Genomic DNA, 117,335 nt, shown 5'->3' on the forward strand with positions numbered 1-117,335 from the left:
TATTTAGATTTCTAAATGCCCTGCTAACGTAACTTAGCAGATGTTGGGGAGTCATATGGATGTTGGTGCAACAGAGACCCCCTCAGGTATTCTCATTATTCTACTACTGAGCAGATGGCAGGGAAACTTACCGCACTTACCATTATCCATCATACATATTCTGCTCCCAATTTACATAGGCGGTGCTTCACAGGAGCTCCTACTGGGAGAGTACCTAGCTCCAGGATCGCACTGCAGCTCCACCTGAGGCTTAGGAAGACAGTTTGAGATGTCACTGCCATTACACTTCAAACTCAAATATGCAAATAGTTGTACAGAGGAATTCCAATGGGTGCATCCCAGTTGTGTATTTTGAATTGTGAGGAGGAGAAATCTGCAGCTTGATGATTTTTAAATAGTTTAATATCAATCAGGAAAGGTTTTACAATGAAACTTCTTTAATAAGATGGTAAAATAGTGGCTTTTGCTATATCCAGGAGTGTTAGACAGAATGTCATTTAACAAGTCTCAGAAATTATATTAATTTACATCTATGCTTCAAAAACACACAGAAATATGTGTGAGCCTTTCAACCTCACAGTCGGCAACAATTATAGCCTATTATCAAACATTTACAGGCCCCTGAAAACCTATTTTCTTTCTGTGAGTGATGTGATCCACAAAAACACACTATTCTCTGCCAAAGTTGGTTATTTCACTTGATTCCACTGATCTGCAGGTGGTGGTAACATCACCAAGTCAAGAAATGCGTCAACGTGCCAATGAAGCCAGGTGAAGACTGGTGACAGGTAAACCAGTGAGGTTTTGTGAGGAAGGAAATGTATATAGCGTGTTTATTAGAATTCATGGATCCACATGATGCATTTCTGTGAGTAACGCCGAATGTAAAACAGAAAATTTGTGTGGTAACAAGAAAACTCCACAGGGCACCTTTAATGTTCTCAGAATACTTAACTTTAGAAAAACTTAAGGGGCTTTAAATCTGTTCAATACGAAATTGTTGGTCGGTCATTTGACTAGTTATATTCCTGTACAATGAATAGTTTTTTAGGTAGGCATCGTTTACAAACAGTGAAATCTTAGCAGTCATGAACATCACGTTTAACTCTGGATTGATTCTGAACTGCTCTCAATAAGACACTGTGGCACGCTTAAGTATTTACACGTGTTTCTTATTATGTGTGTCACACATGTATTCATTCAGGCCGATGATTTGCACAGCACTGTTCATACTTTAGTCCCACACTGAAGCTGTTTTTTTTTGTTGTTTTTTTTTTTTTACCCCTCCTCCTTCTCCTCCTCCTCCTCTCTTCCCTCTGAATGGCTCTCAGTAGTGGAGGGGAGCAGCGGCAGTGAGGCAGCGCTGGGCCTGAAGGGCACTTTTCAGCCTGGCCAGACACACTCAGGCCTTGCTGCTTGGCTGCGCAACATGGGTCACCGCCTTACATTAGGAGAACCCTGCCAAAGTCAGCCAAGCGGAGCCCTGCAACATACCTGAAACTGAATGAACAAAGTCTATGTACCACTGCCTACAGCAACAAAACAAGCATGTTTGATAGTAAGATTCATTTTCTGCTATAACATCAAAATATTAAGGTGTTTTTCCATCATGTTTCTCATGGGTGGATGAGTTTCTTTCCTGCCATAAATCCTTGACCACATTATCAATCTCATAATTTGATCAAATGAAAGGGCTGGGCAATAGTTTTGATTGGTGTACCTGAGACTTTATCATTGCACAAGATGGAAATGAAGTGGTTTCCTGTGGGACCAGTGGGGGCTCATGCTGAGGTCAGAAGGGGAGACTAAAGCAGACCTCCTGTGTCAGCCACCATAATTTATTTGGATTTCAGGCTCTATCCGTCACCGTGTTGCCGCTCCGTACCGTCTCCCTGCTTGTAGGGGCAGCAGCCACATCTCCCTGCCTCTATACCCTGCATCCCACCCTTGCAGCGCAGTGATCGACGTTTCACGAGTGGCACCTCAAGGTGGGGCTAAATGGTCTTATATTCCCAATCATGTCGCGTAGGCGGAGTCTGCCTCTCACGCTGTTTGCTACGCTGCTGCCCGGGCAGCCTGTACTGTACACGACAAAAGCAAAGGGGATGGAGTGAGTGAAATAAATCCACACTTCTTATTTCTCACAGCCACTATTTTGCAATTTGGCACGAAGGAGGTGGTTTTGGATCACTGCGCAAGATCACAAGAAAACGTGTCCTAGTCCATGGTAGTAGTAGAAACCAGCAGCCTGTCTCCTTTTTACGCACACCCGTATTCCAGTGAAGGCAGCAGCAGTTCAGATCAGATTTCACATTCAGCTCCGACCAGCTGAGAGAGACACAGCCAGAGAGCGGGAGGGCTCGTTTCTGCGCTTTCCCCCTCCGATACCCCCTCTCTGTTCGGCGAGCGCCACAAAATCACATCTGCGAGGAACACCGGGTGCGTGGCGCAAATATTAAAGCACCACCGGGATATTTTTCCCCCGCTCCCCCCCCCCCCCTTTTTTTCCCCCTTCTTTCTTTTTATGTATTTTTGCAGGATTTCAACAGCGAGAGCGCCACAGAGAATTAGATAAAGGGCAGAAGAGATGGACGAGCAGCCGAGGTTGATGCACTCTCACACGGGGGTAGGCATGGCAGGGCACCCCGGCCTGCCGCAGCATATGCAGGAAGGCAGCGGAGGGACGGACGGCGACGGGAGAAAACAGGACATTGGAGACATTTTACAGCAAATTATGACCATCACAGATCAAAGTCTGGATGAAGCCCAAGCCAGGTAAAGATCTGCTCCGATTCAGCCTCTTCTTCCACTGTCAGGAGGAGGCGGTGGCAAACTAGATTGAAAAAAAATAATAATAATAAAAATAAAGCTAAAAAGAAGAGGAAAGAAAAATAAATATATTAGAAAGGACAACTTTAGAAAAAACAGCGCAGCGCAGGGAAGTGTAATGTAAGGGCACCGCACTTCCTTGTGCAGAAGCGAACAGTGGAAAACAACGATGGCATGTCTTCAAATCACTAGTTCGCTTCACATTGAAATAACTGGACAACCGCGCTCCTGAGGGAGAAAATTAAAGTGTGTGAACATGGTGTGTGTTACTGTGGCCTGCCAGCTGGTCGCTCGCTGAGAGTCATTTTAAAACACTTTGTTAAAGCCAAGTTGCATTTAATGAATACAGGCTGGAAGGCTGTTTTATTGAATTTTTTCAATATCAAATGAAATGACCGAGTGACAGCTTGTCTACAATGCAATGCAACTTTCTTAGTTGTGATACATAATAAGATTTCTTCCATCTTGTCTGATCCACATTAAGTTCAGTGAAGCTGCAAGTGAGTAACAAAAAGCACACATATGAATATGTTTTGTTTTATAGAGATATACAATTTTATAATCACAATATAATCACAGAAAATAAAATGTGGTTGTTATTTTTGTAGAAACGTAAATGGATATTTGTTACAACAGTGAAGCTCGAGCACATATGTACATATACAGGTGTTATTAAGATATTTGAATATATTAATAATAATATTTGTCCCTGTAATGTCACTGTGTCATTAACCTAAAATATGAAATTATAACTGTTAATAGGCAGCCTTTAAAGTTGTCCATTGAGAGGTTGAATAAGATTCAGATGTAGTTTGCTTATGAAGCCACTTTTCTTTTTTTCCCCCAGGAAACATGCTCTGAATTGTCACAGAATGAAGCCAGCTCTTTTCAATGTCTTGTGTGAAATCAAAGAAAAAACAGGTAAGCTCATATTTAATTCTGCGCTTTAATAGCAAAACACTGCACTGCTCTTGTCTCCACACTGAAATACAGTGAGTCTCCTTAACCACCCTGAACCAATACACACAGTCCACACAGTATTTTTAATAATGGGACATGTAGCTAAAATAAGAGGACACCAGCTCCGTGTCAGTGAAGGTAAATTTGTTTTTCAAGCTCAGACTCACATCGGAGAACCTGATGTAGGATATTCAGGCGCAACACAATTCACCATATAAATTTCACTGACATGTAAGACATGTGTTTCCTCCTGTAGCTGTAAAGTCTGAGCGTTTTAACTATTTCACAATAGGAACTGTGGACAATTACCTCGAGCAGTCCTTATCAATTATTGTGTCAAAATATGAATGAGCTTTTTTGATGCTATTGTGGAATAATAGAGAGTATTGAGCAAAAATTGTCACACGCACGTTGATGTCTCCCCTTGTGAGTTAACTGTCAAGTCTGGTGAATACGTCTCTTTCTCTTCTGTATTGTGTCTCTCTATTAAAGCAGTTGTGAGAGCGCATGTCAGCAGAATAATTGCTAGGAGAGAAATAATGTAACATAGGAGGCGTAAGTCATGTTTCCAAATCATTTTCCCCGTGACATTTTTGAAATTGGCATAGATAGAACTCGGTGCACTTCAGACTGATAGCGTGCATCTCGTCTTTTATTTTCCTGTCTTCAGACTGATGCTCTTCAAAACTTAAACTGTTGAGCTGTTGAGTTGCCAAAGCATGCCGGAGACGCGGCGCTTTCTGTGTGTTTCATACTCATTAGTGCATGAAATCAAACGGAATGGATGGAGGATGAAGACGATATTGTTGTCATTGTCTCCGAAGTTGCACTTGCTCATACTTGACCTTTGTGGCGGCGGTGACTGGTGCTGTGTGTGTCGTTTGTCTCGTTTGTGTGATCCCACCCTCGCCTGGTGCTTTCATGGATGTTTTCATTGAGGTTTTCATTGAAGTTCACCTCACTGCCTACCCCCAAGCCCAACAATTTATCTTGAATCGGCCAGTGCCTCAGGAGAGAGCAGGGGGGCCTTTTGAAGCCTGCTGGCTTGCTCTTCTTTTTTGTTGTCTTGGTAGGTTTTTCGGAGGGGGAGTGACACAGTTATGCATAGTGTTTTACTCCCTGGCGCTTCTCGGAGTTCATCCAAAGTTCGACTCTGCTGAGAGTACAAAGTAACTTGGACCTCTTCCTGCCTGTACACCCATTCTTTTCTCTTTCAGCTGGCAACCTATAAATACAAGGTGCAGCTTATGGAGCTTCACACAGGAGATCTGGTGCTTGTCTTGTTTTTTGTCGACTTTGAGTGTATCCAATAAGCTTTGTTGCCAGTTTCAGAGAGAAATCTTTCACATTCACTGCAATTTTTACTGTTTCTCAAATCCAGCTGCACTGTTAAGAGTAATCACCTCAAATCTACTGTACACAAATTTGAAAGAATTTTCTATGTGCATACTATTCTTTGCTTTTCGTCACAATGCAACTGTCATCATGGTCAACACTTTGGCCGCCAGAGTCAGCGGAAAGAAACGTGTTAAAAAGTCTGAAAACTTTCAGTTAAACATAAAAAAAGTCACTATGCGAATGTCGTGTTTTACATATGTTTCATTAGCTGCGCTCATAGTATTTTAATAGTATAGAATTTATCTTGCTTCACTGGTGAGCTCACAACATTGTGAAGTTCATTTCCAGATTTGGATTTTGTATGTTTTTAAAAGTTGGATCTTGTTACTCCCTCTAGTGGTTTGATCTCCTTTTCAAATTGAATTAAATTATATAATGAAGAGACTGAGAACCGTTGTAAAATGTTTGCGATTTATTAAATTTTTTGTTGTATTGTAATTCGCCCTCAGGTTTTTAGTTCATAGAAATTCAACTACAGTTGTGATGGGCGGTACAAAGAAATGGCTATTTAAATTATCTAATGTTAGAACGTTGGAAGTATCATAATATTTGTAGCCTGGGAGTTTTACAGTATTATTTAAAGATGCCAGTTGGTTTTCAGGTTTTCCTTCTCTTTGATTGAAGCTTAAAGTGAAAGAATAAATGATGCAACTTTGTTTGACAAGACTTCAACCTAATTATAGATTTTTTTTTACAGATTATACACAACATTAGCTTTAATTTACTTTGCTGTTTCACTAAATGCTTGGTTTTCATTTTGCGCTGTCATTATTGTCACATGGGGAACAACTTGTCTGTCTCCTGCTTTTGTACCAGCAGCTGAAATTTCCCACTTTCACCTTTAAACATTTCAGAGTGTGTGTTGATCGGCAGAGTCCAACAGCCTTAGCGACTGCTTGAAGCTGCAGTTGAGCCACTGTAACTTTGTGTCCCTGGTACCATCTGAGTGCAGACACAGTGTGTATCCACAGAGCTGCTGTTTGCCTGTGTATATTTTCCATCCCTGGCTGTCCCCAGAGCGGCTGACAGCACCTGCAGGACACAATGCCAGTGTTGATCTAGGGCCTGAACTCCTGACCTACTCTGTGTATTTTTACTGGGATGAAATGAGGGATAGCCAACAGAAAGATTGCGCAGTATAAACAAGCACAACAGTGCAGCGACAGTGGGGAGGAAAGGAGAAGGAAGGAACACTTTATTTAAACCAGTGCCTCTTTTTCTTTCTTTCTTTGACAGACATCGGCTCCGTTTTTACCCGGTTTCATTCCAGGCATATTTGGGTTGTCTTTTTTACTTCAAAGGAATGCTGGTTTGCAGACACTGTGCATGAGTCTGCGTGAGTGTTTGTGTGTGTGTGTGTGTGTGTGTGTGTGTGTTCGAGACAACACAGTTTTAAGAAGAGACGAAGCATGAAATATATAAAACATATTAATTATACTACTCAGATGTGTCCAAAATGTGGAGCATAGGTGAAAGCAGCAGGGTTTGTCTGTGTTAGAGTTCGTCCTGGCAACAGCGCTGTGTGTTTGGAGAGATTCTCACAGAGACTTTCCAAAAATATATCCAAACAATTTGACTCCACTGCTATTGGACCATGAAACTTTAACCTTTCACTAACTGAATTCTTGAAGTTAGCAGGCTGGTAAATATTTTTTTGTGTGAATACACTCTATCTATTTATCTATCAGTGATATATTTAAGGTGGGTTGTTTTCTCTGGGTCTTCACCATCACTTTTTTTATGATTGATGAAAAGGCTTCTTTAGATAAGCAAATGCTTGACAAACTGATTTGGAAAATGAGCAGCCTTGACCTCTGTAAACACTTCACCAACATCATAAATCTCCAGCTGTGTCAAACAAAACCACTCCTTGACTGAGCTGCTCAGCAAACGTGCTGCTCTGACTTGCTTTTTAATTTTTTTCCCCTCAACCTCAACAAAAGGCCGGCTTTCTTGTGGCCTGTGTTTGTCTAGTATAAGGTTTCAAGCCTAGGGGATCCTCCATTTATAAAAATGACTGGCCGAGTGATGTAATGTTATTTTTTGAAGGGTGAAAATAGGGTGTTTTACAGAGGGCAGCCGAGCAGTGTTTGACAGGATGAACTGAGCCAGAGGTCTGATTATGGAAGGTGCATGGAAGCCCACACTACATTGACTTGTCAGTCCATTCAGCTGCTTGGCATCTGCCATTTGTATTACAGAGGCTGATCTCAGCTCAGCCCCGCACGTCACTGTGTAAACACTTTGGAGCCCTCGTGGTGATCAGCTACAGTTTCAACATTAAAACATAATACAGGCTGGTGCAGGGCCGAAACAATTAGTCGATTTACTGATCAGCTGATTGACGGAGAATGAGTCGGCACAAGTTTTGATAAGTGATAAATCATTTATAAATTGTCTGTGAAGCAGAAGCACAGATTCTCTGGTTCCAGGCTCTTTTACATCATTGTAAACTCAACATCTTTGTTGGCTGGACAAAACTAGAGCTGCAACTAAAAATCATTATCACCATCATCACCATTACATTTTTGTCATTTTTGCTTAAAAGATGTCAATTTCCAAAATGGTTGCCTATTGAATGAAGTGACAAATCAAGACATTTAAAGACATTGCCTGAGACTCATAGTCTTATTCATAGTTAATAGACAAAGCAATAACGGACTAATCGGAAAAAAAAAAACTAACCGATTAATCAGTCTTGAAGATATTTAGAACCTAACCTAACAATAGTTTTTCTAATGCATTATCTTCCAATAGTTTTTTCAATTAAAGTGTTTTTGTTTTGTTTTTATAAAGTGTTAATGACTAGTGAAAAAAAACAACAAATCTTCACATTTAAAATTTCAACATTCAACATTCAGATTTTTTTTTTTTTAATTAAACCAAAAGTCTAAAACCCCAAAAAGTTTAGTTAACTGTCATATAAGAGACAGAAAAGCAGCAAATCCTCATGATGTTTGGCACTGTTGCTTGGACTGAGATTATCGAAAACAGTTGCTGATTAATTTTCTTTCAATAAAGTACTTAATTGATCAATTAATCTATGTGCATACTATTCTTTGCTTTTCTCCACAATGCAACTGTCATCATGGTCAACACTTTGGCCGTCAGAGTCAGCGGAAAGAAACGTGTTAAAAAGTCAGAAAACTTCATTTCAGTTAAACATAGCGCTGGTGAGCTCAGAACATTGTGAAGTCCATTTCCACTGGAAAAACAGTCCAGATTTGGATTTTTTATGTTTTTAAAAGTTGGAGCTTGTTACTCCCTCTAGTGGTTTGATCTCCTTTTCAAATTGAATTAAATTATATAATGAAGAGACTGAGAACCGTTGTAAAATGTTTGCGATTTATTAAATTTTTTGTTGTATTGTAATTCGCCCTCAGGTTTTTAGTTCATAGAAATTCAACTACAGTTGTGATGGGCGGTACAAAGAAATGGCTATTTAAATTATCTAATGTTAGAACGTTGGAAGTATCATAATAATAAAGATTAGCAAAAACAGTTGCTGATTAATTTTATTTCAATAAAGTACTTAATTGATCAACTAATCTTTGGTTGTAGTCCTAATGTGCTGATACACAATAAAAGGATTTTCTTCTATATTGTCAGTTTTGCTAATGGGTTCATCTCGGCTTGATGCAACTGATAAAAAAGCCAGAGTTGGGAGTCACTCCAAGTGTAAACCAGGAGGCAGCAACAGTGCCAGTAACCTGCTCTGCATTTCATGGTGAAGTAGACATCTGCTCTGATAGCGAGCGTCGTGTCACGGGGGCTGCGCCTCCCCTCTCGTGCGTGTCTCTCAGCGGACACAGAGACGACTCTGATACGTGCAGCTTTTGTTTCCCTCTTATCCTTCCTCCTCGATGCTGATGCAGCAGCATTCAGGGAGAGAGAAATGCCAAGCTCGCCACCACAGCTGTTTCCCCAGCCTCTCTGCTTAATCATCCACCAAGAGAAGAGGAAGAGCTCAAGTCTAATTCTGCTCCAAGAGTGTAGACAACTGGGGGAAAAAGTGTGTTTTGATTCGCCAGAATGAGGCCTGCAACGACTTTTCTTTATTGTATTTGATGCAGAATCATAATCACAGAATCATCAGCGAGTGACAGCATTGTAAATGGTGTGTTAATACCATTACAGTATAGAACAATGTGGTTACATTATACATTATGCAAATTGTCAGTCGCCTAATTGATACATGTTAATCATATTAAGGAGCTTAATTATAGAAATCTTACTGTGCTGTGATTTGGTAATTAACACTGACATCACATGTAGAAGGAGAGTGAGCTATATTTTTTTTTTCCAGGACAAGTTTTCTCTGTCATGATAGTCTCCACTCCTCCCTGTGAAAAGGAAGCGCCGGCACTGCATCGTTTTTGTATTTTTAACTAAAGATATTTTCAGGATTTCCTGAACTGATGAATGATTTTTTCCCTCTCTTGCGAAGGCCACTAGAATGCAGTTTGTAGAAAAATTACATTTCGCTCGCAGCAGCCCTGCCAGTGTGGAGATTACAGAATGAAGGCGAGATCCAAGCAGACTTGTAAAAGAGCGCGGGCCTCAATCTTTTACCTGAATGTCGACTCCTCGGCTCAACGCTGAGAAACGATTGCTTAAATATCACTGTTCTGCCATTTACCTCGTTCAAGGCTCTCTGTGCAATCTCAGTCCCTGCAGGTTCGGTCGGCCTTTTTTTATACCAGCCTCCTTAATATGTTACGAATTTAATCAAGTCTGCAAATTTGTTATGCACGTTAAATTGAACATGCAATGGCACATTTGAATGTGGTTGCCATACCAACCCCCCAGGAGTTCATTTTCCATAATGTAGTGTTTGGAATCTCATTTCCTCCACTCTCCCCTGCTGCTACTTGCAGACGCCACCTCCAGGCTTCAACTGTATGTTCACCATGAAAGAGGCTCAGCTGCCACAGCTTTCAAACACTGGAGGGAGGGAGAAAGAAAAGAGAGCAGGAGAGAGAGAGGCCTCTCTCCACGTAGTGGAAATGACACAAATTAATATACACTACTTAAACCAGACCAAGATTAATGGTTCCCTTTCGCTGCAGCTTAGTCCCACTGTCAGTTGCCGGGTGCTCGTTGGACAAAATCAACACTAATCAACATTTATTCCACTTTTGCCCTGGGCTCTCAGGAGTCTGGCAGGACTGCGTGGCCCCCCACTACCCCCTCTCTTCCCTCCCGGCAGTCCCCCCCCCCCCCCCCCCTTCGTCCGTCTCGCTACGCTTTTCACCTCTCATCCAGCTCCTCCATACATCACCCTCCTCACACCGCTCGGCTCCTCAGAGGAGAGTGCGCCCCCTCCTATCAGGCCACATTAGAGTCATGATAGATTTTCTCTTTTCATTTGCATCTGATATTTAACACAGCAAAGCAGTTGCTCTGTCACTTTACTGTACAAGTGTGTGTGTGTGTATGTGTGTGTGTGTGTGTGTGTGTGTGTGTGTGTGTGTGTGTGTGTGTGTGTGTGTGTGGGTATGTGTGCACACAGGTTTTTGTCCATCTGTGTTTTGGAAGCAAGTCATTCCAGTCAGTAATCTTATCTGCACTCAGTCGGTACTACATTATGAGAAACAGGATATGCATTCAGTGTTCAGCTGGCAGTGTGTGTGTCAGGTAGTGTGTTTATACAGCACTTCATTTTCTGGAAAGTAGCATTTTAAATTTCCCCCTATAGTGGGAGACTGAACTCCAAGGTCCCGCCATCAGACGAAGTTACAACATGAACGTCTTCTGACATACTCTTCTAAAATGACACAGCGTTCAGCTGCAGTCCAAATCGGAGCTGTGCGTCGTATATTTCCTCTTGATGTCAGTGAATGGCAGTAGTGTCATCCACAGATCTGCTGACTCCTCTCTCAGCTTCATGAGCAGCCCCCTTCACAGAGCAACATTAAGCACCCCGCGAAGGCTCATAATTGGCCGAGCTAATGCAAGCCGCAATTCCACTGCTGCTACTCATCTCTTTGTCATTCCTCCAGCTCCAATAAAAACACACTCCGAGGGACAATTAGGAAGAAATATACCTAAAATTAAACAGTGTCTGTATCTTAACTGTAAATGTACAGGTTTATGCACCATGCTTATAGAAAGAATGACTGCATTACTGAGTCACATCCTCTGTGATTATGTTAAGAGAACATCATTGTTGTCATTCCTGTCAATGCTAGGACTGTGATGTGTGTTAGTATTTCTTCACCCTGCATGGTTTTTCCACAGTAGAAACAGATGTTTGTCATATCTCGTGATTTGGGATATGCACGTCATGAGTAAAAGCCAGTGGAGATGCTGAGTGTGTTGCAAACAGAACACATTCCTAGACATAATACATGACAAACAAATATTACAAATTTTTTTGTGTTGCTGCACAATTGTTTAGTATTTTATCATTTTATATGCCTAACGTACAGTAGTGAATTTTTCAATGGTGTGGCATCGTTTCTTTAAACCACTGTTGTAGGGAAATACTTTTATTTATATTTAAGCCTATAAGCCTCTATTCTTTGATTGCAACATGTAGGCTACAGTGAATATACATCATCATAATCCATCACAACAAACTGAACACTTTTTAAATTATTTATTTTCTCATGTCCCGATTCCTGGATAAAAAGTATTGATAGAAAATCATCTGAAAGGACACTTTTCATTTGAAATTTGGGCAGTTTTTTTTTTTATGAAATATTTTTGGAAAAAAAATATAATATTTTAGATTTTTTTTATTTTAGTAAAAAAATGTTTGAATTTAAACTTCACAGTGTATAAACACAACAGACTGTAGTTGTGTTGTCTTGTCAGGTAGCTAGGCTGCTGTTGTTCTCTATGCCAAAACAATAATGAAGAGAACTAGATAGCTGTACCGAATGGACAGCTGCTTCACTGTGATGTTAGCTTGTCACTCATGAGGCAGTGGCATCAGTGGCTATGAAAATTCAAATTAATTTAAACAAACGATGAGAACAGAGATGTTTCGGGTTTTTTTTTTTAGCTGGATATCCGTCCCCTCAGAAAATGTGTGGATCATGGCTTCTGCAGTGTATTTTTACATACTTTCAGATTTTCATTCATCAAGCTATTGTCTTACCCACTTGTTCCTATTTAGGGAGCTGGATGTGCTGGACCATTTCCCAGCATACATTGGGTGGGAGCCAGGGAAACACCCTGAACTGGCAAACAGTCCATCACAGCAGTTCAGATTTTATTAACGTCCAGTTATCTGAGGTGGAATCCTTACTCAGATTTAGTTTGTGTGTTGCTTTAGTCCTCTCCGAAGATGAAATTGTGCAAACGGCTGATGCCTCTTTTCCTACTTTGCCAAGATATTCAGCGCAGAGTTGTCCATCTTGTAGGATTGCATGGCCAGAGGCATTGTCATGGAACCAACTGGCCTCATTGAAGTGACATCGAGTGCTTTGTCAGCTTTGTGTCTCAGGTGCCAACCTGCGCTTCCCAAAATAAACTGTCATGCAATGTGGCAGGACAGAAAAATGTAGAAGGAGCATGTTGGGGCCCTGCGCCCCCCTGAAAGGAAACAAATGTTCCATAGCAGAAATGTATTGTGGTTTTGGACGCCATCCCAGCGCCGACACCAGCGACATGGTGGGGAACTTAAAGCGTGGAGTGTGATCGTCTGCAGCATCAGCAGGGGTCACAGCAGGTGGGATCAGACACAAAACTTGGAGTCTCTCTGCATTGACGTAGCCTTTTATTTATTTTTTAAGTGATTTTACTTCACTGTGGACCTGTTAGATGTTGACAGCTCTTTGTTATTTGCAGACATCCTCCTCCAGAAATAGCTTATGCTCACTGTAGTTAGCTCGTCTTCCTGTTTTATAAATGGTCTGTCATTTTCTCCCTGCGGTGCAACATTACACCCGGAGAGTAAACGGAGGCTGTGCTCTTGGTTGAAGTCACTTTCAGACTGATGTCAAGGAGGTTGAAAAGGGTGAGCATGTGGAAAGTCATATGCAGAGATTCCTCACCGACCTCCAAACTGTAACCACTGGCTGTATCTGCCCTGCTGGATTTGGCCCTGAGCGTGTGATTCCTGTTAGATCTCAGCATGCTCTATAGCTGCCATGACATTTTTATGACTAGTGGACTGAAGTAAAGGTGGGAGTCACGAAGGCTTGAAATGGAAGTTCAGTCCTCACCTCCATAATGAGGAACCAGTAGCTAATCATGCAGACAAAGGGAAGGATTCTGTAGCCTGACAGCCAGAGAGGTATAATGATGTTTCACTAAACATGGACTGCAGAGCTGGGTTGTGATTTGAACAGTGTTTGAGCCAGGGTTGTCGAGGAGGTGGTGAAATGGGCCCATTATTACTCTTCCAGTGGGTCACTGCTCAATCAGAGTCGGAAAATAAACAATACTGTTGAAATTGTGCATCCAACAAATGGTAAAATGACCTGAGTACTGACATCAATACAATCAACATGTAAGTGGGTTTGTTTTTTAATCGCACTAAACAAATGAGAATTTTTGGGAAATGATGAAAAAAGGAAAACAGATGAAAGAAGAAAGTAAGCCCCTTTTCACCAGGGCTGTGCCACTGACAAATACTGTAATCAGTGTTTTTGCTTGAAGTCAGCTTCAAAGAGATCGAGAATTCACCTGTATCCAGAAAATCAAACCAGCTACCACAGTTCACATGCAGTGATAATAGCTGCCTTGCTGTGATACTTTGAATCACCATCGTTACATTGAACAGTGTAATCACATGTACTGGTGACCGCTATGTAAGTTATGTGGTAAGTCATTAAAGCAGAATAACATCTAAATTAACATCAGGTCAAAATGAAATGAATCCTGTTGACAGCTCTCAATCCCCCTGTTTAGCTGCCGTGCTAATGTCAGCTAAGGTTATAATTGTCACCGTCGGGACCTTTAATGTCCTGAGGTAACTACACACTGATGGTGTGCGTGAAAGTGTGACTGAGGGAGTCTGACTGTTACTTACGTGCATCAGCATTAGTCGTCGGTCAGTATTCTGCTGCTATCTTGCTGCAACAGACAATGAAAACAATGTGCGACAAGCTAACGGTAGCTTTTTTGCTGACCAACAGGCTCTGTCTGTGTCTGTCCTTTTGAAATTAGCTAGTTTAGGCCTGTATCTGAGGTGCCTGCGGCTGGAATAAAGGCTGTTTTCCTGTTCTTCAGACTTATATTTTCTGAAAATGAGAAGCCTGCAAGCAATTTTGATCCTGCCTTTGATTGTATGGGGGACGATGGGCACAGGGAGGTTGTAATGATGAGTTTTTTTTTAAAGGAGTCATACTCACAATAGCTCTGGATCAAGATGTATAATACCAGTACTGACGGAACGGTTAGGCAAACAATCAACAATCAGTTAACTTTTCTATCCATCAGTAAGGATAGAAAAGTAAGGCAATTAGAAAATTTAATTCAATGAATCATTTAGTCTGTGATCAGCCAAAATTACCAGACAATTTCTCAAATTTGCTGCTTTCTTCTGTTTGATAAAATCGTCTAGCAAACATCTTTGTCTCTTGAAGAGTAAAGATAAACAATTTGAAAACATCACTGTGGGCTCTTGGAAATTGTGATGGGCACTTTTTATTTTCTGACACTTTATCGACAAATCAATTAATCAGGTAATCAAATAAATAAATAAATGAACAGGAGATTAATAGACAATTGTTGCAGCTCTAAAAGCCAGTTGGCCACCCTGTCATTGCTATTGCTGCTGATAAATTCTCATTGCTCCTGCCTCTGCTGTAAAGAGATTGTGTTGATAAGTTAATATTCCGACAACAGAGATGAGATAAAGAGGTTTTAGGAGTTTGGAGGATAGCGTAACCTTGATAAAATGCTCATCTCAGTGACATTGATTTTCATCATCCATCTTCATCTGATATGAAGTATGCAAATGGTGGCATCGGCTGGGAGTGGAGTACAGTGCTGTTAAATGGGCCATTTCAAATGTTCTTTGTACCATGCTGACTTCCAAAAAATTCACTGTCAGCCTGCCCGGCACAGGCTGAAGTCTTTTTGGAGACACTTTTCCACCTTTATCTTATATCTTCTTCTATTTCTTCCACTTCTATCCACCCTCCCTCTCCCCTCCTTTTCCTCCCTTCTCCAGCCTTTCCCTTCCCTCTCCTTGTATGCCATACAAATTAGGTATATACTGACAGTGTCAGAGCGGCTACTCATGAAATATTAACAGCTTGTAGAGAATTTTACATTGCTACATTTCTCTTCATTTTTAACTATGTCAGCACAGGCTGTGGAACATTTATTTGTGTGAGTTCAGCAAGGCTATTACCCTACCAGCTATTTTCATGTTTTTGATGATATCCATCAAGCCTCTTTCCACATGCATGTAGTCTACCTCACCTCAGATATCGTCTCCTTGCAAATGGAAGCGGGGCAATATTCAGGTGTGTTTATTTGTACCTGCCACATCCTGGATACAAGATCCTGGATGTAACGAGGTGTTTATTGTCTTATGAAGCTGGTAATTATCCCTTTATGAGTAAGATACGACCAAACACTTTGCATTAAACAGCATACGGGTGGTTGTTAAAATGCCTGCATGGAAGGTAAAACCTGTTTTATATAAATAAATGCAATTAGGAGTTGCCTAGGATCAGTATTCTTGATCATAAATTAGAATCTGTGAGAGGCATCACGCTTGTCTCATTCGTCTTTAAGAAGGTTGATTTTGTCTTTATTTTTTTTAATCTCATCTCCAAGCGCATTCGGCTCAGTGGGCGGGGATGGCCTCTGTCTTTCTGCTTTTATGTTGGATGGCCCCTGTAAAGATGGAGCTGTCAATCATCTGCAGACTTCCCCGAGCCCTGAAAGGCAGCATCAGTTCTCAGCGAGGGACTGGAACAATGACTTTTGTTGTCACACGTGCATTTCTGTGGAGCATTCTGTGGACAGTGTGTTACCCTTTAATTAAATTCATCCTTTCAAGCTGAATGAAGCTAAAGGGAGCCAAACACATGATAGTTCAAATAATTGATTTGGGTTAAATGCTTCAAATTATTTCCGTTTATTACAACTTGGATGTTTTCCTCATAGATTTACACATCATTTCCATCAGCTATAGCATTAAACTCACCAAAGTAATTGCTTAGATCTGGGGCATTGCCACCAGACAATCCAGTGGGGCAAGAAAAGAGGAGTCAGATGTTGCAACAAATTGTAAACAAGCTATCATTGATCATTTAGACATGTCCGTCACTAACTAAGGAATAATGGCTTAAACTATGAAAATAAAACATGGTAATGAACTGGAATTATCCCTTAAAACCTAGAAAGCCAACAATAAAAATAAATTTCACCTGCATGTTTTATTTGAATTTTGGATATGGATAGAAAATAATAATATGGATGAAAATCTCTTATTGACTAATCTAGCAAATTAAGGACCTGTTAAAATCCAAGTTCTTCATCTCATTGCTGTAGAAATGACATAAAAATTCAATACTGCCATAAAGCAACTCTGCTCATTTAATTTGCAGCCTCAGTGGTCTAGCTAGTTCCCAGCTTGGGTTTCGAGTCATGAGATAGATCAATGGTCTATCTAGGTGTTAGCCCATTGGTATAAACAGTATATTGCAAAATCTGTGACAGATGACACATTTGTATCCTCTGATGGTACTGTATATATCCTCATATTGCCCAGCCCTGTACTGAAACAAGGTAAATCAGCTCTAAGATGCAGGTGTAAATATTCTGTCTGATTGCTTTGTTGCTGTAAAAAATAAATGGGAGAAAATTAGTTAATGAGGTGTATCCTCCTCTCTTATCATATGTGGCTGGGGCTTCCTCTCCTCTTGACTAATGATGATGTGTGGCACAGGTAGCTGTCAGCAAGGCATGATTAATTAAAAGGAAAACTAGGCCAATTTGTCATATTGTTCTAACTGTGGACGGAGAGCAAGGCGAGTTGCTCTGCCCATGCCTCCACACCCTCCACTCTACCTAGACATCCATAACATGTTGGGCTCTGGAGCTATTTGTGAGAAGTCTCATCAGTTCCGGGGGAGTTTTAATCAGTGTCTCTCTTCTCAGACTGTCTCACCACAGACCCGATAACAATTAGGAGGCGTCTGCTTTGGGATGGGGCTCAGAAATATGAGCGTGCCAAACAAGGTTGACATAATGAACAGATTCAGCGCAGAGGAGAGTACACTTGTGTCTGCTGAGTTTGAAGTCTGAGGGAAGCATGGTGCCTTTTGCTGCTAACATACAGTTAAAGCTGCATTTGACTTCTGTGTTTGTATTTTGGAGGGCCATCCATGCAACAGTGATTAGCATTGTTGAGAGGCCAGTGGCTCACAGCGTTGCTTTCAGTGCACACTGACTGAGGCTTCTCAGCTGCCAGCTGCAGGTCTCACTGCAGGCCCACTGAAGAGAGCAGAAGTCTTGTTTGCGTTGGACTGCAGGGCTGCTCCCAGCGTGCAGCCTGGCCCTTGTCAGCGGCCCTGTCATATCTGTCTCGGGCCTGTCCCGACAGCCAACCCGGACTACCCCACGTCACAAAGGCGGGCTCGTCCTAGGAGAGACAGGTGTCAGCAACCCACCGCCCCTCCCCCTCTCACGCTCGTTCAGGCAGATGCCTGCTGCGATGGGGCCACATATTTGAAATTGAGCAACTTGGAAAGAAGGGTCATCTCTGCCACCCATTCACAGCCGCCATATCACAAGAGACTGGAGCTTCATCAGCATGTCAGATATGGAGCATCCACCAGAGGAGACTGTCCCAGTCCAAGAGCATTACAGACTGAGGCTGCGTCCTGACTGACTGACACACTGACTGACAGCTTTATTGTGTCCTTTGAGGAGCAGGGATGAAAGCCTCTCATGAAGAGGCCTTACAAACACAGACCATACTCAGTCGTGCTCGGGAAGAATTACTTGTTCCTTTGTATGCATTGTTGTTTCTTTGTATAGAGTCCACGTCTTTTAGCTGACAACAGTCTTTTTCTAATTGTACAAAAGCAGCCATGAAGGGATCTGACTCATTATATTCTAGCTGCAAATCGTCAGCCCCAAGGACTCAGGCATCAGGAATTTCATGAGGATGTTAGCTTGTTTTCCTATGTAATTCAGCTCTTATTCAGGACAGATGCAGGGTAATGGTACTAAAGTTGCTTCTACTACTGGCTTTTTTCATACACCAAGGGCTCTCACACTGAGCCAAGCTACAGTATGAGAGCAACCATGACCATTCAAGCCATACCTGTTTCTTCTTTTACAAATCATTCCTCACACTTAAAACTGACTTAAAGAAAAAGCTCAAACTAAAAGGTGGCATTGATGTCCAGATTTTGTTGTGTAGACCATTTTTTTTATTGAGCAATAACATGACATGACAAAGGGACACTAATCTCAGTTACAATGCATTGCATTTTCCTAAAGCTGCTTCACAATAAAAGTCTCCCAGTGGTTTGCCAGTGGAAATCTTTACAATGAGCCCGTAAATGTAACTTTTGCTAAACTTAGCCAGAAGTGACAATTACAGATGTTGGTGAATGTTAAAACATATAGTAATAGTATCACAAGCTACGGCTGTCATGATATCAGAGCTTCACTACACTATTATTGTGACCAAAAGAATTCATGATAAATATTACTGTGATATCCATAGAAAATTTGGGAAAATAAATAAATAATGCAAACATGAGTGTAGGGAGGTGGAGAGAGAGTCTGTTTCCATAACTGCACAAGAGCAATTCTACGTAATGGATAGTGAAAATACAACCAGATGAACCGATGAACAAAGGATCCACAAGCCCTAACATCTGCCATCATTATCATATGTGTATTAGTAACACAATCACAATATCAATATTATTAAATCATTTTTTTAATGTATCGGTATATCACAACACCCCGAGCACAAACAGAGAAGAATCATAAAGTTAATGAACTGAGTAATCTCGCTAACACAGACAAATATGTCTCAAGTCTTCTAACACTAGCTAGCATTAGCAACCATAAGCTAGTGGTCATACCAGGGCAAGTAAGGCTGTAGCGGCTACACCCCGTAGATAAGCAAAGGTCTGTTTTATTACTGAGAGCAGTACGGCTGACATCAGTTAGAAATGCATAGGAAAGGAACATAATAGTGGAACAAAAATACAAGGTTTAGACGTTGCAGAAGTTCTGTTAGCCGCACCTAGCTACACATAGCGATTCATTTTCAAAAAATGGTGCTTTTTCTCCAGTCTCTAGTGCAACTGCCACTGTTGAGCCAGGGTAATGCCGAATGTATGCTGTGATACAATGTGCTGGACATCTGTATTTGCATGTTCGCCCACTGACATATGGGGCTCTGGACACCACTTGTGAAACTGGCTTTGGGATTTATGAGCTAAGTCACAAATTGTCTTTTTGTTTAAAACTTCACTTTACAACCTGCTCTGTATATGAGGAGACAAAGAGGGAGCGAGATAGAGTTGCTCAAGTTGCATCAGTTTAGGAGCAAATGTATCCATATTCTGCTGCTGTTCTACCTGCCAGTGCATGACATTTTTAGTCAAAGAAATGACATGAAATAGTGAAAGCCAAATGAGTAATGTACCCTTTTCCCTCTCTCCAGTCCCCGTGTCTTCATACTCTGTGGCTAGCATCGCTATTTTCTCCTGTGTTATTTTTGTAGTCATCTAAATTGATCCACAGTGAAGCCAGACAAAGATTGCTGTATATTTAATGTCTTTCAGCAGCCACATTAAGAGTGCAGTTTGTATGGAGGTGGGGGTGGGGGGCTGTGACATTAATAATTTAATTGCAGTCATGTATCTGAATGTTGCAAGAGCGCCAAGTGATGGATATTTTTAATGATATGAAGAGTGAAGCCCGGAAAGATCAATGCTAGCACACACACACACTCACACACACACACACACACACACACACAGTGTCTGTCAGTGTGAATCTAAAGGCCTGGTGAGGATGATTGTGCTCCCACACTAATATTGTTTTGGTCCAAAAGCCGTCTGGTCTGATCTTACAGGCTGAAGGTCTCTGGCCCAAATGACTCTGTCCCCTTTGCTGGTGCTGTCAGAACTGACAGTCCTCATGTTTATTTCATTTTGCGTCTGGGCTGTCTCGTTTCCCTATCCTCCAATGTCATTAACGCTCCGAGCCAGGACCCTGCAGTGGCGCGGCTAATGAATTCCTCTGCGGCTCCTCACTCCCCACCTAGTTACCCCAGCTCAAGGTGTCAAATTAAAACAGCCTGGGAAAAGAGAGAGGAGCTGCTCTCGTATGTATGTGTGTACGTATGCCTCATGTCCCCCCCGTGTTGCATTATTTATTGTGTTTGGAACAGTGATTTGTTTTAAGTGGCGAGTGTTGATTTCCTGACCATTGATAACAAATGAAGAAAATGAACTTTTATTCTTTCACTAAAAAAAAAAAAAAGTCAACAACAAACACCTCACTGCTGTAGAAATGAGTTTGATCCTGTGATACAAGAGCTGCTTCTGATGTCGATCCGCTGCTTTAACCTTCCCTTTGGTTTATGATCGGTGTGATTATCTTCACTTGATGAAGAATTGTTGCTTTTAACATTTGAGATCTCCGGGATAATTTGGGGAATGAAATCAGCAGCAGTGACGATGCCTGGGTGACTGCTAATTGTGCTTATTTAGTTGTCATTGTGATTAGCGTAACGAGCCCAGACGCGTTATTGAGCTGTGAGGCTGCAGTGGGAAAGCAGTTTTCTTACATTCACCCCACACTGATGGAGCCTTTACAAGGGGCATTTGTGTTTATGGAAGAAGCATCTATCTGAATCTGATCCTGTTTACATTAAATCACACATAGTCAGCATGTATTTGTTAAAATAATACTTTTAGGGTTGCACCAACTGTCTTGCTACTTAATGATATACAGTATGTATGTATTAGGGTTACGGGGCCAGTGCTGTGTTGTTTAGTATATGTCCACTTCCCAATGGAGCACCTTCAGAGGTGACCACAGTGCTGCTGCTGCTGCTGCTGCTGCTGCTGCTGTTGCTGCTGCTGGAGTGTCAGAGAAACAGGCCTCCCTGTGTGGCTCACTCTTTCTCTGACAGCACCGGAAGATGGAAAATGGTGTCAATCAATTCATCAGAGCAACACGGGTGGCTGTGCAGCCAGAGAGCTGGGGGCGTGGTAATGGCAGCATGCAGGAGGAGCGCAGCACATGATTATAGCTCCCTGCTGCAACTATTTCCCCTTACTGCTGTAGCTGATGCTGCAGTGCCTTAATGGACTGACTGACTGTACACCCATCAGTCCACATCCACAAAAGAGTCCTGTGGAGTTTCCTTAGGGGACCGCTATGGCACTGTTATGTCTTATGTGAGTGTCTGAAGGGCCCCCTCCCCAGCATCTCTGCAGGCTCCACAGTCACTTGGACCACCTTGGCACTCAGAAGTCCACGGCTTGTTAGACTGAAAGAATGTGCCACTTTAATTAAAGATGTGTAAATATGCTTGAATGGGCCGCATTTTCACATTAGGAGAGATTTGCAGAATCGGCGCTGTAATATATTTTAATTAAGAATTAATTAAAAAATAATGGGGATTTTATTTTGCCTGGCAGACTAGGTTTGGACATGATTCTGGCGTCTGCTGTGAGCTCATCAGTGGAATATTGAGCACCTCGCCTGCTCCTCAGGAGCACATGGAGACTCTCAAGGTCTCCTGAAAACAAAAGCTCTGCCCTCTCCTCTTTAAAGAAAAAAAAAAAGAAAGAAAACAGACATTTACTGAGAGAGGGAGTGGCCAGCGCGTTGGCTTAATTAAATTTTTTTCTACCCCCCCCCCTCCGGTCCTCATCTTCACCCTCACCCATCCTCTTCTCTCTTTTTCGGCTGGCAGAGCAGCAGAGTGGCTCTGAGACACGGAACACTAGTTGTGCTGGCAATTATGTTAATGGGATGCTATTAGGCCATGATTCCGTATGAGCGATCGGGGAGAAGAAGAGCCCCGGCGGCAGAAAATGATAACGGAGCGTGCGCCTCGTTGATACCGCTCCAGCAGGATCATTTGCATAATGAACCCTCCCCACTAACGAGGGGTGTGGCCTCGACACTGAGCTACTTAGAAAGCTCAGGAGTCGCAGCGTGAGGCGAGCCGACAGTGAAAGCACAATGTGACAAAAAGATTCATGGACTTCACTAGTCATTGCAAAAGCCATTTTGGCACGAATGTAAGTGTAGCATGCAAATTCCTTAGTTGGTTCCTTTCGCAAACTCAGTTTACAGGTCGAGCTGTATGTGTTTCCTTCCACGCAGAGACATGACAATGCAGTTTCTTTGTAGTGTACTCTTATCTTGAAAAATGAATGAGGAAATCTCCATATTCCTGCCTCCTTGGTCTAATTTAGTCATGAATCGTGGACTGACTGAAATCAAAGGTGTTTTGCACATATAGCATAGTTATTCCTGGCAGCTTCCAAAATGTCTCCGGCTCCCATAAATAGCTACAAATCAAATATTCGTGATGCTGCCATTGTCATTTTATTCATTTTTTTTCAATCTTTCTGTTCAGAAACATTTTGCATTTCATGCACAGCTCAAACACACACACACACACACAGACACACACACATACTGACACAGTGTAGAAATTTTGGCTGTATGATTCACTAAGCGTTCAGAGGGAAACTACCTTGGGGCACCAAAGCCCTGTGGATTTCCCGAACAGCTGAAATAAAACAAGCAGGGACTGCTCCACTACATTTGGTAAACATGTGCATCTATTGTAGCTTTTTTTTGCTTTATTTATACAGCTGAGGTTATGCACTGATGCTATTGATCCCAAACCCAACAATTTATTATTAATTTGGTTGCACAGTGTAGCATCTTTATTTATGCATCGCTCCTCTCTCTTGATGTCTTGATGTATTATTTGTGTGTCCACACAGCGTGTGTATTTTCCTACAGCACGGCCTGTCGTCCTCAGACACAGCCTCAGGATTTGATCAGAATGATCTCAAGGCCCAGGGGAAGACATTAAACACCCAGAATGCCCCTCAGGCTGCTCTCCCCTCCTCTCTTTCTCAACCTTTCATTCTCCCTTAATGAGAACTCCTCCTAATTATTTCAGTGGCTGGAGCGTGGGGACACAGCCGGAGTTAGATCCCCTGCGCTCGGACGTGACTGCTATGCTGATGAAGGCAGGGGATCAATAATTTAGGCCCTAGCCTTAATGGCGGGGTGAGGAGAAAGCGATACATCTGAGTCAGAGATTACATTTTAAAGGCACAGCCTGAGCTCCAGCCGGGCAGCCGGAGTAAACTAGAAACCCCTGAATGTGCTCGCTGTAAACAGCTGACACGTTTATGTTTACTGGAATCCTTATCGCTCTTCCTCTTAAGCTAAGTCTGTGTAAGTGCTTGTTTACCTAGCTTTGTATATCCCGCATTCAATTATTGCAGTCTGCAGAGTCACTCTGAAAATGTCTCGCTTGCCAAATGATTTGCATTTGAAGTACTTGGGAATATAATTGATTTAGAAGCATGAATATTGATAGTATCTTATCAGCTTGGTGCCCATCCCTCAAACCACTCTGCGGAGAATAATGGTCCTCCGAGCATTTTTCTGGTCATCTTGCTTTAGCGAATGCACACATAATCTTTAAGTGTACAGAGCCTCGGCTCCATGAAGCCCTTCCATCTCCCTCTGGGGAGGCATCCATGCATCTTTTAAGGACTCTTCACATCAAGAAGGCATGAGCAGAGTACCCTGCAGTTTCTCCCTCAATTATTAAAGCTGGGATTTTGATGCTTTGTTTTAACTTAGCCTTGGAAGAGGAGAGAAAGAAGCCACATGCAGAGGACAGTAGCCTAGCCAAGCTTTATATCCCTCCCCTGAAGGAAGAGAAAGATGGTGACAATTTTCTACGGCAATTTATTAGAAGATTCTTCTTTTTTTTAAGTGGAAACTTGGAGGAGGTTTTGAAACATTCATATGGATTTCATATTGAAGACATTCCCTCTTCAAACAGAATGATTCACTGTGGGTTGCATTACAGTTTTCCAGCACTGCGTACACTGTCACTGTGTGATAGAAAAAAGGCCTGCAACCAATTATAACAGGAGACACATTTGCTCACAATGTTTCCTTTGATTGATGTGTGAGGGCTGTGGTCGGAGCTCTAATGAAGTCCAAATGGCTCGGATTGAAACGTTACTTATTGACTCAGTCTGACAAACAATAACATCAACAACAGCCATTGGTGTCCTCGGCGCTGGTTGCTATAGAAGTGGAAGAAATGAGTGATGAATCAACTAAACACGACACAGGATCTCACGTTCTTCTCATCATCACTCGTAATGTAAGAAGATTTAGTTATTGTGTGCCGTCTCAGGGTGCAGACTCCCACTTGGCCTTGATTGCATGTCATTGTTTATTTTTTCATTTAAGTGCCAAGGAAGTTATTCAAACTCCACAAATTGTTTGGCTGATGGCAATGGCACTCCATGTAAACTCCATCCATTGTCTCTGTGAATTGCAGCTGCCTTTAACTCTGATTAAATATTGATATCCATGTAAACACTCGTGCCATATTGAGTACTTTATTCACAGTCACAGTCTCCCTCCGCAGTGTGGAATGAGCTGTTTGAGAAATAGGCCCATTGTTTCTTGGCTCACTATTGATTTATGGTGACAAAATAAAGTGTTTTGACACCGAGCTGAAATTAAGGCCCAACTGATTTCCGACTAAGGTGTCGGAGAATCTGAATAAATTCCTCAGTGAGTGCGAACTAACACGTATGTCTCCAGTTTGTGACACATGTGAATCTGCTGTGAACAGCAACTGCTGTCGCAGTAATTTAATCTTGTCTTCCATGAGCATAAATATTCTCTGGTAGGGAAAAGACAGCGGATTAGTGAGGCCTAATTGATAATTGACAAGATTTATTCACCATCCACAATCAATCAACACAACACTCTATAAAGTGGTTTGTTACATGAAAGCCAGTTGTGTCTTTGATTGTTTGATTTGATTGTTTGAGGTGTGGGCCAAAGTGTGCCCTACATGCTTGTGAATAGTGATGTAGACGATACTGTGCTTTCATTTGCGATCCCTTTTGTTACAATCAGCTTTATAATGAATTATTTATAATGATTATCGAATGCAGACAGAACCAGCCTTCTGTGTAGACACAGTCTAAGATATTGTCAACAAAATCCCACATGTCCTGCTCAGATGTTTCACATTGAAAACCTTCCAGTGGGTCAAAGAACACTAGTCCCTTTCCTGCTGCGCTTAATTTAAAACAGGAAGTTCAAGATATATTAAGCTTCATTGACAGTAGTCAGTGGGAAAAAAACAGCAAAGTGGAAACAATTGGAAATAATTCCTGAATTAAAAGAGTATTTTTGCGGGAAGAGATGTTCCAATCACTTTAACTTTTTTGGGGGGTTATGTACAGTCAGAAATGCAGCACTTCCTCCTCAGATGTTTCACATTTTTGAGTTACTTCCATTTTGCTGTTTTTTCAATCATGGTTAAGCTACTGTCAATGAAACTCAACATGTTCTGCTCAGACACTTCACATTAAAAGAGTTCCTGAAGCTCAAGGAGCATAATGCTTCCTCTCCCAGGCAGCATTTAATGTGAAACGACTTTGACAGTAGTTGATCAAAAGAACTGCAGAGTAGGAGCAAAGCGAAGACATAATGAGTGAATGAAGAGTGCTGCTGACGTAGATGGTATGGAGTGGTTCATTATTCAGAATTTACCATGTGAACCATTATAGTGTGTGTGTGTGTGTGTGTGGTGGTGGGGGGTGGGTTCTATGGCCTGAAACCTCAGTACATGAATTTGAATCCCTGCATTTATGTGAGAATTTACTATACTCGAGAGAATCTGGGGACAGCATCATCCTCGACTGCATCTGCAGATTAGCTTGAGGCATGGTGGAGCTCACAACCACCTGCGTCTTTCATCCTACACTGCAATAGTTGCCACATACTGAGATAATACTACTGTGAGGGGAGACATTTTCTTTCCTTCTCTCTCTCTGTTTTTCTCTCTCGCTTTTCACTGAACAATAGATCTCCTGCCAGTAGAGTTTCTTTTTTTTTTCTCGCAGTGTTCTCAGGGTCAATTCAATGGCTATGTGAAATAGAAACATTATAGACTGTTACTGTGAGACATGTGTGCATACAGTATACTACGATCCGTGTCTGAAATGCCATGCTCTTGGGAGAGGGAAGCTATCCACATATAAGAAATGAATGAGGTAATGTGCTGGGAGGTAATGGGTTTATGCAACATACTGGAACAGAGAAGCTCATTAGGAGACTGGAGCCTTAACCCCAGTGCTGCTTGCCTTTACTCCCTTTGTCATAGCAGACTGGTGGAAGCCAGGGAATTTAGTGCTGGAGGAGGCGAATCCATTTTTGGAGGTGGAATTCAATACTAGGGGTGTCTGCACAGAGGCACAGGTGAGTTACTTTATGTATGAAATGGTCTGTCACCAAGCAGCAAACCCGCCATGTTGTTTCCACCGGCAAAGACGCACAATCAATATGAAAGCATTCAGTATTAATACCTTAAAAGCGACATATATGTCATGTTAAATGTGTAGAAAAGTCGAAGCCAGTTGCGATTCAAATCTAAAGCCTAAAAACAAGTGCTTATGTGGGCTTGGCAGTGCATTTGGTTACTGACCAAAATGGGTCTTTAGCACAGGGTACTGAGAGCTGGCCTTGAATTTTTTCTTGTCTTATGCTTTGATTTTTTTCCCAATCAAACATATTCAGTTTATTGTGTTTTACTTACTGCAGAGGTCTTGTACAACTGCTTGTATTTGAGGAGAGCGCTGGAGTTGTGCTTGTGTGAGCTGATTGGCATCAGCTGTTTCATTCATGCTTCACAATCACTCATGTATTCACAGCTGTGTGGCGAACATCCAGTCATTCATTATACTGTAAGTTAGAGTGACTTCTCACGATTATTCCCTGGTGTGTGCTTTATTTTTTTAGGTTGGCATCTAACAATTATTTTAATTTTGTTTGGTTCAGAAAATGTCACAAACGTCCTTCAGAAATGGTCCAAGGTGAGGACCTGACCAGCAGTCCAAAAATCAAACATATTCAGTTTATAACTATGTGAGACAAGTGAAGCAGAAAATCCTCACTAGTAAGACCTTGGAACTGATAAAAACATGAGAGAAAAAAACATGAAACGATTATCAAAACATTTAACAGTTATTTTCTTGCCAATTGATTAATCAACTATTTGCTTCAGCCATTATATTTTTGATATTGTTGATTTAACTCTAGATGTAATGTTTATTTATGAGATGTTCTCCTCTCTGAATCTTTGTTCTTTGAGGTTCCCTTTTCATAGCAGAGCTATAAATGGTTGAATTTTTGTTAAATTAAAAAAAAAAAAGATTGAAAAACATGTTTATATTCCTCAAAGGAAGATACTGAAAAAAACACCAAAACACAAGTATTGGCACTTGTATTGCAAAATTTCCCCAGCGTATTGCTTACGGAGTCCTTGGATTTATTGTAACTGTAAACTCAACTTCCTCCTCAGCATTTAAGGGAGCAAATTCACCCACAACAGAAATATTCTCTCGGCTGTGATGAGGATTTTGTTGTACAGAAAATGTAGTTTTTTTGTTGGTAGCTGCACACAACTGCGCATCAGCTGACTGTAGTGTGGTACAGTATGTGTACACTTGACTCATGAATAACATGCTTCGGTCATGTTTGCTTTGTGTGATTGAGACGTAGTTGGGGGTTTGTCTTTCTCTGCAGTGGCAGGATTTGTTTGGCAGGCAGGCAGGCAGGCAGGCAGGCATCACCAGGTTTCTGGCCCGCGTGGAGGCAGAGTTTCCGGTCTATTTCCAGCGCTGCATGTTCATTCTAGGTGACTGGACTGTGTGTCATTAAAGGCCTGTCCTCTGCCTCTACCCGAGTGTGAAATGCTGCGCCTTGGAGATGCTGGTCTGCTTTTGTTTGTTTGACCAGTTTGTCGCAACTCGGAAATCCTTGGCAGAAGGTCAGTGCTGCTTGTAGAGGTCAAGAACACGCTGTGCTGTTTGAATTCAACATTTCTTTGGGGTGTTATTTACTTTTTTTTTTTATTATACAATCAGAGGTTATCCTGTCATTTGATATCATGTCTGGTTTTGCTTTAAAGTCACATGCCAAATTAAATTTATATTAATGGTTTGATTAATTCAGACTGCACAGGCTTATTGACTACATTGTATAGTATACAGTTTTCCCATTCTCTGTCAGAAAAGTGAAATGAGCCTGTTGGGACATATCCCCATAACAATAAAGTCAGCCAATTATCCCCTTGTTGACAGTTTCCAAACCATTTTATAGTTGATTCAAAGATATAAAACTTTATTGGATAAAAAGATAAGGGACAGAGCGCTGTATGGTTTTCTTGGCTTTGGTTTATACTATCTATATTATAGGTCCTTCATGACATTTAAAACTTTATTGGACAGGACTTAGAAATCTGGGGGCAGTATATAAAATGAGGAATTTATTAGACTTTGTGCCCTTTTGTGTAGGTTGTGTTTGAAATATTGTATAAGAGACAGATGAGCTCAGTCTGTGTGGCTTTAATGCTGCAGTCAGCCGGTAATGATGTGCAGTAAAGAGCAGGTAACAGATGCTGAAATAAAAGGAACATGATATATCAATATTTAGCATAACAGATGTGATGTGGCATTTTATACTGCCAATAATCCCCGGCTGACCCTGTAAGTCAGTAACAGCTGAGTGATTAGTGAATTTAACAATACAGCGGTGCAAAACTGGTTTTGATATTTATCAGTTAAGTTTAACAGATATACAGGATTTTATTTTTATTTTCAGGGTCATCTTCTAACAATACTCTGGGCTGAGATGTACATTTCTTGCTCACAGAATGATATGATCTAGATGTGGTTCAGGGAAGGCTATAAAAGCTCCCTGTAAAGCCAGAGACTTTTCCCGAGGCAGGTGTGCATCCTCAGCCACGAGAGCAGAATTTAAAAGGAGCCGGGGAGGTAGGCTCTGCGGGGAAACCAAAGTAGGGAGTCAATAAGGCCTGAATTTTTTATGAAGGCAGAGGTATTCAGATCACAGCTCTGCCAACAGAAAGAACAGCCTTCTGCTTATGTGAGGAGACAGAGAGTAGTAGAGGGTCTAAATCTCTCCCAGATTTACCTCAGTCCTCATTAACGCGGGAGCTGCTGCTCGTTATGGTTGTGCCTCACAGTGGAAGAGTTGAAAGTATAGTTTTCTTACACGGCAATGTCAAAACAGAGCAGCGATGTTGGAATAGAAGAAACAGTGTCATAATAATAACCACTGAGTGTATATTTTTGTTGTATTTTCGGTTACTTAGATGTCATGAACGAGCGCGATTTATGAGGATAGTTGGGCAATGTGACGGTAAATAGTACCGTGCAACAGTAGAAATGTGTCCACTAGATTTGGCAAAACTATAATCACTGTCCATCCCGTAGTGTCTCTGCTATGTATTCAGGGAAGGCAGTGATTAGACTTGGGCTCATTCTTGATAATATTGAGTTTCCTGATATTTCCCACCATATGCAATATTTTTCATAACATACATTTTTTTTTAATTTGCAGTTTTGCACAGTCTGCCCTACCAAGTCCGACCCTCTTTTCACTGCTTTGCATACTATACATTGTATCTTGTGATAAATAAAACTAACACCCGAAACATAAGTTATTATTATTATTATTATTATTATTGTTTTAAAAACGATGTCATTATATAATAACTGCCCCCTGGACTGTATTGGGATTAAATTTTGGATATCACCCAAGCCTAACAGTGATCTCGTGAATCCAGCTGGCTCTCAAGGTAATGAGATTTAGGAAACAGAACTGTTTACCACGTTCCCACGTGACATGAGAGCGACGGATGGTGGAGGTAATGCACCTTTGAGGTGGTTTGCTAACCACCGCAGAAGAAGAGTGTGACATAAAAATGGGGGAAGATTAAATTGTAAATCAGGAGGGATCACAACCAACCTGAGATAAGGTACCTTGTTACTAAATGGGTTGTGACTTCTGTTGTGTGGACAGTATGGTATGGTCATGGTTTTAAACCATTTCCCAATTGTATTTACAGAACAGTCACTTTATCGTGATATATACCATTATAGTGGTACCATTACGCTTTGGCTGTATGAGCCAGCTATAGTTGGGTGGTACTTTCACAGCTTTGCCTCTCATCTTTCTATTGGTTTTGGTAACAAAACAAATGAGTACTTTCATTATGGAATAAACGTCTGGCCTGCAACATGTCAAGTAATTGTGAAAAATACCTATCACAGTTTCCTAAAGCTTAAAGTAACTTGCTTGTCCAAAACCAAAAATATATTTAATTAACCACCAAGACTGAGAAAAAGAATAGAACAAATCCAAACAAATGAAGAAGCTTGAACAAGGGACTGTTTGGCATTTTAGGTTGAATGACTAAACTTTAGCCATTAAGCCATTATCAAAACACTTGCTTGTCAGTGAACTGATAAATTGGCTAGTCCTTGCAGCTTCAGATAATACTGTACTCACATAAGTCATTTTGGAGATCTTAGAACACAGAAGCATCAGTACAGTTAAGTCCAACTGTGGGTTAGCACACCCAAAATATCCGTATTATTGGTGTGTCGTTTTCTCTTCTAACTTTGGGGTTTGTTTAAAACCTGTCTGATTGTCTGGCTGCTTGTTCTTTGCCCAGTTGGACTTCTTGTTTACAGTGTTAGTGTTACCATGTTGGTCAAAACTGTGAAAATAAGATTCAAGTGGTAATAAATGTGGTTTAGTGCCCACTGCTCTTATCAATGTTGCTTCCAGCGGCAAACAGCAGACAAATTAGTGTCACAGTGGAGCATTTAGCAGCTAAAGAGACAGATAAATGTAGTGGACATCAAAATGGACACAAACACAACTCCAAATGAATGCTAATGTTATTCCTTGTCTGCTGGCAACTGTTTTTAGCACATTAGCCTTATCAGCTTTATATAGCGATAATGAGTCATTGTTGCAGCTTATTTTGCTGCCTCCAGTGGCCAAAACATCAATTAATCCAGGCTTAGAGATGTTGATGTCGCAGTCCAATGAAAATAGTTTGAACCAAAAGATGAGATATTCCTTGGCCAAAGCTGTGACGCTGAAATGTAATTGTTATATTTGCAGCAGTCTTTTCAACACTTGCGCTACACAGCTCCAGCAGGGCTGAAAGACTCAGTTCACCCTCCATCATCTCTGTCTGCTGTCCTCACTTCACTCGGACTTTTACTGAGTGTGTTCGAGTGTGTGTTTCGTGTTGAAAGACAAAGTGTCTGAGTGGCTCTTGTTTACTAAGTCTGCGTTCGGGGAAGTTTGAGCTTGTTATTGATTAGGGAGACAGAGTGCATCTGAGAACTGATGTTTTGTGAAGCTTCGGCTGAAGAATAGCCCGTGTTGTGTTGAGAACTGAAAATAGCCCATCAGTGCCTAATCACATTAATGCATACTTGCTGCTGCCAAGATCTAATTTAGCATGCCGGAGAAATGCACAAAGACACCAAATGACATCGGATGAAAAGGGAAAATATTAATTTGAGTGGGAAACAAATATCCAGCAGGGCTTTAATAGATTCCTGGAAATGTAGCATTGACGCTGCCCTGCTCATTCACGATATCGCCTGAGCGCACAGGAAGGAGCAGGTGCAGCATTGCAGAAAGGTCGAGGTTGGTCTTTGTGAATGTTGGCCAGCTACAGCGGGGCTGGGAGATGTCCACAATAACAGACCTTTTTTATGTCCTTTTTCTCCCCCAGCGAGGCTCCACTGGCTCTCATTGCAATTAAAACCAAGTGTCCATCAGAGGCTATCTCTGCTCTGTGTGGCCCATATGTTTGGGTGCTGATAGAGCGTGGATTACTCTGTTTGGGACACAGATAACAGGCTGTTTATAACCTTGGCAGAGTCTGGGGCCTAATCTGGCAGGAGCATATTTCCCCTTGCTCCCCGATAAAGGCCTGTTAGCAGCTTTATCACACGGGCAGATAGAAGTCGAGCCAGAGCGAGACGAGCACAGCACTGAGCCCAATCTGGCACCACACACATGGTTCTGCTGCTTTATTTTTAGAAGTCTTGCCCCCCCCTCCCAACCCCCCAACCAAACACACACACATTTACACAAACAACCCACTCCTTGTCAGAAAGAGCAATTAATTTCTACATCTGCCTTCTCGGGCAACACAAGGACCAACAAACAAATTAAACGGACAATGCCCCCATTCATCATTATAGCATTTGGAGTTACATTATGCCTGTGCGTGAGAAAAGAAACACGAGAAGGGAGACGGAGGCCATTCTCTCTCATACATGTCACCATGTTTGCTTGTAGTTTGTTATATATAATGTAGAACCTAAAGGTAATTAGCCTGAGCTGGAAAACACAATGTACACAGGTTGCTGCCGAGTTTATGCGGGCTATTCTTTTTTTTTTATGATCTACAGTATGAATGGGCTTCTCAATTTATTTTCAAAAAAAAACATTTACCTAACTAAAAAAAAAGGAAGGTTTTATAGCTGTTTTCCAGCTTATACTGCCAAGTTGCTGTTGGATATGTGCGGGCCTGATCTTCTATTTTCTGTATCCCCATCTTGATGGCTCTGCGTAGGCACAATTAGAGAGAGCGCTCCTTTCACAGCCAGAGAAAATTGTCGTCCTCTGTAAATTGCTTTTGCCGCAGCTTAAAGAAGATCTCTTGTTACCCTCTCATTCAGTCTTTCTCGCAGCCCACTCTCCCCCTCTTTCAGGAAAATTGCTTTCTCGCAATCAACAGATTGCTTCCTGCACTTAGGGGTAAATACAGGTAGACTAGAGCATTAGCATAACATTATTCAGACAAGTGTCAACCTCTAGGCAGTTAGCGCTGCATCTAAGCTCAGTGTGAGGTGAAATGAAGTGCTACAGAGTTGGAGGGGCTGCTGCTGCTGCTGCTGTGGCAGAGATTTTCAGAGAGGAGCTGGAATTGGCCAAAAGTGCAGGAGTAAGAAAAGATGATGTACTTCAACGTTTTAGCACTTAAAAGGGAAAAAAAACCCACACAAGTCATCTTAAAGGAATTCAAACATGGAAATGTGAAGATCTTGCTTCAGGATGACTTGACGTGTACAGTTTACTCCCTTTCAGGCTGCTGGGGGGCAGATCCTGGACTCTCTGGAGGTCTGCAGCATGTAGGTCAGACTGGCCTCATCATCCAACTGCACACCATGCCGAATGGGCTAGATGGGAAATGGCTTCATTGGTGTGGTGGTGACATATGGTCCAGAGACACGAGACTGAAAACAGAGCTTGGTGTTGGATCAATCCTGCTACAGAAAAAAAAATAATAAATTAATGCTTTTTCACTCGCGTCAGTTAGCTCAAATTAACCTCACAAGCTTGATTCTAATTAAGTTTCCTCATTGAAGCTTAGCACCACTGCTCTCCTCTGCGGATGATTTGATACCCTCTGTCCTTGGGGACAGGCTGTGAAGAGCAGCAGGCGCAATCTCTCACCGGGGGAGACACCCTTCTATCCTCCTCCATCACTCCACCCTTTACTCTGTTCTTTCTTGATTGACAACAGGGGTTCCTTCTGACCTACATTTTGCATCTGCTCCCTGACCCAAATAGGACCCACGTAATGAGCTGCTTGGCCATTTTTTAAATCCTGAGCAGAAACTTGTGTGGTTTTCATTCTGGCTACAAGGGGGTGTTTAGCTGTGCTGCGGTAGCGGCGTCCCCGGGGCTTTGTGTCTGGAGCTGCAAGGCTGCACAAAGACACTGTCCCATCCAGACGCCTGCCTGCACGGCCACTGGGCCATTCTAGGTCATCTGATTACTCTTCACAGTGATTACTAATCAGGGACTTGTGCTAATGTGCCGTATCATCGAGTTGCAGAGGCTAAATCATCAGGCAGATTTCAGTCTTATTTGTCAGGCGCTATGTCATCAGTTTTCCTGAAGTGTCTTCCCAAATATGGCAATAAAGCCAAAATCCATTCAGTGTCCTCACCGTGCAGAGCGTCAGGCTGTAATGTAATCTGACTGAGCAATGAGCCTGTTATTGTTTCCTCCCAAACACCAGGAACAGTCAGCACTGGCAGCAGCTTGTACACAAATAGAGAGAGAGATCCCCTGGGATCCCACTGTGGATTCCACGAGCGAGTGTGAAAGACGTTTGGTGCTCTCAAGACATGTAGCTTGTGTTAGTGCAGCAGCCATCACAGCAAAACCTGTCTGATACACACAATCATCCCACCGGAAATATGAGCGGCGTCTTGATGAAGATGCTTTGTCAAAAAACATAGAGGAGGTAGTTCTGTTCTCCGACACATTAAAGTGATTTTAGAGAACAAGTGGCCTTTTTCTGTTCTTTCACAGCTCCGTCAGATCATATATGTGAGCTTTACCAATGCTTCACAGTGTTGGACATGTTCCCAACATCGTAACATTCTCCCTGAATCACATCACAGACGTTCATATACACATCACACACAGACATTAGGGGGAGATTTAATTTTGCTGTGGCAGAAATACAAATTTAGACACGCAGGAACAACTCTGGAACTTGTTTCCTGGTTTCATTTCCTGTCTCTTCACTGTGGGATTTTCTCTTATCAGCCAGTGTGATATTATGTGAATAATCTCATTTTCCTGCAGCTTTTTCCAGCTTTCATAATGCCAATTTCCCATATTCCTGATTTTGATGAACATCCTCGGTGCTGTAAGTGTTGCAGTTATGTGAGATAAAAACCGTCCCCTTTTGAAGGAGAAAGGAATGAGACATATTCACCTAGAAATTGCTTTTCTTTTCATTCATTTCACTCCAGCTTTAGTCCACCTCATTTCATATGATATTGCTCCCATCTGTGCTGAACAATCAGAAAGGAAACCTTTCCTAGTGGCTGCATTAGATGGCCTTTCATTTTCCCTGGGCCTGCAATCATAATGACATAATGTTGTGCATGAGCCTGTGCAGGGCTCTTCTCTCTATCTCTCACTGTGGATTCCTACTCTTCCTGATATGTAAAATACCAAATCCTATTATTTCTCCGGCTAAATAACACCACTCCCAAAGGCGTTGTCTGATGTTTTAATGAGAGCCCCGATTCCCGATGCTCAACGCTGTCTTCTCCTCTGCATTTCCTTAAACTGCCAAGTAAGAGCCCCATTAATAATTCAGCTCATTAAAGTGTGTAATTAATCTGGAGCTGTGTAACAAGGAGAGACTGGGGCGCAGGGAGAAAACTCTCCAGGGGGGCACTAGAGAAACATTGGGCTAAGAGACACAGCACACCCGCTGTGATGAAACCAGTTCCCCGGCTCACAACCAGTTCTCCTGCATCATTTATCTGGCAGGAAAACGCTACGGGGGGGGGGGGGGGGGGGGCTTGGGGGCGCCGCTGCCACCGCCACTGCTGCTATGTACCGAGACATCTTTAGGCAACACAGCCAATCAACAATGCAGTACGGGCACACGCTGGGAGCTGGGACTGTGTATGTCTATGCATACACAGCTCTGGTGTCTTGTTTACTGTAAATGCTGAAGGTCAGGTGCTGGGTTTCTTGGAAGGCTGTTTTGGTCAACACAGATTTCCTTAAAATGTGTAAATGCTCTGAAATCACTCTTTTATTCAGAGACCTCATCATTCCTGTATTTCATTGTCTGCCATAATCAAGATGGTACATTTTTTATAGTAATTTTCTGTTGTTAAACTGTTATACATCAATGATTTGGTCCACTTTAACATAGGACATATACAACATATTAGGAATGAGAATTGGAAAAGAACTGTTAACTCTCCAGTTATAATAATGTTAATAATAATCCTTATTTATTGAGCACTTTTCAAATATTATGTCACAAAGTGCTTGACAAAGGCAGCAAAAATAGAATCAATAAAATCTATAGATTTTAAAGAGAGGAAAAACAGATGAAACAAAAAAACTGATACAGAGCAATTTTAAGAGAAATTAAGAGAAAACAATTCACTCACAAAGTAAATGAAGGAAAAACTCTCTGACTTATATTTGAGTTATATTTAGTTAGGCCATTCACAAGTTCAATTCAAAATTCATATTCACACAACAGCAAGGAAGTACTGAATTTCTTATATGAAATATGTTGTTTACATTAATTTTTTATTAACTGTTCATCACAGAGATTAAAATTTGTTCAAAATAGTTTTAACAAGGTCAAGTTGACATTTGATTGTTTGCAAGAGAAAAAATCACTGTGCTTATCATCATATAAAGAAGTCATTTTTAAAGTATTTTCTATATGTTTTATGACGGTGCATGCATTACTTTGCATTATGACTCTATTTTTGTGATATCTAATAACACCTAAAGCAGATCATCCGTTTTTAAGCTGTCCCATGAATGGACAAAGCGATTATAGTGGTTGATATTAGCTCATCACAGATCATCACATCTGACTGACTGTTAAATATCTCTTTAAGTTATGTGTTTATGTAAAAAAAAATGTACTTTGGATGAATATGTAATTATCAGATTCTTCAAACTCAAAGTATCCTTGAGGATTTGATTTAAAACAAAGCAGAAGCTGGAATCAGAGAATGTGTGGCATTTTGCCTGAAAAATGACTTAAATTATTATATCAATTATCAAAATTGCTGGCAGTTCATTTTATTTTGATAGATTAAAGCTGGAGAGCTGATTAAGTCAATCAGCAGCTGGTAAATCTCTCCGTATTTCGCAGTTTACCAGAGTTTTAAATCTGGTAGTGATGAGTTTTACATCAACCAGCAATGAGCTAAAGAGGCTGGAGACAGAGGCGGAGCTTATAAAGAAGCTAGAAGGCATTTAGGAAAAGTTCCTGATTCTCCAGATAAAAAAATAACTTGATGTTCAGAGGTAGTATTACAGCATAAAAAGTAAAACAAAAGCGAACAACAGTGAGGACAAACACAGATTACTGTCAGTGTGGCGCTTTTCATCATTGGAGAGGTGTGTTTGTGTAATTACACCCACTGCCAGAAGGGGGAGACAAAAGTTGCGCTGCAGGTTTAACTGATTAAATGATTGATGGTTTCAACTCCAATAGTGTCCTACCTTACGTATCTATATCGCAGTTCTTTGAAAAGCTGATCTGTAGTATGCTTGTGTTTATGTGATATTTACCCGACATCGTTATCAGTCTTCTCACATTGTCAAATATCAGTATCAGCCATGAAAAGCCAGGATCAGTCAACCTGTAATCTGTTTGTTACAACATCATGTTGACGGTTTTCTCTGAGTGGGACTCTTTGTGTTGTACAAAAGGTCTAATTACAGTGTGAGTAGTTACAAAAATGATTATCAAGAATAACTGGACAAACATCTATGGAGGCTTGAATTTACTTCATTTTAAACAGCTATGAAAGAAGTGTTGTTTTCCGGAAGGGTACTATGTGAACAGCACAAGGCTGAAGTGATCCTCTGAAATGAGCCTTGTGCTGTTTGCTTTCAGCTGTTTCAGGTAGACCTCAGTAAACATAGCATTCACACTCAGCATGCCTGCTGCCATTCACGAGCCCTCAGCTGCTCCAGATGTGGCTTAATTTACTGCGACTTGGCTAATCATGGTGATTAAGGATTAATTACTGTTAATCACTTTTACATAAACTGGTTGGCAGTAGGTGAGCTGCGCTCTGTGAAAAATGCCACACAACTGTGTGCAGTGAGAGATATGGGGCTGAGCTGGGAGCCACTGGGCCTCCCAGTCGGATGTTTCTGTGGGTTTGTGCTGTAGCTTTTTCACTCATGAGCACACCAGTCAAAGGGAGTTAACCTCTAATAAGTCTGCATCCGTTCATACTGTTCAAATAGCACGAGGCCAACTTGTGCTGATTGTATGTGTAGATGGGTTGTGCCTCAGCTTTCCTAAATTCAGTAGGAGTCATCCCAACCATGTTTCTTGGTAACAGGAGAGACACTGTCAATATTCAACACAGCAGTTGTCTCGTGGTCAGCCGAGGCTAAACAGACACTGCTGGGCCGTGCGACTGTCCTGCTACAGGAGATAAGAATGTGAAGGAGCATAACCACTGCGAGTTCCATTAACACAAACTGACAAGGGAATCACAGGGACATCAGGGGGTCCGGGATGAGGCTGACAACAAAGCCGCTGCGTTGTGCTCGTATCCCCCCCCTGCCCCCCGCACAAGCTGAGGGTGGCAGTGTGGTCACCTTCCCTCCTTGGCCTGGTTTCACACTGTGACATGCTCGTCTGCTCTCCTGAAGGAATGGCTTTAATAAGGTAGGGCAGATCAAGGCGACTGTTAATGACATGGCAGGGCCAGTCAACGCACTGCCCGAGGCCATGCATGGCCCCAGTCTGGTGCGTGCTGCTGGATGCTCGCTATCTCATGTGGGACACACAGGACACTTGTCTGGATGCTCTTTAACTGCTACCCATCCTCTATGTGGGCTGAGAAGTTGCACAGTGGAGTGAAGCCAATCCAACTTTCACTGATGGATGAAGAGGTTCTACTGTGTTGTCTTGGCTTATACTACATTTAATCACATGCAGTATTACATAAATGGCTTTCGGTATCAATACAGTACATTCAAGTATTTGGAATTGAAGAGAGGAGGCTGACCACAGAAAGAAAAACAGAGCAAATGCCCTGTGACTTGTTGTGAAATACTTTAAGTCAGTGCATGTTGAGCTGATTTCTGCTTTATATGGTCAATAAACGTCCAAACAAATTCTTCATGATTTCATATGAATAGAGGGTTGGTTGTGTTAAAGAGCAGCTGCATAACCACTAGTGGTACGGTGTAATGTATCTGTGGTAGAATATGTTAAGAAATATGTTCCTGGTAAAACATGCAGAGTACTGTATTAAGAAACTGGACTGTAGAGTGGTTCTCAGGTTGGTTTGTCCATAGCCAGAGCAGAAGGCCTGTAGCATAGTGAAGCAGTTCAAAAGAAAAAAGTTATGGCAACTTTTCCTGTTGATATTACAACGTCATCCAGCAACAGATTGTAATAGCCAGTTATAATTGGACAATTCTCCATTGACAGATGCTACAAGGATATGTCCACAACACCATCATTTAGCTAGATTTCTAATCTCAGTCTGACTGATCAACAAGATCAGTGTGAGGAGTTGCAAGATCATTAACAAGACAGAAAAAAAGTAGAAAAAACATAAGTGTCCTCAGGGTCCTTTTACTAGCTTTTTCCACAAAGCCTTTATCAGTGGACCGAAGCTGTGGAAGAACATGAGATATGGTTGAAAGCCCTTGAGTTAAGCTTATTTTAACAAACTACCCTTTATAAGATCATGAATCAATTTTTACACTCCAGAAAACATTTCTGCTTCTCTAAATAAGCCATTTTTAGGTACATTATTAGAATCTTTGTTTTTCTCGTGGGATACTGGATAATTTGTTGAAATCTGGGACAGGAAAATCACTCTTTGAGCTCATTGACGTGTGGAAGCTGTGATCAGGGGTTGGAAGAAGACAATGTGTTGATTTTAAAGGGTCATTTGCTAAAATGTTGGGTGTTGAGTCTACTCCAATCAAAAATATTGAAACACTTGAAAAATGATTTGCACTCTTTATGGCTCTGTAGACATTAACAGAATCGAGCTGACAGATGCCGGTGGCTGATGGTGTGTTAAAAAGCATTTTTCATGTAAATTCCAGTATGAAGTGTAAATCCAATGTATCAAAGACTATGTCTTTGTAAGTAAAGGCCAAAGGCCTTGGTCGACCAAATTCTAATTACCTTCATTAGTGGTATCTGCAGAGGACTGGATCGTGTGTGTGTGTGTGATCAGGACAAAGACTGTGCTGCTTCTTTCTCTTCTGAACTGGCGGCCACATAGAGGATGAGACGGCAGCAAAGAGCTTTCAAGTGAAGGCTGTCAGCTCCTCTCCCTTTGCTTTTCACCTTCTGAAGAGCAAGAGGCCTTATCGGTTTAATTGACTCTTTATCTTTTTGTTAATTTCCCCTTTAGTGCAACAGCTTCTACCTTTTGATATGTCATTTTACATTGGCTTTTGCATGACATAATGGAAATGGCTGTATAGATTACCATATTTCATAAAAAGGCAGATTTCTTTTTAACAACACTGTGAAGGAACTCTTCTTAATTGTCTTCATTGGCCATTAACCTCTTCCATATTGTCTGTTAACCTTTTTCCATTGAAATGAATTACATGATTTTGTGTCTATGCTTTGAAAGTTAAATTTTTTTTTTCTTTACACACCCCAAAGCTCTTTATGTGCATATATAATAAGTCTGATATAATTTCATATTACTAGCAGGAGTCTAAAGACTTGAGTCCTTGCAAAGGCAAACAGAGGGGACTTAAGGGGAGCAGGATTTAACAGTTTGATGCCTGTCGTCTTCCTCCTGGTGTATGTTGGTTCTCTTTCCATTCCAGTACACTTGCGACTGTATAATGAATTATGCCAATGTTGAATTAGCATGTAGCTGTCGCTTCGGCTCTGGTGCCTGCCTTGTGACAGGACCACCGTAGCACAGGCTTGCATTGAGAGAGGGGGCTCGTACTGTGATTTATTAACTGCTGAAGTCACAATGAAGTGTGCCCACTGAAGCACCAATGCAAACAAATAGGGCCAGTGCTGTCACTGTAAATTCAAGCAGACAGGCCAACCACAGCGTTACCGGAAAGGGTTAATTATGCAAAAGCGTTTGGCTTTCACCAGAAGCATGAGCCTGTTTTTAAGGATGGACTGATTATTTGAGGCAAGCTTACATCATGCCTTTATTTTGTAAAAGGTCTGACCACATGCTGAATATCAAAATTTAAGACCAGACACATAGTAATATGCAGATTGTATTTAGTAGCTCCAAAATATATTTCTCAGCAGTAGGTCAAAGATCTCATGCATTTTTCAATACAAATGAATCCATAAAAGCAGTAATTATTAGAATCTGGTGATCCAAGATTTTACATAGTTAAATTATTCACAAATGTATTATTACATATTCCAAAACCTTGGTAAAGCTACATGTCTGCACAATTTAAAAAAAATTATCTTTGTTCCTCCACCGATCAGTACCACCTATAACAGTTGATGGTAAACAACCAAAGAACCCGAAAATGTATGGCCCCAGATAAGAGAGTTCACATTAAATGAGAAAAACAGTAATATGGCAGATCAATTTTTGTAAACATCTTTAATCGGAAAATTATTAACAGACATGGATAATGCATAGCCTAATTAAATTTCTTTTTAGATGATGCTGGTACAGTGGAACAAGTGCAGTTGATCAAAAAAACAAAAAAACATCAACAAATTTGAACTGACACAAAATGAAACCACATCCAATAAACAACATTGTGCCACTGCCATGGTTGTGTTTGTTAGCGGATAGGTTGCTACCCTTACTCTTACCTCACAAGCTAACATGAATGTTACAAAGTCAGACAGCCTCACTATTAATCATCTTCTTTTCCATCCATGTTGTTAAATCCCTGATGCTTACCCAGTTTATTAATCAGGTTTTTGATGCCATGTTTATCAATTCAGCACAGCTTGGTAATGTTCTCCATTTCTGTTAGCAAAGAGGGCAGAACCTGCACACTGTACACATTACGTACTGAATACTTGAACAGTAGTTACAATTTCGAATCAGGAGTGTCAGCCTGAATGTGGACTGATTTTATTGTTTTTAGCCATTGTGGTTGTTGGTGGTAATGCTAACAACATATTTCTTCTCCTCTTTCACTCAAACAAACCATTTTATTTAATACTACAAACAAAGGAAACCTCACTTCATTTTCTTTTATAAAAGAGCTACCTCACTGGTTTTAATAAACTGCAGCTGAATTATTATCGTGGGTAATGTTCAATTACAGAACAAAAAACTGATGTGAAAACACCCCCAGTTTTCACTTGCCCCTCACCTTTCTAATCAAAGTGCTCTTACAAATGTCAAGCCAGGCGGGTGTTGATCTGCCTCGACATGCTGTCACCTGACCAGCATCGTGTGTCACTTTTGGCCGACCCTCCCTGTGCTGCTCCCCGTGATGTAACACTGCAGATCACATTTCAGCATCTGGGTGCAGAATGGAGGGCCTCCGAAGGTGTGCGCCAGTTTGAACTAAGGCACCCAATCTCTGTCAGAGGCTTTTATATTTGACTGTCCATCTCGCTAACTGTGACAGAACGGCCCAACATCATTAATTAAACATCAGGCTTCCCCCATTCACCCGATCACCATGACAGGCCGCCATGCCAACAGTCCCTGTTGACATGCCTTCGAAATCTAGAAGGGGATTACATATGGTAATGGTTTTTGACAGCCTGCCATTTGCCTCCGTTAATCTGATAGGATAAGATATCTGGACTGCAGAGCATGGTGTGCTGCTCCTCTTTGAGTCTGATATTGTTATGCCATGAAAAAAGTGAATCATTTTCAAGATGCAAGCAGTGTCCTGGAAGAAATATTAATCCCCTGACAAGCTTTTGATACAATCCCAAATATTGTCACTGACTCAAAAAGTGTATTTTTAGAACTGGATCTTGCTTGTATTTGCTGTCAATTTTAATATTTGTCACATTTATGAACTCCTGTCATGTGTGGTGAGATGATATTGTGTGATTCATGTACTGTTTTATGTCAGTGTGGACCCCAGGAAGTTTAGCTGATTGCCCTGGCATCAGCTAATATGGATCCCGTAAATAAACAAATAAATAAACAAACATGACAGTTTGTATTGGACAGTGACAACACTCCAAAGAAGCTAGTGATGATGCTCGCTCCAGGTTGCCGCCCCTCTTTTGTTTCGCCACGGTTCCTTCCCCTTCAGAGAGAAGAGTTTATTCTCTTGTCTTTGTCCAATTAACGCTCACCTCAATCTCTGATCTATCATGATCCAGCTCTGTTGCACCCATACCAACACTCATATTCATATCAGGCCACAAGCCAATCTTCTGGAATGACTAATATATAGGGAACAGGGAATGTTACACATATGCTTGCTGAAAACAAGCGGGGGGGGGGGGGGGGGGCAGGCTGCTCTCCCCCAAATAGGGACGTAAATCATCTAGGAGCATGATATTCTGAGCTTATCCTCAAAGAGCAAAAGCTTTTTCCCTCTGCTGCATGGAAATGAAATAAATATTGTCTGGATAAACGACCAGACAGTTAAACATCCACCCCTCCAAAAGCCAATTGCCCTGGGCTTGTATTAAATATCGATTTGATTTGCAAAAGGCCAGATGTTGTGGGGTTAAATAAATGTCATGTTCTCCCGTTCCAGTTAACTTTTCTTGTCTCAGCCGGTGACATTTTGTCTCGCTGTGCGTACGCAGAGCAGTGAAACCACTGACCAGCGCACACCCGTCCTGACCCGGTCCACCCTCGCAGAGATGCATTTACACACTGTAAACACATGCAGATGACGCGTGAAGGTTGCCCACCAACATTACTCCGCAATCCTACGCTCTGTACGTTATTGCTGAATTCATCACCAGCCAAAGCCAATGTAAAACTCATTTTTATTCATATTAATGCACAAAATAAAGTGAAGCAATAAAGCCTGGTGCTTGCCTCCTTGTGAGAATTGCTTGTCAACAACAGGAGGGAGAAATAAGGCATCGTCTGACAACAAGCCATCTTTGAAACGCCTCCAAGAGGAAAATGGCATCCATTAGAGACGTACAGAAAACGTGTGCTCACTGAGGGGGGAGGGGGGGTGGGGTCCAAATCACACAGACACACACACAGATAATTGTTTATCCCTGGGAGAACCTTCAATGTTTGTCTGCGGGTGGCTAAGTAAGTTCACCAGCACTGTTGGACAGGGAGTGCCCAGCAGACCCAAGGCTCGAAAAACATTAGGATGAATCAATTAGGCCGCCATTAGCCAATAAAGTGGCCCTCACTGAGTCGTGTAATTATGACCCACAGCAAAGCCAATTTTATGGAGGCACATTATCCCTTTCTTTTCTTTATTAATTTTATTTGTTTGAGATAATCCCTCCATGGTTTTAATTATGTGCTTTAGGTTCAGGATGGAATAAATAAATCATCATTGGGCTCCATCACTCCCGAACACTGCAGGTCTGTGGTTTCTCCATGTGGGGAAACGGCCCATTGCAAGAGAAGAGACTGTAACCGTCATGTCTGTCATTGTTATAGGGATCACGCTGATTAGTCATTTAGATTAAAAATGAACACCGTTGCATCCTTCCTCGCAGAATCTACATTAACCCCACTCATCCGAGCAAGTTCCCATCAGATTGCATGATAAGAGGTGGCAGGAAGAGCTGATATTATAGGGAGCAGCTACTCCGCTTGTTCCCAGCTCAGAGGACACTGTGTAAGTGTGACAGTGCGCTGTCAATGAGGGATGACAGTACACAGCCAACATGGCGTAATGCATTGTTCCTTCCTGGGTCCCTCCTGACAGATGCTCTCCAAGACAGCTGGATCAGCAGCAAGAATGGAGCTGGGATCTGGGCTGTGCATGAGGAGAGGATGTGATATGTGGCTGATTAGCCAGAGTATACACGTGTAAACAAGCAAGGCCTGGGGATCACGTCGTTGAGTTTCTGTTAATTGACAGTTTAAGACACATTTACGTATTTTTTATTTAGAATAACGTGGTTTTTGGAATGTAGTCATTTGCTTCTCGTTTGTCGATGACCTTTCCTATTCCATATTCCTTTCTATAAAAAGTCTGCCTACTGGTGTTTTTCCTCTTTCCCTTACAAGAGATCTCCTAAGAAATGACCTTCTCTGCAACAGCCACTCTTATAAGACTGATGTTGGAGGTTCTTCCAAGCCAAGTAAAATAAACACTTCATGAATGTTAAGCTGGAACTTGGCAGACGTGATTCGAATCATTTTTGTGGACACAGGGAATTTTTATGTTCCATTTTCATTTGACAGTCTAGACTTTTTATGGGGTCAAGAAGAAATCCGGCCTCAGATTTTCGGTAGAAACATCAAGAGCTTCCTCCCTAACATTTTTGTGCTGGCACTCTTTGTAACGGGCTTATACTTATTATTTCTTCCCTTTCTCTTGTATTCAAGGAAGGGGGGTCAGGTGAGCATTTGAAAAGATATTATCTGGATCTTCTGAGCCTCGTACCTCATTTTCAGTCCACCCTTTACGTAATGTAGCATCTTATTGTTCTTATTGTTCTTGCGTCAGAATTGTCAGTTGTCTTCTTTCTTCTTTAAATATGTTCTGCCATGAGTTGTTTTCCTGCTGAAAATTACTTCCAGAGAGTGCAGCTCATTTTTCTCCATGGGATATTGTGGTGTGCTCTCGTTTTAACACCCACTTTAGTCTGGTATTTATGAGGTGGTAGCTATAGAAAAAGAAAACTGCATCTCCATACTGGTGAGTGTTCAGGAGCAGGGGGAGTCGGTGGGGGCCTCTGCTGATGTACGTTAACTAAAGTGGACAGGCGGGTTTAGAGTTTCTGATGGAGCAGGTTTGATCGGGTCATAACGCGGTGGCAGCCGCAGCAGTGTGGAGGGAAGGCGGGTGTGAGATTTTCCCCTCCATTCTGTCCATACATTAGAGGAGTGATGAAGGAGTCTGGGTAATGGGACAGGATGTTTGTACAGTCCTGCCATCCCAAGAGACCCCCCCACCCCTGTCCCACCCTCCACCCTCATCGCCCTCATCCTCCAACACTCCTCCCTCACTCAATCTACCTCCTGCTGGGCCTGTGGCCTGAACCTCTGACCTCTTCCACTCGCCAACAGTTGCCATATTTGCATTTCCAGTCCAGTTAAAGGCAGGCGGGGTGACTCAGGGAGCCCCCTCCTCTTCCTCTGCTAGTACAGCAGGCCTCATTCTCATCCCAGTGACCCCCTGCCCAGGCCTACCAACCCGGACAGCAGTCTGGGGTTAATGCACCAAGCACTCCCATTGTCTCTGAATTAATGAAGTGTTCCCTGCCTGTCCCTTCTCATTCAATGACAACGAGACAAATGACAAGTGGTAGCGTTTTAAATGGCTATTGGCACATGCAGGGCGTAAAGTCACAGAGTCACAGCTCCTGTTAGCACGGTGACCGAAGCCCTGTAACGATAATGCAAGCTGCCGTCGATGCACTTTCGATGTCCACTCTGGGATCAATTTGGATGCTAGCAGCACCACACTCCACACAGGAGAAGGTGTGTTATATTGAAATGGATGGCTCTCAGATGGAGGAGAAAGAATCAGAGTCTGGGAGTGTTTTCACCTCAGAAAATGGAAGGTGGGACTTGAATCTTTTAAAGAATGGCAAGGGAGACCTCTAGTGGAAGACAGAGGTACTCGTCCAGATTACTGTTGTTGATGCTCTCCAATATCAGGATTACCGTTCACTGTACAGTGCAACACTTAATCTTGCAAAAATATCACATGGCACATATTCTTTCATTATACCACATATACAACACACAGACTTACACCAACCAAAAGAACAGCAAAAGTTACAGCTCTGGCAGCTGAAAAAGTGCCATAAAGAATAACTAATAAAAAAACACTAACATCATTAATAATACTGAAAGAGATGGAATTGAGGGAAAAGAGGAGACAAAGAAAATTAATTATCGGAGTGATCCCAGCAGCACTAAGAGAAGGCCAAGTGAGAGATAACAAATAGACATTCCCCTGCTTTGTCATCCCTAAATACCTTATCTTTTCAAGACAAAAGTCATACATTTAATCTGCAATTAATGATTATTTTCATTATCAATGATGGTGTTGATTCATTCCTCAACTAAAAGATGAATAGACTGGTGAATAGAATGTCAGATAAAAGAGAAAAATATCCATTACAATTTCCTAAAGCCTGAGGTGATGTCAGCAGATTGCTCATTTTGTCTGACCATGATCTCAAAAGGTTTTCAATTTACAAAGATATAAATCAAAAAAAGGCAGTGGATCTGTAGAACTGAGAAGCAGGAACTGGGAAATGCTGGGTAATTCTACTTGAAAATAGTCTTAAATTAATATTTGATTATCAAAAAAAGTTGCTATTTGTCTGTTGATTACAGAACCCAAGGTTATGGACCAGGTATTAAAGATAGATTTCCAGAAAGAAAACAGATTTGGGCAAAGGTAAAATGTTTCTAATGAGGCTTGGATCTGCTTGTATCTATTCCAGAAAGGCTGAATATCTGATTTAATCTTAGCCAATCTGACTTCTTCATCATCATCAAACCTGTGTTCCTAATCAGCCTCCTGTATAGTGGTGGACTGTAGAGTCTTGCAACACAGTCATACAGCACCGACGCAGCACTTTTGTTGCTAACTTTAATTTCTTGAAAGGTGTCAAACTGGGTTTGTGGAGGGAGTTGTGGGCCACGGGCCTGAAAGTATCTAAAACATTGGCTTCAGGGTGTTTATCAAAGAATATAAAAAGTAAAACAAATGTTTTAGCTTTTAACCCCCTTTTTATATCAGAGTGCAAAGACACTGTCATTCAAAAACAGGTAAACTAATCATCATCACCATCTCCTTTATTGAAATGCATGACTTGTCTGCACACCTCACTCTCGCTTTGTTACAACATACTGCATCACTCACAATGAGCTGGTGGATGTGTGGGTGTCAGTTGTGTAGTCAGGCTCCGCAGCTGACAGCTTGTTACGGTGCATCACGCCACTGTAGGTGTGACCTTTATAACTGACCTCCGACCTTCTCCTGTCATTGCAGTGCTGAGTATCCGCGGCGCGCAGGAGGAGGAGCCCCCGGATCCCCAGCTGATGCGGCTGGACAACATGCTGCTGGCAGAGGGCGTATCTGGTCCAGAGAAAGGCGGAGGCTCTGCGGCGGCGGCGGCTGCAGCGGCGGCCTCGGGAGGAGCGGGTGCGGACAACTCTGCGGAGCACTCCGACTACAGAGCCAAGCTGACCCAGATCAGACAGATCTACCACACAGAGCTGGAGAAGTACGAACAGGTGAGAACACTGGACCTGACTGGACATAAGAACCACCATGTGATGCTATTTGACCTATCTGAAGCTCTGAATGTAGCAAACTGTGAAAATTAAACAGAATAATGACTATGGCATCGCCAGATTTCCTAATCTGGTATTTAGCTTTTCTTATGTAGTTCTTTTTCAAACAAGGTCCCAAAAGCTTACATACACAACAAGTCATATTTTTCCAATTTGACTTGTCAAATGTAGATTAAAAAAAATAGATAAAGAAGCTGTACGGCTTGTAGCTGATGTTTGTCTCAGCATATTCTGTCTGAAATTCAATATTTGCAATGAAATCAAAGAAAACTCTCAAATTATTATTATATGTCCATAAAGTTGGGGGACTATTTAAATGAAAGAAATGGTCAGAATTGTTGCAGAAGAGGCTGAAATATTTTGACTTTTCCCTTGTTTGGGTCAAGGACCAACAACGTTGAAGCCTACATTTCCCATAATACAACTAGACTGTACCTTCTCACTACCTTGTGAATGCCCATGTCTTTCAATTTGTATTTTCCCACTAATGATTACTTTTGTTATCGATTGATTATTTTTGTATATATGTTGTAAAAATAAACCCAAAGATATTCAACATGCAATGATATAAAAGACAGAAAAACAGTAAATCCTCAAGTTTGTGAGACTGGACATGATTAATGTTTGTGACATCTCTAAATCATGAATTGTTGAAACAAGCGACTGATTATCACAATTATTAGCAAACGATTTTCGGCTAATTGTTTCAGCACTTTTCAGGATTGTTTTCTCATTCAGAGCCACAAAAAGACGTGATACAACTCTGTTCATGGGCTGCGTTTACACAACACAACATTAAGACAAAGGAAACAACAACATGTTAAAAAATAAAAAGATATGTGAACCATGTGGTTCTCTCCCTCTCCAACAATAGGATCAGGTGATATGAGTGTGAGAAAGCAAAAATAAACTATAACTAGAAGGCCAAGGCCAATGTCAAACAACATGCACCAGACTTCAGAGAAAAAAATTCTAATTCATAGTTAAAATAGTGGGTACTTCCCTGGCCCATGCCCCCATCGCCCCACCAAGTTCAGTTCAGTGCTTTTTGCACAATGCTGACAAACAAACAAACAAACAGACACAAGTGAAAACATGAGCTCCTCGGTGGAGGTCAAAATAAACATAATAAAGAGTAAATTGATGTAAAATCTTTATTTTACTACATCATTACATGTTTTTTGACTTTATGGTCAACCAGTGTTGTTCAGTTAGTCCATCATCTGTTATCAAATGCTTTGCCATTACTTGCTCTGGGCACTTTACGATACACAACCAAAAGATGCATTCACAACACAAAGAGGGCCAAGTCGAAGCCTGTGATTTCACAGACTGTTCATATCATTGCTGAGCTGCCCCCCTCTCATTTGCTCCCCTGAACCTTTTAATCCAGGCTTTTATCCTTCACTGAGGCAGACTCAGCCTTGTAGACTCAAAATGTTTCGTCAATATAAATCACTGTCACTAAGAATTCACTTAAGACTGTGTTTTCACCCCAGAATAGTCCATCATATGCACTACATTGTGTGTCTCTGCGTGTATTCCAAGTATAGTCTTGAAAGGATGTTCGGGGAGGAGGGAGGGGTGATTTCCTCTCATTGCCTTTATAACCACTGCATTCATGACAATGGCTTCCCTTTCAGATGAATGTGAGTAAGACAGATGAACACACAGATAGACAGACACAGACAAAGCCTGACACAGCTAAATCCAGAGAGAGATCGACAGGAGGAGAGGAAATAAAGAAGAGGTGGCAGTAAGAGACACAGAGTCGGAGTGTAATATCGTGGCAGATTCACGCCTGGTGTCACACGGGGGGGGGGGGGGGGAATGAAACGTCGTGGCATGTTCGTCTCTCAGGGTGGCTGTGCTGTGAAAGTGTGTCTGAGAAGGGAACAGCTGTCATTGGTTCCTCTCAACATACTGCCATCACCACTTCTGTTAAATATGAAATATATCAGCGCTTATATTCCCCCTCGGCTCTATGAGAAAGCTTGCCCCAGAACTACATTAAGGAAAGAGCTGGATTTTTTTTTTTTTTTTTTTTTTAGACTTCCTCCCTTCATCTGTGAATTTTAAATACTGTGCTTACCCTGTGTGTCTGCAGATGTGGGTTCATGTAATGGTACATTTGATATGGCTGTATTGACAAATGAAGGTCCTAGTCACAGCTTTATTGACCGTAGGGGAAGTATTTTGGTGCATTTCTGATTCGTTCCCCTGTGTGTATTCTCCTCACAGGCATGTAACGAGTTCACCACTCACGTGATGAACCTGTTGAGGGAGCAGTCCCGCACACGGCCGATCTCGCCCAAGGAGATCGAACGCATGGTGAGCATCATCCACCGCAAGTTCAGCTCCATCCAGATGCAGCTCAAACAGAGCACCTGCGAGGCCGTCATGATCCTGCGCTCCCGCTTCCTTGATGCCAGGTGTGTGTCCTTTTATACACGTGTCTGCTCAAACCATACACGCTGTACCACGCTCCATGCTGCAAATTGCCTCCCAATTTAACAACACTGCAAATACCTAATCATGTGCTTCCCTCTCAGCCTCATATACATATAAATGGCTGATGTAGGAGGCCTATCATGGTACAAACATACTGTAACACATGTCTTTCTGCTACTTGCCACACACACAGGGCTGGTTTGCATCTATGCATGCCATTTGGACCAGCATACCCAGCAACACTGGCCAATAAGAGTTCCCTGCGTGCTCCATAACGCTGTTTCCCTTTTTTAATGTAATCGCTTGTTCCTTTTGATGCGTGCTTTGGATTTGCATACATTTCTCTAAGGATAAATCTCACTCAAAGTCTGAGTTGGAGGCATAACATTTAAATGAGGCATACGCTCCCTTACAAAGCTCCCTATCTATTCTCTTGCAAATGATTGTGGTGCTGCTGCGGCGAGGGGAAGCGAGAGGAAGAGGAAAGCTTTCACTGGTTGAGAGGCACAACCATGCTCAGCTCCGCTGATTAATCTACTGGCTGCTGGAGCCCATGCTGTGCACATTTACATATTCTCAAGCAGGCTTTTGGAGTGGGGGACAGAGATTTTAGCACAAATCTCCTCACCGGTGGATACATGCAAAGCGATTTTACAGGGTTCCCCTCCAGCTTATGTAAAGCCCTCTTTAGATGTGGCACATGCAGACATGACCTGATAGGTGCAGGTGACAGAGGGTCAGTCAACTCATGGGCATCAGCATACGATAGCTGTCTGCTTGAAGGCGCTGTATGGGGGTCTTTGGCAGGGTTCATTTTCATATGCAGACCTTGAAAGTAGACCTTGAATGTGAATTAATATTTCATGTTTTATCAGTTGAGCTTCGTTTCTTTGCATTTTTAACCTGCTGGAATCCTGAGGTTTTACTGTTTTATCTGTATTTACTATTAGACGCATGTTTAGAGTCAAATTTCAACTGCAACAAAAAAGAGATTAAATATTTTTTTTTTTTAGTAACCAAAACAATACTTTTTTGATACCTGCTTTTAAAGATGCTCCAATTATTATTATATTTTTTTTATTAGTGGAAGACACAACCATGTACATCACAGACTCTACAGTTCCTCTAAACCCTATGGAACATTTTAGCATCTTTCAGCTCATTGTTTTGGTTTAATCGCTTACTTGAATGGTTTTAGTTCAGTCTCATTGCTCATCCACCTCATTTTCAGGTGCAGCTGTCTCAGTGAAGAAGCACTTATAAACCCAATGTATGCTACCTACAGCAGACAAAGTTAGCAACTAGCTGATGGACACGGTGGAGCTTTAAGCAGCTAGATAGCCAGTTACTTTTTTTTTGTTGAAGCGAAAGCAGCTAAATACATTCTAAAACCAGCAAAATTATATCGAGTTTTGTTCAAAACCAAAAAAGTATTGAGATTTGATAATGCACTAATAGCTCTTGATATCTTTTATTAAAAACTAATTAGTTACTCTGTTCATACTGTGAAAAAAAAACATAATTTCCATATATCAGCATATCTAGTTAGCACACATTGCTTTATGTTAACATGCAGACCGTGAATCTTTATGATCTGTCAACAATTAATAGCAGATGTTGACTTAAATGTTATGACCCTCTGTGTGCTACTGCTAATGCTTTTATTCAGTTGCTCATAAACAGAGCTCGAGTAAAGCAACTTGGTCTCGGCCAAATTGGTCTCATGAGTTCTGAAAAAGCGTCTCACAGTAAAACTGCAGCTTAATTTGTTAGTGTGGCAGAGGTCTACACAAAGGAAGTATTGTCAGCCAAATCCAGACCAGTGACACCTAAAGGCCATGGTTACAGATGAGTCCAGCTTTGTGGATGAATCAGACTTTATAGTTGCAATCTGAGAGTTCATTAGAGGACATGGGTAATCGTGACTTTAATACAGAGAAGAATTTTTGACTTATTCTGAGGCTGGTGACTTGAACAGGATCAGTCATAGATAGACTGGTGACTCCTTGAGGTCATATCAAAAAGACACTGTGTTGAACAACAATGTACTTGCCAACCTATTCACTGTTGTTATGAATAACATTAACTGTTCTTGTCATAACTCTTGATGCTCCCTTTACAGACGGAAAAGACGAAACTTCAACAAGCAGGCGACTGAGATCCTGAATGAGTATTTCTACTCACACCTCAGTAACCCCTACCCCAGCGAGGAGGCTAAAGAAGAGTTGGCAAAGAAGTGCGCCATCACAGTGGCCCAGGTACACCACAGATCACTGCCTCCCACACCACACCACCTGTAGGAAAACTACTGTACACTGAGCAGTGAGACGAACTCAATTTTTTAATCTGAAGAAGCAGCTGTAAATGTCTTGGCAAGCAACCTAATAATATGTTTTCTGACTGTCATGAGTACAGACAGCTCCTCTAATCTTTTCGCAGTACTTTTCATTGAAACAACAAAGGACTCAAATTATAAATATGCCATGTCATAAGTTTGTAGTCTTGTAAATCAAACCAGACTAAGCTATTTTTGACCAGTAACTCTATGTTTCCTCTGAAGTAAAGCGAGCAAACCAAAACACTGCTGTCAGAGTTCTTATCTCGTCATATTTTCTAACAATACATAGAATATACAACGTCCAGAGTCAGTACAAGTAGTCCTGTGATTTATGACAGAATGGAGATAAATCTAATCAGTTGTTTTAATAATTAAATTATCATTTCATATCATATACAAATTTTATTAAAAAAAATCTTTTTTTGTCACTGATCAAAGATACATCTTTGCACTTTCATTTGTCATTATTTTTGAAGTTATTAACAAAACTATCAACTGATTAATTAAAAAAACATTCATAGGTTTATCAACCGTGAAAACTGTAGTTTTAGCGCTAAAGAACCAAAGCCTCTGAAAATGAGCACCGCAGTTATTTGAGGCATGTGCAATGATGATTAACTGTAAATCTTACAGTAACAGAACGTCTGAAGACACTGAGATGTTTGTGTCAGTGATGCTGACAAGCAAAAAGTATTTTGGCACCTTGTTTTTTCATCTTTGCATTCTAGCATTCAAGTTGTTTAAAGCCTGTGAGAATTGATTATCAGGGAAGCAATGACAACTCCAAGGTAAACAGCAGTTTGTGTTTGGAATCCATCATTTGGGAATGGATTGTTTTCTCAATTGGTTTCATTAATTTATACCAAATGATTTGAGGATGCATCTGGGCCTGATTGTGGAAGCTGCTCAGCAGCTGAATGATTTGTAGAGTTTCCATTTCTTGGCCATAATAAAGGAGAATGTTTACCTACTCTGTATTGGAAACTTTGCAGGATTGATTTGGTTTTCATTTTAATGTTGTTTATCATTAGCGCTGGGATTACCCCCCTGGCTTCATCTGGGAGTCCATTAGCCGTAATGGGTGTTAGCGGATGTTGACTGATTGGTGCTTGCGTGAGTTCTGATGATAGCTGCAGTCATGGTGACATAATGAGACTGTTATTGGCAATCATTCCATTCTGGCACTAATGTGGATTCACAGCACCAGTCTATGTAGCTCCTACCTCTGACAGAGGCTCTCTGCAGTGTTACGCGTGCCATTAAGGCCATGCAAGCTAAACACTACCCTGATTTCTCTGAGAGGCTCTGTATGTTGAGATTTCATGTGAAGTAAACTACATTCTCTTTTTTGTCTGTTCAGGTTTCCAACTGGTTTGGGAATAAAAGAATCAGATACAAGAAAAACATTGGTAAGTTCCAAGAAGAAGCCAACATGTACGCTGCGAGAACTGCCGTGAATGCGGCTAATGCATCCTCACATGGAAGCCAAGCAAATTCACCCTCAACTCCAAACTCTGCAGGTGAGACAGGAAGTCCCTGGCTCTGCTCAGCTATTAGCCATGTACCTCCTCTCTGTGCATTACTACAACTAAGCAACCATTGCAGTTTATCAATTTGAGGCTATATCAGTGCTGGTGTTAGTGATTTTAAATAATGAAAGAATTAGAGCTAACAAAAAGGCAGTTCTTGTACAAGGAACATGCCTATCACAAGGTAATGCACCATTATTATATTAAACAAGTTAAACATCTCCCCTTAACAAGCACAACTACCCTTGTAGGGAAAAGAGTTTAGCCAACCTGAGCCCCGTGCCAAGTCTCCATATTCTTACTATCCTTTTGTCTTCATCTCAATGATTCAATATTCTTCATGTATGACTATTTAACTCTGTACTCATGTTCTACTGCAAAGGATGAGTCTGGTGATACTCTATATTTTTTGCTGATTGTCAAGAAGTCATGTAAAAAGACAAAACCTTGATGCCACTAACAAGAGTGTGTGTGTGTGTGTGTGTGTGTGTAGCCAAAACTTGATCTCTATTGTTGTCTAAAAACTATTGAAAACACAATAATGAGCCACACCGTACGTGTTCCTACATTACCATGACAAATACACACACACACACACGTACACGCTGTAGTTAATTTTCTAATATTGAGTTAATTCCATGTTTGTGCCAATACTGTAAATCTGTTAAAAAAAAAAAAGTAATGAAGTAATAAAAAATATAGAATAATGCCAGACTTGTCTTTTAAAGGTACTATCCAATATTTTGAGAAATATCTGTATTTGCTGTCTGATTTTGAGACAAATGAAACTGTGGGTATGAGAAATGGAAAATAGTTATTTATAATCTGTAAAAAGTTACAAAAAAAAAAAAACACACATACACACACACCTAACACACATACACACACACCTAACAAAACATCTGTTTTGTGTGTTTTTTTCACATTTGAAGGAGCTAGGCTAGCAGTTTCCCACTGCTTCCAGTGATAAGCTAACGTCAGGGTGCACTCATCCCAGGCCTACACTTAACTCTGACATGAAAATTGTGTTTGACTCTGGATGAGACAGCAGGCAGGTGCATTTCTCCTAATGTTGGACTGCTTTCTCTGTTCCTTTTCCTGGGTTCAGATTTATCCACTAATAATCTTTCTTATATGTATGTTTGCAAGTAAAAACTTGTACTCGACACAAACACCTCTTATGTCGGGTTACAGCTGCAGCTTTTCTGTCCTCTTGTGACCATTAGTTACATCTACGTCCGTCCCTCTGATCTAACAGCACCTCTCCGGCTGCTAGCTAACTGCATGGTGCTCCTCCAGGCTGTTGCCTGAAAGGGCCGACTTGCTTACCCTGCTTGCTCTCTGTCTCTCTGTGATTCGACTGCTCCCTCTCTCCTTTCAGGTTCTGGTGGCTCTTTTAATATGTCAAACTCCGGGGACTTGTTCATGAGCGTGCAGTCTCTCAATGGGGACTCGTACCAGGGGGCTCAGGTGGGAGCCAACGTGCAGTCACAGGTAGGGCCCTGAGCAGCACGGTAGATACCACAGGGACAGACCCGCTACCTTTCCAACAGACCTTTTTGTCATACACAGGTGTAAACTAATAACAGTAATTAGGCAAATGCCACATTCACTTTAAATTCAGTCAGTGAGTGTGAAAAAACGCCAGCTTCAAATATTTTAGAGTTAGCTCGGCAGAACTACAGTGTGACAAACCCTAGAACATAAAATTCATTATCTCTAATTCAGTCAAAAAAGGAGCATTAAAATGTTTGTGAGTATCTGGTTTGACTTGTTAACACACCGCTACAAATCTAACCCATTAATAAAGCTAATTTAGGCTATTTACAGCATTTGAACACTCCCATGTAGGAGCTTCTCTGGCGGAGTAGGAGGTTTTCCTGTTTAATTATTTATTTATATATTTTTTTGGTCGTTTTTTTTTTTTTTTTTTTCATTTTGCCAACACTGCATGAATTCAGCGTCAGGTTTTCTTGATTTCAGCTTTTTCTGACATGTTTGCTCGCGAAAGTGAAGCACTTAACATTTCATTTTGCTGTTTCTAAATGTCTTGCTAACCTAAATATTTCTAGCCTTGCTAGCGCAAAAGCACTCCTGTTTGTTTATTGTACCCAGATGGAACAGATTCCACTTCTTTTACAATAAAAATCACACACTCCCATTACAGTGCTTCGACATCCCTCATAGGGGAACCAGCCCTACAGTCTGAAATCTGTTTCTGCTTTGACAAGTCAAAATGTCTGTTGTGAAACAGGACTATACAGGTTTGTACAGGCCCTAATATGGAGCTTCTTCATAGTCTCGAGGGCAGAATATTTGTCATGTGTGTGTTCACCTTGTGAATAAATTTTATCTCAACCAGCTAAAAGCAGAACTTTTTTTATCCTAAATATCCTTTCTGTTTCATTGGACATTGTCCTCCGAGGATATACTTGCGGAAATATGCTCTTGTTGTCTCTTTTGTTGTCTTGTCATCCCTATCTCTTTTCTCTTGTGCATTTCTTGTGTTGACTCTGACCTTGCTTTGTTTGTTGTTTCTGAATGTTTCAGGTGGATACCCTTCGCCATGTTATCAGTCAGACAGGCGGATACAGTGAAGGACTCACAGCCAACCAGATGTACAGTCCGCAGGGCATCAATGTAAGGATTTTTTTCTTTATTTCTCTCCCTGCCAATTATTTCAAAGCCATAGGGCTCAGAATGCCACTTAGTCGGGCTTGTCTCTGCTCTGCTCTGCTCTGATCACCTTGTTGATTGGTTCTCTATCGCTTGCGCCACGGGCAGCACACTGCCCAGTGTATGCAGGCATGGGGCTGGCCACGCACATGCAGAGCCACCGTCTGAGCCTGTCATGTATAATCAGGTCTGGCGTAGCACCTGCAGCCACGTATGGTCAGCCGTGAGCAAACTGCACAAACAGGTGACACCTCCTGCACTGGACTTTAAATCCCTCTGACCATCTGACCCATGATTAGCAGCCCTGGGGCCAAAGGCTCCCATTAAAGCCTCCCAGGGGACAACACTGCTGTGCCGCTAAAAATAAAACCTCACGCTGCTGGAAACGACTCCTCATATGCCATTGGGGTGTGTTCCCCTCATGGTTGTCTTATTTTGCAGCAGAGTTCAGGTATAGAAGTGGGGGTTGTTGAGGGGAGTGGGGGGGGGGGGGGGGTTTGCTAGCTGGCGGCTGCAAACAGTAGGGAAATTCACAGCGACAAGCCGTGTCGTAAAGGGGAAAATCGATAAGACAGACACAAGGAGAGCAGAGTGTGGACTTGGGACAGCAATCCAAGCGCATTGCTCAGATCATGTTCCTGCCACACTAATGGCCCTGACAGCGAGTCGCGCTGAGAGGACGAGGACGGTCACAGCCGCGGCTGGGTTCCTCTGCTGTCGTCGTTGTGCCTCAGTGGCCATATGATAATCAGATGAAATGTCTCCCATATAAAAACATGTATGTGTATTCAAATAGGCTTCCTGGCTGCTCCAAGCACATCCCAAAGCCAGCTGTGCTAACCCTGAGAGGCCGCTAACGTATTCAGGCCCTGTTCTTTCTCAGTCCTTTGACCTCACAGATACGGTTCTCCTTGGACGCCTGCTTGCTCTACCACATCTTACACTGCCACAATATGCTGTGTTATTCACTTTTATACCCTATAAAGAAGCTCTGCAATGCATAATGTAAGAGCAGGGTATCTGTCTTCCAGTCTGTTTGCCTTTGATTTATGTAGCTAAGGCTAGGAAGTTTGGAATATTTGCCTTTTTAATACAATATGTGCACTGCAGTTTTGTTTGATAAAATATTTTTGAAAATGGTGGTGTACACTATTTTCATCAGGGTTCCCAAACTTTTCTGGCTTGATTCAAGTCCCAAAAATACAGGAATTAAACATTTTTTGTGTAATAAAATAATAAAAAACTTATAAACCTCCTACAAACCACACTTCTCAACAATGGGTTAGATATTTATTGTTCATTAAATACATGCGCACCCTGTGTCCAGGAAAACAATTTTCCAACCTCCAAAGACAGATTTTATGAATGAGGAGTGGACCATATGAGACAGTTAAAGGAAAGAAAACTTATCTGAATTTTAAAATTAAATGAATTTAAAAAAAAAAAAAGACTGGATAGTGACTGAGGAGATACATAATGCATGCTGTGGATGATTACAGCCGTAATTACAATTTTGAGACAGACAGCGTCACCAAAGTCAGACATTCTACAATCCGACCTCTCCACTTTTGATTACACTCCACTGTCTGCTGCCTTGAATAACAGGCTTTAAAATGAAAGGGTGTCAAGGACCATTTCCAGTTTTTCTGAAGGCTTTGAATTTACTATTAATATCCTAAATGCTCTCTAACAGGCCTGTCTCTGGTAGTGGAACAGCCCTCCACAGCTCTTGTTGTATGTTAATTCCAGCTGTCAGGGTCATAATTAGTGCATATGACATTGATTGGACTTGTTTTGTTTCAGAGGTCCTTTCATACAATTTACATATTATTCATATTCTTTTAAAATGACAGTGACAGGCAAAATCTTGTACAACTTGCCTTTTCTTGTGTGTGTTTTCTTCATTAAATGAATTTGAGCGTTCAGTGTATGATGGGGTACAGACTGTAATTCACTCCCTTTCTGCTCGGTTGAAAAGATGATTTTATTTATTTTATGTCAGTCTTATTCTGAAATATTAGTTGTAATTTGAGTTAGGTTAGCTCTTCCTCCAGTCCAGGAGGCTGTATGGCTTAAGGCTGTGTGCAGCTGTATGGTGGATGGTATCCCAGCATTCCATGTTCGTTCATACACTACCTTGCCCTCAGGACCTCCATTCATTGAACCTCACTGTCTTTGACCCAGCTGCATTGAGTAATGGATATGAAACCAACAGACTCACCCCCCCCCCCTTCCTGTTTCTCTATTTTTTTTTCTCTCAGGCAAACGGTGGCTGGCAAGATGCTCCAACCCCCTCATCAGTGACTTCACCTACAGAAGGACCCGGAAGCGTTCACTCCGACACCTCCAACTGATCCTCCATCCCCCCTCACTCCTCCGTCCTTGCTTCCTTCCTTCCTCCACCACTGCACCCCCAGCCATGTCTCCCAAAACTTAACCCCTGACCCCAATGGGACTGAACGTGACGTACTGTATGTGGTCGCACTGCGAGACAAATTTTTGGGGTCTGGGATGATGTTTTTGCCATCACGGACAAAAAGTTCACTTTTCCTATTTGGACCACACCATTAGCAGCCTGCCTAGGGGACTCATATCCACACTCACAGTTTGTACAGTTTACCACTTGATGTCCATGTTGCCTCATTGTATTTCTCTTACATTATATATTCACACATTAGGCACAGTTAGCAGCATATTGCCCCACATCTTGTAAATTGAAATGCTTTCACACTACCTCTATTCGAAATAACAACAGAGCAAACAACATTTCAAATGCTTCGGTTTTACGAATTTTTATAATTATTAGAATTTAACTGTACACCACACCATGCCCTGTCATTATACCTCTGTCTTTATTTGTACTCACAGATTTTTTTTTTTGTTTATCTATAGTGCCAAAGTTCAACCCTGGAGGTGAATTTTGATAATGTTACATCACATGTTTTTATGTCATGTCCTTACATTTTTCATGCCATACTTTGTGAGGTATTAATATGTTAGTCCAGTAATATTAGTCAGGTAATATCCAAGTATTCAGCCTCAATATATATAGTTTGTATTCAGAACTTCTACAACAGACAGTGACTTATAAGGCATTTTATATTTTATTGCCGGAGCCGTAGGTTTTCTGCTTCTATGCAGCACAGAAATGCAGAGAATTCACAGTTTTTACACAAGCAAGTAACAAATTGACTTACAAAGAGAGATGTAGTTCTGTCACAGACATTGGCCGCATCAACAATATTCAAAGAAAAATTGATGTGAAACACTAAATTGATAACGGCGTTAGCAGCAATTATGGCACGTCACTATGAATTAAAGCACAATAACACCTACTGATTGAACTCAAACATTTGTAAATGTCCAATAGAAAACGATACAGAGAAAATTTTTAAGATATAACTATAGTAGTCATATATGGAAGAAACAGAGTGTACATACAGTACAATGTCAGACATCATCGGTGTGTATCATTGAGATCAATATAGCCAAATACTGCTGGTAACCAAATCCAAAACAAAAATTGTAATTCAGATTTTAAGGCATCATGTCATTGGGATTTAACACACTGTATGTCGTTTGTCTGATTTAACACTCACTTCTCATTGATGGAATTACATTTGTGTCTTAATCCTGAGAATGCGACGGGACGTTTCGAACGCAGCAGATTGTTGAGTTTGCTCACATTAAATTATTCTTCATCGTGAGAATTTTTCTACAAAATATACATCACGCGCAAGCAAAAAATATTTTTTCTGGGCTCAACATCTCCCATCACACGCTCAGAACTGAGTCACAAATATAACCCCATGTGCATTCAGAGCCAAACAACGTCAGGTTACTTATTCTGTGACCCTCCTTGTCTGACAGCATTACAGAGAACGTTTGAAATAGAACAACACTTTTTTTTGCTTTGTTTTAAAATGACACTAAAAAAACGACACATCCATCGACACAAACCAATCCAAAATGTGAAATTACATTTGTGACTTTTGTTGTATATACAGTATAGTATGTGGTCAAACCTGTATACATGATTACAATAGTCCTCATGAGATATCAGCATTTACATACTTTGATACCAAAAAAAATGGCAAAATTTTTATCCTTTTACATTGGGATCAGCTTTATCAACATTTTCTTTTTCCTCTTTTCATAGGATTTTATTATCTATGGTACTAGTGAGCAACTCATAATGCTCAAGTACTCTGTATTCAAAGCCAAAAAAATACAGTTGGAATACATTAGTGTTTATATAAATTAAATGGAAAAAAATACCCTGATGGCACACAAATCCAGATGATGTTTGGATATATTTTTATGTCTCCATTTTGTGAATAACTCATCATTTGTTTTGTTTTTGTTTTCATATTATTTTGCTTTGCTACAGGACTATGTTTCTTTTTTATGCTACCATTATATGTGAATTAGCTCAAGAATGCTCTATATACAGTATGTAGATATGCACCTTTACTCTTCTTTTACATCTTTGAATTTGGACAGTAGCTATTTTATCGCAGCCTGATGGAGTTCCTGTTGGATTTAAGGTGAAATCCTTCATTGTTACTACCGGACCACCGACATAAGGCTGCCCTCCCAAGATAGCTGCTGTTCAAATGAAGGTGACGTGAAAAGTTAGTGTTAACATTGCCCTCAGGCTTTGTTTTTAGCTCAACTGAACACTTACAGAAAACAAAATTCAGTCCCAAGATCCCAACCAGTCACAAAACAGCCTGAAAACCACAGGAGTTTTTTTTAGCAGTTGTCAGTGTTTGTATTTATTACACGTGTATGAAATCATGGATGTTTCCGAGCTACATTGTGGAGGTCAACCACAGCATGATAATACCAAACAAACTCATTTGCATCATCCAGAGTGGCTCCTCCTCAGCTCACCTGCTCAGTATTACAGTCGAGGGGCCGAGCACCATTGAAGTGATACACAGACCCTGCCTCAGTCGTGTCTTCAGAAGTCATTGGAGTGAATTGACAGCACCAGCCATGCAAGGCAAACACAAGGATTGTTTTTGCACCCCTTAAAAAAAAGGCTTAACTCTACTTTTCACATTGCCTGTCAAATATTATCGAAGCTTCATGTAATGATGCTTTTTAGTTTTTGAATATAAAAGGAAAAGAGACATGAAAAGAAAAATGAACAATTTGTAAAACATAAAATGTTTTATTTGTTGCATGTCTTTTTGTTCTTCAATAAAATAACGTACTGCAGTGTTTTGAATGTTAACTTCTTTTTTATAAGGATTTCAGAGTGAAATCGTGGAGCCTTTTTCTTGACAGGTTTTAACTTTTAAGATCTCTGCATATGTAAAAAAAAGATATCAAATGGAAAACTATTGTCTTTTTAATTCCAATTCAAAACCTGTTTTCTGTGGAGAAAAATAGCTGAAAGGTGTAGGTTTTATGGTCTCTTAATTTGTACTGGCAATGCGTATCCCAAATAAATAGTTTCTTTTGTTGCATAAATTGCAGTTTTGTCATTTTTCATGTTCCCACCACAAACTTGTGCGCAGTTTCTCCTCCAGACTTTTGTAACAGGGTCAGGGTCAGGAGTCACTGTAGGATACAAGTTTACACGTTGTAGAGTTGTCAGTCCAACACCTCTGGATAACATTGCACATCTCACTTCCAACTATGCTCTGGCACGCAGGCATTCTATCACTGCTAACAGAACGCCAGAGCTCGGCCGAGCTGCCGAGGGTGTGAAGGGGACATTTTCACAGTTTTCGAAGTGAGTGAAAGCTGTGCGCTTCCAGCAGACAGATACCTCCTCCACCCCTCCCCTACCCTTCCCCACACCCGGCGCTCCCTCCGAGGCATGGTTAATGTGCGTTCCCTGAAAGAGGCGGAATCCACACTTATCTCTCTCCTCCAGATAAACCAGACAGGATGTCTGATTCTGCTCCTCCGATTCATCCCTCCACGGGAAAAAGAAGGAGGAAGAGGCTGAAACATTAACTTGTGGATTAGGAAGAGGTTCCCAGGAGCATCCAAAATCAGAGAGCATGACAGAGACTGTGGGAGTGACATATGCAAACACGATCAAATGTAATTACATGGAGAAGCCTCCTTGTTTCTATCAAAGGGCTTCTTCTAGCCACTGTTTGAGAAATGAAAGGTAAGAAGTGCTGGACGTGTATAATTTATTCATGTGCTCCTGCAAACCAAAAGCCATTGTGAGGCTGATTCAGTCATTACATGGTGAAAAGGTGTAAATCCCATTCTGAGTAAAATCAGTGTACGTTCTTTTGAATTCCTGATTCCTTTAACAAACAGGCTGGATAACATGCTGCACCGTGACAAATGACACTGATCATTATCCATTTTGCATGGTGAAAAGATGCAAGTCCAATCACAGCAGTGTTTTATCCAGCACATAATGTAACAGTAGTGAAATGCTGCCTGAGAAAATCACAATATTATCTTTTCTTGACGTTTTCGACCATTTAACTGCCACATACTTTCTTTAAAAAAGACTCAGTTGGCAGGTTTTAATATTTTGATCTGCCACAAGAAGTGCAAGCATCAATTTGATGATTTGCAAGTCAAAAGGCGCCTCAGTATCTAGGTTAAAACTGGGCTAAATTTGTTTGGATAGTGCAGGTTTTTACGTGTCAAGGGTGCACATAATGGATGCATTTTTATGACTTGACTATGTCAACATGTAATGAGCACCTCTTTCATATTGAAATAGCCATTTAAATGCTGTTGAAACAACAGTTATAAGTAATCTAGATGGGTAAAAAAATACTTCAACCAAATCAATGCTGACTGGGTTAAAATAACATTTAAACTAATATTCAGGACTACGTCTGAGACAGCTAAGTCCTTCAAATTACAAATCTCTAATAAAGCTTCACTCATTTTGCCATCATGAAAAAGATTTTTTTTTTTCCAATTTTTGCTCATAGACCTTTTTCTCAGAAAACACTTTGACAAGTCACAGCAAGAAAAGTAAAGGTGGAAATAAGTTTCATTGTCTTGGTATTGAATTACTAAGACAGTTAAATAGAACAGAGCCATCATTTCATGTTATTATGAACCCTTGTGCTTTTCCAACTGTGACAAGTCAAAGTGGGGCTATAGTTACCATTGAGATCACAAAGGCCATGTCCTTTATTCAATAATATTTACATAATATTTCTGTTTATAAGTAACATGTAATGGCTTTGAATTCTACAATTACACATATATGTTATTCCATGTTTGGATTGTTAGCGCTGATTGTGATATATTTTTAGCTTAGAGTTGGTCTGTCTTTAGTCTAAATAAAATAAATGAGTACAGGAGCCTGTTCTCTATCAGAATGACATACCTGATGGTGCAGAGAAGGCTTTGACAGGCTTTGGGGAGATAAAGTCAACTAAGATACAGTGAAAAAGTTAAATGAATAAATAACTTGAAAAATGTTTTCATCTGTGTAGTTAAAACTATCATAGATAGGTGGGGTTCTGCTCTGGGAATCTGACCTCCTGACCTCAGTATTTCTCAGATTCTGGATCTATGATATATGAGTGAGTCATTTCAAAAGCAACCGCTCCCACCATGTGCTTTAGGTAACCAGATGTGGTCATCAGTGTCTTCATGTCCAACACTGTGGTGCCCCACGCCCTCAAAGGCTCAAAAGATTCATTGTGAAGCAATTACTTGTTGTGATTTAATTAATTTAAATTTGTTGCACCACCAAAGCACTGCATCGACTAAAATGGCACCGTGCCTTCTGCATTGGTAGCCATGCTAGCGGCATGGCTATACGGATGCTCGTGTTGGAGACCCGTGGTCCCCAGAGGATGAGCCCTGACTTTTCCTCTAGCGCCACCATGAGGTTCATATTTGTGCTCTTGAATGACATATCTATAAACAACTATTGCGTTGATTGCCACGATATTTTGTGCAGATGTTCATGTTCCCCTCAGGATGAAATGGGATAACTTTGGTGATTATTTATTGCCCCCTAGTGGATTTATCAGGTCCTAGTGCTCAAAAACAGGCAGTGTTGGTATCGCTGAAAACTGCAGTACACACTTTTGAACAAAGCAAAAACTTGTTAAATAATGAAAGAGAATGCCATCATCATTTATATTTAAAAACTAAACACAAACAAATATTTAGATTTTTTCGAGATTTTAGATTTGTAAAATTCTTTATTGCTAATTTGCTTAACTGTAAAAATTCAGTTTTGCCAAAAAAAAAAAAAAAAAGGCAAACACAACCATCCCGACCTCTCATTGCCATGATCAGAACACAGGGCAGTGATATGTGGAAAAGACAAAAGCACATACGTATGTCTTCTTGACCTGATCCTCATTGATTTCCTACATCTGAGCCTTCTCATCATTGGAGTTTCATATCAATCATCTTCAACCAGTCCACAATGCATGTGGCACATACAGTACAGTAGGCTCAGGGCTCACATTATATCAATGACAATAACAAGACTCATAAAAAGACTGGCGCTATTCACAACACATAATGTGCATCAGTTACATCAATGCCTGCCAGCACGATACACACATACACACACACACACACACACACAACAAGGTTACACACATGTGCCCGAGGGAAAGGCTACTGAAGCAGATGATGCAAGGTCTGAGGTCTGAGGGCACGACATAATGGAGAGGCTTCGTCTCAAGGAGGCCCTCTGCATTAATGTGATGAAACAAGTCTGCCTTTCCACTCACAAATATTGTGTGAATCACAATACTCACAAAAAAATAAGTCAAACTCCATAGACAAAAAGCTTCTGCAGGAATAGGGTCAAGTAATTAGTGACTGTGGGTGTGTTCCAGTCAGTGTTGCAGATTTCTGAATTTGGAAACTGTTCAGTTTGGCAAAGACTTGCTGCTGGAAAGCTTCGGTTTCATATTGCCTGTGCCACCCACAGATCTTTAATGAATTCCTCTGATCCCAACTTTCATAAAGAAGACATTTGGAAAAGATTTCACAGATCAGTGTGTGTCATCTTAGCCTTTCAAGTTATTTCAACCATGGAACATTTGAATTAGAAGCTGCAGTATATTTGAGCATTAGGGGTGTGGGAGTTTAAGGCTGTAAAGTGTTTCTTTATATTTGCCTAAAGCTTCCATAATGAGCAAGATATGGACCTTATCATGTTCTTCAATTATGAGAAAAACCCTTTAAAACTGTGCCAGGAATTGCTCTTATTAAAGAAATGAGAAAGTTATCTCTCCAAAACATGGATCAAAAATGAAACAAAAAAAATATATTTTGCACTCATGATCAAGGACATTTGGATACAGTGCTGTTGCAATAATTATTGCACTCGCATCCAACAACAAAAGTGGGATCATTCATGTCGATTCTAGTGCAGCTGTGAGCTAATTTGTTTTGGTTGTTGTGTCTGTGTTTTCATCTTTTTAAATGTTTTCGCTGCATTTCTGGACAGGAAGTCATTTGACATATTTGGTCACTGCAGTGTGTCGCTTCAGAGGGAAATCCTGTCTTTTCAAAAGATATGCTGATTATGTTGTCAGGATAGATTTATGTCCAGTAAGAACTGCCCAGTTACCCCTGCTCTGTGTACCCTGCTATATACTGTATATTGTAATTTAGGAGGCAGCTGTCATATTGAGTTTTCCCATTACCCGCTATGTTCAGTGAGATCTGGCTGAATGCACTGACTGCAACTACACAGCCTCTATCTCTACCTCACACACAACCTTGATTTATGAATTCAAATTAATATTCAAATTAATGGTCAAAACAGAAAGTGGTTTAAGACATAATACTTTACACAATGGGCCTGTGGCAGGTTCTGTGCCTCACAACAGTGAAACACTGCTGACCCCTCATGGTCTGTGTGACTGCAGTCAGAGGAGTAACTACAGAAACAGTGAAGTTGAGAAATAAAAGACTCTGAAGTTTCAATAGTCTTTGTCAAACTGTGAAACATATGAATAATTATAAGATCTTAATTTCATGCTTCATTCTAAGATAAGACTTTAAAAAAAAACACACACACACAATTAGATACTGTACTCTATGGACAATCTGCACATGTGCACAGAAATTATGCAGTATCTAATAAATAAATAAATTACCATAAATTATAAATGAACTTAATGAATTAGTCTTTAATGAGATGCATTTTGAAATATGATGTAAAGGTAAAATCATGGGAATTCCACCATCCACTGGAGTCAGAGGCCGTAGAGATAGCACTTCCTGCTACTCTGCTAAGCTCGGCTTGTTAGCTTTTAGCAGCAGTAGTTTATCTGGTGTTACTTTTTTCTCCATTAAGATTTAGCTACTGTCCTATTTACGTTTTATATCTCATTCACAAAGATGCTGGGGCATTATTTTTGTGTTTTCTTTTTTTTTTCAGTTCCAGGTAACAGGGAGAAGTGGGTAAATCATTTCGCTGATGCTATCTCACCAGCTAGCCTCCACGAGCAGGAGAGTAGTTAAAGCACTCAATGCATTTTTTGACCTCAGGATATTGTATATTGAACATTGTGATTTTACTTAGAATATTTTATTTGAATGTTTGTTGCTTTTTTGTTGTTGTTGTTGTTGTGGAAAGTATTTGCTATTGTCATGTCAGTTTCTTAGTGCCATGGTTCCATGAGAAATGTCCTTTCATTTGGCCACATGTATGTTAAATATGTGGTATATAATATACAATACCGTTTCATGTTTTAGCTTCACAGGGCAGCATGAATGGATGGTATTCAGATCCAGATGCAACATGCTAGTTTTATGAAGAGTAAATTAATATTCTAATTGCGTAGACGAGAAGATACACAACTGTCAGGCGTTCAGATTCTGCTGTGACTGTGGTGTCAGGGCAGTGATAGTGTGACATTACTACATGTGCCTCCCTGGGGAGTGTGATTTAAATCACTGCCTGCATCTACTCTGCTCTTACAGTTTTTAGCAGAGCGGATGTTCAGAAAATTGTTTATTGAACATGTCATGAATATTTATTGTGGGAGCTGGGAAATTCAAAAGAACGCAAAAAGAACATACAGAGCACATCCAGCAACTTCTAGCTAACATATGTCCAGTCAACGGGACGACTGTTGATGGGAACATGGTACAACTAGACGTAGTCAGTGAGTTAAGTGTTTTTTTATCAACAATTTTGGTTTATAATAATTAAGTCCATACAGTACAGTTTGTGTTTTCATGTAAGAGTTTCATACTAAACACATTTCAATGATAACATCGTGTTACATAGCCTCAACAAGTTACTAAACCTGAGATAAAAAAGAAAAAAAAGACGACAAAAAAAACAACAACATAGTGGTAATTAAGACTTAAAATCTGATTGAAAACAATCAAAGTGAATTGCCGTTTTCTTCACATTCGCTGCCACACCAAGAAAATGCTAAATAAATACATTGTCACTGATGAGTGGCCTTATTTAACCAAGCCTCTGTGACTGCCTGTAAAGCATGAAAAAACAACAACATAAAATACAGCTGATACAGTGATATTTGCACTTGAACAAGCTAAAACCAGCATAATCCTTTAACTTTGGGTGATAGTTTGGCTAAAACCTCAGTACACCCTCTGCTCTCTGAGGTTTGCAGGATGTTGCCTGTTAGGTCTTTGTTTATAATTTAGACCTCATCTGTGGACACAAGCGTGACCTTGTGCAGCTTTGAGCTGTCTCAGCAGAGCGTCTGACCATAGTGGCTGACACAGCGAGACGTCTGCCTGTTTGGGGACAGAGGGTGTATGTAGGTCAGCCATGGGCCTGCACGCTGTGACAGCAGCATGGTCACTGTGCTGTGCAGCAGGACAGGGATTGGAGTGGACAGAGAGAGCCGGCGTGGAGAGAGGCCCCTCTCACACGTCAGCACCGATACTTCCTCATTTCCCCCCTTAAACACTTTGACATTATCAGGCCACACAGAGCAACGTCCACCCTCATTATTCTCACCTTTGGTACTGCAGCAAAATGGGCAAAGAGAAGCAGAGGAAGAAGAAACCGGGAGAAATACTGAACAGACATCAGATTATGGAGCATGTCTGAAACGCTGTGATGGTCATTTGATGGGTACTGCTCAGTCAGTGTAAGTGATGCAAGGCAGTGGTGATGTTTGATTACATCAGTTTTACAGTTTTGACAGCACACACCTTACTGTGAGAAGATACCGGGTACAACTGGTAAACCACGGTAAGTTTACTTGTTTAGGATTTCAAAGGCCAAAATTATTCTGAAAACTCACAAATTATTACTTCACTGATGTATTTAAACAAACAGACTCTTAATTGCATTCAGACTTAAGGATACATTATTTAAATCTGGATTGAAATGAATTTCTTCACGCAGGAAGACTTTTTAATAACATTTTTTATTGAAAAAGTGTCAAGAGTACAGCTCCAAATACAACCCATTGTGATGCAATAAATGATGACAAACTGCCATCTAGTGGCTCAAACACTGTAGCTCTGTATCAAATATTGGAGGTATAAAATAGACTGGATGACAGTCACAAGGTTTTATGTTTGAGACATTTCTCAGACCAAACTGTATGTCACAGAAACAGCTTTAGAGAAAGCAGAGTAACAACTTCTTAGAAGTTGGTCCATTCCATGAAAACAACATAGCACACAAAGGTGACATGTCTGTACTGTAAATATTCATTCATTCATTCATTCATAGGGTCTACAATGTAACAAACGCAGGTTAAAGAAATGAGAAGGAAGGAGCTCATCGGTTGTAGGGATGCATCGAACCAGATGCTGATTTGATGTTTGTCTTGATGCTGCTTGGCATTTTTCCTGAGAAAGAAAAACAGGGAGAGATCACTAAATACAAATAAACACAGATTATCATCACAAACTGTTTAAGTAAAAAAGAAAGAAATCAACTATTTTGAAAAACTGTATTAGTAGCAAAAAGGTAAAGGTACAATAAGTGACTGAAATGTAAACAAAAGGGCTGTACAGTTCAAAGTGTTATTATTCCAACTATATATAATGAAACCACACAAGGTTTTGTTTCACATTTACATATCTACAGAGCTCAGGAATCTACAGAGCTCAGCACATATCAAGGATATTTCTGAAAAGCTGTGCAAATTACTAAATAGTTGCTCTGAAACATTAGGCTAGAGAGATATTGCTGCCTTGCCTAGAAACGGACAAGAGTGACACAAAAGCTGAGGTCAGGTCAGACAATTTCTAGCAGCAGCATCATCATCATCACGCACAGGACACACACATAAACATTTATTCTGCTCCTGACTGAATAAAATGTTTTTTGTTAGACTGATCCATTTAGCTTTTACTGAGTCAACAATAAGTGTTTAAAATATGACACTTGTGATAAGATATTAAATAATGTATATTCAAAACAGCATTTAGATGGATAGATAAAATACTTTTATTAATCCCTTGGGAAAATTCTGAGTATTTTTATTAATCGTTTAAACTGCTTATTAAATTATTTTAGATAGAAATGACATATCAAACTCATTCATATCCTAAAATGGAGAAATTTAAAACATTCATTAATAGTATAAATTTTCCCAAAATCTCATTTACAGGGAGATGAGGAGCAGGAATATTGAAATGGGTTTGCACACATTTATTTTAGGAATCCTCAGGTCCCACTTGTTAACAAAAGTTAGATGTCACCTCCCAGTACTTACAAGAGTTAAATACCAGTAAGGTTCTGTTGTTATTCAGTTTCTCTGGCTGATAATAGTCATCAGTAATGCTAATGCAACAGTTTAAATTAAATTTTTCACTCCAGTTAGGGATCTCCAATTATTTGAATATCAAATCCATGAGCTCTGCTACCACTACCATTAACACCCTCTTCATCCACAGCAGCTGTATTTTAATATTGAGATGCTCACAAATGAACAAATTCATTCATTCCTTCAACATTAAGACTGTCACATATCAGTTAATGCTATGAAGACATTATTTCCTTTGCTTTGGCTGCTACAGTATTTGCAGCTAAAGCCATATAATGCAGTGCAAAATAAGTAATTTGTAGTAAGTAGTGAAATTAAATACTAACCCAGCTCTCCAGGTCTCCTACCTGGCTGTCCTTGCTGCTGTGGAGGCACAGGTCCTCCTATACCTGCTTGCTGATTTGAACCGCCACCAATGGTGACCTGCTGTAACGTTGGACCTCCGCTCATCATTGGCCCTGGTCCTTGGTGTCCAGGAGCAACTGGACCTGGAGGCCTGCATTTGGAGAGGCCCTTTCCAAATGCAACTGCTCCAACCAGTGCATTAGTGTCGGCGGGGTTGAAAGATGATTTGTTCTGTCTCATTGCTGGAAAGAAGAAGAAAAAAAAAAATTATAAAAGTCACCTTTGTATGTTAATTTACAAAAACATCTTAAAACAAAGGACCCATATAGTAAAAGTGTAACATACTTGCACTTTCTCCATCTCTGTCATCACGAGGATTGTTCAGCTTCTCCAGTAGATTGGAGCACAGCTTGTTCAACGCCTGAATTTGTTTCTGTTGTGATAAATATTGCCAAGGTGGGTTTAATAATGCAAAATACTCATACACCAATAACTGTAAAATTACTCAATGAATAAGACAGCATATTATGTTTAAGCAGTTCATTAACCAGCTGACCTGTGCCACCTCAGGGCCAATACGTGCAGCCTCTGTACTAAGCTGTTTCTCCTGTTCTTCCACCTCTGGATCAGGCTTGGTCCGCAGGTAGTCTGGTACGATCTCATGGCTGAACACTGGGACACGCTGCTCTGTGAGTTTCTGATGGAGAACAAGCGGCAGTGATAAACGGACAGGCCTCACACACATGCCTCTAATAAGCAGACATGTCACTGGCTTTAAGTGTTTAAGATACTCACAGCTAAATCTTCATCTCTGTCTGGAGACAGAAGCAGAGGTATTATAACCTGGTTGCGAAAGGATGGTGTCTTCTCGTTCTTGAGCAGTTTATTGATACTGTTCAGCTGACCAGATAGCAGAGCAAAGTTGTCCAACACAGATGGCCTGAATGACACAAACACACATCAAAGCATCTGACAGAGAAAAACACTGCACAAAGAACATTTTAACAATGAAATTAGTACATTTTGATGACAAAAGTTGACAGAACATAAACTGTTGTGTTTGTAAATGTAAATGTAAATGTAAATGAAGATGCATTCACTTGTTCAATTTAACAGTAAAACATTTCGAGTGACCGAGTAAATGGTAACAATCCTACTTAAAAAAGTAGACTGCTCAATAGACAAATGTGACAACCCTTTAAACATTTCTTAGTAGCCAAACACAGTCTCCCTAAAAAGGGCAGACTGTTTAAAATATTCCACTGCACTTCCTAATAGAGATATTGTTTATATAATACAGCACAATTCAGTCTTGACTTGAGAGTTTGACCAGAGAGACAGACGAAAGATTTGATACTAACCAGAGACAAACCCAGAACCTGCTCCATAGATAGTGGATTATACATTGTGTACACTGTGTCTGGAGTATGGGGACATTTTCTGAACCCTACAATCAGTTACAGCTCGTTTTGAATGATGTATGCCCAATAAAAATGCCCAGGACCTCAGTGTTTACATATTTAACTATAGGAACGATGTTGGTTTTGTTAATAGAAACTGATACAAGTTTGTATTTAGAGAGGATTCTCGCCTTAAATTGTCTTTAAGTACAAACCAAACTCTACCACTCTTTAGTAAAATGCATTACTTACCATGTTAATCGCTCGTATTCATTTTCCAACTTATATATGAAACTGTGAAGAGCGTTTTTGACGTAGGCCACCCGAGAAGCGAGAGACTCCACCGACGCTTCTAGCTGCTTCTCTTCTCTTTGCTGTGGAGGGGAATAAAACGTTTTTAGACCCAAATACATCAACTACATCGACGGTACTTTGACTTTACAATAACGTTGGCTTTATTGCTATGTTAACCTAGCTAAAATGCTAATGCTATCTAATTTAACGAGCTAGCGACTGCTAGCTTTACATATAATGCAGTAAACCTGAATCACCGTGCAGCAGTAAAACACCAAAGCATATATCAACAGTATAATAAGACATACAATTTACAATATACTGACGTTCAAATAGTATTACCTGCATTGTTGAACTACAAGCTGACGACGCTCTGAATAGCTAGTGAAGACATTAACACTTCCGGGTCACAGTTGTCAAAATAAAAGCACGTGTTATTCAGAAGTCCACTACAGTATGTGCACTATGTAGAAATTTACACGCACCTGAAAACACGAGTACTATATTCACATCTGCGCATTAATCCTTTTCTGACAGCGGTGAGACCCTCCAGAAATAAATGGCCAAAGTACAGGTCAATGACTGCGCAATAATATGGAACCAAAATTAAAAAGAGAAAAATCACATAAAATACTGAGCATATACAGTACATGTCTCTGATTGTATGATGATCAATAATAGTGTATTTTTATTTCAAGAAAATGGATGTTTAAAAATGTTGTACCCAGATAAATGTTTCGTGTAAAAACAATGTATGCATTTGAGAGAAAGTAATGTATACTTACCTGCGTTAATTTATTACCTAATAGTGGTAAATTGGTACAGGTAATAACAGTAGAGGATCAAAAAGTAAACCAGACAGGTAATAATTGTTAAGCAATACCCACCCAATACCAAAGTATAGTACATCTGTATCTGCACCAAACATCAGTTACAATATACCTGTACAATATGTGGTGATAATACACTAATAATGTCACATATAGTGTTGGTATGTGTACTGGTAAAGCTGATCATGGAGATGACCTGTTACTGGATGTGTAAAAATGTTATTATAATACAGCCTTAGTATTAATGTGTTTGTTAGTTGTTACAAAAGAGGTGGTAATAATTAATCCAGTGTGCCCATCACTGAGTTTTTCTTGAAAAGCAATAAGTAACCAGAAACAGAGAGTTTGCAATCTAAAACATTTTATTTTGATACAAAGGTGGTAGTTATGAAATAGTGTTTCACTTCAGCATACAATATAAAATCTGATATCACCTGTATTAGGCAGTTATTGTCTTCTAATGCTCTAATTCTGCACGCAATGGTTACTCAGGTGCATGTGTTGGGTACAAAAAAGCTGAGAAAAGGTAAAATGATCCATTTCTTCAGTTCTTACATGTTGTGTTACAGGAAGTGCAAAAAGGAGTAGTACATGTGCTTGCTTATATCTGGTTCATAGCACATGATTGAAGGGAGAAGTGAGGAGTTCTGTCACAGTTTGTCACAGTTCTGGCACAGCAGCGTAAACTTGATGGGAGGAGTTTAGAAGAGGCTCTCCACGTCTCCCATTTCCACAACCACAGTCTTCAGCTGGGAGTAGTACTCGATTGTCACCTGGCCGTTCTCTCTGCCAAAGCCTGGTAAAGCACAGTAAGCCACGTGACTACTGTCTCTATATTAATTACCACAAATGTCATTCAGTAAAGATAATTCAGGTCTCTTGCTGCAATAAAATACTATGAATAATAAATAATTCCTTTGCGTGTACAATGCCATATGTGTTCATTCTGATCACTTTAACCTTACAGCACCCTACCTGACATCTTGTATCCACCAAATGGCACTTCCACAGGGCTGATGTTGTAGTTGTTGATGAAGCAGGTTCCTGCCTCCAGGTTCTCAGCCACACGATGGGCTCGAGAAATGTCCCTGCACGCAAAGGTAAAGGACAGATTTCAAGCACAAAAAAGGGTCAATAATAATAATAATAATAATAATAATAATACTACAAGCAACCCGCTCAGGCACTTAAAATGCTGCTTCATCTGCTCTGCAACCACAGAGACTATTATTGCGCAATGTATTCTTCTTGGAAATTTCCACACTATTGGCTGTTGAGTGGGAACCCAATCACAGCTGAAGGAATGCAGTGACCTCATTATCTTTAGGAGCAAACCGTTAGCACTGTGTATCAGAGGTCGTGACAGACTGCTGAGTTATCACAAATTCAAGTGCTCTGTGTTTCCTCATCTGACCTGGTGAAGACTCCAGAGGCCAATCCGAAAGTGGTGTTGTTGGCCCTCCTGATTACTTCTTCCTCCGTGTCGAAAGGCATGACAGACATGACTGGGCCAAAAATCTCCTCCTTCACACATGTCATATCATCTCTGCAGTTATCTGGGCCGGGAGAAAGCACTGGATGTAATGTAGGGTGCATACTGGGACACAAAATATGTAGATGGATAAAAAACGGACAAAGACTATGTGATACTCTTAGAATTACCACCAGCGTAGAAGCACTGTAGTATTGGAAGAAAATCAGAGGGACATTGGAGAATAATCAAAGAGGCTTACCAAGTACACAGGGTGACATGAAGTAGCCCCCTTTTAGTTTGGGGTCACTGGGGACAAAAGGCTCTCCTCCACAAAGCACTTTAGCACCCTAGAAGAGCAGATGCATTAGTCAAATCATTACAAGAGCCAAGGCAAGGATAAATGAGAAGAAACAACTTAATATAATTGTTTTGTGATTAAGTGAGAGCGCTGGAGCTGGTATCACAGCTGATTAACTCTCAGATTGATGACTCACCACTACTGCTCCCTGTTCCCGCAGGGTTTATTACAGGTTTCTCTAATGGCCAAAGATTGTTAACACACCTCTTTCTTGGCCTGACTGACAAATCCCAGCACTTTCTCCAGCTGTGGCTTGCTGATCAGTGCTCCCATTCGGGTGCCATCCAACAAAGGGTCACCCAGAGGGATGGCCTTGGTCCTCTTCACCACCTCTTCCAGGAACTGGGGCATGATCTCTCTTTGCACAAATACTCTGGTCCCATTGCAACAAACCTATATTTTAGACAGATATTTGAACCTGTATGTGCTGATAGAAAATGTATTGGATAAGTATATGCATACATAATGATACAGCAGTTTTCACCTGTCCCTGTGTGAGGAAGTTTGCCATGAGTGCTCCTTTCACTGCGTTCTCCAGCTCACAGTCTTTGAAAATAATGAGGGGAGATTTCCCTCCAAGCTCCAGAGTCACCTGCTTCACCCCCTTTGAAGACATTTCCATGACCTGAGAGCAAGGAATAAAATGTTTAGCATGTTTTAGGTGTTATGACAAATTTTGTATACTTAGTCGTCGCAACTTTCAAAGCATCCACTGCTTTCTATTCATTTCACCACGTTATAAAAAATATAACACTGTCGTGAAATTTTGAAGTTATAAATCACAATGAACACTATATCTGTATTGACTGTGAGCAAAGCTATATCATTGTTACATGGTGCAAACATTTCATATCAAGGTACACTCTATTGCCACCCAAAGATAATGGAACTAATTAAATATTATGTGCACTGTAATGGGTTTCCTAAATAAAGCAAGTTTCAGCCACTCCAAAGAAATTTTCCTCCTATAGTGAATTGAATAAAGACCAATTTGACTATCAGAAAGTTAGTTAAAACACAATTCTATTCTGTGTTAATGCAATCTGAAAACAATTTGAGGTGAATGGGTTAAGATATGCTGACACATAAGTATGGTCCTTTAAATAAATTAAGCTGAGTGTAAATGCTGGATAATGTGACGGGAGTTGTAGTCGTCTGATTCCGTTTTCATTACTATGTCAAAATCACAGGACTTTTTCTGTACCTTCTTGCCTGTTGGCACGCTGCCAGTGAAGGAGACTTTGGCGACCATCGGGTGGTGGCACAGCAGGGTGCCAGTCTCCGCTCCTCCTTGTACCACACAGAAGAGCCCCTCAGGTACCCCTGCCTCTTTGTAGATCTCAGCCAGAATGACAGCCGTCACCGGAGTCATCGGAGAGGGCTTGAATACCATGGCGTTACCTAACAACACAACCCATATTTAACACTGCAGGTTGCAGAGCACTTAGCTGATTATGGTTAAGGGACACAGGAAACACATGACTGATGTACAAACAGGCAGGAGTGATGATCTCAAATTGGTTAATAATGTGTAATACACATTCTGAAGAAACTCACCACATGCCAGAGCAGGAGCGGACTTCCATGATGCGATCTGGAAGGGGTAGTTCCACGCACCGATTCCCACACACACACCAAGGGGCTCCCTCCTGGTGTAAGCAAATGCTCCCCCAGGAAGCTGGATGTGCTGGCCTGCACAATGAAAACGTGACCCAGCAATGAGGTATATAACATTTTGGAGCCTTTTTGGCGAGAGATGGGTAGAGGGCTGGAGGGGAGGGAGTCACCTATTTTGATTTAAAAAAAAAAAAAAAAAAAAAGTGTAACCCACCTGCAAGTGTACCAGCCATGCCAGCATAGTATTCAATGCACTGCCAGGCAATATCAATATCCACCAGTGCTTCAGTGATGGTCTTGCCATTGTTGATCACTTCCAGCTTTGCAATCTTCTCTCTTCTTTCCTATTTTCATAGGAAAAACAGGAAAGTGTTCAAGCAAAACCCTGCGTCATTGCATGCGCATAGCTTTAAGATTATGTAATGGCAGTGGCAAAGTGAGGTTGTAATCTTTGTCTGGATGACAAAGATCAAAGAGGCAACGCAGACACACAAAAGGTTTATTTAGTGCAAATGTAGGCCAGCAGGGACGGGGGGGGGGACGGGGGGGTTATTCTCTTAAACAGTAACTAGTGGCTTCTTGCAATCTTTGCAACATTCAGCTCCAATTTATGTTGCACAACACTGAAATCCCACACAATGATGCAGCCTATTGACCATCTCACCCTGATAATACGGGCAGCCTCGAGCATCACCCGAGCCCTCTCCATGCCTGCCATCTTGCTCCATTTTAGGTAGGCAGCGTGGGCGCTCTTTATGGCCTCGTCCACCTCCTCCGCCCCACAGGGCACCATCTGACACAGGACACGGCCTGCAGAGACCAAACATCAACAGGTACAGACTGGCTGAGCTCCAACACAAAACACAATGACAGAATTATGGTGAAATTGTTATTATATTAATCACAGCATTTTAATGAATGCAACAGGTAGGCGTTTTAGATTTCCTTTTTTGTTACATTTATTCAACATACTATATCAAAGATACCTCACCCCACCACAGAAGAAGAAACAGGGAGGGTTTCAATTACATAACAGCATAAGCACCTCCTCACTCCATCGCTCTCCTTAACCCTTATACAGTCTGCCACAAATATTATTATTGAGGCCAATGATGAGAGGCTTTTAATAGCAAATCTGACTTCAAGGAGCTGTATTTACCAGTCGCAGGTTCAAACACGGGCTCGACATTGGACTCCTGCCTGGGTTTCACTCGTTTGCCTCCCCAGAAATTCAGATGATCTGTGACGACCACGGTTCCTGTCGAGGCTCCGGGCATGGTGTCGAGAATTGACTGGGCCATTTCGAGAGGGAGGGGACCTGCAAAGAAAAAAAAACAACACATGTAATTAGTTGCTGAAGTTGCCGAATCTGACAATTCCGAGTAATATTTAGGACAAGTGAACTACACTGCAGGCTCTCACTGTTAGCTACCTGGCGAGCTTATAGCATTTAAGATGAACTGGGCAGTGGCCTTACCGCTGAAGTCTGTGCAGACTGAGCACGCACGGTGTGGCCGCCGGGTCACATGTAAAGAATATTTGACGCCCCTCTTCCGGGACAGGACACGCCCCCTCACTGGGGCAGGGGGCGGGTCGAGCGCATTTCTTTGCTTCTCTATATGTCCTCGTCCTCGAAATGCTTTCTCTTCCTCCTTTTAAAGCGTATCTGTTATTCTCAACCGACACTAATAAATGGTTTGTTTATAAGAGAAACGCGTGATACAAACGTCCCCGTCATTATCGAGGCTATTATGAAGGAAACCATATTGAATTCCTCCTACAGGATGAATAAAGTATTCCTATGCATCTGTCTGGGGCAGTTGTGCTTTTTTTTTTTTTCCAACAAACTGACAAAATTGTTTCTATAAATTGTAAAATATGGGGCAGGCACTGCTTCCCGCTGGAGGATGGTATTGCAAGGTTTTATGTATATGATTTATTTATTTATTTATCGAGGTACGGATTTGACAGCGTCCTCTAGGGGTGGGCCATTCTGGTAATCCTTTACTGTAACCTTGAATAGTGGAGTCGTTAAAAAGAGAAATAATGTTTTTCACAGAAGACAGGAAACACAACATGAATGATGGTTGAATTCCACCACACCTGAGTAAAGCAGAGCCATATTTAATGTTATTAATTACACCTGTGCCTTTTCTACTGTGACAACTTGAGTATTGCTGGGTTAAAAAGGCAGGCCAAATGTATTCACAAGTTCATGTGTAAGTAAAAAAAAAAACAAAAAAAAAAACACATGTAAATTACCTCAAAATAAAAGAACATTTCAGATCAAAAAAAGCTCTAATCTTTCTATAAGGTGCAACTGAGTAAATGCATGTACAATAGATACAAGTAGCTGGATACTGACATAAGTCTATAGTGTGAGTACATTTATCCGCAGTAAAGAAGATGTTTCACTGGGATCCTGCAGCGCTGCTTGGACTAATTTGTTCAGCAAGGTCCAATGAAACACTGGAACAAGCACAGACCCAAGGTTGAATCCACAGTGGAGATACCTCCAGCGACGCCGTTTTCTCAAATAAAAAGCCAGCGAGGGTTTTTGTCCTGCTTGGAAGAGGGTTGAAATGGGGTCCACGACATTAACGACTCTGGTAACAGGGTAGAGGGAACAACGACAAGAATTCAGCTTTCCAAAGAGGGAGGAAAAAAAAAAGGAAACTATCTGAAATAAATACATCCGCTCATTAAAAAAAATGAAAAACAACAAAGCTTTAATCATAAAACTTTATTAACAATTACATATAATAATACTAAATGAATCAGATGTTACTTTGTCAATTAATAATTAAAAATCCCAAAACTATGCATGATGTGCTGAACACAAGGTAGACAGTTTGCGTCCTTTGGTAATCAATGTAATTAAGAACAACTTTTCTTCCTCTAATTTCCACATGTTATATCTTAAAGTTAAATAAACAACAAATGAAGGAGACATCAAACAGAAGGTAGTAGTACAGTAGCTGCGACGGATAATGCGTTTGCTCCAGCACGAGCAGTTGTGTCTGTGCTCAGATGAGGGAGCCCTGACTCCACACAGTCGCAGTGCAGGAACAGCACTGGACCTGTCTGCTGATTAGGAAAACTTGGCTGCTTGGGGGGGAGGTCCCAGGAAACCTCCAGCCTGTTTAGTTGCAGCTCTGGAGGGTGCAAGACCGAGCATCTTCTGAATGTTCTGGACAAAAGACAACACAAAAGACTCTCTCAGAAAGGAGCAAACTGCGGATACTTAACTTGTCTGGCCAAATTTCACGAGATAAAGGTTTATAAAAGGCATAAGCAGCTGTTGAGGAGTAGCAGGTGAAAACGCACATTCAAACCAGTCTTTCTGTGGGATTAAAATAAACAATAACAACAATTGTAAATGCTAGCATGATTGTCTTGTGCCAAAGCACAGAATGACTGTACTAAGCTTTAATGGCTTCAATTAATTCAAGTTGTTGTGTTTTCCACTAGTGGTGCACTTAATAACTGTTACGCTTATCGAATATATATATTTTTAAATAATTGCTTAATTGTTTGGTTTTCAAAATGTCAACATGGCTGAAATCTATAGATGTACTATAGATGTACTCATAGCCCCTGGCCCCCACCAATACAATACAACACAACTTACTGTACGTCTGGTGACATACAGTAAACGGTAATGATCCCATCCTGAGTCTGAAGCTTTAAGAGCAGAGGTTACCTGTCTGATGGACATGGTGCAGAGGATGTAAAGGAAGATAAAGGAGCAGTCAGTGTAATCCTCGCCCAGCAGGTTACGATGGGACAGTCCCTGGATGTAAGACAGCGGCACGAACGGCAGCTTGGCCACCACTCTTCCATCAAAGCTGAACAAAAGACAAGAAAGAGACAGCGGTCAGATATTAACAGCATGTCTAAAGTAGTGGTATGATAACGTTACAGGAAATAGTATTTGCTCTAATGAAACAGAAACAGAAATTTCTGAACTTTCAGACTTACAGTCATCAACTTTTCTCTTATTTTCACTCATTCTGTTTGATTTTGAAATAAAAAAAAAAAAAAACAAACTGATCTGATGTAACTGTGTGTAAAACTTACATGGAGTTGAACATGCCCATCAAAGCTGTGAAGCAGAAGCCAATGGCAAACATGGATTTCATGCGCACCTACAACCAAACACATGTAAGATTAAATGTGTACATTTCAAACTAGATGACATTTGACAGGAATTTTGCTAAAGTGACACATTCAAATGTCAGAGTAAACGTAGTCTCTTTAGGCCAGTCATCCCAACCCACCACCAGACAGGAGCCGTTACATGTACAAAAACAAAGGTACCAAAGGAGTTTAAAAAAATAATTTAAAAAAGGGTGAGGTGAATACAAAAATGATTAAGGTTACCTGTCTCCATTTTACATCTTGGCTCTGAGATTGATTCATTTATCCTATGGAGTCTTTCTGGTGTGAAATAGGTTCTGTGACTAATATTAAACTGCAAGAGCTTATGGCGGCTGTTATATGAGAGGGTGGGTGCCTGCTCACGTAGTGATTCCCAGTCCCCATCATCAGAAGCACAGTCCAGATCTTGCTCCCATTTTTCTTAGTGTTTCGGGGTTTGCATTCTGTGAGAGCCAGAATTCTGTTACATGTTAAGGACAAAATGCCTCGGGGGTGTTTGATGTCTTTTAGGATTTCATCAGTCAGTAGAGGTTTTTAATATAGTGAGTTTTCCTCCCTGAGATGCGCCTATGAGGTGCCTGACCTCCAAATGTGAGGAAATGAGTAGTTGGGAGGTGGACGGCTCTACTCAGCTGTTCAAAGGACATAAGTGTGTTGTTTTCATAAAGGTCCCCAAATTTCTTAACCTAGTGTTTGTGCCATATTTTGGTTATGTGTCTCTAAGTGTATTTGGCAAAGCAGGGTTCCAACGAAAGGGAGTATTACTGTGAAGAGCAGCCACACTATCAGGTTATCTGAATGAATGGTGGACCAGATTCTGGACGTGTGTTGAATAAAGGGATTATCAGTGCCATTCTCCAGAGTGTGGTATGACTGGATAAAAGGAATGCCAGCCGGTGGCACATCTGATGTGTGGCCCTGTTCCATTTGTTTCCAGGCAGGGGAATTAGCTGGCTCTGTCCGCCAGATCCAAATAACCCTGGGGCCAGATGCATAAATGATGCGTACACACAAAGACTATGTGTACGCCATTTCCCACATATGAATAGGTATTTATAGATGAGACTGTGCGCACCTTACACATTCTTTTGACCATATTCACACACGGTTTTTTAGAGTGAGCCAGTGAAGTGAAAATGCAAAGTAAAGAGGAGACACAGAGTTTAACATAAAACAAAACAGACAACTTCACAGAGCTCAAATTCATAGTTAGACATTGACAATTCAGAAACAGAAATAATTGTGTTTGTGTGCTCAATGTTTCCTTTAGCACTGTTCAACATAATATCTTCATTATTTATTGTGAGGCATTCTGTAAACTGTTTTCATACTATCTTAATATTTAATCACAATTTGAGATGCCGGTCTGGAGCCTTATGAAAATGTTTCCAGTTCCAACAAATTAGGTTAAGAGTAAAACAGGACTTTACAGTTGGAGTTACTGCAGTGAAGTTTACTGATGAGCTCCTGTTTGTGATCCGACCAACAACCGGTGAAATTGTGCTTCTCTTTCGTACTTCTACTCTGTGCCGTGCCTGACGACTTGTGGCACACATAGAGTTTTTGTCTGTAAACTGATGGTTTAAGGGGGTGTCTTCATCCATTCATGGCTAATTGTGGGAGTGGAAATGAGGCTGGTACACATGCACTCAATTTATCAATGAGTGAGATTTATAAAATGTAATCATGTGTACAAATGCTTTTATAATTCTGACAAAAACAATGTGTATGCATATTTCTGGTTTTGTGCATATCCAAATCCTTCTCCACTTTTCTAAGCAGTACACAGTACTTTTTAAAAAAAAAAAATTGATAATGTACATTTGTAGGTAATGCTGTTAATGCTCCTTTGCAATATTTATTGGTACCTACAGGTGGCCGATATGATGATAACAACAATCCCAGAGATGACCCCATCTTATATGATAATATAAAATGAGATCATTTAACTATTACATGATCATTATAAACGAGTTGTCTCACCATAGAAAGGTCTCTGTTGTTGTTTTTCAGTTTCTCTTCTTGTCTTTCTGTAATACATTCAGAAGCATAGATCACTTATCAAGCAACAGTACAGTTGTTGTGCCAAGAAGCACCGTTCATAAAAACAGTAGCTTGAGGTCTTCCTCTTCTGTTTATTGAATATTTTATTAAACACAACTTATTACAATTTGTTCACTGGGATCTTACCAATCTTCTTCTTCTGTTGACGTCCTGCAGATTCTGTGATGGTTTCCTTTTTCTTCTCAACTAATATCAAGCAGGCAACAGAGAACGGAATAAACACTCACTCAATAAACACAGAGGAAAAACTACAACAGTATGAGGCTAACACATGTGTCACTCACGTTTTTTGCTTTGTTTTTCCACTTCTGCCTTTAGCCTCTTGTACTTTTCAGTGCGATAAACTAAAACCCAGGTAATTCCTGTAGAGAAGAGATTTGTAAATAACAGTTGGTAAAAAATAACATAACTTTTAATGGACCACTGTGACTATGGTACAATATAGTGCTCGGTGACATCAACTATGAGAATTTTTTCCAGTCAGTAGATTTGTCACATTGTTTATTTACTGGATCAGTTTTTCAAATTTCCCAGAAAATATACTATATCATTACACTTACTAATATCACAAGATTCAATGATAGAGAATTTTTGACAGTACAGCACTAAATATCCAAGAGTTGTGTGGAAGTGTTCATTTGTTACTGCATAATTAAACAATCCACACTTGGCTTCAGTCATGCCCATAGAATGTAAGATCATGCCAGTAAGGAGAGGAGATCAACTTTTAAATAGTTGAGTCCAATAGAAATTAAATATAATTTTTTTTTTTAATATAAATTCAAATGTACAGGACAATTAGTAATTATATATGTGAAAGGGGAACTGTAAGTATCTGATCCCGTGTTGAAGTGTTTGGCGGCTGAATTTTAAGAGCTGTTGTCACTCACAGCCCTTGAACGCCACTAACAAAGCTACAAAACTGTTTTAAGACGACGTTCATGAGGATAAGGGGTAACGAACCCTATTTTGGACACTCAAATAAAATTAAATATGTGTAATAATTGCCATTCTTATATGACAGTCACATTAATTTAACGTTAATGAGTCTGAAATGGAGAGGACGAAATCAAACCCGTTTCAAGCTTCTTGCGACCATTATTATGAAGGTTTTAGCGGAAGTTCTCCTCCTGTAACTGACTTAGCGCTCACTCCGAGCATTAGCTTACTTATCTATATTCACTGGACAGCTGAGAAACTACTATCGTCAAAATCACCCAAATTAGCAATTAATCACCATTAATAACGTTGAGAACGATTCTTCGCTATGTAATCGAGCATGGTGTTAAAATGTACTTTCACGGTGCGTTTCTTGGACGATAGCTTGAAGCTTGAATCTGTCAGGATTTCACTCACCTTCGGCTAACAGCGCTGTACAAACCGAGATGAACACGATCAGGATGGTGTCGGCGAACATAGTACTCATATTGTCCTGTTTATCCGAGCACAGAGAGAAAAACTAGACTATATTTTCTTTCACTTGAAACGACCCCCCGAGCACATTACACTGATCTGAGCTTCAGTGCCACAGAGCTAAGTCAGCATTGGCGAAGAGGTCAGACGGGGAGAAGTACTTCCGGTTCAGCGGCTCGGCCTATGCTGGACGTTCAGCCTGTATGGGCTGGTCTAATAATACACCCATGGCTGGACTACAAACATGGAGCATTAAAGTCTTAATACAAAACCTTTCATCAGTTCTATAACAAAACAGCCTTTAATTATAATTTACATTTAGATATTGATTTAGGTCATTTTTGAGAGTGAATTGAGAAGCATAGACTGTTTATAACAATTCAGCGGTGCTGTTTTGAATTATACCTAAAAATAAAATGGACATAAAACTGTTGAGTTGAATGACCAACAGCACAGTTAGACAACATTTATCACACCACAGATGGCTTGAATTGCCTTGTACGGGAGTTTGTATTGCTGATGTCACTCATGAAATGTTTTGCAATTAGACATTTTCATTGTTTTAACATTATAATTTCATGTGTGGTAATACAAACAAATAATCAAAGATTGGCATGAGCAAAGAAATCAATATATTACCTTTCAAAAATGATTCATAAAGTGCTTCACACGAAACAGTAGTAATAGTCATGGATCATTATAGTAATCTAACCTCCCCACCCCTGATTTCATCATCAATAGCATCATCGCTATAAGTAACAGCATTCATGTAAACTATTATCATCTTTGTTGTTGTTGTTGTAAATCTTCACCGCTAACGTGGCCATTAACGTCAGCCTCATCACCCTCATCATCACCACCATCATCAGAGGGGAGGAGCGGAGCCCCCCCGTGTGTCAGAGGGCCGCATCGCGCTGCAGATGAAGCATGGCAGGCGACAGCGAGACAAAGCCAGGTGACCAAGCCGAAAATGAGACCCACAGTCGACAGCCCTTCCTCATTGGTGTGGCCGGAGGGACGGCCAGCGGCAAGGTTGGCTTTTATGTGATGATGATTTTTTTTTTTTTTTTTAATCTGTCGGAATTTCTCAGGTGTTTGTTGCATTGCTCGCTTTCTGTGAGAACACAGGGAGGTGGATGCAGTTCGCTCCAGGAAACCTGGAGCTAACGCGCATTTTTCTCTCCCGGAAAATAATGGTGGCCTATTGATCCGCTGGATCAGTCAGACTGAGCAGGTATGAGCGTGGTCTGCGCCGCCCTAGTGCGTGTCAAACCGGGGTGCGCTGTCAAAAGATGCCTTGTCTTAGATGGTGATTTAAGTCGTGGGGTGTGTGGGAATCACACTCAGTGACTTCCATGTACTGTCATTATGTTTTTACATTTTCTTTCAGTGAAAGGGGCTATAAAAGGTGGCAGGATCAGAGTGAGATGATCAGGGAGATTTGAGTTAATTGCATCAGCTGCGCAGGGGCTGCTGGCTACAAGCTCATGAAAATTAAAGGCCACAAATAAAAAGGATAGAATAAAATAGCCCAATAAACTCCACAGTTTTGCCTAACCAAGCAGGATCTGGCTGTTATATCAAGATGCCATGGTGTCTGCAGAACATAGATTTAAGAATATGAAATATCCAGATGGGATAGTTAGATTATTTGTTTTATTATTATTCTCCTCTTTATTGTTTCTGGTGGATCTGCTGATATCACATTGGATTTTTCTTCTTTGTGACACTGATGTATCCTCTGTCGCTTCTTTTTTGTTTGACTGAATATCTGCATTATCATCCTCTATTCTGTATCCAATATGGTGCAGTGTGTCAAAAGTTTTCAAGGGTTGCCAGTAAGTGTTCTCCCTTTTGAAGATTAAAAAAAAAAAAAAGATGCATTAGTTTTATATTTTGTTGCACATTTCTTTGCAGAGAAGATGATCAGCATGCACACCCTAACACAAAATCCAAGTCCATTCATCTCTTCATCTTGTGTGACAAATTTGAACTGTCACAGAGACGGGGATGCAAGCCAAGTTGCCTTGTCTCCAGGCTTCGGCTGAGATAGCTGACATTCCTGACACCGATTAAATGAACAAAACTGAAGCTGTGGTGCAGCAGACAGTTGTTGGTGGTTTTGGCTTCCTGGTATTATGTCTCTTTTCTCCCACTGGAGTAACTGCTCACAGGACCACCTGTTCTCCCACACGCTATCTGAGTGGGGAGTAAACTGCCATCTTTGTGTGTATGTCTGCCACGTTCAGGTACAATATAAAGAATCCAAATTTTCAGCTTTTCAACAGACATTGATTTCTGATACCAAATCAAACTATGTTTCAAGCCCACAATGAAATAAGTAAATGATACCACTCATGCTACAAAAACAGAAGGATGTGGTAATTCAGATAAGAGTTGCTATATTGTGTCATACTGCTTGATTTGTTTTTCTTTTGTCGCTAGTCGTCAGTGTGCAGCAAGATCATGGAGCTGCTGGGCCAGAATGAGATTGACCATCACCAGAGGCAAGTGGCCATCTTCAGCCAGGACAGCTTCTACAGGGTCCTCACTCCGGAGCAGAAGGCCAAAGCACTAAAGGGCCAGTACAACTTCGACCACCCAGGTGTGTTCGTGTTGGTCACGCGCCTCAGTGCTTTCAGGTGTCACCTGACAGCAGGGTTATCAGGACGGCTCCAGCAGTTAGTCTGTCTGTGACTCAGGCTGTTGGTGCGAGGTTTGCTCAGCCACTGTCTGATATAACATCGTGTGAGAGAAATGATTCATTTTTAACTGCTTTGTCCTCTTTCCCTCTGTATAGATGCATTTGATAATGACCTCATATTCACAACTCTGTGGGACATCAAGGAGGGAAAAACAGTACACATCCCTGTTTATGACTTTGTTTCCCATTCCAGGTGAATGAGTCTTATTAAGTCTGTACAGACACTTCATTAAAGGATCGTATCAGCCCATGAAATATATATGTAAAAAAAAAAAAAAAAAAAAAAACCTCTGATGCATCATCATTGTGGCAGTAACATTAATGTTAAAAGCAGACATGAAGGCCACTGTGGTGGATTATTTACTCCAACTACATTTCACACAAATTGATTTTTATATCATAGTGAAATGAGTGTAAACCAAAGGCTGCCAGGAATGTAGGAAAACCATATTTGTACATAACACACTTGAACAATAAAGAATTAAATATTGAACCATGTTCATTGTAGCTTTAAAGCAAAATTATGTCACTTTTGAGAGAAAAATTACACATTCATCCTTTTACAAAGGAAGAGTTCATTTCATTAGCAAAGAAAAAAGCCGTTGCTTGGCTCAATACTCTGTGGGCTTTCTTGTCTGGTATGACCAGTAGCTTAAGGTTGCTAATGTTAGCTAATGATAGCAAACTTTAGGCAGATAATTGCTGTATAACTGACATTAGTCCGTTTGACTTTACGACTCTTACTTCTTGTGACTCTGTTGCACTGTGTTTTAACATTTGTCATCATTGTCACTTGTTATTGCAATGGCTGTTTTTGTTTTTTGGCAAATGCTTTAAGTGTTTTTATACTGGATGTCTGGCAGGAAGGAAGAGACAGTGACAGTGTACCCCGCTGATGTGGTGCTGTTTGAGGGTATCCTGATGTTCTATTCTCAAGAGATCCGAGACCTTTTCCAAATGAAGCTGTTTGTGGACACTGACGCAGACACACGGCTTTCCCGCAGGGGTGAGACGTACAAGCATGACTAGACAGTTCCCTTGAATTTTAAACTCGAGAGCAAAGGGGGGGGGGCACAATCTAACTCTGTCCAAAGGTAACATAGTAATTTCCTGGAGTTGGCCTGTCAGCATGTGGTTGCCAGCCACGCAAGCACAGCGTGTCATTTTTACGCTTCACTATTCATACTCATTAAACACATAAATGTTATTTGGTGTTCGGAGATGGGGGTGTTGATGTCGGTGTTGTTTCTAGTGCTTGTGCTTTGCTAACCAGCTGCTGGCTGTAGCTTCATACTTGCCATACACACACACAACTGATGTTACTTTTTAGTCAACTCTCTCAAAAAGTGGAACTGTTCCTCTTCGAGATAACTTTTCCCTGGCCTCATTTTCAGTGCTGCGTGACATAAGTGAGCGAGGTCGGGACTTGGAAAGCATTCTAGCCCAATACATCACCTTTGTCAAGCCTGCGTTTGAGGAGTTCTGTCTACCGGTGAGTGTATTTTTATTTTATTTTTTTTAAGTAATAGTACTCAGCTCAGGTTGGCATGGTTGTGTCCCTCAACATGGACTCATGGTCGAACCCTTTTTCCGATTTAGACGAAGAAATATGCCGATGTTATAATACCAAGAGGAGCTAATAACATTGGTGAGTATTTTTGCTGTTGTTTTTTTTAAGCCTGGGAGATTCTTCTAGTACACTACATTAGAGACAATATTATTGAAACCAAATGTTTCAGACTGAAGTCTCAACAGTGTTATCATGAAGGACACAGCTGTGTTTGTTGATGACCTCCGAGCTGGGAATTGTGCTCTCAAAACGAAGGAAGAGAACAAAAACAGCTTTGTCTGGAGAAAAGAACGTCCAAAACAAAGTGCAAAAGAAAACCACACTGTAGCTGCTTTAAATATGTTGAAGCAGGATACACTGAGCTATCCCCACTTTGCGCCTTTTGTGCAGTCGCATACTTGAGTCACAGATTTTACACATCTGAAAAAAAAAAAATTTTAAAAATGAGGTTAAAAATCTTTGTCATATCGTGGATGTGATATTTTTTTCATCCAGGTGTTTAGAAGTCTTTAATGAATCTGAAAAGATCGAGATCGACAGCTATTTGTTTTTCAAAAAATCCTCAATGATCCATAAATTTGTGCCAGAAATGCAATGGTAACAGACGAGACACAAAACGTCGGACTAACCTTGACCTCACAATCTGTTTGTTTCTCAATGCAGTTGCTATAAATCTCATAGTTCAACACATCCAAGATATTCTAAATGGTGGTTTGACCAAGAGGCTGAATGGATGCTTTAATTGTTACGGAACAACGAAGAATCAGCCAAACATGGAGTCCAGCAGTCGGCCACACTGAACTCACCGCTGTCCTGAGGAGAGGAAGGAAGGTTCTCTTGCACGTGCTGAATGGGCTCTACGGCGTTGGCTAACAGGGCAGGGGTAACTGCCAGGAAATCAAAAGGCCTGCTTTTGATACGATTCTGATGATTGAGAAAATCAATAAGAGGAGGGGATTTTTTTTTTTTCCCTTGTGGAACTGGTTTAAAGCAGTTGTTTTATTTTTCTCTTTTGCTTGTGCACTGTATAAGGTTGAAGGAGGATAAATAGAAAGGGGCTCACTTATAATTTAATCTAAAACTGCTGCTTGCCTTTACCACAGCACTGAAACGGAGAAACTGAAGAAGCAGTTATGGCGTCTAAAAAAGATTTCCAAACACTTGATAGCCTTTAACCATACAATAAATGCAGTGTAGCAACATGCTGTTTAATGGCAGGGCCTTACCATATGTCACTGCAGTCACCATGTGACCTCACCGATTCCCTTTATCAATGCAAATTTCCATTTTCTTTTTAGCTCCATATAAAGCATATTTCGACCTCAAGAAAAAGATTTTGAACCCATGTACTAATGGGTTTAGATTTCTGATGTTTGTGTCATGTGGCCCCAAGCTGTACTTGCTTTGTCATGTGTAAATCTGAATTAAATAAGTCATTAGTCAAACTAAACAACCGATTTCCACCTCAAGTCATCTGACGTATGACATCATCTCCAAAGATCATTCTCCATACTGTCTTTGTGGACTAATTGTGTAATCATTGATCTTTTACTTTGATTTAGTATTGACAATACTGTATGTCATTTCCTAAGATGTTGCTGCAATATTAAGAACAGTTAATGATATTGTATTATTTTTCTTTCATTCCCTTAAACTTGAATCCTCAGATGCACACGTATGCAAGTTTCACTCAGAAGACGACGCTATCAGCTGTAAAATGTCATGAAGTACAAGACATCCAATGTAAATGTGATCTGTAAATGTTGTTTGATGCAGGTTTCTTCCTGAATGCATATTTCTTATGATAAAGTTCTCAGGTACTCTTTGTTGGCTTCAGTTGACACATCTATCACTGACAAATTCTTGTACTTGATTTAAAACTATACATCATATCCATGTCTTATGTTACTCTGCTTCAGTTAAGTCTAATCTTTATGTTTTCATCCATATGTTGAGAGAAAAGTGCCACATGCTGCTGAGTGCTCCTTTCTAGTTACCCAGATACATTTCATTTGCTTCTAAGTTACAAACACTGTGGAGTAACGCCGTGGCAGTCAGGGCCACAGGTACCACTGAGGGCACTGAGGTCATGTCATGTTCCTGGGAATACGAAGCCTTACACAGGGTGAATATGTTATCGGCTGTAGACATTTTGACATGTCAGAAGGATGACAAAATTGTGTTTTGGAAGATTTAGTGTTTCTCCCTTGGAAATTCATCCCTGGCAGTGTGGAGACAACATTTAACCCTTTACGTTGTGAATTAAAAGTCACTGAAAAGATAATTTAACTGTTAACAAAACAATTAAATATGAAAATCCAATATCAAGAAAAAAATTGAGATCTCAGTTGTAGTGTCTAGTCAACATTTTTTGATGAAGGTTAAGGGGTCTGTCGGGGGGAACTTGCTTTCATGACCTCAGTCCTGGCTATGGCCCTGAACTGCATGTAATGTCTACAGCTGTTTCCCAAATCCATACTGCATCCTTATACTCTGCAAATTTCCAGTTTGTAGTGTGTTCACACTGGAAAAGTGAGAAAAGAAAATATAATTAAAAGTCAGTATGCAGAATAAAAAACCCTTGACAACATTGTTTTCTGAATCTGCTGTTGATGGACTCTATTCTCCCAGAGGACAGTGCTGGGAAAGAAAATGAACCGTGAATGATGGTGAGACGCTGTAGCTCCTGAAACAGCCCAAAAAAATGAAAAATGATTAGCTGTCTTTCTGTGAATGGCATAAGTATTATATCATTTCCAGATAGTGTAAAACTGTACTGTACAGTATCAGGATCAGTTAACTGTATGAAGTGAGTCTGTTGTATGGAGTTGGGACACAGCATATACTCTGTTAGGACAGTTCACTAAGAAGAAAAGGCCATAAAACTTGATGTAACCACTTTACTTGAATCATAAGAGACAGTGACAGAAGGAAAAGACATTGATTTCCTTCTAGCTCACTTGATATTCACTGTGTATTACAAACGTTACATTTTTATCACAAACTGGTCATTAGGCAACAACACATACTGAAAATGTTCCTCAGTATAAAGGTATTAATTAAGAACTGTATGTGCCATCTGAGTCTGTTTTATTCCTGTTAAGTCAGAGCGCTGTAACTGCCCGCCCTGGTCTGAAGAACGTCTCCTGACGAAGACCAGGCCCAGTCTCTGCTCCAATCCAAACACTTGCTTGGCGTCATGCCTGGGTGCGGCTTGAAGGCACTGCTTTGTTTGTATCCTGGCATTTAGCACCTGCTCCACATGAGAACCTCCTTAACGTCACTCCCTGACTGCGGAGTTCTGACCAAAGAGGCCACGATACAGTTCACTGCGCGCCTCGTCGCTCATCGAGCTGTGGTCAATAGGAGCCATAAAATTGACCATCTTACTGTGGACGTGGAACCTGACTTTACGCCCCTTACTGGCTTTGGTATCTACCTTCTTCTTGATTTTGCTGCGTAACTTCTGGATGGCCAGCCACTGCCTGCCCATAGCCACCTGGTCATTGGGATCTGCTGCGCTCGTCTTGCGCTCAATGAGCTCTCTCAGCAGCTGGTGGTAGAAATCATCGTCATCAAATATGTCCTCATCCAGGTCTTTGAGATGTGTGTTTGCTTTCAGCTGCTGCTCTGCCTCCTCGCCCTCTGGGTGGACAGTGTCAGAGGTGAGAGCAGAGGCCTCTTTTTTCCCCAGGACTCTGTATTCTGAGCGTCGGGTCTGGGTGCGCCGCACCAGCCTCTCTTTGTCCATCAGCACCTGTTCCACCTGAGTCAAGATGTTCCTTTCAAATGCCCCGAAACCTTTGCTGCCCTTACCCATGGCCAGTCTAGTTTTGTCGTGCCACTTCTGCAGCGTGCTGTTGCTGTAGGGCTGGAAAGCAGCAAAGCGTTTGGCCATGAAGTCGGGGTACTCTGCCATCTCCAGTTTTCGTTTAGGTGCTCCACCCCCCTGCACTGACCCTTCTTCATCTTCATTCTCATCGCTGTTTATCTCCTCGTCTTCACTCTGAGCTCCTGTCTTCCCCAGAGCGATGGTCCTTGTGTCCGCGCTCTGGTACAGCAGCTGATCGTGCAGCTCCAGCAGGGACCTTTGAAGAGCCTTTAAAGCTTTGTGGGTGTTCTTCAGCGGCCCTGCGAACTCGGCTCCACCCCTCCTCTTGAACTCTGGGAAAGTCTGAGGCTGCGGAAGCTGGTTGACTGTCACCAGAGCCTTCTGGATTTTGATTCGTCCCTCGAGCAGTTGGTCCCACAGGGCCAGCTGGTTCTGTACGGCTTTCCCTTTCTCAACCTCCTGGTCTACTTTCTCTTTTGAAAATGTTCGGACGGTTCCCTCATCCTCGCCGTCTTCATCATCATCTTCCATCTCATCGTCATCAGAGCCTTCACCTTCATCGCTGCCTTCAGTCTCCTCTCCACTATCATCATCCTCTTCACTCACACCCAGGTCATCCATGCCCTCTGTCAGTTTGTGGAAGTCCACTCCCTGAGGAAAGGTCAAGTCAGAAGCCTTTGTCTTAGATGCCAGTCTAGCATCTAGTTGTGCACTGCTGCCCACCAACTCCTCCTCCTCATCATCCTCTAAATCATTTTCATCATCATCGTCATCATCATCTGCCTCTTCATCCCCCATAGAATCCTCTTCTTCATCTTCTTCTAGCTCTTCTATGCTGCCGTCCTCCTCCTCCTCCTCATCATCATCCTCCTCCTCACCTGATCCCTCAATATCCATCAGCAGCTGTTTACGAGAGACTGGTTTCCCCACATATCGCCTGTCTGTGTCTGAGAGCAGGGATGTGTTGTGCTTCCGCAGGGCACTGAAGCCGACCCCATCTTCGTCGTCGTCGTCGTCCTCATTGAACTTTTCGATGACTCTGGCTTTGGTCGCCTCGTCAGCGTCATCCTCTGGATCCGCAAACTTAGGCAAAGGATTCAACAAATCCTCAAGCTCCTGAGAAAACGAGCCCGCCATGTGTGAAAGTTTATACCAGCCACACGTGTGTCGTAGATAGGACAGTAATACTCGGTGCGGAAGGTAATGACGTTAGTAAAAAGCGACGAAACATAGGTAATGAGGTCCCTGGTTTCTGTCTTTCAGGCAGAACCTTTTCTCTGACGTGCTTATCAAGTTTTGTTGCAGAAATTGAAAGAAACAAAAACATTTAAAGATAATAGTACTGATGAAATGCAAAACTGCAGTTCATCAGTACTAGTATTAAAAACGTTGTGTTTTAAAACAGAAAGTACATAAATTTAGAACTAATCTAGAACAAATCTACATCTGAAGTTCAACACAGAACAGTGTTATATGAAGAAGAAATCTTTATTTGTGAATGTGATCTTTGCCCATGAGAAATATTCATTTTTTTATTTTATTAACCAACTGAGCATTAGACTCACCTTCCTGAGAATGACTCTTTACAGGAGGTGGATCAGACGTACATTTACAAAAGATGTCCCTAGATGTTAAAAGACAAAGAAACACAGAAGTACAAAGCATTTAACATAAAAAATGATTTGATACCCTTTTACAGATGGAATACACAGCAAACGCAGTCGAGGTTGACCTTTCATATCGCGCAACGGGTTCCTGAAAGACAAGTATCGGGGCACCACGGACCCATATCGCGTTTGATCTTTTGCGCATGCGTACCTGGGTGGTAAGGCACCGGACTGCTCTTGCTCGCTGAGTTTTGTTCCGCAGACTACTCCAGAAAGAGCACTTTCTGGAAAGTAAAAATGTCAACAAGCGACTTCTACTTGAGATATTACGTTGGGCACAAGGGAAAGTTTGGACACGAGTTTCTGGAATTTGAATTCAGACCCGACGGTAAGTTTATTTTGGCGGTAATAGAGATGAGTTAGCTGTCCTGCGTCTAAGCTAACGTCGTTAGCCACCGGGCAGCGGGTAGGCCGCAGCCGACTCGAAACGACTTGCTAGCGCCAAATTCTCCCTCTGGTTTCCATTATATGAAAAATGATTATAGATCATGTTTAGACAAAGTGAATGACTCAAAATGTATACTCTGTAAACACAGTAACGCTTACAATAATATATAAGGCGCAAATAAGTGCCATGTGGCTTGTGGGGATGGTAACGAAGTCATACATTTGATGCTTGACGATTGTTTAAAATTTCTACTTCAATCTAAAAAATCTTCTTGCAGGTAAACTGAGGTATGCAAACAACAGTAACTACAAGAATGACGTCATGATCAGGAAAGAGGTAATTTACGATCCTAAACACGTTTCAAGTTAACAGTAGTCCAGAATTGTATCATTGGCAGTCCCTGCTGTGTGGGCGTTTAGTGATTATGGTGAAATTTAAAGTTCATTGTCTCAATACTGTGGTATTGTTAACATTATCCCAATGAGTGAATTCAGTGATATCATTATCTGACTAGATTTTCGGTTTAGCTGTTAATGCTTTCATGCAGTAAGGTATGTGAACTAGGAGTGGGTCGATTATGATGGTGAAGTAGAGAGGTTCAGTGTTTTTAATTTACAATACAGTGTAGAACATTAAATTCATACTGCTGTAGTAAGAAACAGTATCAGATTGTACCCATTCTCATATCTGTATTAGAAATATTACAAACCTGTAAATGTTGCAAAGTGTGACCTGGTTCATTTGCCCTCTGTGTACCAACCAAGGCATATGTACACAAAAGTGTGATGGAGGAGCTGAAGAGGATCATTGATGACAGTGAGATCACCAAGGAAGATGATGCGTTGTGGCCGCCTCCTGACAGAGTTGGCAGACAGGTTTGTGACTCCATTCTCCATCAGTGACACAAAACACCGCTGGTGTTGCACCACGTCAGATAGATTGACAAATAGATTTTTTGCCATGGTCACATAATGTAGGTTTGTCTAAAAATGTTGGTCTATACTGGCCACATTATGACCTCGTTATTTTAAATTATACTTTTTGGAACCATGTACAGAGCACCCCACCTTTAATTATTTGATATTGTTATTATTTGATATCTTTTCCACTGTTGTTCACAGATTTTGATGTCAGCAGTGGCACTCCAGTGAATCAATTGCATTAATTGAATCCAAAATGTTTTTGAAGCCTTCAAAGTAACTTGCCTGTATTTTAATGTTCACAGGAACTGGAGATTGTCATTGGTGATGAACACATTTCATTCACAACTTCCAAAATTGGCTCCTTGATTGATGTCAACCAGTCAAAGTGAGTACTATATCCAAGAGTTTGAGAAGTGAACCCTGTGTATTTGTTTTTGATAGAAGGACACAGCTTTAAAAATTGCTCTCTGTTTCAGGGACCCTGAAGGTCTTCGTGTGTTCTACTACCTGGTCCAAGATCTGAAATGTCTCGTCTTCAGTCTTATCGGGCTACACTTCAAGATCAAGCCCATCTAAAATGTGGATTTTGTTCATTTTAATTGCTTTAGCTAATGTTTCTGTTGTTGAACTATCGCATTTGTACATTTGCTTTTGGTGGAACTGTTTTTTATTTTAAATAAAGGGAGAGAAAACTTACTGCTTTGCCTAAGATGCTTGTTTATAGTTGAAATACATGTCCTTCGCTGGTATCAAACACTAAGGCTTAGGTTTCAATGACAGCTTTATAGGCTTTACACTTGCATACTCTAGTGTATAAAAATAGTTTAATAAAATTCAATTTAATAAAATAATGATTTTTAAATAGGAAAATGTTATTGCAACAAAAACATTTATGAAACAATTCAGCTAATAACTAAATTAAATTTTATTTCAAAATACATTCAACCACATCAATAAGGCTGTAAATGACAAACAATGATGGAAATTTAAATAAACAGTATTACAGTGACATTAGTAGATGCTCTGGTTGAAATATGTATCACACTGACAAGGCACAGCATTTGTCTCCATACTGTAATTTGTATTGCAGAGAAATACATCATGTGAAAAGTGTAAGTGCATGAATTTTGTGACCAGCACTCTGAATCTTGGCTGACACTTTTACTTGAACAGAAAACTCAGCGAACACTTCACATGATGCTACAGTCCACTGCTATATCAGAATTTCTAGCTCTGAAATTACAAACATCAGAAAAAGATGTCTTGAATGCCAGTGGATGAAATCAGTTAAAAGCAACCAATTTTTCCATTATTTGAGGTTTCATGTGGTTTGTCTTTATGCCATAAAGTTTAGGGCTTGTGTACAAACTTTTTGTTAAATAAGAATTTCTGCTTCATTTCATATTGATTTTAATGTAATGACAAGATGACTTGCTCAGAGTAATAGCCGGTACCATTCATTTTCTGAGTAACATTAAACCTAAGCACAGTGATTTTCCTTTTATTCTCCTGTGGTTTATAAAATACATTACTCATTTCACTGTCTGCATCTTTGCATGGACATTTTAAATCAACTGACCAGAAGCTGAGAGTGTTGACTGTGCTCACCTTCTGTGCTCAACCTATTTTCCTCTCTTTGATTAACACAGCTATTTCTTAACTGAGTGGCTTTCCCTCCAGGACTGTAAAAATGTCCTCTAAAGACTTGTGGACACACTGCAGGAATTCGTGGACATTGCGAGCCGGGTAGCTGGACACATTACAGCCAATCCAGTCGTCATGGACACCATAGCCAACGCCAAAACCATCAGGCACCACTGGGGCAAAGCCGCCGAGGTTCACAGCTGGACTGGTGAGGGTGCTGGTGGAGAGGATGTTGTGGTTGATGGCGGCGTAAGCAGGGTCAGTGTACAGGCTGTGCAGAGCTTGGCCCTTTGAGTTGGCCAGGTATCGCAGGGCAAAGAGATGTCGGTCAAAACCTTGGCCTGGTGAGAGGAATATAAGAAGTGGTGAGTGCAGCAGCTCACAACACTGACACCGTTGCTGTGTCCCACTTTCATAGTGTTAGTAGAACAGATTGAATTTTTGAGTGGGATGTTGAAATACATTATTCCTACAATGAAATGCACAAAGAAAATGGAGAAGCTGCCTACAGGTGGTGAAACAGCTCCAGCAACACCACAGAAAGCAAAAAAAAAAAAACGATAACATTTTTAGAGGAATATTTTTGCTTTAACACTTTGTGTGTCATTCTAAAGTTGCGGTTTCATTTTTGACGCCGTACATATGTCATCACTTCCTGTATAAAAACCATAAAGTATGTTGATTTCTGTATACTAACCCTTACACAGTGTATAAAGTTTGTAGGTGGTATGGATTTGGGACGCAGCTCATGTCCTAACTGGGAAAATGTTACATCAGGAATTTAATAAAAACGGGTTTAGAAAGTAGGTACAAATAATTGTAGGGTGAAGGCTGCAGACCACTGACGGTTGGTGTGGGTATAGACTATCCTTAAACAAGCTATTTTCTCAATAACACTTCTCACTATATGTGACAGGATCCTATATCGCCACAGTATTTTCTCTCAAAGTTAAAATCATTTAAGTTATTTTACATTAAGAATTTTGAATGTGCTTTGCATACGCTTTCTCACTGGTTTAAAGTGTGAGGGGAAAAACATGATGTCACATACTTTGATGTACCGATCAGGATTTAGCAAAACTTTAAGTTTTTGACGATTAAACTCTAATCCAATTATACATAGACATGGTTTTTGGACATCTTTGATTGTTATTTATTTAGTCATGAATTATCAGTGTAGCAGAGAAATACTTAAGATCCAAAACCAAGTTTTCAATTTCTATACCAAAAAGAGATGAATCTGCCTAACTCCTACTGCACTAAAAGCAGGGATCAATTTACATGGACAATAAATGTGAAATAATCACCCCAGTTGTAAATTATACAATTTTAATATAAGATGGAATTTAATACAGTTAAGAGTGTTTGATGTCTCTAATAATTAGTTTGGCTCTGAGCTTTGGAACCATTCCTGACCTAGTCTGTTAATAAATGACCAAAGCATATTGACTTGCATATAAAATTACCATCAGGAATGGAGAGATATGTTAGAGTGCAATGACTGCAGGGGAAAACTGGTTTTCAGCCACAAGACTGTATCAGTGGGACAGCGTCAATGATTCATGTCATTATAAAATGTGATCAAAATGTATAGAAATGTCTCATACACACCCATAGCTGCTTCCTTGGTGAGCTGCCCATGATATTTCGAGCATTCGTTGAGCATGGCCCGTAGCTGCTCCACACTGTGTTGTCCTCCCTGGCAAACAAAGGCGTGTGAACATTGTTTGGTGTATTTGGTAGCTGGACGGATTGTCTCTGTGCGGCCATGCTTGAAAGCTGCGGTGCTACACGACTCATATGTGGCTACTGTCTCCCCGTACTGCCGCAGGAAGCCCATCTGAAAAGCCAGTTGGACAATAGCATCTGGACTCAACTTGCTCTTCTTTAACTGTTCCTTCCCACCCTTCTTGAACTCCATGGCATCAATGGTGAGTTTTGACACAGCTGAATCAAAGTTCTCCTTTGCTTTTTTGATGCCACTCTCCAGCTCCCTGTCCAATTTGAACTGCAGTCTGCGCACGGCCGATGCTGAATCCACAGCAGCAGCGGCAGCAGCAGAGCCTGGGTGTACCAGCGGCTGCTCCGTTGTGTCTTTGAAGATCTCGTTCTGAAAGCGGAGCACAGCTACGCCGTCGCCCCAGGAGTGCTCAAAATTAATGGCTGCCTGTCCGTCTTTGGTGAGAATGATGCTGAAGGACTTGTCGTACCACCGGTTGCAGCCGTCGCCGTGCAGCATGTTGTGGGAAATGTGAATATGGTCTCGCATGCTCTCATCATCCAGGCAGAGACAGAAGAGAGCGCTGTCAACCATCCGTAAATCTTCTGCGTTTCCGGCAGCCAACAGCTTCTCCCTCAGCCCGGCCCACACATCCCTGTTCTCACTGGTCAGCACCCCCAGAGGAAAGGCAGGCGCGGGTGTCGGGTCAGACAAGATGTACTTAAAATGGGACTGGATCTCTGCAGGTGTCACTAAATTCCCATCCCTGTCTACAATGTCAAAGACATACATGTTGCCTTTTCTCATAACTAGGAGATGTTTCCCTTTGTCATCGGTGAAGAGCTCGTCTCGCCCACGCTTGGGAATCCGAGTTGAGTTGAAGAGGCGAAAGTACTGAGACATGTCCAGGGGGTAAGCGTTTACCATGTAGGCTCCGTACCAAGACAGAGAGGACGGGACCCAGCGGATGAACTTTTTGAAGCTGTCTGTGTCACTCTTTGCTGGGTTTAGATGGAAAACCTCTGGCTCCAGTAATCCAGCTCGCAGCGTTTTCATGAAGCGCACTGCTGAGCACACCATATTAGTTGCCCGTACAAGCTGATCATTGTACTCTGTCTTAGGGTCAGGATTGAAGGACATGAAGGGGTTGAAGTTCAGCACCACAGAGTCACGTGCAGATAGATACATATCAAACCATGGTCCTGAAATAAAAGTAATTCAACCAGATACATTAGTATTTGTGTTGCATTTGAGATGCTCAATTTCAGACTGGTGATTGACACAATGGCAGTCACCTGAGATGTAGCTTGTGTGCTTATTATTTTTATCCTGGGCTACCAGTTCCTCGTGCAGCTGTTTCCCCACACCACTTTGGAAATCCTGTGAAAGTTTCTCTGTCGTTCTGAGGGCAGACAGAAAAACATTTTGGCAGCATTTGAACTGTTAGTACTGTCGGTAAATGAAATGAAAAGGTTGATTTCTTTGCTAAAACATACCTGAACTGGTCATCATTCAACAGAGGCCTCTGGGCAGCTAAGTACCTCCTGATAGTGTCCTCCAGTTTTGGTATGGGAAGCCTACAATTCACAAAATAATCAAAAAGAGACAACTCAGGCTTTCAACAGTCCAGTAAATGTTACTTTATACAACAAAACTGAAAAAATCCCTCGTAAATACCATTAAAATGTTAAGTAATTAAATGTTCTTTAGCCAAAGCAGACAGATTTGATCCTCCTGTGAATGGATGGTACCAGTCAAACACAAATCTGTGGAGAGATGTTCTGTCCTTCTCCACAGATGATTCTTTTCAGCTGCTCTTTGCTGGAGGAGGTTTTCGCTCTATCTTTTTGCATTTTTACAGTGTGTTTGTAAAATCTTTTGTCAATAATGACAAAGGATTTGCAATCTGGATTTAAGGCAGAAGCGTGGAACGCAAGTGAAGCGTGGTCTTTCACTTGCATGTTTTGTGAGCAATGGTTTTCCTCTAGGGGCTGACTTCATGTGATGCTCTTTGCACTAGCTGATCAGTCACTGAAACAACAATTTCCACAGATAGTCCTTGTGCCAAATGGCAGGCATTTAATCATCTGTTTTTAATGCAGGGTAGCATAAATAATTAATTGTGCACTGTGTCATTATTCAAGGACATCCACTGCGCCTTCCTAAACCTCCTAACCACTGCTGCAACTGTGTTTCAGCTCATGTTCAGCAGCCTACTGATGCTCTTGTACCCTCTCCCATCTTTATGAAGTCTCACAGGCCAGTTTCTTGCTTGTTCAGGCAGCTCCTCACCACGTGGAGCCGTGGTGCATTAGACACAACCCAGGCCAAAACTGAACCACAGGTGTATATTGACCTGTTTATCTTTAATTACACATTACAGTATAATATTACATCACAATAATTATTATGACATAAAATAATACAATTATTGTAGGATGACACATTTTTGAATAATTTAACATCTTACTGATATTGACCAGGGGTGTACTCAGTTTTGTTGGATACTGTAGATGTCAGTCGTGTTACCGCCCCCTCGTGGCCATCGAGCTTTAGTCAACTGTGCACTTTCACCTACATTCATCTGAAAGCTTTATGGGTCACCTACTTCAACCGAGAACACCTTGCCTCACTCACCTGGCATTTCCGAGCTACTTCGGATTCACATTAGACCAAAATGATGTTGAATTAAACCCCATTTGTTAGGGTAATATGAAAAAAAAAGTGCTTGAGAAAATTCCCATTTCACTTCTTACCTGGGTAAACTCTTCTGATAATGCATCGACGGCACCACACTTTGGTGCAGATATTCGCTTGAAGACGCTTTTTTGCTGCTGTAGTTTCGCCTTTCGGCACCAAGCGCAGCAGTCCTGAAATGAACCAGACCTCCAGAGCTTCTCAGAGAGGAGACGCAGTGCATTGAAAGCAGCAGACTGGCCATTGTGCTGCACCTGCTGGGGCTTTACCGACGGAAAACACACACGATAGCTGAAGCTAATAAGCTAACAGATATAAGTTAAAACCAAAGGGGCGCCTGTGCCACAGCTGTCACTGTAGGTAAATACTGCAGCTAGCGAATATTAGCAACTAGCATTAGCCGACAAATTTCCTCAGCTGGCCCGTTTTGTTTCCGAAGCAGTTTGACGACAGGAGGCATGCGATAAAGCAGCGACTAATCAGACGTTCACATGAATTATCCAGCCTGCGACAAACACGGTCAAATGGAAAAGCAAAAAAAAAAAAAAAGTAACGTTAGTATTGAACTGACAACAGGAAGTTCAACCGGCTACAAGTGTCACATGACTTCAGCTCGGCGTGAGACTGGGCAGAGGGGAGAGAGGCGGGCCCAGCATGCAGGACTGACTGTCTGCGACACCTGCTTCTCTACAGACAACCACACGGTGACACCTTCATTTCTTATTTGCAACAAACATAAGCAAGCCTACAGATACGTCTTTGCATTCCTCACTGCATTGCATCTATGCACTAAATTGCTTTTCTGGATGGACCAGTGTTTGTCTTAGTTTGTTTACTGGGTATACAAACACAGAGATTTTTATATGCAGTCTATGGGTGTAACCAAACAGCCAGCAACAAACCTATTATCATACTGCTAAATACTGCCAACTCCACAGGTCAAGACTGACAAGACAGTTGACCTACACCTGAAACATAAGGTGTAGGTAAATTGCCCTCAGGTGACCCCAACAACTCCCAACGACTGTTCTTGCAACACCCAGGAGCACTAACGAAAAATTGACATCGCTGGCCTTAATAACTACCCCACTGAGGCTAAATGCCCGGGCCTCTTCACCAGTCGGTCAGAGCTGAAGAAGCCTCTTGGATGAGGGGTGAAGCATCTTCAAGTGTCTACAATCAAGTCCAGTTGTAATCGATTCTTGAAATCCATGACATGGATGACTGAGAATCTTCACAGACATCATGTAAACCATACATTTCCAACATGTGATTGTCATGGATCCATAGTTATTATGTGGTGATCTGGCCAGCAGAGTGCAGTGTTCACCTGGTCCTGCGGTCTGAGGTAAACCCCCCCCATCTTAACACCCACTACAGAAAGAAGACCTCGCTGAATCCTGTAGCAGGACAGCTTCTCCTGGCTTCCTATGACTTGTCAAGCATGCAACCTATCATTTGTGATGGGTGAAAGAGTGACCTGGGTGCTTGGAGCTGGGTCAGGCCCTCTCTGACAGACCAGCCACTGCCACAATCTGAAGCATCCCCACCCCCACCCAACCCCCTGCTCTACAAAAGCATCGAGGGTGATAGTTCACTGCTTCCATTAGACTGATGAGATTTTCTGATGTTTGCCTCCACTCATGCTGTCTACATTAAATGCAGTGTAATTTTCTGACCTGCCTGCCTTGCACAGCCAACAGCAGACAACAATATTCTTCACATTTAAATTGATTCTTATGTAGCTGTGATTTTATGACACCCAGTTATTCTCATCAATGTACCCATCACTGTACCGTCAACATTACATTATCCTTGACTATCCTTGGAGTGGCTGGTGATCGGTAAAATTGTTATGCACATATTGACATGTATGCTTATCTTTTGCTGTAACACCATCTCGTTTCTCAGTGACTATCGTGTTTAAATTGAAGGTACCCTAACCAAGACTTGGTTAGATGCCTTAGATGCCTCTTTAACAATCAGTCTGTGTGTGTGTTTGAAATAGAAATGTGCAGAAACAGGATAAAAAAATTTAAAAAAATCAAATACTGTTGAACAAGCGCAACAGTGATCTCAACACAATCATGGCGGAAGAAAAGCACTAGATGAGGATTCTCTTCCACTACTTGATGAAATGTGACTTTTTTCTGTATCATTTATAGTGATTATACAGAACATCATAGTGATATTGTGGTAATTATAATTTACATCATTTTCTTTATATCAGTTATTTGGCTGCAATGAAAGTTTTTTAATTGATGGGACATGCTTGATTCTGCCCTAATTGTGCAAAATGTACACTTTGAAAACCATGATAGTCATGCAAATGTTATGTTACAGCACTTCTAAAGACAGACAACATATTACACTATTCCACTCTTCTTTCACTTAATTTCTATAGGCTACTATATACAGCCATGGGAAATACAGCTTATACACCAATGTATAAGCACAAAAAGGCTAGGTTCATCCTTTTGACTCTGAAATTATCACAGAAATTTAATTGGCATCCAAAATGTACATGGACTAGGATCTTCTCAGATATCTTTAAGGACCGGTGTGTTTGCTAGTTTTAGTTCCATGAATGCAAATTATGTACATATTTTTCCTGTGCTTAAAATCAGTGAACAGTCTCTTAAACCCTACTTGAATTGTTTAATGGTCTACGTCTTTATCAGACTTACATTATTATTAGGTGGTAATCCAGTTTTAGTGCAGGATTGATTTGAAAATAAAAATTTAATTAATTTATTGTGGTGTTTTTTTTTTGTTTGGTTGTTTTTTTGCCCTGTGATGGATCATGACAAGTCAAGAAGGGTTTGGTTTGAGATGAATGGAAACCGATGGTTGTCTGGAAATTCAATTGAAAACATTCAACAATATAAAACACAGTAACATGGTTTGCAGGATAGTTAGCCGTGTTTGTTATGTATTTAAAGTTTAAAGCCGTAAGGTCCTTTAAATAAACAATTCAATGTGAGAGCTTAAACCCCATGTTGACCTGGGCTATCTGACATCGACATGTCTAGTCTGAAGATCCGGGAAAGTGGAGAAAAAAACACGGAAGTGTGGTTAGCAAACAGCAGGACGAGCTGGACGAGCTAACCTGCCTCAGTGGGTTTGTTGGTCACTTGAACCTGAGACACTGTTTGTTCACCTAACGTCATAGCAAAATGCCTGAAAGACAGACACCAAGGTAAGGATGCTGAACTTTACGCGGTATAATCGTGGCTGTTTTTGGATAATTCACTGAGGTCAGCCTCATTGTCCCGGTTAACACGACGTTGCGCCAGCGTTGCACCAAATGTCAAACCCGGCTACATTAATGTTTGAGGAAACCACTAAGGTTAGCTCTTTGACACAGGGATGCGAGGCTTTAGCTAGCGTGTTAGCCTGTTGTTGGTTACATCATAATTAGCACATAGCTAATGGTGTAGCTGGTTTCAACAGCTCCCTTAAAACCGTGAGATGGTCACAGTTAAAGTGCTTATATTAAATGAGCATTTAACAAATTGTTTGTAACGTGATATAGTGCAGTTGTAAGCCGATATCAGGGCGTTTAACTGTTTGTCAACAAGTATAAGTTATCTACTGAGACGCATTGTAGCGTTATGTCATTGTAACTGTGTCTTATTTTGGTGTCATTCATTATCTGTGTATGCACCAGCATTTACACATTGACAAGTACACAACTACCTGCACAGGTGTGTTTCACCACTTTGTGTCGTCCATTGCTGACAGGTGCACAAAGATGTTGATGTCCTGGTTTTAGCTGGAAGGGGCTGTTTTGGTGTTTAGATACACCGACTGTGAACCAAGCGATGAGGATGACAAATCTGGAAGTCGCACTTTTGATTGCACCTAATCCTTTAGAGGAAGTGATAACTGTGTCATGTCTCACATCAGAGTTTGTGAGGGTGAGGTTCATATGTTACAGTATGAAACTGACACACACTAAGCTCCAGTAATGAGATCCGTACAAAAGAGTAAATGTGTTTTCACAGATATACATTACAATTGAATATCAGATCTCTGTTGTGTTTTCAGCACTTTCTTTTTTCTTTTTTGTATCGTTTCTCATTTCCACACCTTTGCCTTCACAATGTCAAGGATTCAAGCCATTAACACCAGTGCTAGTGATGGACTGGAGGGGTTCAAAGCACATGCTGTGTTCCAGGAAATCAACAAGAAGCTCCAAGAGGTGATTACATGCTTTACAATAGGATATTATTTTCAGTTGCAGATGTGTGACTTTGTATTATTTACTATTACTCACTTTTTTACTGGTATCTACTCTCTGACACTTTTATGTCAGTGATTCTATAGAGTACTCGTCCTTTCCTTTTAGGATGGGTCATTCTGTCTGATCATGTACAGTGTTTCTAGGCCTGTGCCATACATGGGCCTTTAGCCTCAAGTGGCACATTTGGATCAGATCCCAAACCGTCATTTCATACCACAAAAATAATTTGAAGCTTATGTCGAGTCAATCAGACAAATGGTTTCCTCCAAAAGTCAGTGTTTTAAAGCACTTACCTTTGTGTGACCCCAATCATACCATATTCATCTCAAGCATGCTGTCTATGTAATGAATGGGATTTGTCAGCAATGAGAAAATGGCAACAGGGGAGCCAACTGGATGCTTAGAGACATGGTTTAGTCCAATATATCAGGCAGCTGATCAGTCAAATAGATACAAAATTTGGATGTGAGGCTTATCTTTAGTGTCAGACTCCCTTGTCCCACTTTTATATTCCATATTAATTAAATGTTGATAGAAAACGGGCTTTTTATGTTTATATTCAGATCCCATTTTTTAGGCAGATTTAGGGTGATATTAACTAACTTCTTGTATTTTCCATAAACACTGTTAAGTAAGTAAAGTAATCTGTTATGTGAAGAAGAGTGTTATCTTATTAAGATAAACTGCCTGTATAGCCTGCAGATTAAAAGGTGCTCAGTCAAGTTTTCTTGTAAACATTGTTACTGTTAACATTCAGTATTCCTCACTCTTTACTCAAGACAAAGCAAACAAACGTTTTAAAATTTTACATATTCATCACAAAATCTTACATATTCATCACAAATAGGTAAAAGAAAAAAAAAAAGGAATGACATATCCATGAAAACATTTTCAGTATCTGTACACTTTCTGTGCAAGGCAGAAGTCTGAGAAAAACTATCAACACAGTTCTTACATCCCTGAACCACTGACACGCTCATCTATGTATACATACAGATATTAACTGTGTTGAAAACACACAGATAGTGTTTCTCAAATGTAGAAGGATGCTTTTTTTGAGTAGAATAACAACCTAGCTAAGACATAGTGACTACACCATGTGCTTGTAAATATAGATAGTCAAAAAATTTATTTACATGCAACAGAGATACTACCCAGTTTACTGTATTAAAAAAATATATGTGTATTTTAAACAGGAGGGGGAGCAATTTGTAAAAAAGATCGGGGGAGTGTTTGCCTTTAAAGTGAAGGATGGCCCGAATGGACAGGAGGCAACTTGGTTTGTGGATGTGAAGAATGGCAAAGGCTGTGTTCACAATGACATAGGTAAGAAAACTCAAGGGCCCAAAAAAAAAAAACATATCAGGGTTTTCTTTTGTCTCATGATAGTGGAAATCTCTAGTGGCATGTAATCATTTGAACATTTAACAATAGTTGTAAATTCAGCTTGAAGTTCAAGGCCTGCACAGACTGTCTGTTTCATCTGTGTGAGGATTTATGAAACATTTACATTTCTTTGTATATTAATACCCTTAAATACCCACAAGACAGTGAATAGATATTTTTTAAAGTGAAATTTGGCTCTTATGTTTCTTTTCTGCAGCTAAGAAAGCTGATTGCACCATTTCCATGTCGGACACAGATTTGTTGGCCTTAATGACAGGGAAGATGAACCCACAGACTGTGAGTATTCAGCCTTGGTGTTTTTTGAGTAAACTCATTTGCATGTAGTACTGATAATGACTCTGATTCAGACCTGGTATTAACTTCTGTCTCGGGTATTCTGATCTCACTTCCCTGCACGATATGCGAATAAACACATGTGTTGTCGTTTTTACGTGGTCTGAGTGATCGAATCTCAAATGCATCCTCAATGCATTTTTGGTTGCATTTACACCTGTACTTAAAGCTGTCCACTTGTGATTGGATCACCCAAGACTGATGTTAGTGGCAGGTCTGCACAGGGCCAGAGTACACTCATGTCATTTACATTTGTCTTTTCATGTTCAAAGTTAAGGTAATGCAGACACTTGTAGCTCTGTGTCTGGTTGGTTTGGAGTATTCAAATGAAATGTATACTGCTGTGTCTGTCATTCTAGGTAGTGTGTTGATGACCACTGGTCTTTTCATCCACATCTTTACACACCACGTCTATTTTTGTTGGTGCAGTTTGGGTCTCTGAAACATGAATTTCACTAATGAACATGTATGAATGCCTATATTTATTTGACTCAACATTACTATTTGTGTGTTTTCTGTATTACTGAAGGATAGGTTCCCATTTTTCACATCTTTCACTTGTGGAGGACTGGCTGGTGCTAGTGTGGACCCAGAGGCCACATTAGGTCAATTAAGACAAAAAAATGCAAGGCGCTGTCCGGGAGGCAGCTGCACATATATACCCTAGCGCCATCCCCCTCATTGCCACCAAGGATGTGGCTGTAGCCCTGGTAGAATGACACATAACATCTGAGGGCATAGACTTACCTGCTAATTAATTGGCCTGTCTGTCAACAACCCAGTTGGAGAACCTTTGTTTACACAGTGCCTGCCCCTTGTTCTTTCCACTGTAGCACAGAAACAGCTGCTCTGAGCACCTAAAGCTGTGTGTTGCTTCAATGTACATCAGCAATGCCTGGACACGAAACAACAAATTGGCCCTCTCTGTCAGCTTGGAGCTAACTCAGGGAGGATGGTATGCCTCCAGCTCTATGGCTTAATTAATATGGCTGGGGGATGAAACCTTTGGTGGGAAAGAGATATTTGGCAACAGTGTCACCCCAAGCAGTCTACCTCACAGGCACGTAGGAGTGATAGAAAGTGTGTGTAGATCACTCACAATTAGCTGTCATAACTGCCAAAAGAAAAAGCAGTTTTCAGGGACGTCACTGTGAAGGTCACTGGTGTCAAAGGCTTAAAGGGGTACCTCCTCAAGGCCTGCAAGACCTCATGTCCTGGCAACATGCAGAAGTGACTGATCCCCCTCAATGGGCATACCCTGAGGAAGGTTCAGAGATGGATGCCAAACCTGCATATCTGAGAGAATGCATAAAGGAGACCTCTCAGCCAAGTGTTGGCGAAAGCATCTATCCCAAGCAGGCTCTGGTGTCCACCAAGGATGGAGTGGAGTAGAATCGAAGTGCTATCTCCATGAGAGGTAATCTGCCAGAGAGTTTGCTCTGCCTGAGAGATGCATCTGCATTAAGGAGTCCATGTCCAGTCTCTGGGCTTCTGGGACCTGGTCCCCCTTTGATGGTTGATATGAAACACCACTGAGGTGTCTGTTCAAATGGGCAAATGCTTGCCCTTGGGAAAGGGCAGCCCCAGGGGTGTGACTGCTAGGGCCATTTTGCAGACATGTCCAGTGCCTCGATAGTAAGTTGGATGTTGCTTTTCTGCCTCTTGGTACAAGCGGTGAAAATAAGCCAGTCATTGAGATAGGGGAGAATCTTTACTCCCATCAGGCATAGTGATGTTAAGGCTGCCGTCATGCATTTTCAAAAAATGCAAGGAGCCAGGGACAGTGTTCTGGGTGAATATGAATGTGAACATTGGCATCTTTGAGGCCTATGAAAGTGAACAATCTCCCAAAGTGATAATCTGAAGGACATGGATTGTGCGCAGCATCCAAAATGAAAGGACTTTCAGATGTATGTTCAACCTCCTGAGATCTAGTATAGGCCTTGCTTTGGGACTAGAAAATATGTTGAGTAAAACCCATCATTCTTTGTATGTGGTTATACTTCTGTGATTAGCTTTTAGGCCAATGTGGTTTGCCTTTATGACAAAAACAGGGCCTTCATGGGGTCTGTGACTAATGCAAGCTCTAACCCTGGAACATTGTTTTCCAAACCCATGCATCTTGGAAATGAGCTATCCAGTAGTCCAGGTGCTGCAGTGAAAATCTGCCCACCACAGGACTTAGGCCCTCAGCCTGTGCCTCAGGTTTTATCTGGGGGCTTGGGGGTGCTGATTTTGCCCCTGTAGCCCCTGGGTCTTGTGAGGTGGAGGCTGCTCACCTCTGGGCTAATGCCTGCTGCCTACAGCAACCTGACTGTGTTGCCAGGACTGTGGCAGTGGGTTTATGTGATGTAAGCGTTATGGGTCCCATGCACCCCATGTTTTTTCCTCCCATGCCTCCACCCCAATGACCCCTGGCCTCTGAAGCCTGGCTTGACTGTTTCCTGTGCGCCGATCCCCTTTTGGACTCTGGCCTGAACAACTAGTCTGGGACAATAGGAAGCTTTTGCAGTGTTTGTCTACAATCAACAGATATGTGCCTGTGCAGGCCACACCACATTGTATCATGACGATGGCAGACCTTAAGTTCTCTGTTTCCAATACCAGCCATTCGGGCAGCAGTGTTAGAAGCCCCCCAAGAGAAGACTATGAATGACCTTGCACTGTGGCCTGGGACAGTGGGCATTGTCTTTCAGTGCTTCATCCAGTGAGAGGATCAGTGAAGCAATGCACTGGTCCACAGGAGGCATGTAATCCAAGCCATGTTCTCCTGCAATACCGATTTCCCATAAGATGAGTAGCAAGTGCATAATCCAGTCCAACCTTAGCCTGGGCTGCACGCAGTATTGCTTGTCCCTCCCTTCCCTCCCCTCCCTGAGGGAAGTCTCAGAGCTAATCTTGCCACCTCCACACGCTCAGAATTGTAGATTACTAAAGACGACAATAAAATTGTGTTGAAAAACATTGGATGCTTTTAAATGTCCCGTATTTTACACTTTTCCAGTGTTTTGAGTTTTGATGTCCATAACAAGATATTTGTGGTTTTTAAATACCAAAAACCATTTAATATACTTTTAAATCTCATCTCTCAGGCTTCTCTCTGGAGCTCTAGTAAGAGCAGGGCATTTTGTGACTCGTTTTAAGGCACAGTTTCAGAGTACTAACTGTGTGCAAGTCTGTGTGGATTGAGCACTTTCACAGTATTTATATAGCATATAGACCTGCTTATAATCAAAGAAGCCATAGAAACCTCACTTTCTACAATATGGGATCGTTAAGTTAATTTAGTATTCTAAATCCTGTATAATATTTCTGTAAAATTATTTGGTTTGACTTTACAGTCCCCCTTGCATATTTTAATTCTTTAGTGTAATTACCTGCATCATTATATTTGTTTAACATATTGCTATAGAAAGTCACTGTTTTTGTTATTTAATATTTAGAACTAGTGACTTTAAAAATGTCAATTTTACTGTATATAAGACCTAAGTCTTTACGATCACACCTGCTGTTGTACTCCATAGTGTGTTCGTGGTGTTTCTTGCTGGATCACAACAGCAGGGCTTTACAAAACCAAATGACTGACTCACAGTCTGAGTGATGAAATGACACTATTGGTTGTGGCTCTTTCAAAATGATATCGCACAAACACGTATCGTTACCAATTTACCACCTTTGTTGCTAGATTAACCAAATTTACAGACTGCTGTTAGTTACCTTTTTTCAAAATAAGCACTTAGCAACAAATCTATCCACTTTCCATGTAAGAGGGTTGTCTTACATGAAGTCAGGCTTCCCTTCGGCAGGCTTACCTCCGTCTGTGGCAGCTGAAATTAATGAGCTTCTAACTTTTTCTCTGAGTGATCATTTTACAAGTAAATACAGCTGAAATCACAGCACAGCTGTTGTTTTTAAATTATGTATGGTGATTTTGTCTGATGACATGGTTATAAAATCAGGATTTCAGTTCACAGAGCAGCAAATGGGCCTTGTTTTAGTCAGTAGACACAAAAATATGTAAATAAGAACAGCTTTATTGGGAGTTTGGCTGTATTAAAGTACTGTATGTAAGCACAGAGAGTAGGAGAGAGGTAAATAGATAAATGGCTAAAACTGGCTGTCAGTAGAGATAAATGGCTAAAACTGGCTGACAGTAGGTAGAATGCAAGTTGCCAACGATGCAGTCCGACCATATACTATGTTTTGACCTATTCTTATTTAAAAGGCAACAGCATTATAGCAGGACTGACTGAGTTGTGTAGTAGCATGTAGTACTCCTGGCTTTTCCTGCAGTTCATTTCACCCTACCTCAATCTGTGTGCCCTGTTCCATGTAAAAAGTGGAGCAGATTTGTTTGCCAGTTGGATGTGGTACTGACAGGATATTTTGTTCGTGTCTGGTTGACACTAAGAGGAAACCCTGTGCTGTGTCATTATTGGCTGGTTGTGCTTATGTATCGCCCTCAGACCAGAGGCCGTGAAGTTGTTGCTGTGAGGATGAAAACATAAAACAGGTTTCCTGCATGTAACCTAGAAAAGAGAAAGACCTGTTTATTAAATGAGTGGGGGGGGGGGGGGGGGGGGTTAAATGTCTGACTGAGAAACATAAAATGTGTGGCAATAGAAAAGGAGAACAGATGTTTCAGCCCCTGTTGTCAGCAAACCCCATGAAAAGACCAAAACTAAAAATAAGAGGTCCTATGTATCCTATGTATGTATCCTGATACATCTTATAGTCCTGCATGGCTTAGAGGGCCACTGTGGTCCAACAACAATTAAAAACACATTAATGAGTCACACTGTTGCACTGGATGACATGTTCCTTCATTAGCATTAACGCAGCCACTGTGGTTTATTTTGACTCAATCCTATACATCATTCTGCTGCTGGAAATAATCACTATTGCACCAAATATGTATTAATCATACACTGAAAACAGCCCCAAACAACGCACAATTTCCTCCTGTTTGAGTAATGTTTGTTAAAAACCACAGTGCCCAGCTGTTTTAGGAAATTGCAGAGCCATTTTTGTGACGGTTTTTAAATATGTTTGTCTTTAACAGGACCAAATGAGCTTGGAGCTGAGAGCCATAAAAAGTGTTTTGCAGTATTAAACAATAGATATTTTTTCAGTTAGGCATGAATTAAACCTTTATCATCTTTACTTTTCATGCTTTGTGCAGAAATGTTTTCAAACCCTCAATTGTAATGGGCAAAAGCAGTGAACCATGAGGCTCACCCAGAAGAGAGTGATGTGATGACACACATCTCCACCATCAATCCACAGCCATTTACAGTGATTACCTGTACCAAGAGAAAAAACATCACTGGACCATGTTTGTGTCATAAAGGATTAACGAACATGCTCCAAGAACACAGTGAAGAGTTTTTCCACTGCGTTATCCGTTGTTTTGAAATTTGAAAAGGTTTTCTCTTTTTTATGATGTTTTTCACACCGAGGCAAAACTGATCATTTCATTTATTCCATTTGTAGTGATAAAGTCACATGAAAAAGCTTGAGAGCAGAGTTAATATTCGAAGAATTTCTGCTCTGAGAGTGGTTGAATTATTACCTCTTGTTAAATTTGTCTTTTCAGTTCTCTTTTTTCATTCCAGTACACAAACATTCATTTTTCTAATTCTACACAAACTATGCCTGCATGGCGTGCAGCTTCCTGACACTTCATAAGCTGTTGTTGCTCTTGCCCCACTTTTCCCTGGGTTGAGTTAATCTCTTATGGTAACTCTTTAAACCAGCAGCAAGTAGTTCTCTCCAACACAGACTGAACTGTACTTCAAATCAGAACTGTCTTGATGACATTTTTCACCCTTTCTGATTTGCAGGCATTTTTCCAGGGCAAGCTGAAGATCACGGGAAACATGGGACTGGCCATGAAACTTCAAAACCTGCAGCTGCAGCCTGGCAAAGCCAAGTTGTAGATGAGACATCGGGCTTGCTGTAACTACACCTCAGAACACTGAACAGAGTAAACCATGAAGAATTTAACAGCAGGTCTGGTTTCAGATGTTTGTTACAGGGTAGTAAAACTTCTCATCACTGGACACAACCCCTTTTCCTGCCAGTGACCTCACTGACTGAACGGGGAATTAGTCAGCAGCCCTGCTTTACTGGAGAAAAAGATAGATTGATAATTAATTCTCTAACCAAGTCCCTGTCTGCAGGCCCTTTCAAGATAATACTGTCAGTACACTAGAGTAGAGACAGGTGCTGCTACTTTGTGATACTAATTCAGTTTATGTTCACTTTTCAACACATTTCCAATACCCATTGCTAAATAAATCTTTAAGTGTACTGTGTCTGGGAATGTTTTAAGTAGAGCAGATAGATGTCATTTTCCACAATCATAGACACAACAGTCTAAGTGCCTCCTTGTCTCAACAACGCAGAAGATGTTTTTCAATGTGGCCGCCCAACATTTTAATGGAGGGGGGTGTATTTTTCTGCTGTGGTATCATTACTGTACAAATCTCCAAATTATTTCTACTAAATAAATGTGTCTGTGCTGCAAGGTCCATTGGGTGGTCTTCATTCGTGTCTGTTTTTCTTAAGCAGGAACAGTATTTAGCACACACCCTTGACTAATTCTCATTAACTTTATGTTTCTAATAATTTTGCAGACATAAACAAAAAACCCAGAACAGTTTGTCTGAGAAATGGCACATGAAAATGGATTTAATAACATGCTGGCCCAGTGTGTTTAAGTTGAAGGCTCCTTATGATCAAATGGTAATGTTGAGTTTATGGATATTAAAATGGAAATATTGGCCAGATATCCTCACATAAGCTTTTAGTTAATTTAGTGTGAAAATTTAGTGTATACATGAAATTCACATGAACACACTCCTGGCTCCACAAGATATTAACACACATCTCCTAAACAGTTTAGGGGCCTGTTTGAGAGTGACCCTCCACAATAATGGGCCTCTGTTCAGATGTGACAGCACTTGGATGTCACTGTCAAGTTGGCTGGGCCAGCGTATGTTCCCCGTTTGGAGGACTTTGCTCTTTTCCAACACGGCAGTGACCTGGTTCCAGACTGCCACGCTGTAGTTTTTCCTTTGTAAATGGAGGAGCATGGCTAAAAGACAAATCTGTTAACTAGCTCTGACCCAGATTCCACTGCAGCTTTGGCTTGGCTCTTGTAGTTTTGTGGGTCTTAGTCTTTAGTCACACTGAGGTTATTTGATTGGTCACTAATGACTGCTTTTTGAGTATGAGATTTCATAAGTATAATGTCTTATTTCTCCATTTTTATTTTACGGTGGTATATTTAGATTTGATACATGTTGGACAATTTGCATTTCGCAAACCTGTATTCAAAACATGGTTAACAAGAAGAATAATGTCATAATTGCTCTGAAAAAAACAAATAAATGTTAGAAGTTTACTCATACTTCATCAATTCTGACTATTCTTTTTTAAATCTGTATCTTTTAATTTGTATGTCTTTAAACTTTGTGGAAGTGCAACGCTAAATCAGTGGCATGGACCTTTTAGATTGTGTTTCTGCTTGCTCTATTGTCACCATTACCCAGACGTTATATAAAAGCAGTGATTCATCATGTTTACCAGTTATTACTATCCAGAAAATGAATTACCTGCTGCAAAATATGCTGTGTTGTACATTTCCAAAAACCCAGGGGTTTGTTTAGAAGAAGCAGAGGATGGAATTACCAAAAAAAGTCTCTCCACTGATGCAACAAAGCCAGAAAAAATTGGATTTCTGACTGCAGCCCATAAATGCTACATAATGTAATGTCACACTTGTGTGATTTGTTGTGTCTGTTTACTAGTGATGACTAAGAGAGCAGCAGCTAAGAAGTTTTATTGGACACATTTTACATTACAAACACACTCTGGGTGGAATTTGAATCCTTGTTTCATGTTCTGGTTTTACATGAGACAGGAGAGCAGCACTTTTAAGAGCTGTGCTCGGTGGAAAATGGTTCCTTCAAGTAAAAGATTAAAAGGATTAGTTTATAAGAATGCAGACAGGACCTCATCTCAGTGTAAAAACAGAAGGCAATATCCCATCTGTAAATGATAGAAAGTGTAAACAAAAGTTTTCAAGCAGGGGATGTTTGTCTGTCCATGTTTTTTAATCACAGCAGGGGCAACAGTGTAGGCATGAAATCATGTTCTCCTTTAAAAAAAAAAACAGAGGCTTCCCTACTGAGCTGTAGAATGGCAAACACAATCCCTGCTGTTCTGTGCTGTGTCCTGGAGAATGACATAAAACATAAACTGCAACCTGTTCACAAGAGTTGTAAAATGAGTCCGTTGGAACAGCCATTGCTTTGAGAATGTAGTCTGATCATGTCCCACTGAAACACCGGAAACCTTTTAAAACGTGTAGAAAGGACCAAAGAGCCTCTCCTGGGGAAAACAGCCTGCCAAATAATACGATGAGTAGTAATGAAAGCATGGATCAGAGTGTGTTTTCTCCAGTTTCAGGAAGGACTTCAAGGCTACAAATTCTCAAACTCTGTCGGCCTGAAAACAGCAGCTCAGCAGACATGAGCAGTAAGTGAGACTCAAAAAAACCCATCAGACTCACTGTAACCGGAAGCGACCAAGTATCCTCCACCCCAGTCCAAGCATTCATAACAGTCTTCATTCTTGTCTGCAGTTGCCAGCTGCAGTTCCAGTACAAAGAGGAAGGGAAGAGGGAGATCTACACTCTAGAAAAAAATACTAGAGGCCACTTCTAGAAGATCCACTGCGATTGCTCGGTACTGAGTAAGTCCAGATGTACTTGATGAAAGTATTTTCTCAGTTTCCAATTTCAGACTTTTAAAAAACAGAAAAAAAATGACACAGACGTAGGAATCAGTGATGGTGGAGCAGATTGTGCAGATGTCCCCAATGTGATTTCTCACTTTGTATTTGTGGGCTCTATGATTAAAGGCGATTTTACAAACCTGTCTCTAATGGAGGAACCTCCAGAGGTTCCTATTATATCAATATAAAACAGATTTTTAGAAACCTTTTTTTCAACTAGCAGTCAATTTCCCTTTATTAAGTAGCAGATTACGTTGCCCTCTTCTTGAAATGTCCAGACAATCAGCTATTGAATACCAGATGGTCTCTTAGAAATGTGACTTTTCCAGGAAATGAAGGGAAAAATAAGGGACACATAAAGCATTACCAGCATCCTTACACAAGGCGCACGGAGGTACAGTACCAGGGACAAAATCAGATTCAGTAGGAAAATACTTAGGAACAAATTCATCAAACTAAACAGAAGCTCAAGGAAACACAAAGGAAACTGAATTGATGAACTGACAAAGACAACTGGGAGTGCAGAGCGGGCAAGGAGCTGATGAAAGGAGCTGGGGATTACAGGGG

General features: G+C 40.9%; 9 protein-coding genes across 15 annotated transcripts; 4 read left to right on the forward strand and 5 right to left on the reverse strand.

The window, feature by feature from the left end:
• The first annotated feature begins 2,067 nt into the window (after positions 1–2,067).
• On the forward strand, positions 2,068–62,663 carry LOC139626789 (pre-B-cell leukemia transcription factor 1). 4 transcript variants are annotated; one of them, XM_071487280.1, is made up of 9 exons: positions 2,068–2,775; positions 3,677–3,750; positions 47,884–48,128; positions 50,430–50,620; positions 52,762–52,897; positions 54,338–54,497; positions 55,888–56,000; positions 57,057–57,146; positions 59,444–62,663. In XM_071487280.1, exons 1-9 carry the CDS (start codon positions 2,588–2,590, stop codon positions 59,534–59,536), a joined length of 1,290 nt encoding a protein of 429 aa, XP_071343381.1. In that variant the 5' UTR covers positions 2,068–2,587; the 3' UTR covers positions 59,537–62,663. The 4 variants fall into 4 exon arrangements, with proteins under 4 accessions (XP_071343381.1, XP_071343382.1, XP_071343384.1 ...); XM_071487281.1 differs by having other exon boundaries at positions 54,338–54,386; XM_071487283.1 differs by lacking the exon at positions 55,888–56,000 and having other exon boundaries at positions 54,338–54,386.
• A 6,844-nt stretch (positions 62,664–69,507) lies between these two features.
• Positions 69,508–73,375, reverse strand: med8 (mediator complex subunit 8). 2 transcript variants are annotated; one of them, XM_071487285.1, is made up of 7 exons: positions 73,261–73,375; positions 72,877–72,998; positions 72,020–72,164; positions 71,781–71,921; positions 71,570–71,657; positions 71,227–71,466; positions 69,508–69,956 (listed from the first exon to the last, which is right to left on the reverse strand). In XM_071487285.1, the coding sequence occupies exons 1-7, from the start codon at positions 73,264–73,266 to the stop codon at positions 69,886–69,888; spliced, it is 813 nt and encodes a 270-aa protein (XP_071343386.1). In that variant the 5' UTR covers positions 73,267–73,375; the 3' UTR covers positions 69,508–69,885. The 2 variants fall into 2 exon arrangements, with proteins under 2 accessions (XP_071343386.1, XP_071343385.1); XM_071487284.1 differs by having other exon boundaries at positions 71,206–71,466.
• Positions 73,376–74,092: 717 nt separating this feature from the next.
• aldh9a1a.1 (aldehyde dehydrogenase 9 family, member A1a, tandem duplicate 1) lies at positions 74,093–78,772 on the reverse strand. Of its 3 annotated transcripts, none has more exons than XR_011692418.1 (12): positions 78,630–78,713; positions 78,357–78,515; positions 77,862–78,007; positions 77,412–77,541; positions 77,138–77,272; positions 76,785–76,981; positions 76,065–76,205; positions 75,785–75,973; positions 75,482–75,569; positions 75,163–75,345; positions 74,724–74,836; positions 74,093–74,544 (listed from the first exon to the last, which is right to left on the reverse strand). XR_011692418.1 is itself a non-coding variant. In XM_071487289.1 (12 exons), the coding sequence occupies exons 2-12, from the start codon at positions 78,496–78,498 to the stop codon at positions 74,450–74,452; spliced, it is 1,518 nt and encodes a 505-aa protein (XP_071343390.1). In that variant the 5' UTR covers positions 78,499–78,515; positions 78,675–78,772; the 3' UTR covers positions 74,093–74,449. The 3 variants fall into 3 exon arrangements, 2 of the variants coding, with proteins under 2 accessions (XP_071343390.1, XP_071343389.1); XM_071487289.1 differs by having other exon boundaries at positions 75,163–75,304; positions 78,675–78,772; XM_071487288.1 differs by having other exon boundaries at positions 75,163–75,304.
• Positions 78,773–79,300: 528 nt separating this feature from the next.
• Positions 79,301–84,988, reverse strand: tmco1 (transmembrane and coiled-coil domains 1). The gene is made up of 7 exons (XM_071487291.1): positions 84,779–84,988; positions 83,707–83,784; positions 83,549–83,608; positions 83,342–83,388; positions 81,278–81,345; positions 80,901–81,045; positions 79,301–80,387 (listed from the first exon to the last, which is right to left on the reverse strand). Exons 1-7 carry the CDS (start codon positions 84,846–84,848, stop codon positions 80,289–80,291), a joined length of 567 nt encoding a protein of 188 aa, XP_071343392.1. The 5' UTR covers positions 84,849–84,988; the 3' UTR covers positions 79,301–80,288.
• A 680-nt stretch (positions 84,989–85,668) lies between these two features.
• Positions 85,669–92,180, forward strand: uck2a (uridine-cytidine kinase 2a). The gene is made up of 7 exons (XM_071487290.1): positions 85,669–85,867; positions 87,281–87,440; positions 87,636–87,732; positions 88,403–88,545; positions 88,934–89,031; positions 89,139–89,187; positions 89,773–92,180. The coding sequence occupies exons 1-7, from the start codon at positions 85,763–85,765 to the stop codon at positions 89,907–89,909; spliced, it is 789 nt and encodes a 262-aa protein (XP_071343391.1). The 5' UTR covers positions 85,669–85,762; the 3' UTR covers positions 89,910–92,180.
• Positions 91,995–94,143, reverse strand: aatf (apoptosis antagonizing transcription factor). Its single transcript, XM_071487287.1, has one exon. It carries the CDS (start codon positions 94,076–94,078, stop codon positions 92,390–92,392), a length of 1,689 nt encoding a protein of 562 aa, XP_071343388.1. The 5' UTR covers positions 94,079–94,143; the 3' UTR covers positions 91,995–92,389.
• A 602-nt stretch (positions 94,144–94,745) lies between these two features.
• On the forward strand, positions 94,746–96,615 carry magoh (mago homolog, exon junction complex subunit). The gene is made up of 5 exons (XM_071487292.1): positions 94,746–94,936; positions 95,274–95,332; positions 95,761–95,871; positions 96,222–96,304; positions 96,396–96,615. Exons 1-5 carry the CDS (start codon positions 94,846–94,848, stop codon positions 96,493–96,495), a joined length of 444 nt encoding a protein of 147 aa, XP_071343393.1. The 5' UTR covers positions 94,746–94,845; the 3' UTR covers positions 96,496–96,615.
• Positions 96,616–96,826: 211 nt separating this feature from the next.
• cpt2 (carnitine palmitoyltransferase 2) lies at positions 96,827–102,368 on the reverse strand. Its single transcript, XM_071487286.1, has 5 exons — positions 102,040–102,368; positions 100,780–100,860; positions 100,579–100,685; positions 99,175–100,485; positions 96,827–97,904 (listed from the first exon to the last, which is right to left on the reverse strand). Exons 1-5 carry the CDS (start codon positions 102,222–102,224, stop codon positions 97,576–97,578), a joined length of 2,013 nt encoding a protein of 670 aa, XP_071343387.1. The 5' UTR covers positions 102,225–102,368; the 3' UTR covers positions 96,827–97,575.
• A 2,651-nt stretch (positions 102,369–105,019) lies between these two features.
• On the forward strand, positions 105,020–114,499 carry scp2b (sterol carrier protein 2b). The gene is made up of 5 exons (XM_071487293.1): positions 105,020–105,179; positions 106,094–106,184; positions 107,423–107,552; positions 107,830–107,909; positions 113,810–114,499. The coding sequence occupies exons 1-5, from the start codon at positions 105,157–105,159 to the stop codon at positions 113,903–113,905; spliced, it is 420 nt and encodes a 139-aa protein (XP_071343394.1). The 5' UTR covers positions 105,020–105,156; the 3' UTR covers positions 113,906–114,499.
• Positions 114,500–117,335: the final 2,836 nt, after the last annotated feature.

The sequence above is a fragment of the Trachinotus anak genome, unplaced genomic scaffold (assembly GCF_046630095.1).
Source record: "Trachinotus anak isolate AG129_WGS33_773 ecotype Australia unplaced genomic scaffold, CSIRO_AGI_Tana_v1 ptg000010l, whole genome shotgun sequence".
Taxonomy (NCBI): Eukaryota; Metazoa; Chordata; class Actinopteri; order Carangiformes; family Carangidae; genus Trachinotus; species Trachinotus anak.

Excerpts from the sequence above, each read along its gene's own strand:
- tmco1 (XM_071487291.1), bottom strand. The coding sequence starts at position 84,848 with ATGAGTACTATGTTCGCCGACACCATCCTGATCGTGTTCATCTCGGTT. Across the intron at positions 81,346-83,341 it reads ACAACAGAGACCTTTCTATG|GTGCGCATGAAATCCATGTT; the intron begins GTGAGACAACTC and ends GTTTGGTTGTAG. Across the intron at positions 80,388-80,900 it reads GCACCATGTCCATCAGACAG|AACATTCAGAAGATGCTCGG; the intron begins GTAACCTCTGCT and ends TCTTTTGTCCAG.
- uck2a (XM_071487290.1), top strand. The coding sequence starts at position 85,763 with ATGGCAGGCGACAGCGAGACAAAGCCAGGTGACCAAGCCGAAAATGAG. Across the intron at positions 87,441-87,635 it reads GTACAACTTCGACCACCCAG|ATGCATTTGATAATGACCTC; the intron begins GTGTGTTCGTGT and ends CCCTCTGTATAG. Across the intron at positions 89,032-89,138 it reads TTGAGGAGTTCTGTCTACCG|ACGAAGAAATATGCCGATGT; the intron begins GTGAGTGTATTT and ends TTTCCGATTTAG.
- aatf (XM_071487287.1), bottom strand. The coding sequence starts at position 94,078 with ATGGCGGGCTCGTTTTCTCAGGAGCTTGAGGATTTGTTGAATCCTTTG.
- med8 (XM_071487284.1), bottom strand. Across the intron at positions 72,165-72,876 it reads GAATACGAGCGATTAACATG|GCCATCTGTGTTGGACAACT; the intron begins GTAAGTAATGCA and ends TGTGTCATTCAG. Across the intron at positions 71,467-71,569 it reads CAGAGATGGAGAAAGTGCAA|CAATGAGACAGAACAAATCA; the intron begins GTATGTTACACT and ends TCTTCTTTCCAG.
- LOC139626789 (XM_071487280.1), top strand. The coding sequence starts at position 2,588 with ATGGACGAGCAGCCGAGGTTGATGCACTCTCACACGGGGGTAGGCATG. Across the intron at positions 50,621-52,761 it reads TCCCGCTTCCTTGATGCCAG|ACGGAAAAGACGAAACTTCA; the intron begins GTGTGTGTCCTT and ends CTCCCTTTACAG. Across the intron at positions 54,498-55,887 it reads CTCAACTCCAAACTCTGCAG|GTTCTGGTGGCTCTTTTAAT; the intron begins GTGAGACAGGAA and ends CTCTCCTTTCAG.
- magoh (XM_071487292.1), top strand. The coding sequence starts at position 94,846 with ATGTCAACAAGCGACTTCTACTTGAGATATTACGTTGGGCACAAGGGA. Across the intron at positions 95,333-95,760 it reads ACGTCATGATCAGGAAAGAG|GCATATGTACACAAAAGTGT; the intron begins GTAATTTACGAT and ends GTACCAACCAAG. Across the intron at positions 95,872-96,221 it reads CTGACAGAGTTGGCAGACAG|GAACTGGAGATTGTCATTGG; the intron begins GTTTGTGACTCC and ends TAATGTTCACAG.
- cpt2 (XM_071487286.1), bottom strand. The coding sequence starts at position 102,224 with ATGGCCAGTCTGCTGCTTTCAATGCACTGCGTCTCCTCTCTGAGAAGC. Across the intron at positions 100,861-102,039 it reads TATCAGAAGAGTTTACCCAG|GCTTCCCATACCAAAACTGG; the intron begins GTAAGAAGTGAA and ends TGTGAATTGTAG. Across the intron at positions 100,486-100,578 it reads GCACACAAGCTACATCTCAG|GACCATGGTTTGATATGTAT; the intron begins GTGACTGCCATT and ends CTTTTATTTCAG.
- aldh9a1a.1 (XM_071487289.1), bottom strand. The coding sequence starts at position 78,498 with ATGGCCCAGTCAATTCTCGACACCATGCCCGGAGCCTCGACAGGAACC. Across the intron at positions 78,008-78,356 it reads CGTGTTTGAACCTGCGACTG|GCCGTGTCCTGTGTCAGATG; the intron begins GTAAATACAGCT and ends TGGTCTCTGCAG. Across the intron at positions 76,982-77,137 it reads CGCTCCTGCTCTGGCATGTG|GTAACGCCATGGTATTCAAG; the intron begins GTGAGTTTCTTC and ends TTGTGTTGTTAG.
- scp2b (XM_071487293.1), top strand. The coding sequence starts at position 105,157 with ATGCCTGAAAGACAGACACCAAG. Across the intron at positions 106,185-107,422 it reads TCAACAAGAAGCTCCAAGAG|GAGGGGGAGCAATTTGTAAA; the intron begins GTGATTACATGC and ends TATTTTAAACAG. Across the intron at positions 107,553-107,829 it reads CTGTGTTCACAATGACATAG|CTAAGAAAGCTGATTGCACC; the intron begins GTAAGAAAACTC and ends TCTTTTCTGCAG.